This window comes from Sabethes cyaneus, chromosome 1 (assembly GCF_943734655.1).
Source record: "Sabethes cyaneus chromosome 1, idSabCyanKW18_F2, whole genome shotgun sequence".
NCBI lineage: Eukaryota > Metazoa > Arthropoda > Insecta > Diptera > Culicidae > Sabethes > Sabethes cyaneus.
The window spans coordinates 24214913-24359091 of NC_071353.1; the positions used below are offsets into that span (position 1 = coordinate 24214913).

The 144179-nt window shown below is 41.4% G+C and overlaps 5 protein-coding genes across 8 annotated transcripts; 1 reads left to right on the top strand and 4 right to left on the bottom strand.

The window, feature by feature from the left end:
* Nucleotides 1-2912: 2912 nt before the first annotated feature.
* On the bottom strand, nucleotides 2913-58473 carry LOC128740575 (tubulin polyglutamylase TTLL5). 4 transcript variants are annotated; one of them, XM_053836140.1, is made up of 7 exons: nucleotides 57896-58473; nucleotides 57721-57832; nucleotides 33182-33268; nucleotides 9822-9902; nucleotides 8846-9748; nucleotides 7367-7580; nucleotides 2913-7300 (listed from the first exon to the last, which is right to left on the bottom strand). In XM_053836140.1, the coding sequence occupies exons 4-7, from the start codon at nucleotides 9860-9862 to the stop codon at nucleotides 5417-5419; spliced, it is 3042 nt and encodes a 1013-aa protein (XP_053692115.1). In that variant the 5' UTR covers nucleotides 9863-9902; nucleotides 33182-33268; nucleotides 57721-57832; nucleotides 57896-58473; the 3' UTR covers nucleotides 2913-5416. The 4 variants fall into 4 exon arrangements, with proteins under 4 accessions (XP_053692115.1, XP_053692111.1, XP_053692122.1 ...); XM_053836136.1 differs by having other exon boundaries at nucleotides 33176-33268; nucleotides 57721-58473; XM_053836147.1 differs by lacking the exons at nucleotides 57721-57832; nucleotides 57896-58473 and adding an exon at nucleotides 34765-34845.
* Nucleotides 58474-65085: 6612 nt separating this feature from the next.
* On the bottom strand, nucleotides 65086-69269 carry LOC128741881 (ribosome quality control complex subunit NEMF homolog). The gene is made up of 3 exons (XM_053838022.1): nucleotides 69046-69269; nucleotides 67791-68982; nucleotides 65086-67679 (listed from the first exon to the last, which is right to left on the bottom strand). The coding sequence occupies exons 1-3, from the start codon at nucleotides 69102-69104 to the stop codon at nucleotides 65835-65837; spliced, it is 3096 nt and encodes a 1031-aa protein (XP_053693997.1). The 5' UTR covers nucleotides 69105-69269; the 3' UTR covers nucleotides 65086-65834.
* Nucleotides 69270-70689: 1420 nt separating this feature from the next.
* On the top strand, nucleotides 70690-71911 carry LOC128745269 (pre-mRNA-splicing factor 18). Its single transcript, XM_053842297.1, has 2 exons — nucleotides 70690-70810; nucleotides 70869-71911. The coding sequence occupies exons 1-2, from the start codon at nucleotides 70748-70750 to the stop codon at nucleotides 71859-71861; spliced, it is 1056 nt and encodes a 351-aa protein (XP_053698272.1). The 5' UTR covers nucleotides 70690-70747; the 3' UTR covers nucleotides 71862-71911.
* Nucleotides 71912-72007: 96 nt separating this feature from the next.
* Nucleotides 72008-74057, bottom strand: LOC128745483 (pickpocket protein 28-like). The gene is made up of 4 exons (XM_053842557.1): nucleotides 73603-74057; nucleotides 72556-73548; nucleotides 72294-72499; nucleotides 72008-72015 (listed from the first exon to the last, which is right to left on the bottom strand). The coding sequence occupies exons 1-4, from the start codon at nucleotides 74055-74057 to the stop codon at nucleotides 72008-72010; spliced, it is 1662 nt and encodes a 553-aa protein (XP_053698532.1).
* A 13146-nt stretch (nucleotides 74058-87203) lies between these two features.
* On the bottom strand, nucleotides 87204-91388 carry LOC128745485 (uncharacterized). Its single transcript, XM_053842558.1, has one exon. It carries the CDS (start codon nucleotides 91386-91388, stop codon nucleotides 87204-87206), a length of 4185 nt encoding a protein of 1394 aa, XP_053698533.1.
* Between the last annotated feature and the right edge of the window lie 52791 nt (nucleotides 91389-144179).

The following is a 144179-nucleotide window of genomic DNA, read 5'->3' on the forward strand; positions in this document are numbered from 1 at the left end:
GCAACGAGAAAGCCAATTCGTTGAGCGTCTCGACACACGCAAGTCGGCTTCAACCTGATCGACTCATCTAGCACATTGGGCTCGTCTATTGCTAGTGCCGGTGGGATGCTTAAAAATAACCGATTTCACTGCACACTCGTCCGGCATCCTTGTGATGTGGCCGGTTTATCGTAGCCTCCCAACTTTCGACAGGTATATGATGGGAATCTCTCCAAGCAGTGCCTGTAACTCGCCTCCGCCACTCACCACTTCCCGTTTGTGCTCCGCCAAAAATAGTTCGCAACACCTTTTGTTCAAATGCAGAGAGTGCATGTCTTCCGTAAGCAAAATTACTATCTCAACTCCGATTAGCGTTTTATTTAATAGCGATGTTGAAAAACATGCAGGACAGTCTATGACCTTGTCGCAAACCTTTGCGCTACTCGAGAGGGACCCCGAAATACGCACGTAGCACGTCACTCGCTCTAGGGTAGCTTTGATCGGCCGCGTCAGTTTGTCAGTAAAACTGTTCTCGTGCATTATCTGCCATAGCTGTTTGCGTTCGACTGCATCGTATGCTGCCCTAAAATCCACGAAAATATGATCCGTGGGCAAATAGTATTCCCAACATTTCTGGAGGATTTATCGGAGAGTAAAAATTTGATCGATAGTAACACGGGCCCTCATAAAGTTCGCCTGACACTGCCCTAAGAATTCACCTGTTATTGAGGATAGATGATGTAACAAAAGCTGGGAGAGCACTTTGTAGGCTGCATTAACCAGCGCAATACCGCGGTAATTACAGCAATCTAGCCGATCCTTTTTGTCGATGGGACAAACTACATCTTCCTTCCTTCTGCCGAATCCTTGAAATTATCCAGTGAAGTGACGATGCTAGCGGTTCTTGGCTATTTTTGTAGAGTTCTACCGAGAGTCGGTTCTTGCCGGCGGCTCTATTATTCTTCAACTGACCAATTTTTCGCCGGATCTCTTCGAGATCGGGAGCCGGCACGTTGTTATTGTTTGCAGGCACTCCTATCGCCGTTGAGATGCTCATCGAAGAAATGGTCACCTCGCACTCGTTTGTGACCAGCTGTCCCCACTTATTTCCATACATATCGGGCTTTGAGATTGGTTTACCTTCCCATAAAATTTACGCGTCTCATTAGCCCGAAATAGTTGTTTGAGCTCTTCACGCTCTCTGTCCTTCTTCTGGCGCTTTTTCCTTCTCAAGATTTTGGTCAACTCATTCCGCACTCGTCGATACTTGGCCAAATTCTCCCTAGCGGCAATGCTTAGATAGTATTGCTAGACTCTTTTATTCCTCTCCATCGCTTGTTGGCATTTTTCGTCAAACTAATCGTTTCGTGCGCTCGAGGTTACCTCACCTAGCATAGTGGTTGCGGCCTCATTGACGACCGAGCGTATCTTACTCCATCCGTTTTCTTTATAGACAAGCTTAGGGGTGAAAAGGAACTCCGAAGGTCTGTGAATCGTGTGAAGTGTTTTTTATAATTTCAACTTCCGGTACTTTTACCCCATCCACTAGAAAGTGGATGTACCGGAAGCGTTTTAAAGCCCGGGCCCGCTTCGCAGCGGAGGTTTACCTGAGACCCACAGAGTATGGCGTTTCTTTAACTACACTGGATTAACCAAAGAAAATGGAGGTAATTCGCGGATTTCATAGCACTGAAATCCAGTATGCACAGCTCAGGGATAGTTCCACCAAATCTGGCAATAGCAGGAAGAAACTTACCAAATGAATCGTCCTCCGGCTGGCATACACCTTGATTCCAAAGCCTCCACGGTTTGGTATAATTGCTGGTCCGTTCACTTTTCCGCGCACTCGATAGTTCTTGGTAACCGCACCACTCGCGTAGCCGATTTGGCTTACCGACGAATCTTCGAATCTTTAGGCACAACGAATATTGCAACTTTTTAGGTTTATTCTTCCACCAAAATCACCACCGAGTTTAATCAAAATCGACAGTACAGCTGGATGACAAAATGGATAAGAGACCGTCAACTTTCTTTGGCACACCCAAGAAACTTCCCAGCCATTTCTCCGTTGCAAAGGTGTTCAGGTATCAGCATCTTTGGCTCGAGCAGCACGTTCCTCACAATCATGTGGAAGATTTGTGCCTGTTGGTTAGTAATCGATGGGGACGGCTGACAGCATTGAATCATAAGCCCGTCACCCCTTAGAGTGGGATTTCAATTCACTTGGTCATTTGTAAAAAAGCAGTTTTCGGCAGAACGTTACCCTGAGACTTAAATACAAACTTTCATACGATGTTTTGAGAATCCGTTAAATACCTCCATTTCTTACTCTTAAAACAAACGTGGTAAATGGTAAATGCGATATGCTACATTACATTAAACATAACCGGTCTGCATAGTTTGCCTATCATATTCGTAAAATTAATTATGTCGTTGATAGTCCAGCATATTACGTACATGTTCAACCGCACCATTAAAACATTTTCCTTTTCTACATGCTGGAAGCACGCCAAGATATTGCCGCCGCTACGTAAAAAACGCATTTAAGTGCTCTGTCTAACTTTAGACTTAGATTTAGATCTTATGTGCCCTGTCAAAGGTACTTGTGAACCTTCTGGAGTAACAAATGTTATCCCTTATCACGGAGAAGCTGGAAACTCAGTTTAGCCTTGCCGTTTCTACTGTGAGTGCGTAAAATCTTGGTTTCTTTCTCCTGACGAATCCAAAATGGGACAGTCTAGTAAATCAGCAATGCGGAAAAATCTACGCCAACCTTCAGTATCAATAGATTATACTGCAGATGCAGTTGACATGTTCCACCTAGATTCAGCTGGTACAAAAGAAGATTCTTCAACTTCAGTTCGGTCGAGTTGATTTGGAGCGGCTGTGACAATCACTGGAATGCATCTCAAACCATCGCTACCAATCCGATGAGTAAGTTTTATTGAAATTGATTTTTGCTTTATTGAACATTTTCTTCCCGTGCGGGAGAAATCACGCAAAGTGATACTAAATTGTTTTGTCTTTCTCGATGTTCTTGGTACGGAGAATAGCCTGATCGAACGGGAATTCGGTAATTAATACGAGAGTATCGAGCTTGATTTGGTAGGTAGGTATGTTTATAGGTTTGCTTGGTTTGGAATTATGTAACAGGAGTAAAATGCATCAATGAGAATTTGCTTGATTTGGTATGTACGTTCGTAATGGGAACACTGCAAAGCGGTTAGGAAATACAAAAGCACTACTTGTAAGCTTTTCAGTGTACGCGTGTAAATGGCCGGATTAGCTATCGATATGATTTCTTTTGATTAATTTTCTCTTTCGATTAAAAGCAGTTAAAAAGCGTGCGATTCTCGACTGCCTGATTGCTGGAATCCATATCGTATGGAAGACACCTGCCGAATGGCATTGCTCTGTGCTGTGTTTAGTCAAACTATAAAAGCGTTTTTTGTTTGTTTAAAGTTTTCTAACAATTTTCTGGACGAAGCCGGTTTTAACAAGTGAACTTTCATTTATTGTATTGTGCTTAAAATTCTGTTTGTTCAATTATTGTAAATTTGTGCTGTGCAATTTACTATCGCTAGAGATAGAAGCAAATGTTGTTAGTAGTTAATGTTTTTTTTTTGTGTAATTTATAACCAACAATTTCGAAGAAATCGCGCCACCCAAAGGCCGTTTCTAATTCATACTAAGCCTAATACTTAGTGAGTGTTACAGCAGTTTCTACGAGTGTTGATTACTCTGTTCACTAGTAATTTTCAACTTTTAATATCAAAAATATATGCTTTGGACTTATGTTGCTTCCTTTGATAATGCTAGGCGTTCATTTGTTTTCTCTATTAAAGGGCCGAATATTTATTATGTACCAGCGGTACAACAACCCGGAAGTGGTGATAAGCATGATTGAATATTCACCAGACGAAGAACTAAATCTGCGAAATCTATCACTTGCGTTGTCCATTGACCTTTCCGAATAATATAAGTGAAAACGCTACTGAGTGACTAGATTCAGTTTCACTTTCTTCTTACAAAAAGAAAAACTACGCCTGTTTGTTTTTGCTAAAACCAAATCTTTGGCTTACGGTAAAATATGGTGTCATTTTTGTGTCTATAATCTATCTTTATTCTTTATTAATATATCGATATTAGTTCCGTAATAAACTTTTTTAAAGTAGCGTACTATATGTTAGAGCGTATGACGATTGTTTCTGTGCTTAAGTTTTAACGAATAAATTTATCATCTTCAAATAGCTCCTATGATATCGTTCACTTGGCGAAAGTAGAACAATATTCTAGTTAGCACGGACGCCATTGACAGCATCCCTCTGTTCGTGTTTGTCAATAATCAGGTTACATTATACGACTAGGATCGAAATCTGCGTACTTTATGGCTGCAATTGTAGTTAAAGACCGAGCAAAAAAGGGACAGAAATATGAAAATAGCACCACACTGTAACTAATAAATAAAACATTAATAAATAATTAATTTGATATTGTAAAAATGATGTATGTTGAGTATCAATATTGAAACAAAGTGATTTTGATAATACAAGATGTAGCTGTGGGATAGTAGTTCCACTTTCCAATATTAATCAATGATGAAAAATCAAGATAATGCATTCAAAAATTTCATCAGTACGACTATTCGAACTTCGAAGTTCAAAACAGACACTGGCGATTTATTGTTAAACATCAATCACGCTAGTTTCAAAATCAAATATCTGTTGCAAATAATCTCAACATTGATAACTCTAAGTAAAATATTTAAGAAGGTAATTCAAGTAATAATTTTTTATTGTTTTTATGACCAACGTCGGTTACTTTATCCGTCAGACGTGTGTACTAAAATTTATATTATAACTTTGAATAGAATTGACTCCCTTATTTAAATTTGCTTCCTCTAATTCAACTTTATCAGCAAATGTGAGAATGATACACATGTAGGGCCAAATAGCATCTATAGTAACGCTGCCCAATTGCCATCAAAATGAGAACTAGCTGCAATGGAAGACCTGCCTTATAGCACAATTTGTACAAAAGCACAGCATTACTTCATTCAGCTATATTGTGATTGAAAATCAGCTCTACAAGTGATCCATACAAGCCTATTTTGATTTTTTTGCGATGGTTAAAGAAAATGACCGAAATTATATTAAGAAAGTCAAGTGTGTCAGAAGGGGCCAAAAGAATTCAACCATTATCACATGAAAAAGAAATATGATGCAACTAGCATAACGAGTGTAAGAATATCAAAGAAAAATAAAGTGGTTTATAATATTATTTAGTAAGTAAGACAAGAAAGATAACCAAAAACTTAATGGAATGTTTTACTTTCGTTCCAAACAGCGGATAAGAAAAATCATCATAAGCAGGACAAAACGAAAAAACTACCTTCATGAAGAAAAATAAACAACAAACAGCCTCGCCCATCATTCCTCTAGTACAACCAGTTGGATCGCTGATCTCGTTCGCGGGACGACTTAACCATATTACCGACCGGAGGTTTCCGCTTGATCGGTGACAGCCGCATACTTTTGTCGCTCCGAAAGTCCGCCCGTCCGGCAGTGCTGAACCCAGTACGACTGGTTCGGCTAGCCTCACTGATCTTGTAGTACGGATCAAGCCGAATTAGCTCTTTATTGGCTCCGCCCGGAGCCATGCAGGGCAGTGCTTTGAGAAAACCGTGCGCCCCCACCGGAATGGGAGGCGCCGGCGGGACACTAGAGGACAGCCCGGTGTACAGGAACGGCATCGTCTGGGTGAGATTGGTGTGCAACGTTAGCACCGATTCCACGTCTGTTTCGCTGGCCTGCATCAGAAATTCATTGAACAGCTTGATCGGAACCATCCCTACCATGTCGAAAGAGTCTACAAACGCTTCCGTTTCCTTGTTATACAGGTGCAAGTAGTCGCCCAGCTGTTTCGCAACCATCGCTCCCCGATCCTTGCCTAATGCTTTATTGCCGAAATTGCGAAAAAAGAAAGGTGTTTTCATGTGCGCCCCAACGCGATACAGAAACTTCATCACCAACTCCTCGTGGCTGTGCTTTGGTTCGGACGAAAGCCTCTTCAGAATGTATTCCAGATACAGACCAAAGGCTCGCCTGGATTGCAAGATGCTCATTTCATGACCCGCTTCAATAAGCTTTCTGATTTGCAATCGCAGCCGTTTTGCTTCGTCAACGCACTTCGGAGCCGTATGTTTCGGACCGATCGTTATGGGAAGAGAGCTTTCCAATGCACGTTCGTACTTCTGGATTCGATGAATGATTCGATTTTCCGATTCACTGCCCTGCGAAAAAAGCTGCGTGTGCAGCATTTGATTGTAGTTGTGCGGGATGACCATCAGGTAGGTGCCACTACCGGACGACGTGATGGCCGAAGTGGGAACTCCGGTTATCGGATCCAGAAACGAAGCGTAACGCATCATGCTATCGCTAGTGGGAAATATTCTCACAAACCCACCACGCCTTTCGTACTGTGAACGAGCAAAACGGACAATTTTTAGCTCTTCCGTTGTTAGTGCACTAAGCGTTGTCTGCAGCTTCTTTGATGATGGCTCATTCTGCTGAGCGTGGGAGTCCTTTTTCCCTCCACTTGTACCGGTATTGTGTACAAAATCGGCTGAGTTGACTCTTCTGTAGGGTGTCGTTAAGTTCCTTATTTTTTGGCCTTTGCTGTCATAGCAAGCTTTCTGCAAAGGACTGATGGCCGGAATTCCTACCATCGTTAGTAGGTCTGTTAGCAAACAAGCTTTCACCTTCGTATCCAAGGGAGTATCACAGCCAAGCGAAGGCGAAAGATTGATTTCCAGCAACCATGGTTTCAGCGTATCATCTATCAGAATATCAAACCCATAGAGCTCAAAGCAGTTTCCGACGTGTGGTACGAACATTCGACATGCTGCCACAATCGGCTGAGTGCAAGAGAAAATCGCCTTTATAATTAAGTCCTCAATGTTCAACATCAACTGTTCCGTATTGCAACCTTGGCTGCGCAAATGTCTCAGCAATGCGCTTAGAGTCCATTTATGTCCCACATCCTCATCACCGGCATTATTCGACTTTATGTAGTCCGTATGGTACTTGTTGATGCTGTAGTTGCACAAATGCATGCACGGATTCCATAGGTTCTCTGCGGTTCGGTCGTACTTCACTGTTGCCAAACGTACGAGACCCTCCTCGTAGAGGTAGATAATCAGGGGATCGAACGAGGTAACTGCAACGTACAGCCGAATGTCACACTTGTGACCGTCGATGCAGAGCGGATCGGTGATGTACTTTGCGACCACAACCTGCTCGTATGAAGCAATCTGGTCCGGCTATGGAAGAAAGGAAAGTTTCCGATTAACACGCCGAACGGTGCATCTCAATGCGAATGTACCTACCGAGTTGACGATGAAGATTCCCCGTCCCCGGCTGGAGGCAACCGGTTTCACAATCCACGGACCACGGCACTTATTGTGGGCAGCAATCAGTTCCTTGTAGTCCTGTGGCAGCAGGAACGACTGCGGCACTATGTCGAAGTGCTTCAAACCTCGCAGATGCTGCATTCGCTCGATGTTTTTATACAACCGATCCTTTCGCGTCAACTCGTACGATCTGAAAAGAAGCACAGATCAGCTTTTCGACACTTTGGCTATTTAGAAAAAATAGTTTTAGGATATTTCTTCTGCTTTAACATTCAATTTGGAACGTTAAATTTATTAATGTTTGCGATTATTTTCGATCTAATTAGACTAACTAAAGAGTTACGGTTGTGTCACAATTCTCCCAGCATTTTCAATTATCACTAAGGCATTTTTAATTTGGTAATCGATCTAGTAATTGTGACGGCCCATGACCGGTTGATGGATTTTCAGCCAAAACATTAATACCATAAAATAACAATATCGTTAAACTTTTGCCACTAAAAGACTAGGACAGTTGTCGGCCTCATGACGACTGAAAGAGGCTGTAAGAGTCAATAGGATCGCAGCATAGGTCTTGCCAATTTTGTTTCTACTAGCATCCGGCTCTGAAGTCTATCGAATGTAAGAGTACGTATTTTGAAAGAGCCCTTAATTTCTTAACGATTGTTATCGTTTATTACAGGTTATCATACGACTCGCTATTAGAGCTGGTAGTAGAGGAGTTGAATGTAAAAATTTGTCTTTCACTTATATTACATTACGAGTTTAAGAAAATAAAGTTCTATTTTAAAACAAAAAGGATACTTTCATATTTCATAATTGTGAGGCAAAAAACACGATTATTAATCTATTCCACATGAACCAGTCAGATTACGGACACCGACGTTGTAAGCTCCGTCGATTTCCTTACTTGACAAGAGGAAACTAAATAATAATAAAACTTAGTGAGTGTGCTTCATAACTTCATGCTACCGTTGCTTTATTCTAATTTTTTCGCTTTTTCCGGTCACACCTTGCTCTACACCAAGAGCTCTGTAAATATCTATAATTTCACTACTTAACGTTTTTACATCTCTTTACTGCCGGTGGAAACATAATTGTCCCATGTCACAAGTTGTCATTAACGATATTTTAAAATCAACCTAATAATTCAAAATGATTTTGTTTTATGAAATATTTAATTTATACTGGAAAAAATCCGAAAAAATTTGAAAACAAGCAGTCCTTCTGAAAAAATAGACGCACATTTGTTTTACGGCCAATATCATTCCTTGCAAAATGTTTTCAAATTGAACAATAAAATCGAATGTCGAATGCTACGGTTTTCAACTGAAACCGAAATATAGAAATTTGCATTTTATGCAAATAGAATGTGAAAAACCACATAAACGAATAAGCGCCAGAGTTTCATAATCAATCGCGCATATTCACGCCACCGCTCATAGGCTTACCTACCTCGGAAAATGATTAACTCGCTGGTAAGGCGCCAGGTTGCGCAAAATATCCGGCTTCAAATGTATACCGGTCCACAGTAGATTGAAATCGGACGAATCCGATCCGCTCTCCGCCATTCCGTGCGCGTTCAGTATCTTTCGCAGCAGTCGCGTTTCGGTATTCACGAATTTGTAGTAGATATTGAGTTGGGCGGCTGGCATTTCCGTTTTGTCTATGTTTTGGTTTTCCTTGTTTTCCTGACTTTTTCGGGATATTTTTTTCTCTACCGCAGCGAGCAGCGGTTCCGATTTGGAGGTGGGCAACTCCACCTCGGTATCATCGCCGTCTCTGCTAGCCATGGAATCATTGCTTAACGAGCTGGACGAGGACGATGATTCCAACTGGCGTTTTTTCGATTTGCTACTCGTACCTGCCGCTGACGAAGGACCAGCCTCGTCCTGCGAGGTGGCCGCCTCGTCATTATCTTCCTCGTCCGTGTCACCCTCAGCGTCCTGCTCGTTGTCATCATTATCGTCGTCCTCTTCGTCCTCTTCATCGTCATCGTCGTCATCATCTTCGTTACTAGTGCTAGTGGTTGTGCTGCTAATACTATTGGATTTTCGTTGAACGTTGAAATTTTTAGGCAGTGTCGCGAGTATTTTCAAATTGTTAGCTATCTTATCACTAGTGGTTGCGGTAGGTTCTTTGGTGGAGCCCGCCGAGGAACCGGAGGTGCCTGGAGTGTCGGATGAGCTGGCAGTGGCAACACCCGAGGAGGCGCTAGGCGTGGGCTCTGAGAGATCATCGCTGCTGGTATTGACCGGCGAGAGTGCAGTCGTTCGGAACACCAGGACGGCGTCCTTCCCGCCCGGTGGTCCACCTGCTACCCACGGATTTGGTGTTGCTGGAATTGGCTTTTTGGCACTGGGGGAAACCGAAACGAAAGGAGTGGCATTAGAATAATATGGCATGCGAGTAGAGAGACAGACCAACTTACTTCAGCGGATGATTCGGTCGGGGTTTGTCCGATATAGGCATAATAAAAAAATCGAAACTGGAGTACCCGTTTAGCTTGCGCCTAGAAGTAAAGAAAAAGAAAGTTGTTTATTGCACATGAAGTTCACAAAACTGGTATAGCTTTATTGTTTTTGTAACGTTTTATGCGGTGTCATGTACGATGAAGGCGGGTGCGGTGTGCACTGAAATGTAGTTGAAAATAAAAATTCTAAGCACATGCAACCCAGAATATATACCGTCGATTTTCGCTGTATTCTAGCACAATAAAAATATCCTTACGATGTCAATGCACTCGTTTTGTGTCGTATATCATATACTTCCCATTATGCATGGAAATGTTTTCCGAGAAAGTTGGGAGTCACCGCAGAAACACCCAGCCGTCGACTAATGCCGTGTTTAACCGCTCGAGACAACAATCGAAAATATGTCTATTTTTGGGTGCTTGTTGCATTCGCTGCCCATTTCGTTACTTTCGATTTCACTGTAAAAAGCAATCGAATTTATCCGAAACTCCCAGCCCGAAAATAGCAATCACGGGGCGGCCGCGCCGGACCGGCAGAAACATCTGATTGGCTTCGTCTGCATCCCATTCAGACAGACAAGCTTGATTGAAGCGCAACCAGCAACAGTATATTGAAGCTTAGTCACGAACATTTGCTTGCAGGCAGGAAAATGCACTTTTTCGGATCACGTTATTTTTACGCCGGGCTGCAGCCGCCGCCACGACAATCGAAAAACGATTCACTGCTCAGTTAATCCGACCGATGGGCGTGGATCACGGTGAATAGGTAAAAGTACCATTTTTATTTTGCATGTGAAAATGCTCCAATTTCTTTTACAAATTGTCAGTCATTTACGATGAACTGGGAAATTTTAGGTCAACCACTGCAAAGGTGATTCTACGAATGATCACTCGCTGTTTAACAATGAAAGAAAAAATTACTACAACTATTGAAATTGTCTACAAACAGAAATTTATAAACAAAAGAAAATAATTCAGCAAAAAAATGTATAAAATCATTGGAAATTGGACCTATTTTACATATTATTGTTAAATTTTATTAGGGGAGAGCACAATTTGCAATTCTGAAAGGTGAGATGACTGTGAGAATAAGGTTCGTGGGGTCAGGTGAGGTTCCTGTGCGAATAAAGCCCAATATTTCGAATCTATAGATTTATTGCACCTTACAGATTTTGCGTGACTGCTTGGGATATAGAACAAGTATTTGCCATATAATTCTGAATATGATTAAGTAATATTCACATGATATTTGATAGCTGTAAGCTAGACTCGTCACTTGTGCAATGCAACCGGATATGCCTGTCAATTCAGTCGGAACAATAATTTCATTTGATAGATAGTTTCAATTTTCGAATTACGTATCGGACGCATAGTTTTTATCATCCGAAACATCGAATAAACACCATTCTGTCACAGAAATTGGCACGAGATTCTGGCTGTAAACGAATGTGTCATAATCAAGCAGCGTTTGGTTCTCGAATTCCTGATGTGAAAATTGCACATCACTGACACCTGACCTGCTTCCTGTAGTCAGTCTTTTTTCTTTTGCTGACTCAAATGCCTGTTGGAGATCTTTCTGTGATAAATCGCATATTTAAATAAGAATACAGTAATACAGCAATATAAAGAAACCTTGATTCAAAGCAACTTCAATATAACGTAACTCGATATAACATAACTTTTACCTTGATATAACGTATTTTTTTAAAATTAATAAAAACAACTTAATTAACTTTCATTGTGATATGACCTGCCATTGTTACTCTGACAAAATCATTTCTATTTTTTTAATTTTGTAAGTTATGGTACAATTTCGTTATTTAGATTTTCGATTTTCATTTAACAAAATGTTTACACACACTTCGCTTCTTTGCATTTTTTAATGTATCTTTCAAACTACAAGACCAATCATCATACAATTTGAAAGTTAACGGTTTGAAAGGTTCCCCTTCCATTTGCAATCAATTTCCTTCGAATAGGAATAAATTACGTTTTTGCTTCGATATAACTTTACTTCGGTATAACGTAACAAAAACCAGAAGAAAGTTGCTTTTATCGAGGTATTACTGTATTTCTTTTTGAGTCTCCAACAAACATTCGAAGCTCGATACGGACCTCCATTTGGCTGCATAAAAGGCGTTACGATCAGGCTTCATTTTCGGTTTTTTGCTCAGCAGATGGTCATTTGACAACAGCGCCTCAACGAAACAGAATTTGCAAAAGTAGTGTAAAGGACAATTGTAGAGTTAGTAATTACCTACAATATTATTAAAGAAAGCTTAGTTTTATCTTTTGTATTTACTATGGAGCTGCTACCCCGTTGGAAGTCAAATGAGCGCTCTTTTTGCTACCTACCGGGTAGCAATCCCATAGCGCCGTAAATACAAAAGATAAAACTATGCTTTCTTCAACAATATTGTAGGTAATTACTAACTCTATAATTGCCCTGTACACTACTTTTGCAAATTCTGTTTCGTAGAGACGCTGTAATCAAATGAGTATTTACTGAGCAAAAAACCGGAAATGAAGCCTGGTTACGATCTAAATTTGGACTTAAACTTGACGCATTTCCTTTAATTGTGCACAATACCCACCAGAATACCCTTCATTTTGAAAGAGTGTATGCAGAATGGCCCCTAGGCAAGAGGATCAGGCATTAATCGCGCATCGCGAGAATCCGATGAACTTGTTGCACATCGAGTCGTTCGGTTGGTTTCATAAGTTCGCTACAAAATATCTGGTTTGGCTTGAAAAACGACCTTTTCATTGCTATCGGGATCGTTTGGAAAACTGTTTGCTGCTTTTTCTGAAGTAGCGCAATTGTTTCATGCTATTTTGGCACCTTATTGTTCCATTTTCATTCAAAGTGGAGGAGAGTTTGGTAAGAAAGAATGGTAGACTGGATGACACTGGGAGAATTTCGATATGAGGCCAAAAATATATTGGTTAGTTCAATTGGTAAGCGGACTCTAACCCACACTTTCTCTGTTGGCGCCCGAGTGCTTTAGCAATTAAACTATTATCATCCCACCCTTTACAATAGATAGTCTCACATCTAATTTCGTTCCTACAGTCGAACCATTTATTTTATGTATGATTTCTCTTTTTTTGCTTCTACCGCCGAGAAGATAGGCAATTTATCGACTATTATATCCTGTTATTACGAAAGACAGACCACAGAGTGATATACCACCAACGAGGTGCTGGTGGAGAGTTATTAAAAACTTACTAAATTTCATGAAGTATGAGGTTTAAGACCAATTTTCCGTACACAATTTTCTCAGCTCCATCATTCATAGTCACTTGGCTTAATAAATATGGCGAATTATACCTGCCGGCGAGTACGTCCTTTAAGAACAGAGCATCTGTTGTACGCCTTCTGCTCTCCAAGCTTTCCGATCCAATTAATAAGCATAACGATTTATAGTTGGGCATCTCTCCGGTCCATCCTAAATTCCTCAGGGCATAGCGAATAAATTTCTTTTGGATACGCTCAATTCGCTTTTTGTGCACTTCGTAGAATGATTGCCATATTACACTTGCGTACTCAACACCACTTCGTACCAAGGCATTGTACAATAAAATGATAGTATGCGGATCCTTTAATTCTCCACTGAGGTATTTGATCATGCCAAATAAAGAATTTGCTTATGCAACAACCCTTTCAGTATGCCGGATGAAGTTAAGCTCGCTGTCCATTTCTACTTCAAGATCGCATACATGGTCTCTTATTGGTATTATTTCATCTTCCATGGAATAATCAAATAGTAATTTATTTGTTTTTCGGGTATAGGACACCAGATTACACTTCTTCGTAATAACTTTTAGGCCGAACATTTTGCAAAATCCGATGAAATGTTATACACTATCCTGAAGAATTCGACAGTCCTTAACAGATTTCACCGGGAGAAAAACCTTCACATCGTCAGCATAAATTAAGATGTAAACTCCAGGGAGAAGTTCCGGGAGCTCATTCATGACAGTGACGAAAAGCAATGGCCCAAGATGACTCCCCTGAGGGACACCAGACCAGACTGGGAATGGAGCTGACTTGCTCTTGTCAATCTTGACATATTGCGATCCCATCTTTAAATAGTCGCTTATCCACCTCAGATTTATACCGTTTATTCCATACTTTGGCAGCAATGTTGCGATCGCATCAATACTTATTTCGTCAAAAGCCTTAGACATATCTGTGTAAATTGAATCCAGGGCCTTTAATTATCACCGAATTTCAAACAAAACAGAAAATCTTTTTTCTCAGCATACATTGTTTTTTATGCCTCTGAGTTTCGTATGTACAACTCCACAGCGATTTTCATCGTAGTATACAAGTTCAATATAGCGTGAAAATAAAACAGGAGAAAGTGATTTTCAAATCCACAAGGTGATATTCACTTCAGGAAAAAAAGATTTTTAAATGCAGTAAATGAAAAGAAAAATCTTATGTCCAACAGCTGAACGCAATAGATGCTAAATAACAACATAATTTTTTTTTATTGATTTTCACTGCTCAAACGTGAATATCAGTTTGTTACAATATCACAGGGCGCTGATATTATATAGGGTAACTGGTGGTAAAATGCCCAGTCGGGGCAAAATGCGCCGCTGTAATATTTCACGAATTACTCACTTTTAAACTGTAATTAAGGTGCCAATCGCTTCTATTTTACATTACAAACTTGTGTTGAGCATATAAGCTTTCGAAATTACATAAATCCTATGAAAAAACAAAAAAATTATTTGCAGGCTTATTTCTTACAATTTTCGCAACTTTTTTCGTAAGATATTACGCCACCAATAAGCAATATTACGTATCTGTAAATGGCTCTTGTTTTGAACAATGGTCTCGGTATCCAGCAGCCAATGTAAAATTGCTTAATTGAATTATTATTTATGTGATTTAAATGATTTTTTTTAAACAAGTTCTAGCGGGGCAAAATGCGCCGTGAGAAGCATGAATTTACTTGCAGTGCAACCAAACGTTAATCGATCTAGTAGCCCATACGCTTTTAGGCAAATGTCAAAACGTTGGTAAAAGCAAAAGGCAAAGTGTTGTTTTAAGTCTGATTCGCTCCGAAAAATCCGGTTAAGATGTCGCGAAGCTACATAAGAAAAACCCACCGTCGGTCCTGGCCGGAGCCTACCACTTGCGGCGGTAGTGAAAAACAGTGAAAGACGCGTTGCCGACAAGGTACCAAGAAAAACCCTTGTGTGATATGTTAGCATCGATCGCTCCAGCGAAGATGGACCTGGCGATTGCAAAACCGCGATCCGGAATAACAGTTTTAACAAGTAGGTAGGTCCTCACGCTGTTCTGAGGCGTGCCGGGTTTGCATTAAAATAAAACAGACAGCGCATTTTGCCAATTTGTTGTGGTGTATTTTGACCCTTTGTTGTGGTTCGTTTTGTACACACCTATGCGCATTTTACCCCTAACGAATCTGAAAACAAATTTTCAAATGCCTTATATAATTTCACGATTTAAACGTGTTTTATTGATTTTTATGCTTCAGGACGAGCACGTTAGGTAAAAAACTGTTCTACTTTATGGTTTATAGTCTAGTTTCTGGAAATGCATTCCGCATTGATGAATAATATGATATTCTTCTTAACGTGAGCATTATACCCCCAGTCCCCCTATTCTCGTGCATGAAGTTCATGCTTGCTGTATATAGTTATTATGTACGTTTGATCAAAGCAAGCAGATTTTCAATGCAAGGTAGACTGATAATCCAGAAGTTTGGACGTTATGCTGATGAATATTAACAGCACTGATTGAATCTACTTGCCACCCATCCATCATCCATTGCGCAGTTCTCGAAACAAATTTTGCCAAATTAGTTACCGTTGAGCGTCCTTTAAGGAATCCGTGTTGGAAAATTGATATTTTAGGTTCAATCTTATAAACTTCTTATAAAATCTTATACTCATAAACCATGGATTCGAACATTTTCGGTATGGCCAAGAGAATGGCAATTCCTCTGTAATTTTCAACCAGTAATTTGGAACCTTTTTTATGAATTGGTATGATGTGCGATATCTTCCATAGTTTTGGAAATGAACCTGTTGCTAAAGACACACTGAATAAATTATGCAATGGAAATAAGAAGCCTTCCATACAAGTTTTTAACACAGAATTCCATCTGGTCCACTGCTTTTAGATATATCTAGAGCCGAGTTGCACCATTTTTCAGTAATTGAGTAATATATAAACCGTGTAAAAAAAGACTTGAGTATGTATATAGAAAAATTGATAAAAGGACCCTGACAAAGGGAGGGAGAGCCCCGATAAGAAAAAAAAGGGGTTTGTTTCACTTGCATCAGGCGGAAAGGGAGGAACATGAACATAAGGGAAAACGGCTTAGTTTTTTGTATAATCAGCTGAGACACAATGACCCTAAGCAATCCTACATCTTGTTTCATAAGTCGGGGTCGCTGTTGACTGAATCTGACTTTTCTTTTTCTACCAGCATAGCCAACCGGGGTGGCTCTTGCTGTAACAAGAATTCCTCTTCGCTGTACTCGTCGCCAATTCGTTGAGCGTATCGATACACGCAAGTCGCCTGGTCGAGCCTTCTAGTACATTGGGCCCCTCTATTCCTGGTGCCGGTGGAGTTCTGGAAGATAATGGATTTCACTGCACACTCGCCCGGCATCCTTGCGACGTGACCCGCCCACCATAGCCTTTCAACGTTCGCCACGTGTACGATGGGAATCTCTCCAAGTAGTACCTGCAACTCGTGGTTCATACGCCTGTGCCACTCTCCGCTATCCGTTTGTTCTCCGCCAAAAAATGTCCGCAATACCTTTCGTTCAAATACGGCGAGTGCACATATGTCGTTCGTAAGCAAAGTTAATAGGCCGTATGAATAAAACAGTTTGCTTTACTCTTCCCGTTTAAATCGTATGAGAGCATTTGCTGTAACTCTTTTATTCATACGGCTTAATGTCTCAAGCTCGTAGAGGACTACTGGTCTGATTAGTGTTTTGTACATCGCCAGCTTTGTAATACATCACTCGCGTCAGTTTATCCGGAAAACCAGACTCGTGTAATATCTGCCATAGCTGGTCGCACTCTACTGTATCGTATGCTGCCCTGAATTTCATAAAAATATGATGCGTGGGAATGTTGTATTTCCAACTTTTCTTAAGGATTTGCCGGAGAGTAAAACTTTGATCCGTAGTAGCACGGGTCCCTCCTCCGGTAATTTATCCTCCCAAATCCTTGAAATTATCCAGTAAAGTACTGTTGTTAGCGGTTCTTGGCCATTTTTGTAGAGTTCTGGGAGTCGGTTCTTTCCGGCGGCTCTATTATTTTTCAGCTGACCGATTTCTCGCTAGATCTCTTTGAGATCGGGAGCCGGCACACTGTTATCGTTTGTAGACACTTCTAGATTAACTTCCGTTGCGTCTCCTACTGTTTTATCGCCGTTGAGATGCTCATCGAAGAACTGCCTCCACCTGGCGACCACCTCGTGCTCGTTTGTGACCAGGTTTCTCTCCTCGGCCCTACACATATCAAGCTTCGGTGTGTGTCCTTTTCGAGGTTAGTTCACCTTCTCGTAGATCTTCCGTGTCTCATTAGCCCGGAATAGTCGTTCTAACTCTTCACGATTTCAGTCCTTCTCGCAGGATCGCAGTCAACTTATTCTACGCCCGTCGATACTTGGTCAAATTCTCCCTCATGGCAATGCTTAAATAATTGTTCCAAGCTCTGTTTTTGATGGAGACATATTCGAAGGGGTCAACGAATTTGTTTATCTTGAATTTTGACGCCATTTTAAAGTTCAAAATGGCGGACGATTATTCAATATTGTGCATGAAATCTTTTACAAAGCGCACTTTTTTAGAACGAGGATTCCTGACTGGATCAAAGATCAATGCCATTCTCAAATATAACATGGTAGATGACTATTTCAAAATTTGCTGGAAAACCCTTTTTAGAACACCCAAAAACGCGAGAAGAATAATTCTATCACGTATTGAAGATAATCCTAAAACTTGAGCTATTCTCTCAGTCTTTAGGCATCCGCTCACCAAAACACAAACTCAAATCATTGACCATTTTCTCGCGAAATCTTCGTTGCAATAAACAAATGCTACAATTCATTAGCTTGATTAGGTTGATAAATTTTCTACTGTTTCCTCATGAGTTCATTGTAACAATAGTAAAAATCACACAAGTTAATTTATCTAATGTTCCATAACCGTTTAACCGAACGCACATTTGCTGCTTCTGCTGTAGGACCATTTCCTTGATGATAATATTCTGGCTGAGGCACGAGTTCGGATCGCAAATTTCCCGTGCCAGCTGTTCACGGATTCGCAACATATTAGTTACGCTCAGTCCGGTGTGAACTTTCACCATGCTGTATTATCACTGCTGTCACAGTCGTTACCGTTCCCGTTCGCTGCCACAGATAAGCAAAATTCCTACCATTTACTAACGTCAGCTAACTATGAACACAGCCACACAGTGGGAAACGTCTTATTTTCTAAGCCCAAAGAGCTACCGTGGCTCGTTCTGGCCGCGTTCAGAAAGAAACTAAAGACCAACAATCCGGGAAGAAAGTTTGTGCCATAATATGTTAACAACAACCGTTTCGTACTCTTGCATGAGGGATGAGTCAAGTGAACATTCCACTCCATCAGATTGGAAAGCAATGCGAGAACCAATGGATGTAAAACGTGTATCATAGTTGTGGTTTTTGCTGACTGTCTTTCCTTCGAAACAGGTACCTACCCGGCGGTAGGTGTAAGTTTCCAGGACAGAGCGATTGTTTGTAACATGACAGACAAATCAAGAAATCGGAAGTTTGTATAGATTTTTACTACAATGAAGTAAATTTCGTTGCTTGCTTTTGTTCTGACTGATAGTAAGAGTTTGTGGATGTCAGACATAGAGATGTTAAGAAAGTACTGTCATGTAACATCAACCATTTCTGGTTAATAGAAGCAGGGCATAATAAACTCGCTCTGAACCGGGACATCCCTAGCTTGGGAGAAACTTATTATCATAACCTCCAAATTTCCATAACGCGACCCTCCAACGATTGCCGCCTGAGTGGAATGCATGGTATGTACTGCCATCACACAATCACGATTCACGTATGGTAAGGAACCATCAATGGCAAAAGGAAACATAACGCCCTATTTTCGTTTATTCGATTAGTTGTTTATGTTACGTTCCTATTCTTCCGACCGAATGTCGCTCGAACTAGGTAAAGTTCTGCCATTGCAAAGGGGTTGTGGCCAACGCCGGTACAGGTTGCATGTCTGGGCAGCTCCCGTCCGGGGTTGGCGTTTCGGTTTGTTCCTCCATTCTGCTCCTTCGCCGGGGCGGTCGGTGGTGGTTGTGGTGGTGGTGGAGGAGGATGATTTCAATTCGAACCATGCCGGCCCGGACGGACGGTGACAGTTTGTGTGTCTGTTATTTCCACTGGCATATCGTATGTATGTTTCCGGCGAACCCTGAAACAGTGCAGTCGCGTTCCGGTTAGCGAAAGTAGTGAAAGTTTAGGGTAGCAAAGCAAACAGTTACGGGCTCGGAGATTTTTTTAATTATAAAATGTATTGTCTGATATATTCTGGAGAAAATTCCTGTTATGAAAAAAAGAAAATTCATCTTCATTCACTTATTGCATGACATCATAATATTTATGTAACTTGAAAAACCATTCTAGCACATTCTGATTGTAAAACATTATCATGACGATGGCATCAAAATTTAAAATGACTGGCTAAATAAACTAGATAGGATACAATAAACATTGTTAACTGGCATAATCAATTAACCGCGTCTGTTCCAAATCCAATTACACCAATTCAAATGTCGACATTTGTTGCATGGAAATTGTAAAACGGCACAATCGATGTACAAAGTTTATTTTCTATAGAGTAGATACGATTGCACTCCAGTGCTGGTGGAAAACATCGGTCTGCCCGACACAGTAACCATAACACAGTACTAGTACTATAGTAACGCTTGGCGTGCTGCCCCCGGGGGTTATTTATGGTATCAATCGACAGAGACATGGGAAACAACATATTTATAGGAATGACTTGATAGAGATGAAAACATTACATTTCGCTGTCACTGAGCAAATGAAGATTTATACCGGAAAGTTTCACATTTTAAATTGGCAAGCATAAAGTACTTAAATATATCAGAATCAAGAACATTGCCGTATAACTAAAAATGATGTTGAATGTTGACACAGCTTAATTTATCTTTGAGTAAGCTCAAACGGTATCCAAAATTTTCTAAACGCCGCAAACATTTTATTCACTTTATTCGGCTACGTTTTAACTCACTTTGCCCATCACTAGTAGACATTTTGCACGACCGTACTTCACACTTTATTACGGGGGACCACCACGTTGAGCTCCTCTCCGTCGTTGACCCAACAACCCACCAACAAATCCTCGACTAAGCAACCGCAGAACGATTCAACAGTGAAATGTAAATAATGTGGAGCAATGTTCTGAGGTTAATGACATCTACAAGAATAAGAACGCTACACTTGGTGCCTCAGTACCAGTACAGGTAAACAACATCTAGTAGAAAATTTACATCTTCGGCGGTTCTCCGCTGCCACTCTACATCCGACTCGTAGTAGCGAACAGGGCCACGGTCCGGGTGGGTGGAGTAGGAGTTTGTGTGCCCCGGAAAACCGACAGAAAACAGCGCTTTGAACGCCAAGCCGGCTACCATTAGGAAAACAGTGTTGCATGTGATCAGACAGTTTAGATTACCTAATTGGTTTCTATTGCACCGCATAAAAGTATGTTGAAATGTGTATGTACAATATTTTGCTTCCATACAATTTCCAATCAAACTGTAATGAAGGTAGAAGGACAACGCTTGTGTAGAAAATTGAATGTCAAAACAAACACCCAAACTACGAATTTTGCTAAAAAAAATAGCGAAGGAGGATCTAGTGTTACATCTGTTAGTCTGTGTTCAAACTATTTGCGATTTAACATTCAATTCAATTTAAATTTTTGAAGGCACAATACGATGAAGGTAAAACAAACCGAACAAACCGTAGCGATCAACGAGAGGACGTGTATGTGTTGAGGATAAAAGGCCGTTTCTTCAACTAGACCACCATAAACGTGAACGAAGATAGACTCGACGACGACAGGGAAGCGTTCTATGCTCAGCTGGAGGTAACGTACGACAGTCGCACACCCTGGGACATCAAGACCATCATGAGGGATATGTATCGGCAGGTAAGTAATGTTAAGACCGGCGATCGGGCCCCATTGCCTGCCTGGTGGTCAGAAGCACTTTCTTTCCCTGCGAAGATATCCACAAAGCCACCTGACCAACGTACATCGAAGACAGATAGAGCAGAAAACGTTCGGCCGTGAATTAGACCGCAATCCTGGTGCTAAGTGAAGAGTCCTCGAGTAAGCATTGGCATGAGGTAGAATTTGGCCAACGAGCGTGGACTGAATTGTCCACGACCCCGGAAAAAAACGGAATAGAACAACTATTCCAGGCTAATGAGACGCGAAAGTTCTTCGAGAAGGTGAACCAACCTCATAATAGATACTCACCGCCCAAGTAGCACAATTTCAGCACATTTAGTCGCATAAACTTATTTATGACCAGAATTGGTCGTATATCGGTTGCTAAAACTACTTTGTAACAACTGTGTTAGTAGGGCGAAGTCTGATATGTGTAGAGACGACGAGGGAATTTGGTCACAAACAAGCACGAGGTGGTCGACCGGTGGAACCAGTTTTTTGATGAGCAACTCAACGGCGACATAACAGTAGGAGGCGCAATGTATTGTATTGTATTTGTTCAGGCTTTTGTAGGTTTTTTTGCCCTTAAGCAATGGAAAGTAACCTAAAAGTACCTACCAATGATAATAGCGTGCTGGGTTTCGATCTCGAAGAGATCCGGCAAGAAATCGGTCAGCTGAGAGTTATAGAGACGCCAGAAAGGACCGACTCCCGGCACGATTCTACAAAAATTCCCAAGAACCGCTAGCAACGGCACTTCACTGGATAATTTCAAGGATTTGGGAGGAGAAGAAACTACCGAAGGAGTAGATGGAAGATGTAGTTTGTCCCATCTACAACGATCGTCTAGATTGCTGTAACTACCGCGGCATTACGCTGGTTAGCACCACCTACAAGGTCCTTTCCCAGATTTTGTTGCGTAGTCTATCCTCAATAGCAAGCGAATTCGTAGGGCAGTACCAGACAGGCTTTATGGGGGCCCGTGCGACTACAAATCAATTTTAAACTCTCCGATAAATCAGCCAGAAATGCCGGAAATACGATGTTCCCATGACTATGATACGATGTATCATAGTTTCGTGGATCCCAAGGCAGCGTATGATACAGTCGAGCACGGACAGCTATGGCAGATAATGGAACGAGGACGGTTTTCCGGACAACCTGACGGCGTTGAGCAAAGCTACCCTGGTGTGAGTGATGTGCTACGTACGTGTTTCGGGGGCACCCTCGGGTTCCTTCGCATCGCACATAAGGTTGCGGCAAGGGGATAGACCAATGATGGCCAAACTGCGGCCCTTCTAGATGATACGTGCGGCGCGCGGACTGATCTGAGGGATAGTGGGCTTCTGAGTAAATGTTCTGATAACACAGCACTCAGTTTAGTCGTAATGCCTCGCGCATGTTGTAGATCTGAATGCTTTCCGGTTTAAATCTTTTGGTGGTTCCTAAAAAGTGTCTTTTGCTGTCGCATACTTGACATTTTGTAAAACGTAGGAATGACAAGAGGTCATTGCGGTCCACGGGATTTATGGGTTGCTCTGATTTGGTACACACCATGCCTGCGCCTGGGCACCACTGGGATAGACTGTCCTGTATCGATGTTATTCTACATCGCTACTAAAGGTGTGATCATTACTAGAAACCTTGGGACGACGGCGGCATACTACGCCATACCAAAAATAGAGGCTAGAAGTATTGGGTAACAAATTAATGTATCGATAACCAAATAGGGGTAGAAAAAGGCTCCAGAGAAAATAACGTTCGTCTAACACGGGCAATGACAATTGACGGTGATGAACTGGAAGTAGCTGATTAGTTCGCATATTTGAGATCTCTGGTTATAACCGACAATAATACGAGTAAGGAAATTCAACAACGCACTCAAGCTTACATTTCCCTCTGCAAGATGCTTCGATCAAGGAACAAACGCCTCGCTAAAAACGCAAATCAGAACGGTTTTTCCTCTACGGACTTGAGACAGTAACTTTGCTTACGGAAGATTTACGTGCACTGGCCGTATTTGAACGAAAGATGTTGCAGGTATTGTTGGCGCAGTACAAACGGACAGCAGCAAGTGACGTAGGCGAATGAACCACGAGCTGCAGGCACTAATTGGAGAGATTCGTAGACTTAGCGAAAGTTGTAAGACTACGATGGGCCGGTCACATCGCAAGGATGCCGGTCGACTGTGCTGTGAGATCCGTTCTATTCAAGAACCCCTCCAGCATCAGGAACAGAGGGACGCAACGGCTCGACCAAGTTGAAGCCGACTTGCGTGTGTCGAGACACTCAACGAATTGGCGACGAGTAGCTCAGGGCCGAGTGCAGTGAAGAGGAATTCGTAATATGGCAATAGCTACCCCGGCTCTCTGCTGCTAGAAGGAAATAAGAAAAAAACCTAAAAAGCTTTTAATAACCTTCCAAAGTACGATTCCTTTGGTAAAAATCCGATTTCGATTTTATATGTCGTTATCACTCAACTCGGTCCAGGGATGCACGCACCTTATTGTGATGCAGAATAATATAGATTTTAGGGCACCGGAATATAAAACAAAATTTTTTTATTTACTGTACTTTTAAGAACGGAAATATTTTGGAACTTGGCGTATTTCTTTTAATCATGCATTTAAACAACTTCCGTTAGCAAAATGGCATTTAAAATATCAGTTACCAAAATGGCGCAGAAGCAAGAGGAACAGCGAATCAAAATTTTGCTCAGCCATAATCAAAATCCACGTGGATTTGGCAAAATTTCTTCAAGTTGCCAAATAGACTGTGACAAACGTTAGTAAAGTGTTCGGGGAACGTTCAACGATCAGAAAAAAAGTCTTGGGTTATTAACGTGTTTAAGACTTGACCCTTCTTTATCGACAGGTTTCGCAGCCGGTTATTATAGTACAAAACAATTACGGGGCTAGTGCAGCGATCCTGGTGACTCCAGCTGCACAACCCAGCTGCTGACTTTTGCTGCACAACTCAGCTGAGATTCAAACATACGACGAGCAGCATCGTACCTCGAAGCTAACTGGCCAACGATCAGGAAACGTAATCTTAATATTAATGTAGTTCATAGAATTTTTTTTCAGCTTTCCAATGGTTGTCTTAAAACGATTGCTCAGGAGTTATTTGACTTGCGAATAAGCCATGCAGGAAGACGATGTGAGGATGTGCGTGCGCGAGTGTGCAGGTAGCAGAATGTCTGCACACAGCAAGGGTGGCTGTTTGTTTTACTCTTGCCTGTGGGGCGTAAGCGTTGAATGTTATCTCATACTCACTCACGTGAGAGTAGACAACGTTGGCTTCTCGCTCGATTTGCAACATTGCTTTCATGCGCTTCAGATTTCCTTTCACAGGATGTTAGTATTGGCCTTAACAATGAATTTAAAGAAGGATTTAAAATATTCTTTCTTGGGGTTTTTCTTAATTTTATTTTAAAGGTTATATAGGGATCACTTTCTCCGATTTAGTACACGTTGTAATCTACAATCTCCAATCCACCTAATTCGGTATAATTGTTGATTTCGACTCCACATTCCACAGACTATACAGAATGGATTGAACAATCCCCTTGCAATGACGCTTTTTCATTATTGTCAGATTTTGAAAAAAAAATAGTTTTTCACGATCAAATGTTCCTAAAGCAAATTACTATAGAATTATGGGAGAATATGTGTCTAAAAATAATTTAGTTCTGCCAGTTGTGGTGGAGTGTCGCACGCTTAAAAAATTAAAAGATTTTTTTACCAGTCCTTTGTGGTTCAAGGTTTACGCAATATTGGCGAATCAGAAGAGCCTGGGCAAAAATTGGATTCGAATCCGGTTATAAATGGCTCTTATTATAACTTTGCTCAACCCGCGAATCTCCTAATATGGTAAAAAGGAACGAACTGCGAGCCAAGTAAGTTCTGCTTTAATGACCCTCCTCTTATCCAATTTTCTGCTCTTCCCACTTCACGTCTTGTTCCGACCTAGAGATGCTATAAAATACCTATGTTTCATTACTTTCTTTACATGACTCGAATCGCAAAGTTAAAATAAAGGAATTCTCTCGTAGTGAGAATCCCTAAGTTAAATATCAGGTATCACTACACATATCAGGTAATTATTTCGAAAATGCTTTCAATGCATTTTGACTATTTAATAACTTCGGTCATCATAATACATAGAAAGGATTATTGATAGTAAGGCATTTGTATTATATTTATGATAAATTTTTCAGAGTCGAAAGATCCTTGACAAATGACATTGACAAATTGAAAATTGTCTGTAGCACAAAATAATCTATACCTATAAAGAAGGATTTCTGTCTGTCTGTCTGTCTGTCTGTCTGTCTGTCTGTCCTGTGTTCCTTATAGAATCAAAAACTACTGAACCAATCGGCGTGAAAATTTGCATGTAGAGGTTTTCGGGGCCAGGAAAGGTTTTAGTGATGGTTAGAGACCCCTCCCCCCACTAAGAGGGGGGGCTCCCATACAAATGAAACACAAATTTCTGCATAACTCGAGAACTAATCAAGCAAATAGAACCAAATTTGGCATGTGGGTGTTTTCGGTGACAAGAATTTATTCTAGGGTAATTTGAGACCCCTCCCCTCTTTATAAGGGGAATTATAACTCCTCTCCCCTTTAAGAGGGGGGGTTTCCATACAAATTTCCTCATAACTCGAGAACTAATCAAGCAAATGGAACCAAATTTGGCATGTGAAAGTTTTCGAGGGCAAGAAAATTTTCTATGTTGAATTAGGACCCCTCCTCACTTTAAGAGGGGGGGCTCCTGTACAAATGAAATACCAATTTCCTCATAACTCGAGAACTAATCAAGCAAATGGAACCAAATTTGGCATGTGAAGGTTTTCGAGAGCAAGAAAATTTTCTATGGTGAATTAGGACCCCTCCCCACTTTAAGAGGAGGGGCTCCTGTACAAATGAAATACAAATTTCCTCATAACTCGAGAACTAATCAAGCGAATTGAACCAAATTTGGCATATGTGTGTTTTTGGAGACAATTTTTTTTTCAATGATGAATTGGGATCCCTCCCCACTTTAGGAGGGGGGGTACTATACAAACGAAATACAAATTTCCTCATAACTCGAGAACTAATCCAGCAAATGGAACCAAATTTGGCGTGTAGGTGTTTTTGAAGGCAAGAATTTTTTCTGTGATGAATTAGGACCTCTTCCCACATTAGGAGGGGGGGGGGCTCCAATACAAATGAAATACAAATTTCCCCATAACTCGAGAACTAATCAAGCAAATAGAACCAAATTCGGCATGTGGAGGTTTTTGGAGGCAAAAATATTTTCTACGGTGAATTAGGATCCTTCCACACTTCAAGAGGGGGGGCTTCTACACAAATGAAATACAAATTTCCTCATAATTCGAGAACTAATCAAGCAAATGGAACCATATTTGGCATGTGGGTGTTTTTGGAGGCAACCATTTTTCCCATGATGAATTAGGACTTCTTACCTTTTTAGGAGGGGGGGGGGGGCTCCCATTCAAACGAAATACAAATTTGCTCATAACTTTAGAACTAATCAAGCAAATGGAACCAAATTTGGCATGTGAGAGTTTTAGATGGCAGAATTTTTTTTCTGTGGTGTATTACGACCCCTTTCCCTTTTAAGAGGGTGGGCTCCCATACAAATGAAATACAAATTTCCTTATAATTTGAGTACTAATCAAGCAAATGGAACCAAATTTAGCATGTAGGAGATTTTTGAGTCTTGAATTTATTTTATGATAGTTAGAGACCTCTCACCCCTGTGGTAGGGGGATATGGATTCTCATACAAATAAAACAGAAATTTTTGCGAAACTCAAAAACTAATCCAACTCGAGAAATTCGAGACTCTTCCATAAAACATTAATCAATAACAAGACCACAAAAACTATCTATAGTAACACTAGATCATTCAGGACGAGCCGGTCGCGAATGTTGCCGGTGACCCGCCGTCGGAAGCGCCGCCCACTGGGGGGCTTGCAAAACTCGAGAAGTGACAAAGATCATCCGAGATTCATGATTTATGTACAACACAGGTTAATTTATGGCAATACGAAGTTTGTCGGGTCAGCTAGTCATAAATAAAAAGATTTACCAATTTTAATATCCATCCCACCGTGCGCTGTGTAGCTCGTTCCGAAGCTTAAATTCGATTGCATCGTACAAGACTTCTGCTAACATAACAGCCACACTTAGGCTTAACAATTAGCAAGCATCTACTTTGGCGGTAATCCAAATAAAAGAACCTATTATAGGATCTTTTTCAGCATGACCAAACATCAAGCCGCCGAATACATTGAAATAGAATACATTCAGTGAAACACCAAAAACAATCTATTTGCAACCAAAATTGGCTCGCATGCCTGCAGTAGTAAACGATAAAATCCATTCGTTCGCAAAAGGTCCAAAACGCTACGCAACGGCTGTTCGTACTACCAACATCTAACTATTATGACACTCCTGAGCATACCTAGCGAGTATGACCACTATGAAGGCACTGAACATAAATTGTGTTTTTGCAACTCTCAAGGCGAAAAAATGACCTTCGTTTGCGTGAGGCAAACGGCGCGCCGGATAGACAACTGCAAATGGAAAACTTTTTGGCCCCAAACGAATGAGCCTTATTGATCCTAGCGGAACGAGGGGCTTCACGAATCTACAAGGTATATTCCACCGAATCGTATCTGTCCATCAACAGTACAGGTATCAACTAATCCCAATCGTCAACCCAAACACAAAAAACAGGAAAATTAACGTTAATCAATTGATGTTTTAATGCAAAATGTGAAAAAACACGACTGAGTTTGCTTTTATAGCATTAAACTATGTATGCAACTGTGCTAGTATGGAGTGAACATGCATGAATAATAGTTTTCATTAAACAGTCAAACACTGCTAATTATTACTTGTACAGACTAAATCGCTGAAAGTTATTCATGTTGCTGTTGTTGTTGTTGTTGTTACTGCTGATACTGTTGTTAATGTTATTCTCACTGTCGTTGCTATTGCTACGACGGTCGACCGGATCGACCAACCGGATGGCCTCGCCAGTAACCACCACCGTGCCCAAATATGGTGCCACCGATCGTTCAATTAGTAGCATTTTTCGTTTTGGCACTGTGACTAGTTTATCAGAGCTCCCCAGGTTGTAGTCCTTTCCATATATAACTGCACTTCATCACGCTTCTATTACGATATATAGTCGGGCTGACCGTTCGAAGGCACAATCTTATTCTTCCAGTAGGTCACACCAGCCTTCCAGGGGAGATTCATTGGCCGGTTGCCATTGAGCGGTTTCGAATTCGGCTGCACTTGCGAGACTAGCAATAAAAGGACTAAAACCCAACGGTGCACTCTCACCATCACGACGACGATAACACGCCGTACAACTGCCGAAACAATGACACGCTTTTTGGGGTCAAGTTAGACACGGTAGAGGATATTTTACTCATTGAAGAACTACTCACAGGATATTCGCGCCTACAAACAACGGGATCTATGGTAACTACAATTGGGTGTGAAACGGTGCCACCATTCATCTACGACGCGTATCCAATCTAGGTCTATAGCGCGCCTATGTGTAGACTATAGATATACAGCTAGAAATGGTACGATTCGACTCGACGCGGATGAATGGATCCGATTGAACAAAGTACCGACCGTCGTTGCAGCGCGGACTGCACAAACCAGACTGTTGGAAAAGTGCATTGCATGTAGCATATTATGCTGTGACTGTCGCTGCAACATCATTGCCTTTATGCTGTTTCGCACTCAGTCTACCAATACAATTCGGATTAGGAAAAAAAAGCTCGTTCGTGCATTCGTTGGTTGTGTTTGTTGTTGTTTATTTTATACACAAGTAGACCTGCTGAATGGGGAACCAAATAAGGGAATGAGTTACGCCGGATTGGTATCTAATCAATTGTTTATTTGTGTGGTTGCACAGTAAGCGCGGTATATCGCCGGTTTGAAATTGAACGCAACATTGCATTGAATATTTTATGCTGCTAAGCAAGGGATCCTACAATTCTAATTTCAAACGTAATATAAATATGATAATAATTGTAATGCAAATAACAAGGTGAAACAGTTTCGTAAAAAAATGCGCTGTTTGCAAAAACGCCCAAAAAAGTAAAAATCGGTATCGGTTTCTTCTGATATCGTTAAAAAAAGTTATACTGCTTAACTTTAAAACGATATAGCTAAAAGTGAATAGGTAAAAACTAACGGATGACAACTAAAATTTTGGAATTTTTTTCTCAAGCTGTCAAAAAAAGAACTACTGGCGGTAACTGGCGTGGCATCACGTTGCTCTGTATTACTCACAAAGTACTCTGTATGGTAATCCTCAACCGGATCTAGGAGAAGATCGACGCTACTCTCCGGCGGCAGCAAGCTGGATTCCGTGCTGGCCGATCATGTGTAGACCATATCACAACGCTCCGCATTATATTGGAGCAGATCAACGAATTCCAGGACTCTCTTCTGCTGGTGTCCGTTGACTTCGAAAAGGCGTTCGACCGACTCAATCACGAAAACATCTGGGGCGCACTTAGGCGTAGAGGAGTTCCAGATAAGCTAGTCCATCTCATCGAGGCTCAGTACGAGGCGTTCTCGTGCAAGGTTTTGCACGACGGCGTCTTGTCCGACCCCATAAGGGTTACTGCTGGCGTGAGACAGGGCTGCATTTTATCACCGCTTCTGTTTCTCATCGTTATGGATGAGATATTAGTTGGAGCAATTGACAGTAGACCAAATCGAGGATTGCCTTGGAATCCTCTAACGATGGAGCAGCTAAATGACCTCGACCTAGCCGACGACATTGTCTTGTTCGCACAACGTCGAAACGACATGCAGAGCAAGTTAGATGACCTCTCCGAGAGCTCCCAAGCAGCAGGTCTCACAGTCAATGTAGCGAAAACTAAGTCTATGGTAGTGAACACTGACAATGCCACCAACTTCACAGTTTCAAAAAATATTAATATATATGTATGACCACATTTCAAGGTCAAGACTAAAAACTTGAGATTAGTCTACAACTTCACAGTAGCCGGGCAACAAGTTGAGCAGGTAGACGCCTTTCAATATCTTGGTAGCCAAACAACGCCCGATGGTGGTACCAAGACTGATATAGCCACACGGATCAGGAAGGCCAGGGGTGCCTTTGCAGGTCTGCGAAACATTTGGCGCTCAAACCAGATCACTCTACGTACGAAAACTCGAATCTTTAATTCAAACGTTAAATCCGTACTGCTGTATGCCTGCGAAACGTGGTGCGTCTCAGCGGAGAAAACGCAAAAACTGCAGGTATTCATTAACCGGTGCCTGCGATACATTATTCGTGCCTGGTGGCCTGATAATTGGATATCCAATGAGGAACTCCATCGTCGGTGTCATCAACGGCCGATTGCCACAGAAATTCGTGAACGTAGGTGGAAGTGGATCGGACACACCTTGAGGAAAGGAGCGAACGAGGTTTGCAGAGCAGCACTCGACTGGAATCCACAAGGACAGCGTAGAAGAGGCAGACCCAGAGGCTCATGGCGACGAAGCTTAGCCAACGATATCCGGGCTGTAGACGAGAACCTGTCCTGGCGACAGGTAAAAGCCATGGCGGGTAACCGTCAGCAGTGGAGATCTCTGATTTCATCCCTTTGTTCTGCCGGACCGGCGAACATGGACACATAAATAAAAAAAAAATGTCAAAAAAAGACAAAGATACATGAAGAAAATCTGATATACTGAAATTAAAAATACATTGTCCATTGTTGAAAAAAATTAGTGTACATTTGACAATTTTTTTTTGTTTGCCAGAAGGGCATTGGGTTAAAAGGCCACTGCTACAGTCTTAATGATCGTCTTTTGTGACATACATTTGACAATGGTTCGTAATCGGCTGTTCGACGAAGCTTTCGTTCGATGTCGGAACAGGAGCGTTGTACGGTCGCCATGTCAACTTTGCGAATGCATCTCTTGATTCTACCAATCAATTGTTTGCAATTCGTGGCTCTCCAGTTATTTTTGTGCATTAAGGAACTCAAAATCCCGAAGAAATCTTCCATAGGGCGCACTGAGACACATTTATCGGGTCATGGTTTTTGGGTAGAAATGGGATCGAATGGATATTCAGGAACGATTGTGTTTTTTTGGCGCAATGCGATGTTGCTCTATCCGGCCAAAACACGTATTGTCCAGCTGCATGATGTTTTTGTAGAAACGGGATCAAAATTTTCTTCAAACATTCGTCTGGTGCACATCTTAATTGATAGCCAAACCAGAGGGATTGTTGTTGAAGACACGAGAGAGAGAACGATGTCCTTCTGCGCCATAATTTTGGCTGGATTTCTACTATCTTGCTTGCGAATAGTTGTTGGGCATATTAGGATATGGTAAACAGTCGAAACCGTAACATATTCGCTTTTTAAATGTTGTATCGTATACTTTTTGCCGAGATTTCGATGGCAATTCATAGAAGTGTTCACTTGTGCGATCAATCCTCGAAAATAATTCTGTGGTTTGGTTCCCATATCATGCTCATGCTAAAAAATTCATCCGTTATGATCTTCAACATATCTCATGGCGTGATCCGCTCAATTTGCCATCGTACGAGAATACGCGTGCGACACCGGTGAAACTAAGTTATTTTTAGACACAAATTGTACCTCATCCTCGTCTATAGATGTCAATCACCGAACAGGAAGTTTCTCATTTTCTAACCGGGACGACGCAGCTGTACAGGCGCGTACTACTTACTGCAACGGCTTATCACGTTGTTGACGCGAGTTAATGTTAGTCTCAATTTAAACCCCTTTTAAAGGCCGAGAAAACGCCAAGAAAAAATGATCCCAAATTAAGCTCAGAATTGCTCTAAACCCCTTAAAAAGGCTGGAAAAAGCTAAAAATAAAGCTAAAAGCTGTTAGAGTGCAGGACAATTGCAGGGCCGGTTACTACGATCCTATTGGCTTTAACAGCCTCTCTCAGTCCAGATTCGAACTTACGACGACTGGCTTGTTAGGCCAGCGTCATACCTCGAAGCCAACTGGGTGGTTTCTAAGCCCCTTAGGAAGGCGGAAAAGGCCAAAAAAGAAAATGATCCCAAATTAAGCTGAGTCTTAATTCGCAGCGCGTAGTAGTTCTCTCATTCCAGAAATTAGCGAATCAGAAGTTTCTAAGAGACGGTGCAGAAAGTTCATTCTGGAGGTTTTTCTTGTATGATGAGTTCGGAATTGCTTCGACTTTCCTAAGCTTCTTCGGAAAGCTGACAAATCGGAACAAGAAATGAAGCAATCACTTTTGCCCCATGCCTCAGTATCTAGTGAACTGACACGGGAAGGTAGTACCACGGGTACATTTGGACTAGCTTGTAAGCTGTTTCAATTCCGTATTTCTCAAACCGATCACAATTACGTAGCCTTATGATAAAATAATCGGTAAGTCGAATTTGTTGATATTTGGATTGTAGATATATTTTATTACCTAATGCAATTGCTTCCAACATTGTTCTGCATCGATAAATTACATCTGGGTTTATACCGGTAATTTTTGCAGAAGATTGCCGTTCACAGAAAAACGGCGAGCAGTGTTACCATCATTTGAAGTTCGTCTACTTCCCGACCGCGGTTTGTCGACACACAGTCCCATCTGCGTTTTGAACTGATGTTGGATAACCTTTTTTCGTTCCATAAGCTTTTGTTTATTCTGTGGATCTCTCGCTGACCACTTTATGATATTTGATTTCCTACAAATATTCCATTAATCCATTTAACGGTTGACAACGTTATTAGAATAATTTATTTTCAACTCCTGATCATGGTCGTATTCGAATGCAATATATTTATCAATATCAGATAAATTTTATTCGAAATGCATACGTATATATTCATAAATATTTACACAGCTTTCCATTCATATAATCATCGATTCAGACTGCAATACAATTTCTAACACTATAGTTGACCGTTGACTATAGCACCACTGACCGAAGAGGTGACAGCTAAATACAAACAACTCGCTCTTGACCTAAAGACTAATAGAATCAATAAAACTTACCCGTACCTTAGTTACTGTTCGGAATTCAAGAAGTCCAAGCAGTCCGAGCACCATAGGCCATTGTCGTCGTGTTAATTATGATTTATCGATTGCCTGTAACGAGTCGTGAAAAGAAAGCGGGGAACGCACAATTAGATGACGAATGGAATGAATGAATTAGAAACGCTAATTTATGCGCCAATCGCCAATGATGATACAGCACAAGTTGCCGACCACGTAGGCTACCTACTAAAATTGGTCGCAATGATTGAAAAGAGTACGTCACTGGTGAAATATGTGCAAAAACCGTTACCGAGCACTAGCAATACACAAATACAACGCAAAAGAAATCATTAATATTCTCTGCAGATGTGTAATAAAATTATTCTTTACCAAACCATTCATACCAAAATTACTTCAATTAAAATTTAACAAATCATGCTCCATCCTTCATATATCCGATCCTGCTCTAACGTATTATATTCGACGATTGATTTGTTACGGTTATCAACATCACCCCCGCTTAATGGATGTCAAATTACTTCACTCAAACGGCACATCAATTAGACAGCTTTCAAACTGTATGATTCCTACAATAATTCGACGTCATTCTTTGCCGTTCTTCTATCACACTCCACTTACGGATAGCGCTGTGGACAGTTCACTCCAAAGCAAATTAGATTTCCAGCCAACCCGTCCAGGCACTCACAAAAGACTGCACCGAATTGCCAACAAGAAACCTCTACCCGATGAGTTCAGAATAAAAACATAAGCAGCAGCTGCAGCCCCTACATCATTTCTGACAGTATCGAAACGAAAGTTTCGCGTGAAAGTGAGTAGCGGAAGTGGAAAAAATTAAGTTCACAGCAACACCAGGAATTGCAATGATCGATTTTGCAAACGATTTATCGGCCCCAGGAGCAGCTATCACAATAAACTAACAACAGTGGGATAACGAAGGTAAAACTGGCACAATCCCGACTAACATGAAAATGTTTCTAAAAAAAAGAGTAGTCCTTTTGGTGTCGATAGTGGTACCCAAATTCCCATTGTGCGCTAGCATGACGAATGAGTGAACAGTTCGACAGTGGATATGCCACGCAGTGCCTCCGATTGGAGTTATGTCTATTATCATAATTTCGATCAAATGTAAGCAAATTAACTGCATTCGGGCTGTACCTGTCCTAAAGCTGCACAGCTTTTTATTCTACCTCACCCAATCCCAGTGCAACCAACCGGAAGGTGCTTCTTAAAATGCAACTAATAGCTTTCCCCCGCAGCAGTACTTTACGAACTGGAGTGGAAAAACCAAATCCGTACCAAAGTTTACGATCGAGGGTTGCAACCGCACCGTTCCATTGCAGCACATTGCATTGACTGGTTTAGCACCTTCTCGTCTCTGTGATTGACTATGTGAGCGTGTGCATTTCCTCTAGCCATAAAAATTCAGCAGTAAATTCGATTCAAACCCAGTAAACACAATAATTTATTGCGCTTCATGCGATTGTTTCGTGAATTCCTGTCGTCGAAATCGAAGCATACTGGCAGTAATGAACGTGCTGCAGCACTCGCAAAGGCGTGACACAATTTTGGCGTCAAATCAAACTCACCCAGAATCAATGCGTTTAAACCCGACCGATGTTTAGTGTCGGTAGTCGCACATCAGATAGTAGGTACCACTCTTCGTTAACTGCAGGTCGAATCTATAAATTACAGCTAGACGTATGGCTTTACTTGAAATCCTTTGCTGGGCTTTGTTTGATTGATGGCGGTGTGAAGTTCAAATTGGATAATGAATGCCCTCCTAAGCATACCACCCAAAGCGCGTCCACACTGCGGTCTGGGGCAATCGTGGATGAGCTTCGTAGTCTCTGCCTGAAGTATTATTTTCCAGCAGTGAATGCAGACGTTATTCCCTTGTGTAACAAGCAACTATGTGAGACATGTGCTGATGATCAGATCAGAAGTCCGCACTTGCACAGCCGTATGTGTAATGTCACGGAAGTCCGTAGCGATTTGAGATGCGATAATAGTAATGTAGTTGAATGTAATTTATTCAGTTACTGAAACATTTCTTTCAGTTCAATGAAGTTATTTCATTATTGAAGATTTTCACTACCTGGGCTGACAGTGGATATTTTCAAAATTGTGTGTGGATTTCCATCTGTAAATAAATGTAGAATTAATTACTAGATTCTGTTTTATTGAAATCCATTCTAAAACCATTACTATAACAATTATTTACGATTAACAATGTTGATATAGCAAACAAAAACAACCCCTATCAAGAGGCTATGTCCTAACCAGGAGTGAAAACTATCGCTTCCGATGAATGATCTTGACATTGTAAATAACTTCTTCGCACGAAAGAAAACCATCAAGTAATGAACAAAAATGCCATCCTAAGTTCCGAACTGCGTCAAACATGCTGTGTGTTTGACGCGGTGGAAACTCTCTAAACGGATGTTGGCCGGATATTGCCCCGGTGCATGACACATCTGTTTTTAGACCGTTTTTCCGCGCAGACTGAAAAGCACTTCTCAGGACCGGACAGTGTGAACTTGTCAACGAACACCAAATCGGAGGAGCCTTCTGTAACTTAGCACTCTCTGGCTATTTTAGTCGGGCGCAGTCTTCATTGTCAGCAGCCTCTTCCATGTTATAATAGACTCAACCAGCAGAAACGGACTGGTGGCGATGTATACATAAGGTGTAAGTATAGTTTTCTAACAGCCGAACGGAACACGATAAGTCGCAGGTGAAGGTTGGAAAAAATGCTTTCTAAACACCGGTACCTATACTGACCGGACGATTAAGTGTTATACAAATAGAGGTAAACAGCAGCACCGCCCAAAAGGTGTAGGCAGGTAGTAAACCAAATCTGATTGCTTGAACCAAATCAATCGAAACGTTTCGGAAAAACCATGTTCTCGGACAGCTTTACGTGCTGTAGCCGAAATTCTGTTCGGGAATATCATTACCGGCAACAGAAAAGGTTGTCATAAATCAGAGCACATTTTCGGGGGTTTCCCCACTTTTATGGGCCAATGACCCACTAAATGCGTGCAAGCTACAACGCAATACTCCGAATCGGTATATTGTGACAATAATGTAGGTACATCTAGTATCCCTTTTGCCTTTCAGTTCGAGTAAACCAAGCAAAAACCACAGTTGGGTACATGTTGTTGATGACTGTAAGTGATTGAATATATGAAGGAAGATAGGAACATATGAAGGAAAATATGCATACGTAAAGTTAAAGCACAATATTTATCTAAATCGGTTCGTGTAGGTCATTCGACCCTTCCAGAGTCTGTTTGGCATTCGGTTGATAACAAAAAGTCAGCAGTAGTAAATTACGAGAAGGTTGTTGAATATATATGCAAGTGTTGCCATACGACGCCTCCTCCCCGGTAAACTGTCATGGGAAACGCAACGGTTGGCCTTCGGTGGAAAATCCTTTCATTCTACCTGGCGATAAACGCTACTTGCTACTTGCCGTGCCGATGTGATCCACAGTATCGTAAGATTGTGCCATAAAACGAAATAGAATTGTCTGCAGGTTCAAGTATAATAGAAAATATAGAATGATTGAGGTTGTACCACTGCCTTGCACGACATTGAGCAGAAAGCTTGCTAGCTAGCGAGAAAAGCCACAGGTTATATTGATCTTTAACGTTCAGCAGTGGTGTTCTTATTAAGGTTTGCGTTTCCATAGCCATTTAAAAAACAGGTCATAAACAATCCATTGTTGGGGTTATTCGAGTTGGATTTAAACCGAACCGAACACTAATCGAAGGATAATAACTTGTGTCGGCGATATTATTTTGCCTGATATTTTAGAATGTAAATGCAGTAACTAAGCCCCCGAATTTTCGTCCAGTGTTTCATTAAGCCATTTTACCATCAACAAATACAAAACTGTCGAAAATGTTCATTCAATTCGGGAGATAAAACAATCTAGTGAAACACATGGAATCACTGGCTACCAGCTCTCAATGAGACAGCCACGAATTTTTCGCAAAGGAAATTTATCAAGTGCGGTCATTTTATTTCGCTAGATATGCTTCCGATATTCAGCTACTAACCGTAGGGTTGCCAAGTGGCCGGTTTTTGGCCGGCCCGACCGGTTTTTCACCTGCAAAGCCGGTGGCCGGTCAATCCTGCAAAAAGGCCGGTTTTCTGACATATGAAGCCGGATTGGTACTTTTTGCCGGATTTGTTAAATTTTCTGATAAATTTATTAGCAATTCTGAGTAGTGGATCGATGAAGATAGCCAGTTTTGCAGTGACAATACTTTGCTTCTGACGGTAATTAAATTGTCCACCAGCACCAGAAGCAACTAGTTGTCACTCTGAAACTATAGCTATGCTATCTTCAATAATCCATTTAATGTTCGTTGTGGTTTCGATTCCGGCGACTACCCAAATAATGTCAATAACGCACATTACACATTCCAGGCAAATCCTCTAACAATATGCTGCGACACCCCCGCCCTCCCCCCCCCGCATTTTTTGAAGGCAGGACCGAGCGGCCGGTTTTTGTAATTTTGAGACTTGGCAACCCTAACTAACCGATAAACTCGGATATTTGAAAATTTAGATTTTAACCGTCAGATCTCTTAGTAAAAACACAACGTCGTTGAAAAAAGTTATGAACAATAGAGGTCCCAAGTTGCTTCCCTGAGGTACTTCAGTAAACTTACCAAACGGTTAAAATTTACATGGTCCCACAAAGTATTCTATCGCTAAGATACGAATTGAGCCATTCATTTACTTACTTATCTGTTCGTCCGGTTAGTTTCGAGGTACGATGCTGGCCTAACAAACCAGTCGTCGTATGTTCGAATCTCGGCTAGGCGGTGCTGCTAGATAAAGTCAGCAGGATTGTTACACTAACCCCGTAACTGTCCTCTAACAGCCGGCCGTGAAGTTTGTCGATAAAGAAGGGTCAAGTCTTAGAAAGACGCTTAAGCCAAAGGCTTTGGTGGTTTACCGTCCTAAGACAAAGCTTATTGAACAAGGTTTCTCCAGTTAACTCGGTTGTGGGCTACCGCTCTCCAATTCCTCGGACACCGAGTACTCTCCACCAGGTCGCGCTCCGTCTGATCTAACCATGTTCCTCACTGTGCTCCTGGTCGTCTTGTTCCTACCGGATTTGAGGCAAACACCATCTTTGTTCTTTGCAGGGTAGTTGTCCAGCATTCATGCAACGTGCCCTGCCAATCGTATCCGTCCAGCTTTAGCCACCTTTTGAATACTGGGTTCGCCATAGAGCTGTCCGAGTTCAGGGTTCATCATTCGCCTCGATACTCCGTTCTCCTGTACGCCGCCGAAGATCGTTCTTAACTCTCGTCGTTCGAAACCTCCGAGTTCTCGCAGCTCCTCCTCGAGCAATATCCATGTTTAATGCCCGTATAGAACAACCGGTATAATTAGCGTCTTGTACAGGGTACACTTTATACCGGGGCTTAGTCTGCTCGACCGCAATTGCTTGAGAAATCCATAGTAAGCACGACTTCTGCTGATAATATGCCTCCGAATTTCACGGTTGATGTCATTGTCCGCCGATACCAGTGAGCCAAGTAGACAAATTCGTCAACCACCTCAAACTCATCGCCGTCGTTCATTATACTACTGCCTAGGCGGCGTCGGTCGGTCCCGGTTCCGCTGGCCAGTAGGTATTTACCTTTAACCCAATCTTTTCTGCTTTGCGCTTTAGCCTGATGTACTGTTCTGGTACCGCCACAGATGTTCGGTCGATAATATCCATGTCATCGGCAAAGCAGAAGAATTGACTGGATTTGTTGAAGATCGTGCCATACCCGCTCGGTTCATAACATCTTGTAGCGCTATGTTGAACAATATAGAAGAGAGACCATCATCTTGATAAAGGGATTCGAAAGAACTCGACAATCTACCCGAAATCCGAACACAGTACTGTTTACCATCCATCGTAGATTGAATCAGTTTGAAGAGCTTCCTGGGGAAGCTATTTTCGTCCATGATTTTCCATAGCTCTATCTAGTCGATGGTATCATATGCGGTTTTGAAGTCAACGAACAAATGGTGCGTGGGAACTCTGTATTCACGGTTCTTCGGGAGGATCTGCGGCAATGTAAATATTTGATCCGTTGTAGACCGATCTTCGACGTAAACGGGTTGATAAGTTCCCACAATGATTTGGGATAGCACTTTGTAGGCTGTGTAGGCCGCATTGAGAATGGTGATCGCTCGACAATTCTCAGTCCAACTTGTCGCCCTTTTTTATTGTAGATAGGGCAAATAACCTCTCCTTTCCACATTCAGACGTGTGGCACTGCGCATCCTGGCCGCCCGCGCCGCGTTCTCCTTATCCCCTTACTAGCACAGTTGTTAGAAACTAGTTGTCACATCCGAAATACGACTAATTCTAGTCATAAATAAGTTGCTGCAACTAAAAGTGCCAAAAGTGTGCTACTTGGGCCTTCACCCTCCTATATTCATCATCAAACCAATCGTTCCGCTGATTCTGTGCCACATGCCCGATGGAACACTCCGCTACACTGCTGAAGGCTGTTTTGAAGGTGTTCCAACAGTCGTCGAGATGGGCTTTATTCAGCTCGTCCTCTTCCGTCAGCGCAGCATCGAGTGAAAGCGCGTAATTTGCGGCGACGTCTGGTTGCTTCAGTCGCGCGAGATCTAACCGAGGCTTGCGTCGGTACCGAATGTTGTTCACAACGAAGAGTTTTGGGAACATCTTAACCATCAGTAGGTAGTGGGCCGAGTCAACGTTACCACTTCGATAGGATCTGACGACGATAATATCTGAGAAGTACCGACCATCGATCAATACGTGGTCATTTGTGATTCTATCTGATTCGATGACCTTCAGATGTGCTTGTGTAGGAGTCTGCACTGGAAGAAGGTACTACGCACGACCATGTTTTTGGAGGTGGCAAAGTCGATTAGTCTTCGACCCGTTTCATTGTTCAACTGATGTGCGCTAAACCCTTCAAGCTCCAATCACCGGGTTGTGTTCCTCCTCCCAGCCGACCTGAGCTTTGAAATCCCCAGTGACGAGCTATGATATCATGTTTTGGGTAGCGGTTGAATTCACTCTTCAACTGCGCGTTGAATTCATCCTTCTCGTCATCCATCTCGAACTTCTGAAGTGAGGGTTGTGCACATTGATGAGGCTTATGTTGAAAAATCGATCCTTGATTTTCAACGGGCACATTCGAGGATGAATTGGTGACCAATCCCATTCACCCGTATCCGCATTTTACTCATCACTATAAAAACTGTACCCAGCTCGTGTATGTTGCCGTAGCTCTGGTAGATAGTAAGTCCAGCTCTGAACGTACGTACCGTTGAGCTCTTCCAGCACACTTCCTGCAGCGTGTAAGTTACGGCTAAACTCAGCCATGAGCGTCGTATGGACCCCCTGAACCAATGCCGCAGGATCGGCCTGCCTTTCCAAGTTTTCGCGGGTTAAGGGAAATGCTCGTGATGGATAACGGACAACTCGCGATTGGATTTACAATGATCCACAAATTTATTTATCGTTCACATTCACTTCTGGCTTCACTATTCCCACTTTCTTATAGACTATCTAGCATTTCTATCTTTCTGACGTTGACGGGGTCCCATTCGCACCTTCCTTTTTCCTCCAGAATCCGGACCACTAGCCACTCCGTTCCGCTCCTCTCCTTCCGCTTTCATCACTATAAACTTCCGTTACACTGCGGCTCTTGCTGTCAAGTGATTCGTAGTATGGCCTCTATTACAAGAACAGGGAACCACTTAACTAGATTGTGGCCGGCTCAGCGCTGGTCAAAACTCCGGCGCTGGTGATGAAACTTCCTAAATGTGACACGGCGGGGCTCTGTAAATTATAGCATGGACATACGGACTTTAGTAGACTGGCGACGGTTAACTTGACGAAGGGCGAATTAAGGCAAGGCAAGGGGAAATAAGTTTACCTGTAGTCCAATTAGCGTAGTTGACAGCTCTTTGAGCAATAGTATTTGCACTTGATATGTAAATTGTATCACTTTTTTACGTGTTATACGTTTAATTGACGACTGTTTCTACCAAGATAATATGCACAAGTGAGCTAATTGTATCTGGTCAAAACCTTTTGGATGTCTGCAGGTTATTCCCCTTAGCCAAAAGGACGTCGCTCTCGTCAAGTATATAAATAATCCCCGATCGTCATCTTTTCGCCACCTACAGCCTACGATCATCTGTGAGCGGTGTTTTCTTCCTGTTTTTCCCCTGGTGTCGGCGAATGGAAACTCGATGGGTGGTGGGCAACGTGCCTGGGGTATATGCCTCTATTTCTGACTCTAGTGGGGTGTTGTGAGATTCGTGAACAAATTTCTATCTTCTGTGGGATATCTTGTGGGAGTTACACATTAACCAGAACAAACATTTCTTACTTTTTTGAATCATAAAACAGATGAATAAAATAAACAAATAAATCCACAAATAAATAAAATAAATATAACAAATAAATCCACAAATAAACAAATAAATATCACCTTCATACTGGAGCCTACCGACGCTTACAAGCGCTAAGTCAAACTTGCAGCTTTTCAAAACATCGGAGAGCACTCGAGAGCTCGCTTGGAAGATGAAAGTTCGGCAGTACCACGTCCCGAGTTTCTAATCCATAGTCCTTTTTCGTCCTGTAGGTTTATTCCGATTATTCATTGCTTAATAGTTTTTCGTGGTGGCGGCTTGCCAGGTTTGCAGCACCAACCCCCTCGCCGTAGGACCAACGAAGTACAAAAAGCCCTCCTTCCCAGTCAGTATTCACTGTTAAAAGATATTTACATACAACCAGCAAAATGATTGCATATATGCAGCGAAGCTCGCTAGATGTTTAGCGATTTCAATATATTTTGAGACTGATGGTTGGAGTGGAATTTCGTGGAATATCAAATTTCTGCTTTTATTCATCAAAGTGGTGTTAAAAACCAGTAGTTATTGCTATATAGAACGTGTTTCGAAGACTCAATTGTTAATCCATGCGACGAAATTGATTTCAGAGGCAACTTATTACTTTCAACAGGAGTCTTCTCCTTCTCACCAGTCAAAAGCATACACACAAGAGTGGTGTTGTCAAAATTTAGCCCATTTCATATCATCACAAGAACGACCTGTTTCATCACAGGATCTCAATCTTTTGGTTTATATTGCATGCTCAGTGAAATTGCAAGCACAACAAAAGGGTTGCGCATACTTTGGAGTCATTCAAGCAACTTTTGTTTATTACATTACATATTTGGGATGATATGACTGAGGAAACCGTACTTATTAGTTGCGTTGTACGCCAGCGTAAATGCCAGCGAACGATAATTAAAGAAATGCACAGATATTTGGACTGCGTTTAAAATTTTTCCAATATTAGGATATGCACTTTCCAAAAAATGAATGTTTTACTGATTTTGGAGCTCTTGTTTTGATTTAAGAATGTTCATTTTACTGAGAGGGAACACCAATCACCCTGTACAACGCGGGAAACATATTACTAAAGTTTTCTATTTATTTCAAAAATAATAGATAAATTTTTATTTCACCGTACAAATTCCATATTACTGTCAAACAAATTTATGTCTTGAATTTTGTTTTGTGGTTCATTAACTTTTAGATCGAAACAAATTGAATTTATAGTAACCATCCCTAACTACAACGACTTACGATACTCTCGTTAGCAACTAAAACACACATTACAACTACACTCAAGGAACAGAGACACATTTTACCTTTTTTTTTAATTGTATTTCAAATCGGTGTTGCTAAATAATTAGTAACTGCTTACGCTCGGAATTCAATGAGAAACAACCAACTGGTATGATATAATCGGGTTTGCTTTCGAAACCGTATAGCAGGCCGCTTACCTCTCTGCCTCTGCGTGCCGGAGGAACGGTCACGTCGGAAAACGGCGTTTAAAAACTTCCCTTTCGGTATATATTTAAACATAAGCCGATCGCCGCTAAGTTATGCCGGCTTATCGCGCTGGCTGCCGTGCGCTCCACTACCTACTGGTTGTACTAGTAAACGCCTTCATCGTCTTCGTCACCGTTGTATGATGTGCCTTCAAGTGTAAACACTGTTTAGCGAGCTAAGTCGGTAAAATCTATATTGCACGTAAGCCGCTTAGTTTCTACTAGTCAATGGTGTATGTCGATGGTTGCGCAATTATTTCGGTTTCCATTAATCGTACTTTATGCTATCAGACCGATCTGCGCTTACTGAAACGAATCAATGAAAGGGAATTGAGCGCAAAATCATGTAAGGCTAAGTGCAACTGATCGATCAGCGGCGGATGAATAATTGTTTCAATTTCAGTCAAACGAACGTCAACCGTTGCTCATCATCTGATATTTCATCTAAACAGTTCCTGTCATTCCTGTCGGTCTGTGGATCGATCGAAGATTTCCATCTGTACTGCGGTGATAGGTTGGCATTAAGGTTCCGCTTGATCGCAGCGTTGAGCGGCAAACAATAAGCGATTGTGTTGTTACCTAGTCTGATGGGCAATTTATTAATCACGACATCCACGGCAGGCACCTCTGTGAACACGCGCCGAGCAGACATGAGTTTTTCGTTCAGGACAGGCAGGGATATGTAGTACATGTACCCCTATATAGCAGCAGCCTAGCTTTGGAAGTGCCATGCCAGAAAGACATTTTCCGCTCGATTAGCGACCGCAGCGGTGTGTGGTTAGCCACTTGATTGCCGTCGTGCCGGTTCAGTGATTTGAACTGGCAAGCAAAACGCTGCTCGTACTGACCGACTAGACTAAGCCAAAAGACAATTGTATGGCGTTGTACTTGGTCGATAGCGGTCATGAAATTAAAACTTCTTGATGCGATTTATTCTATTTTATTTGGTCTTTTACACGACAGTTTTTTCCAGACTTGAATTGGCAAGGAAAAGTAAATTACACCAAATGAAGATTTTGGAAAAATCTGCAGCAATAAATTCTTGATAGACCAGTCTACACCTTCAGATGTGTTCATTTGTAAATTGGTTGATTTGGCCTGAACTGGAATGGAATTCAATATTACTCAAAATTCAAAATTAGCAAATTTTTATCCACAATTTTGTATAAAATATCCGAAGGAAGTACAAATGCTATTAGATATAATAAAAGATTTTAAGCTTTTTTTTACTTTAGGACAACTGTATATAATTTCAGGGTATGAAATGGGGAAGGCAGCTTGGAAAAAACGGCCAACATTGCTCTAGCCATCCCAAGCCCCTAACTAGCGCCTCCACGTGGCCATGCCTGGAAATACTTTAATTTTTATAATTGAGTAGCCAACCTAGGAGGTGCGGTGTCGTGCGGTTTTCAGTTCCTAACCTTGTAAATGTAGTTTTAGGCAACCATTAAACCACACGACTTTATTTTCAAGTATTGTATTATTCAAACTATTTTTTTTTGCAAAATAATCTACTTTCAGAGAGCGAAATAAGGCGCTATATCCTTGGCCAATTGCAGCCTGGCTTCTGGTCTAAATGCCATTAGTTCATCCCCGAGGGTCCGGAGTATCACTTACTCCCAATACATACTCCCAACGTCTGTAAATAAATCATTATCTATGTATATGGGACGCGTTTGGTACTGGAGGTCCATGCTTTCTTCCTTCCCCTTGATTTCAAGGAGTTTAATGGAATTAGGTATTTTTTCTGGTTCCACTTGATTCCATGGAATTCTCTCTGCGGTACATGCTGCGTAGTTGGCCTGACCGTTGACAAGAAAAATGATTGATTCAAGTAATTGTCATTTTCCAGGATGCCTTCAAGATTTGGCTACGTTAATGTGAGATTAGATTAGATTAGATTAGGATAACTGTATATAATTTCAATAACTCGTTCTTAATTTTTCTGGCAATGCAAACGTTGTATCATATTAGGTCCTCTGGATGTCTTGAAAACACACCTTTACACAAAATACATCACACCTATTAGTATAAAAAATATTATAACAAATCTAATACTATAAGCGCCTTTTTTCGTCTGTTACCTCTATCTGTTCGTCTCTATCAGTACGTTATGTTTTCATACCAAGAGTCACAGCTCACTCCCTAAATGCTTTACATACGGCTGAAATTACAGCTGATGCGAGCAGCTCGCGAACACTCTTCGGCCAGGATTTGCTGTGAGCCCGAATAAGAAGTTAGTGTTATAAACATAACAATATTCACGTACAAATGACAGTGCCCTGGTTAAACTCCCAGCGCGGAATAGGCGAAATCTAGCGTTAGAGGTACATGTAGGCGCTTTGGTCATACATTCCGGTTATCTACGTTATAGTGAATCTAGAATTCGTTTTCTATTAGACGCGAGACACCACACGCGGGCTACTGTTAGTAACATATGTTTCTAACATTTCTGTGTATATTTAATATATTTCCCTCTTCCTTAGAAAAAAAACAACCAGTAGGGTGCACCATTTGGTACTAATGGGTCACTTACAGAATTAATGATAAACATTAAAGAATAGGATCATATCAAATCCAGTTTAATTGTATCCTCAAACTGCAACAACTCAACCGATTTTTTTACTACATCAATTAAGTTCAAAAACAAATGTTGACGTCAAGGTCTAAGGTCTAAGGTCTAAGCTCCAGCATTGAGTGTACATAATCCAGTACAATTTTTGCTTGTTCCTTGTCAAACCTGTGAGCCTGAGAGTCAATTATTGGTATAGTTCAGCATGCGAACCGCCTTTGCCGCACAACCGATAGGCATAAAGCTCGGTCATAAATTTGTTGGATATTGTTTTATCAACACTTCGTCTCTACCGACATACCGCCGAATCTGTAGGTTTCGAGTTCGTCAAATAAATTTTATTAAATGTCACTGTACAGTGACGCATGTCGTGCCAGGGTGCCTCGACCTAACCACCTTTTCATTTCCGTTCCGGTGGGTAGGAGAGGTAGATAATTTTTCTTTCGTTTTAATGCTCGTACAGATAGGATAAAGTCGAGAATAAACGTTAGCAGAGAGGTCTTTGTGTTCTACGAACTAAAGTTGCGTGTTTGTGAAAGCCTTTTATTAGCGATGCCACAGGCGAGATTGTATTCCTAACGTTACTTTGTACCTTCGGTATGGTTGATTTAATTAATAGTCTGCTGTACTCGAATAGCAGCAAAATCGACTATTATCAAGGACAAGACATATTCAAGATAATTTTTCTTTTTAATTTAATACACTACACAAAAAGAAGCGTTGCAGTTAAAAAATAACTTTTTGAAACACGTAATCAATTGGGTATCCTAATCATGGTAACCCTGCGTAATGCCAAATGAACTCAATCAATATTTTAATAAATAGATGCTTCACATAAATAAAATTAATTCAGTTGCATCGCTTGCTTGAAGCGAATCCTGAATAATAAGGTTTCCTTTCTTAATACGCAGTATTTATGAAATCGTCACTGAATCGGAGACCTTTCATAAAGCAAATATTACCACATCCTTTCCACCGGGCCGAGCTACGGCAAAAAATGGGCGCGGCCAGCAATATTGACTTTTAGCAATGTCTAGCATAGTAAGGAGCTACTGTTTTTCCCAAGCAATTCATCAAGCTTTAGAAAATCATCAGTCTACAGTCTATGAAATACCTGCAACCTGCAACCACAGACAAACAGACATAACACTCGTTTTCCATTCTTCGTACCGATTAAACCGTCATTTCAAATTTGGGCTTAGTTGGGAATGTCTCCGTTTTGGTCAAAGTGGCGCTTTTTGACGAAAGAAGGGGAATTTTCCATAAAATATACTTGCTACTTCGAGGAATACCCATGTTGCTACTTGATATTTGGGAATGTCGATCATAGATGGTGCTAGTGTTCAGGCTAAATGTGAGGTACGATAATTTTTGTTGATTTTTCTTCCAAGAGTTACGTCTGTTTGTCTGTGCTGCAGCGCTGCGGTAAATGGACGAAAACATGTAAGCGCGAGTTGGCTTTCGAAGAGGTGCATTTCGAATTAAAACGCCCGGCTCCGGCTGTTCGAATCACTTCAAGCCACTCCAGTGAATATTTCCAAATTCAGTTAAAGATTCCATTAAAAGCTTAAAACTTGAAATAACACCCCCCGTAATTTTGCGGGTGCTAATTTAACACTCGCTTGGTGATAGTATCCTCCCATATTACAGCATGACCACCACAACCAGCGCTGGCAGCAGTGGCAGCGAAACAATGGAATCTTGGCTAGCCATCGCACGGTTGGTGGTGGCTGTGCTAGTTTACTGCAAGCCTTATCTATACCTATAAAGAAGGATTTCTGTCTGTCTGTCTGTCCGTATGTTCCTTATAGAATCGAAAACTACTGAACCAATCGGCATAATAATATGCATGTAGAGATTTTTTGGGGCCAGGAAAGGTTTTAGTGATGGTTAGAAACCCCTCCCCCCACTAAGAGGGGGGGCTCCCATACAAATGAAACACAAATTTCTGCATAACTCGACAACTAATCAAGCAAATAGAACAAAATTTGGCATGTGGGTGTTTTCGGTGACAAGAATTTATTCTATGGTAAATTGAGACCCCTCCCCTCTTTATAAGGGGAATTATAACTCCTCTCCTCTTTAAAAGGGGGGGCTTCCATACAAATTTCCTCATAACTCGAGAACTAATCAAGCAAATGGAACCAAATTTGGCATGTGAAGATTTTCGAGGGCAAGAATATTTTCTATAGTAAATTAGGACTCCTCCCCACTTTTAGAGGGGGGGCTCCTGTACCAAAGAAACACAATTTTCCTCATAACTCGAGAAGTAATTTAGTAAATGGAACCAAATTTGGCATGTGGGTGTTTTTGGAGACAAATTTTTTTTCTATGATGAATTGGGACCCCTCCCCGTTTTAGGAGGGGGGGATCCTATTCACATGAAATACAAATTTCCTCATAACTGAAGAACTAATCAAGCAAATGGAACAAAATTTGGCATGTGAAAGTTTTCGAGGGCAAGAATATTTTCTATGGTGAATAAGGACCCCTCCCCACTTTAAGAGGGGGGGCTCCTATACAAACTAAATACAAATTTCTTCACAACTCGAGAACTAATCAAGCAAATGGAACCAAATTTGACACGTGGGTGTTTTTGGAGACAAAATTTTTTTTTATGATGAATTTGGACCCCTCCCCACTTTAGGACGGGGGGCTCTTATACAAATGAAATGCAAATTTCCTCATAACTCGAGAATTAATCAAGCAAATGGAACCAAATTTGGCATGTGAAAGTTTTCTAGGGCATGAATATTTTCTATCGTGAATTAGAACCCCTCCCCACTTTAAGAGGGGGGCTCCTATACAAACGAAATACAAATTTCCTCATAACTCTAGAACTAATCAAGCAAATGGAACAAAATTTATCATGTGGGTGTTTTTGTAGGCAAGAATATTTTCTATGGTATATTTTCTATGGATTTCCCCACTTTAAGAGGGGGGGGCTCCTATACAAATGAAAAACAAATTTCTTCATAACTCGAGAACTAATCAAGCAAATGGAACCAAATTTGACATGTAAGTGGTTTTGGACGCAAGATTTTTTTCTATGGTGAATTGAGACCCCTCTCTTCTTTAGAAAGCGAGTTATGGCCCATCTCCCCTTTAAGAGGGTGGGCTTCCATACAAATGAAATGCAAATTTCCTCTTATCTCGAGAACTAATCAATCAAATGGAACCAAATTTGGCATGTGGGCATGGCAGAAATTTTTTCTATGGTGAATTACGACCCCTTCCCCTTTTTAGAGGGGAGCTCCCATATAAATGAAATTCAAAATTCCTTATAACTTGACAACTAATCAAGCAAATGGAACCATATTTGGCATGTGGGAGATTTTGGAGTCTTGAATTTATTTTACGATAGTTACGATAGTTAGTCTCACCCCTGTGGTAGGGGGATATGGACTCTCATACAAATAAAACAGAAATTTTTGCGTAACTCAAAAACTAATCGAACTCGAGAAATTCGAGACTCTTCCATAAAACATTAGTCAATACAAGACCACAAAAACTATCTATAGTAACACTAGATCATTCAGGACAAGACGGTCGCGAGTGTTGCCGGTGACCCGCCGTCGGAAGCGCCGCCCACTGGGGGGCTTGCAAAACTCGAGATTGTGACAAAAATCATCCGAGATTCATGATTTATGTATAACACAGGTTAATTTGTGGCAATACGAAGTTTGTCGGGTCAGCTAGTGGCATATAAAGCGACCATTGTGTATGATTTTTCGTGCCGGAAACTTTCTCTTGCTTTACGTTTTACCTGCACCGAAAAGCGACAGTCTAGATTAACATATTTTCGCAGTTCTGTGACCGCAAGGGGAACAATCCGTTTTCAGCACCTTTGTGACAACGGAGCCTTGATTATACGTCTCCTTAGGAGCCTTTGATAGAACCGCAACTTGCGAGTGTCTAGTTTCGTGTTACAATACATCATGGCAGCTTAGTAATATAGCAAGTCATCGTCCAAAATAAAAAATAAGTCCTTGGCGTTGACTGTTAATAAAGATAATAAAGATTTGCGGGACTGACGTCGATCACTTTGTCAGTTCTATCCATATATGCAAATATACGACGTCTACTGCTTCTAATCTTATTGAATAGAAATTTAAAATTTTACAAATCAATCATTCAAAATATTGCCTATCGCTAGGTACACGTTTAACCAATCTTCCAAGCATAGGTCGAATATTACTATGGGAATGTCTTCATCTTTTGCAGTTATAGGGTATGTTGCTGCTTCGTCGTAATAGCCTATTCCCGTCCTATCCAACACAAATTATTTAAAATATCAGCATTTTTATGACACACAATGCAAAACTAGTTATTTCCTAATATTTTAGTTTATACGCGATCTATCAAAGTGAGCTGAGATCTATTTAAATGCTTTTAATCATTAAAGAAGTCCTACCAGCCAGATTTCCAACGTTTTTTCGTTCGACGAAGAAAATGTCGACTAATTGTTCTAATTTCCGTTATTCATAAATGAAAATAACTCACACAAGGCATTGTCGTTATTCTACAGCCAGGAAAACTTACCTGAACTGCAGAAATTTTGCAGAATAACATTTATCATGCCGTCCTACACAAATACATGCGCGTTAGCTTCGTAAACATTGTTGTGATTTTTAGTTCGGACGATGAAAAATTTTGATGGACGGATTTTAAAACGGTACGACGAATTTAAGAAATGAAGTCAGTTGCGTAATTTTAATAATATGCTTTAATAATCGCTTTTCAGTGATTTCAAAGTTCACGGATCGGAAGGTAAATGTGTTTTAGTCAAATCAGCACAAGAACTTTTGGAGTATTCATTAAATCCATCCAACAAATGATGAAAATTAGAATGGCTTTACTTAATACGACGGGAATTAGAAATAAACTCTATATGAATCAAACCAATTTTTGAAGTCTTCGTACGAGCGGAACTGCTGTTCAGGCAATGTGCCACCAAATAGTGCAAGTAATAATCGAACGATGATCTGGGGGGTGGAATAGGATTTGCTATTTGAGTGTTTCCAAGTAAGTTTTAACGTAAAAATAAAAAAATAAGAAAACTTATCCAATTTAATTCTACTATGTGTATTTTATTCACTACAGATACGTATTTCGCCTACGACTTGCAGGCTTCCTCAGTGTCTGTTTTCGAACTCGAAACTGTTCGTTTTTTATTTATTTTTAGGTTTCGTATTCTACTAAGACGCTTCAAAAACTTTAGTCAAGTTTTAACGTGTTTACGAACGCGAAGCCCAGCGTAGTCATGTTGTAAAATACATGTTTCATACCTCCCAGCTAGCACCAACTCGTATATCAATGTACGAAAACTATCGTAAATATCTCCTAACAAACTCGAAATCGTAACTAAAGCTGGATAAAGTGGAATCAAGTTGATTTTCTGTCGTATATAATGATAATGACTGACATACATACGATTTTCAGCGCAAAATCGTAGAGTAGTACGGAGCGACTCGCGCCTAATCGGATATTATCGTATATAAATACTTATATAGTCGTAACGCTCAAAATTATTTGTAATTACGTATATCGCCTCCAAAATAGTATGGATATGCCAATTTTGCGCATGAAATACGATTTATTTAGCATGTATATCTGTACGTAACGCTGATTTTTACCTTTTTTATACATATGAAAATGCTAGCTGGGCTGTGCTTGTACAAAAGTAATTTTTCTCGCGGTGCTCAGTTCAATCGCATCAATTGAAGCGATGTCGGTCCCAAGTGATGGGTTCGTTCAGTTTCTACAGGTCATAATTAATAACACCAATCTAGTCTCATTAAAGGCTGGTTAAAAGTTAATCTGGTCGCATAGAACAACTGAAATTCGGGACTGGAGTATCGCATTTTTTCGTAATAGAACTCATCATCATCATGCTTCTTCCACTTCGAGCGCATTTCTTTAGTACTAATGGCTGTCCCCCCGCTTCGTCGAAGTCGCTGTTTGCAATTACCCAAAATCTTTCAATGGGTAGAGCCTCCGCAGTGGCTGCTAGCTAAATCAGACCAAAAATATAACGTTACGTCAACGTTTACGAATGAACGGCCAAATCCATTTCTCTAAGTATTCTTCCATGTATACAATTGATGTCATTGTTGAAGAAATGATGAAAACCTCAGTGTTCAGTTCACAGCTGGCACATTCCTTGCCAGATCACGGCATTATTTCCGAATTTATCAGCAAGCTTATACTTGTCTGGCACATAGACACGCCCAGCTGCAACGTTAAATTTATGACCGGGAAGTAGCCCAGAATCCATTTTCACGTAGATTTCGTCGTTCATCAAAATACATCCGTTGAATTTCATAAAAATTTGCTCGTTCAAACTCCTAGCACGCTTCCTGGTTACTAAAGTATGCTTCAAGTACCGATTCGGATGTTTACTGGCACTGTAAAAGACCTATAGCATCCTCGAGTAAAAATATTCCGTGTGATTTGATAGTTGGCATCGTACCTTCTAGCCATACCTGGGATGAAAATACCGGGATTGGACTTAACGCACCTCAATATCTTCCTGCTCAGCTCTCGGTCCCTAATTTAGGGTTTCTTGTAAGTTCTTCGCCTCCTTTCCACACCAAGAAGTACCTACATAATCCTTCAGAACATTGATTTTGGCATTTTTGGCACTTTAGCCAACTTTAATCTACACCACTCTGGATTTTCCAGATGTTTTTGAAAGTTTTTCCACGTCGTTGGAGTTCCATTCTGCTCTGCTCCGCAATGTGGTAGAATGTTTTGGCGAAACTTGCATCAGTTATTCTTCATAAACATGAAAACCCAGTTATATTAAATAGTTCCAGTTCCTACCACAAGATGCGTGCCGTTGACGGACGAGGGGCTTCCAGATTGACTTCTAGTTAGATTTTAAATACACAGCACAACCTTCCCAGTGTAAATATCTCGGCCACCCGGTGGTGTAGAAGCATGACTAGACAACTCCGTAAACTTTTCTTCTTTGATTGCTATAATAAATTCATGTTGTGTCAGCCGCTACAATGCCAAGAAGAAACTCTCTCCTTTTTTTGCTGCTGAAGCATTGATTCAAAGACGAAAAAGGATGCTCAACGTCCCATGGATTCAAATCATAAGAAATCCAAGTTCTTACATTTAAATCCTTTCCTAATTCTGGAACTGGAGTCCTCTGTGATTCGAGGGTTACGCAATATCAGCGAAACGCGGAGGTTCGCATCAACCCGCGTATCTCATAGCGTAAAACTAACAAACTACAATCGCGAACTACGCTCTCTTTATTTAATTATCTACTCTTTTTCCTTGATGTCTTGTCCCTCTCTAGGGATTGGGATAAGAAATATTGATAAAAGACCTTAGTTTCATTGCTTTCGTCCATTGGAAAAACTATCGTTATACAGATAAAAACTGAATAGGTACTAACTTAATCCAACACATTTTTAGATTACAGCCAAAACGAAAATCACTCTGCAAACTTGTGATGGCCCTTGACCTCTTGGTCCTTACCCCCATCCCATAAACATCTTTCGAGTGGGAGGGACAATTTATCTCTTGGATACTTTGAAATCCCATTTATTTAACATTTACGTTCAAATTCTCATCTCATGCTCTTTTGTTTCTAATCAGTCGACTTGTTGCGTCGTTCTCCCGCGTATGTCCATCACAGTATTGCTAATTTTAGATACTCATAATTACCACCAATTAACTCATCCTAATCTGTCTATTACTGTTAATATTTTACCTGTCTCACCTTTGCAAACAACAGGAAACCTCTCACATGTGAGCGGTTCTGCCTTAGCAGACTAACTTGCCTTGACCTTAACCAACTGACCAGTAACATCATCGCCTTCAGTGTAACTACGCTTTCTATTAACACAATATCCTACATTTCGGCACGCAGCCAGCGAGATGTAAACCGATTAGGTAGCATCTCATGCCCCGTCACAGCCACCCTCGTAGGTTTTCATGCTTATTTTCCTAAAACATTACGATAATTGACCTGCTTTTATCAAATTCAAACATTTTCTCTTGAACGTCGTCAGATTTGTTTCTGTCTTTAGTCTTCCAGGTAAATAATTATTATTGAAAGCTTGAAAACCTTTAAAGAACAACGAATTTTGCGCTGTTGCCATTGTGCATCCTGGCAGACGAATATCAGGTGCTCTCCTTGTGTTATACGAATGTACGTCTGAGCCATGACGTTTTCCGTTAGGTAGCTTGAAGTAAGACCGAATTTTGAAAACTAAAACAAAAAAACTCTGCTCCACAGACAACCACTGCATATACTGCCTCGTTGCAAGTATCGGTGTTAACCTGTCACAGCCAAGAATGAGACGCATTTTCTTGGATTCTTTTTCGTGCTGTTTGTTTGCCAAAAATAGAATAGACGCACAATATTCAAAATGTGGGGCTACGATTGCATTACATAACATAATCTTATTTTCTGTAGTTAGCTTGCTACGAACTCGACACAAAGCCCCGAGTTTCGGTGCCACCTTTAGCCTTGGTTTTTTAGTGATCAATATGTATTTTGTTTTCTTTATATTCAACATTAACTTGTTTTCTTTGAGCCACTCCACTATTTTGCTAATGTCTTTTCTTATCAAGACGTATGCTTCTTCGATGCTGTCTGCAATTACGAACATCACAGTATCACCTGCAAACAGGTTCACGTCGTCTAAGGTTATCGTCTCTTTTATGACGTTTACATACAATATAAACAGTAATGGTTCTAGCTCACTGCCTTGCGGAACACCAAGCTTCACAGCGACTGACTCAGACACGACTCAATTGTATATTGTGATTTGGTTCCTTGATGTTAATTAACTTTTAAACCAGCTGAGAACCGTTCCTTCTAATCCAATCTTCAATCTAGATTCGCTAGTTCTATGAATATTGAAACAAACTATTAACACTTTCATGTACAGAGGTACAGATGCGATAGAATATGATGAAGTAGTCTCCCCGTAAACACCCTTCGAACTTCGAAAGTTTACCTTCACTGGCTGGTGAAATTTTAATAAGTATCGATTTTCACGCCCATCCAGAATTCCCTACATATATTCGCCTGGGCAATTCAATACATTCACATGTGCGAGGACCGGCCGTCACTCCTTGCCCCCGACAACGGGTTCCGCGCACCGTCTTTGCGAGCTTCGGCTTCAGGTGACTTGCAAAACAAATCACTAAACTTTAAAGGGTGTAGGGTGTCGGTCGCGGAGACAAGATATGCAGTACGAGGGAATTGAATGTGAGCCCAGTAGCAAAAATTTTCCAAGGCCATTCAGCCATTGAGTCACATTGGTGACATGATAGTTTGCTGCGGCAAATATGTGATTCGCATGTTATACTAGCAGTAGTAAAATACAAAAAAAAAAGCATGATACGTGATGATATACGATTAATGTACCAAAAACAGATAAAATACTTTCTGACGTCTTCCTACGCTGTCCAAAATCGTTTGAATCAAACAATATGCAGCCTTCTGCCAACAAAAAAAAAAGAGAAAGCAAACTGAAATCATGTTAATGGAATCTATGCTAATATACCGCAATTACTTTACTTAAACGTCATCGTTTACTTCAGTAACTTCACCACACTGAGCCAACTAAGAATGTGACTCACTCAGTGTCCCTTCTTCGGCCGATTCAACCCCCTTGTTGTGGTCGACCACTTTGTATCGGAGGAGCTGGTTGGTAACAGTAACACAATCGAGTTATGTTTGCCCAACAACGTTGCTCCGGCGTACACAACTCTAGTACGCCTCAGTTCCCTCTGTCAGCGGGTTAGCGTTTGTGACACGCAATATCTATGCGATAAATGGCCGACTTGCCTGACCTGGCTAAAACCGAATAGGTATAGGTGTAACTTCCTTCATGCACAGTCTGGATTTCGCGGCTCCTGAACTTTGTGCAAGCACTAAAAAACATTAATTAATTACAGCAGAAATCCTTTTCCCTAAAACAGTTCCATTTCCTTCGTTGGTCGTTGCGGTGCTCTACGATCCAAATCGTATGCCTCAAAGTAATACGCCTTACCGAGGGTGGCATATTCTTGGCCCAAAATGAACCACTAACGACCAATGTAATTTACTGACCTAGTATCAGTGAAACAAGTTGTAAATTTTCTATCGGATAATAGCAAAGTTGACGGTTGATGGTTTTAAACTTATACCGCTGCACAAAGATTACATATAAAGTTTAACAGGTTCGTGTAGACGCAGCATTTCGCGTTTCTTCTTTCTTATTTTGGATTATGACAGTGATTTTTTTTAACTTTTGTTGTTTTTCGTCCGGCAAATATATGCTAATAGGACTTCTCCCTTAGTCATCGTAACATTTTTTTATCCATAGAAAATTGCACAGTTCGTAACATTCAACAACGTGGCTTATGCCGAATAATAAAATTTAAGTAGGGTAGATGCTCCAGTAATGGAGGGATTATGTCGGTGGATAGTGTGTAAAGACAATTTGAACGCTCAATTTATCAGTTTCCAATTGAACTACATGATAATATGGTGCACCATAATGTAGGCTTTAAATACCAACCAAAATTATACGATTCTGCTGGTTGATGTATCTAAAATATTGCTTTTCCTGACATTAGTATGTGCTCCCAAAGTAGTGGTAATGTTCCTATAATAGTGGAAAATTTGCCTATAATAGTGGAATGTTGTTTACCGCCTTAGCAACGCTTGCAGTGAGCATGGAAGCAGGTGGATAACAGCGTAGGCTTGTTAAAATGCTATGGATTGTTACGAATTTCTTAAGCACTTCCACTTGATTGGTCCGCTGATAAGGAATTTGCAATTTTTGTACCAACATCTTGAATTTTAACTGTGTATCTTAGATAAAACTGTTAACAAATATATATTCAACAATAGAAAACTGAAATGATCTCGAAATCCGCCAAAATTATGATATATTTCGAGTTTCCACCACTACTGGTGCTACCACAACTACTGGAGCATCTACCCTATGATTATTTTTGTTGCTGTGATAAACTAGAATAAATAGCTGTTAAACTACTGGCAAAATCTTTGTAATGAAGCCAAATTCAACAGAGTCAGTTGACTAGCACTCGCCTTCGATTCAAGATTTAGATTACTAAACAAGACGGATCATTAAGGATACTTGGCCGTCAATTAGAAAGAAAAAAAAACAATATTCTTAATTCATATTTCAATTCCGTAAACTTTTCCGCTTACGTTGATACTAATTTTGTAAGGATCCACTGGAGATGGATGAAAAAGATTCCTAAATCTAAGTTTTTCAGTCACGTGCCGGACAAACTCGGTGGTAAACGACGCGGCGTCTGGAAAATCAAGTTTTTCTGAGTTTATGTAGTATTTTTCAGAAACTGAACAACGTATTGAAACATAATTTTTGATACAGAAGTGGGGTCTTTTTGCATTGAGTTTTTTCCGCGTGTCACGTTTTTTGTTTTTTTTTTATTCGCTTCCTGTGGTCGAATGCTTACAAAGTTAGTATCAAAACAGACCGAGTCTATTGAATTAAAATCTCAAATAAAAAATATGATTTCGGAGTTAAAAAGAAATATCCTAAAAACACATTGTACGAATGACAAAACCAAATTGCGCTACCTTGGTTCGGAAACCATGCAGTTTATATTTTTGATTACATTTTTTCGACATGTTACTACCTACTTAGAGTTACACTCGTTTATTATCAAATTCATCAGAATTCGTACCTTCGATCGTATTCAATTCAATGAATACATTGGCTCATGGTGGTCAACTTATTTAGAAAAACTTTATAATGAAAAATAAATTAAGATATTGGATAATTTCGATATAGGTACAGCTGAATAAAAATATTTATTCGTGTTATCTTAAGGAAAAAAGGGTAATGTTAACACAAATCTCACCAAAGTTTCATAGAACTGAACTAGTGTTTAGATATCAAATAATAAAGATGTCAAATCAAATAATAAAGATGGCAGAATGTTCGGATTCAAAACCCAAAATTGGCTATTAGGCCGAACTCTAACTTACGAATATTTCTTTTGTCGGATGCAAATAAGTTTGAATGGCAAATCAATTTTGTACATACCTGATTCAAGATGAGTCATGCAACATAACATAAGAAAACCAAATAATTTTGTTCGATTTGGTTTAACTGCTCGTCTTATTTAACACACACTGCTTAACAAATTTTGTGGTATCTATTTGATATTACTTTCGATTACTTTTTTTCAATTTTAAATAATTTTTAACTGTAACTCAACTGTAATTACAAAGCAAAGCAGCTTATCGTGGCGAGCAGCTAGTGTACTGTGGAACCGAGCAGAGTTAACTTTCACCCCCGTTTGTAAAAATCCGATACATCAGCAGAACAGTATCTCACATGTGATTCTCCAAGTGACGGAAGCTGCTTGTTGATACACAATGAATTTGAAAATCGATTTTTTCACCGCGACGGTGCTCTGCACTTTCCAGCTCTGCTACAACTGTTCGTCGGATCGATTGCTAACGACGGATGGTATCTCTGCCAGACTCCATGCATGCTCCGGATGTGTCAAAGTGTGCGTTCCACTGCAATCGTCAATTGGTCGACCGAAGATAGCTATCGCCAGGCCACATGGATTTTGCTGGCTTTATCTTTACGTATACGGAGCTTATATTTTTCCACAATTTCATGAGTAAATCATTCGAATCCAAACAAAACATACAACGTTTCACAATAAATAATTCTGTCAACGAGCAAATTTACATTCACTACAATTTTCTTCCTACTGCCCTTACAACAAAAACACCGGACACAACATTAACGTACTGGATGGACCTGCAAGCGACACGATCAGATGGTTGCTTGCAGAGAACTGACTGCGGTTCCCTTTTCCAACTCGTACTCGTGTCGAGCCGACGCTCCTTTTGCCCTAAAACCCTATTATTGTTGTGTTTGCTGTTTGCTCATTGCTGAGCGTTTATAGTGCTGCAAAAGACCCGTCACGGTGTGTCAGATTTTTAAAGATTTGCGAAAAAACACTTATTTGTCAAACTGTGAGTGTTATTCAGAGTGAGAATTCAGACAAAATTAATTATTTCACTAATAGCTGAAAATTAAGGAAATAATGAAATTTAGTATATTTGAAACGTATTTTCACTTATAGATACACCGCGACTTGAATGTGTCCATGATAGTGCGAGAAGAGTGAAAGACCACGAATAAAGCAAAATGGTACAGAGAGGCAAGAGAATCGTACACGAATGTAGCCATATAGTTTGTGTTGGTAGAATCAAAACAATAAGCAAACAAAAAAGCTTGTGCGAGAGAGCGAACGAGTATTTTTTTATCGGCATCGATACAGATTCACATGGCATATCCAAAATCCACCACATTCACAATATAAGGTACATTAACCAATAAAAGACCCTCTGATGCTTGAGCTGTCGGAGCTGTCTTCTGTCAGGAATTATTTTTCGACTTATTATTATTGTTTATTAATCAACAAGCTCAATTTAGCCCCAATGATTGTCAGGCTTACATATAAATGGTCAAGTGAGTAAATTACTACAAACATGTACAAATAAACTTTAAAATAAATATACATATCTATCTCCTTCGTGGTTTACCTCTTCGGAAAAAGCAGGCGAATCTTCTGAGGTCTGAGCAGACCTGTCGTGAGGTCGTGACGTGACAGATGGAAGGCCAATAACGACAACACCCCAGTAAGAATTGGTCGTACGACGTCGGACAGACGTCGCCCGACACAAGCGGAACTTTCGCTTGCAGTTTTGCAAATTAAAGGCCCGCTACAGACCGCCGATAGCGTCGTTCATGCTGTAATTAGTGCCACTAGGTGGTATAGTCTCAACACTGCATTGTTCGGAAGCGCTCATGATGCATTTATGTTAATATGTTAATATGTCCCAATATAGCGTGGGGCAGTCAATTCTACTCTGTATGCTCTCCGCAATGAACAATACTCTGGAGGTAGCCCTACGAACACGGAGAGGTTCTAGATCAAACAGTAGTTGACAGCGGATTTCATAGTTGGGGGTAAGATGGAAGGGGTTTCTCCATGGCAGCTTTCGCAAAACGAATCTAAGAAATCGATGCTGTACCCTGGTAACCAATAAGCATTAGTATAAGCAGTAAATCAATCGTTTATTAGCATGCATTTTATACTGCAGGTTGCTGTTTATCATCCTTTTGACTGCATAGTTTTTGTAAATAGGCATCCACAATTCTATTTAAATTCTTCTTGTCGGAAACTAGCTGCAAATAAGCATTGTCAGCACTATAAGAGGGCTAGCAGTAAAGTAGCCGCATATTTTGCCAAAATAGCATTTAAGTAGCATTTGAGGTAACTTAAATGCTTATTGGCTTGCATTTAAATTGCATTGGAAATGCTTATTGGTTACCTGGGTACTGACTCAATTCTCTTAGTGCTGTCGTAGTTTATCTCCTAGACGGGCAAACAGTATTCCAGATTGACCTCTCCAGCGTACAGTAGAGTAGGGCGGGGCATAAGTGCGATGTTTGAAGTTGTCATCCATTTCCTCTTGTTGATATCGTATTACCCGTATAACGAAAAATTACCCACCCTAAAATAACATTTGCACATAACTATATGCTTCGTAAGCAACCAAAGTTTACGTTAGATTCAAGCTTTCAAAGTAGTCACCCATCCATGCCAATGTAGTCAATTTACTAGGAATCTGCACCGATAAAACAATTAAATCGCACTTTTACCCCCATCGCACTTTAACCCCTTCTGACTCTATAGCAATTTGAGGCAGAGATTTTTTTGCGATCCTGCAAATAAAGCCTAAAGACCTTGAGGCTTTGACGACAGCATACGAGATATGCTGCTTGTACGTAAACTGCGAATCTAAGACAACAATCAAGTCCTTGATATACGGAACACGTTCAATTACTGCGCATTCGAGCTCATGACGAAACGGGATCGGATTTTTCTATCAGGAAAAAGTGACTGCTGAACACTTCTCCGGGTTCGCTATCATACAGTTCACGTCGCACCAGGTAGCAAAGGCCTCGAATTCATTTTGAAGAAAGTAACAGTCGTCAGTCCAGCGGTTCGAGAAGTGAACTTTAAGATCTCTCCTACGTGAGCACTTGATGGCTGAATTATTGTCATTGAAATAAAGCAGAAAACGATCAGAAGGCCTATAGGTGGCTTCCTTGAAGTATGCCTGTCAAAGCTGGATAGCTATCGGACCGATGATCTCCAACTCCAACTACCAGGTATCAGCATCTTTAGCTCGAGCAGCAACTACCAACTCTCGATCGGTGAGATATAAGCGAAACCATTGCAAAAGGTTATCGCCAACACCTAATCTGTGTAGTTTTACAATAGTGATGACGTGGTTTATCTTGTCAAAGGTTGCCGATAGGTCAGTGTAGAGTGACTATATACAGAGTGGCGACAAGTCATCCCAAATGTATGCAATGCGGGTTTTCCAAGGTTTTTCTTTCTCTTTCCTGCATGCGCGTTGGATAGGTCGTCTGCTCGATTGGAATGACACTGACAGATAATTATCATTCCAATTTTGACATTGTCGCCACTCTGTATATAGTCACTCTAGGTCAGTGTATAGAACAACTGTTTGCGCTAGTATTGGGCGATACCGTATCGATACCCGCGATATCGATACTCGAAGGCCGATATTTCGATATTTTTCATCGATACTTACGACGTCGATATTATGCTAAATCGATAATTTCATCCCGATACTGTTTTGATAAAGCGGGATATGCAGCTAAAAAAATATAGGCTAAAACTAGGCCAGGAAATGCTCAAGAGAGCAATATATTCAGGATTTTTTCTCGTGCTGTTTTCTTTTCAGGTATCTACTAAGCTTAATTCTCAAATTTACTTTATTGGAATTGACTCTTATCCAATTCAGAACTGATCCGAGAGCACAGAAAGTATTATTGGGCGTTGACGGCAATAACAAAGACTTTCCAGCTTTGTACACGCCATAATAGCGGTAAAAGTGACAGAGGTGGGACAGAGATCGAAAAGAGCTTAGAACCGGAAAGGAGCAACTCCCGGTGGAATTCTGCAGGAATGGTCAAGAACCGCCAGCAACGACACCTCACTGGATGGTTTCAGGGGTTTGGGATAGGGCTGCCGGACGAGTGGATTGAGGGTGTGGTTTGTCCCATCTACGGAAAAGGCGATCGGATAGATTGCTGCAATTGCCGCAGCATAACGTTGGTCAAAGCCACCAACAGGGTGCTCTCCCAGCTTTTGTTGCGTCGTCTATCCCCGGTGGCAGGAGAGTGTGTAGGGAAGTATCAGGTGGGCTTTATGGAGGCCAGTGCTACTACGGATCAAATTTTTACTCTTCGGCAAATCATCCAGATGTGTCGGGAGTACAACCCATCATATTTTTGTGGATTTTGGGGCAGCATACGATTCAGTCGGGCGCGAATAGGTGGTGCGGTTTCCCGTACAAAGCGACGTGTCCAAAATAGAGCTGCACTGGAGCGAGTGATGTGTTGCGTGCGTGTTTTGGGGGCACTCTATTAGCTCAACATGTTTTTTATTGATTAACTTTTATGAATCCCTTTTTTGTGTAGCATTTCCTTATCCCAGAATGCCGCCTTGAATAGTATCGATAAATCTAATATCGATGCTTAACGAACGATATATCGACGGTATCGATAAAGCGGCGGATTTGATATTGATATTCAATTATCGATACTTTCGGGAATTTTGCCCAATCCTAGTTTGCGCTCGGTGGCCCATACGATGTCCATCAGCACTGAAATATTGCAGTGAGAAAGTAGAGGCTCCATGACCACCAATTCAAACGGTTTCGATACTGCACTCAGCGATGTGATGCCTCGAAAGTTGTCTACATTTCGTTTACTTCCCTTTTTGTGTACAGGGAACGTTAGACATTTGAAATAAACGGAGCAACAATGTCTGCAAGTAGGCTATGTGGCTCTTCAGGAATACGGAATATACTCCATCGGATCCAGAATTGATGGACGACTTGAGCATAGTAACGGGCCGTGACTGATGGCTTTCGAAATCATTTCGACAGTGATATCAATTGCACCCGGCATTTGATCATATATTCACCCTTATTCTGCGAGGCGAGTGACGTAACTAATTTGGAGTCACCGCGAATGAGGTGACAATTGTCACCTAGGTGACTCGCTTTTTCACTTAGTGATGTTGGCTGCTAGGACAACACGGTCTACGCCCAATACCTCATTGCTAAAAACACTTGCAAACTTCTTGGAAAAGTAATGGCATAGGGTTTATTTCCAATTCCCGTGGTAGTAAGTAAAGCCATTCCTTTTTTAATCATTTGTTGGATGGATTTAATGAATACTCCAAAATTTCCTGTGCTGATTTGACTAAAACACACTTACCTTCCGATCCGTGAACTTTGAAATCACTGAAAAGCAATTATTAGAGCATATTATTGAAATTACGCAATTGACTTTATTTCTTAAATTCGTCGTACCGTTTAATCCATCCATCAAAATTTTTCATTGTCCGAACTAAAAATCACAACAATGTTTACGAAGCTAACGCACGTGTATTTGTGTAGGTTGTAGGACGGCATGACAAATGTTATTCTGCAAAATTTCTGCAGGTCAGGCAAGTTTTCCTGGCTGTAGAATAACGACAATGCCTTGCATGAGTTATTTTCATTTATCAATGACGGAAATTAAAACGATTAGTCGATATTTTCTTCTTCGTCGCACGAAAAAACGTAGGAAATTTGGCTGGTAGGACTTCTTTAATGATAAAAATCATTTAAATAGATCTCAGCTCACTTTGATTGATCGCGTATGATAGACAACAAACAAAAATATAAGGAATTAACTAGTTTTGCATTGTATATTATAAAAATGCTGATATTTTTAATAATTTGTGTTGGATAGGACGGGAATAGGCAATTACGATGAAGCAGCAACATACCCTATGTCCTGAGGAGCGGTAGTAACTGTTCCCTTGTATTGCATTGATGACGGGAAACCAGACTCTTTGTGTGGCTCGTTTACGTAGTTTTAGAAACGAGTGACGCTCCAGCCTTTGTTGAATACTGCGTTGAAAGAGTTTTCCATTTAATTCTACAGCCATACGAACTATTTGCGAACATTTCGATGTGGGACTACGTCTTACGGCAAGGTTTGGCTAGGTAGGGTGTCATTCCAAAAAATCTTTCTCGAAAAGTGGTCAGGGGTGACATTGCGCATCTCGTTTCCAGTGATTTTGGTTCGTTTCGACCACGTTAAACAAATGGGCGTCTCGAACGAAAATCACTCGAAACGAGATGCGCAATGTCACCCCAGGTTTTGAATAACTGAAAATAATAAAGCATTGTCCAACTATAAATCCTCGCATCCTGATTGGTCGAAGAAAAGACGTCATCGTGGTTTGCACGCTTTTTTTGCAAAAAAAATTACCGAAACTCCTCGTCCCAGTAGGTTGAAGATTCTTTACGGCGTTTAAACCTATAACAATTTAATATCTGTGCTTGAGAAGTACCTCAGATTTAAAAACCACCCCTCTTCTTCAACCCATGTTATCGTTTCAGCATTAAACCTAGTCCAATGTAATGTCCTGAAGGTAAACGATTTTCTTAAAGTATTAAACCACCCCTTTTCTTCAACCGCCTTTAACATTTAAGATTGAAATTAGTCCAAATTGACGTCCTGAAGGTGAAACGTCATCGAAAAGTAAGCGGTCATCCAGGCTTGGCATACACTTTTCGCTTTGATTTTGCTCTTTTGATTACTGCTCCTCAGCCAAGCAGAATTCCAGAAAGTGATATATGGGGCATTTGTAGAGCTAGTAATTATCTATAATAATGCTGAAGAAAGTGAAGTTGTATCTTTAGTATTTACGGCGCTGTAAGGCAGCAATGCCGTTGGTAGCAAAAAGAGCGCTCTTTTTGCTACCAAGAGGGTAGCAGCCTTATAGCGCCATAAATACAAAATGCACAGTAATGCTTACTTCAGCAATATTGAAGATAATAACAAATTCTACAAATGCTCCATACATCACTTTTTCAAATTTTGCTTGGCTGAGATGCAGTAATCAAAAGAGCAAAATCGAGGCGAAAAGTGTATGCCAAGCCTGCGGTCATCCTTTCCTTTTGCCAGGTTGTATCCATATAAGTACTGCAAAAATTTGTTCGAAACTGTTGTCTTGCATTTGTGCATGTGTGTGACGTGATGCAGAAATCTCAAAGCGAGGAAAATCAACGACTCTTTTATTTTTTGAATGTTTCATTTGCTGCTTTGCATCAGTTTGTTGGTGGCAATTCTTTACATAGTTTCCGTAGTCAAGCATTAGAATAAGATTAATTTCTTTCGAAAATGATGGACAAGACAAGGCAGGCGGGACCCGTAGTGATGCTAATGCTTATTTGACTGTCAACTAAGTATAAGGCAGTAAGGTACAAAACATTTTGCAAACAACTTTCACTTATTTAGTAGCTTTCAATCATGAGAATGAATAACACGCTGTAAAAAATTATCGCCCTGCAAAAATTTGGATTTATCAACCTGTAGCACAACCATACCATTTTAACATAACAATTTTTGGATATCATCAAATCAAATACATAAATACATATATATCTAACTAAATAGTGTTTGATGTTGAAGTAAAGTTTGAGGCGCAATTAACATTCATTCGAAAATAATTGAATATTCTCAACCTGCAGTCTTAACAAACTCTATATATGCTGCATGTAGCATGTATACATGAAGAATCGTATTATTACATGCATGGATATATGCTACTATCGCCACAAAGAGACTTACGTAGTCCTGCGTCACCTATATGCGGTCGTGTCTTGTACACAACCTCTGATTATTATTTTTTGTAAATCACCTCAAACTTACATTGCGTCTCAACTGGAAGCATTATTATAGATCTTAATAAATCTTTCCTCTAACCGTCTTGTTCTACGTTCGCAGCATGTCTTATCTAATCATTAAAAAAGTGATGAAACTTGAGATGTCAGCTGATGCTATAGAGCTCCCACTCTGCTTCTGCTTTTAACCAATGTTGTAAGCTATTTCGCAATCAAGAAATCAAACCCTGAGCATATTTATACTCAACGGAAATTTGATTTTATTATCACTTATAATTTAATCGACAACATATTTTCAATTGAAAGTTTCCTCAAAACTCAAACCGCAACAGTATGCAGCGCTCGAGTCTATTTTCTAACCTTCTGCAACTGCGGTGCGGATAGTTTTACTTTGCCAGGAATATTTCTAGCCAGTACTTCATCCTTGACTGCCTTCAGCAGGTCCTTCTCCCGGTTGCTGCACTGTTTGTCCTTAAGGAAGATTTGCAAAGCTGTCTTGCTGGCCTTGCCACGTTTTCCCGTGCCGGGTGTAAGTTTAACTTTGAACTTATAGTTCTGTAGCGATTGGTATGGCGCAATAACCGGAACGGCGAACAACAGCTCGTCCTCTTCCATCGGTTGTCCGGTTAGCGAATCGAGCATGTCAACATCTGCGGCTGCTGGAGTGTCATCACCCAGCTCATCGACTTCTCCGACTTTAGGCTTAGGCGCTGGCTTTTTGCCCGGGAACTTTTTCTGGTCGTCTGCTGACGGCTCTTCTTTCTTATTATTTTTGTTACTACCGGCCGATTTCAGGATGTCCATCATCAGTTTGCGCTCTTCTTCGTCCTGGTCCTTATACTTTTCTTTAATCTTTCGCATCTTATTTCGCTGGCCTCGCTTCAGTTGACCCGTTTTTTGTGATTCATCTTTTTGTTGGCTGCGAGCGGCAGCGGCTTCTTCGCGGGCCTTCTCCTTTTCCTTAGCTTTTTGTTTGCTCTTCTGAACTTGCTTTTTACGCGGCGGAGCGGGAGTTATGATGTACGGTTTGTTATCCCCGAGAAAGATTACGGATTCTGGATCCGGTTGCGACGTGAGACGCTGTAGTACAGGGTCAGACTGAACCGACACTTTTCCTGTGTCGTGTTCAACCATCACATGTGTATCGGGAAATTTGGGCGTGTCGGTGTCGTCACTCTCCGATTCTGATTTATGCTCACCGTCACTTGGGTCTTCTTCCTTTATATCTGCCACGGACAGTGACTCTACCTTTTCATGAATTTCATCACACTCTTCCGTTTTGTCTACAACTTGCTTTCCCGCTGTTTCTTCACTATCAGAATCTCCTTCCTCAAGTTGAACCTCCTCATCAACAGTTTCGGAGATCTCTGATCTATCATCTTTACTTATGACTGACTCGTCGTCAAAGTTTCGCACTCTCCTTTCTCCTTTATGCCGTTCCACAGAACTCTCCTCTAATTTGAACATAAAACTTAATCCCAGTACTAAATGGCAAGGCGGTAGAAAATTTTTCTTTCCTCGAATCATGAAGCTTCCAGTTGTCAGATATTCTCCTGTCGGAGCCGTCTTGCTGACCTGATCACTCCTCACCCAGTAAGCACTGGTGACCACCTTAGCGTCCCAAGCAACGCTATAGGAAATAGCCATCGTTCCTGCCTCGAGTAGTGTTTTCGGGGGAATTTCTTCTCCAGACGGGTTTTTTATTACAACGCTCGAGGCTCCCTGAATCTCCGCGTGCACATAGATATCAGTTGCTCTCATATAACGTTTCACAATCAGCTCATTTTGCTGCTGGTCTCGACCCCCAATAACCAAATAGTTTTCCGAACTAATAAACCAATAAAATTTTTCAAACCAATACACCTTTCTTGCCTTGGTAATAGTAGTTTGCGTACGCACGTCTTTCAACGTTTGGATTGTCTTTTTCTCGGCATTTTTCAAAGCCTTCGAAGAGGATTCGATTGTTTTTTGCTCCTTACGGGCGGCGAATCGGCGCTGGTCATAGTACCGACGAGCGTTGGCAAAAGCCGTCAAAGCCAAATCGACATCCACCACCATCGGTTGCAATTTTTCTTCGTCATCTTCCCGGCTATCCTCATCTTCGTCCTCCTCATCCAGTATAGCATATGGATCTTTTAAGAGCAGCGAGATATGATTGATTTCCAACTTGAGTTGTTTGATGCACGCGGCAACCTGCAATTGTGGTAAGCTAAATTAAATACTCATTTTGAACAAGACATAAAAACTATATGCATGAAACTGATTCCTTCAAGATTAATGTAACAGAAAAAGATAAAATCATACCGGATCGTTATTTGCCTGTGCCGCCTTGACCAGATCTTGGATGTCCGTCCAAGACATTTGGGCCGCCAGTGCGCTCTGGACCGCCAGCAAAGCACTATCAACTAGATTTTGATTTCTCGTTATTAGCTCAGCTCGCTTTCTGTCCTCCAACTGCACCTTGGATAACTCCTCGAGTCGCTTAGCGTGATCAGTTTTAACATTCGACAGTTTCTTAAGGGCTTCTCGCTCTTGAGCAAACGCCTTTAAATCGATTTTCTGACCCTCCAGCGTAGAATAGAACTCATCAACGGAAGCAGTGAAGCTGTCAAACTCCTTGATCGGATCGTCCTTATACTGATTGTACAAATAGGGATGATATTCTAAGTTTGTGAAATAGTATTCTTCCGGTTCACCTTCCTTAGCCGGTTTCAATTCCCTTTTTTGGATTATAAATCCTTTAGAAGGCTGCTGCATAGCTGTTCGCAGCATGGTTTCTGCATCGTTAATCGCGCACATCAGCGCGGTCATATCTTCTTCCATGTTAAAAACCTTTGAAAATTCTTTTGCAGCTGCTTTCTGCTTTCGTTTGTTTTTCTTGCTCACCTGCTCACCTGCCGTATCACTCGCTGCCTCTCCTCCAATCCGGCATCCGAAAAGATTATGTTTGTGCAGCACGTGATCAATAACCGAGGCTCCATATTCCAAGATGGGATTCAAAACCGTTCTCATGCTGTCCCCAGGATGCGCTTTAGCGATGGCTTCCCTGACTTTCTCCATCGGTGGTGGTCCGCTATCCGCTTTGGCTCGATCAGTCGGATATCGTTCTCGTACCGCGAAGCGCAGTTCTTCGCCCTCAACGTGCGGTCGCAAAATGTTCAATATTTTGAGATCACAATCGGTCAGCAAAATATTACCTCGATCGTAGAGCTCCAGTATGATGTGATAGCCAGCTTCTCCCGTACCGAACTGAAAGTCTACAATACGGTCCACACCGAGCTGCCGCATGCTTTCCAAGCGTTTGTTTTTCAGATGTTTACGTAATTTCATCGTAAACCCAGACGGAGCGACGTTCTTAGGCCACTCAAAGGCAGTCATGTGAAATCGGTTGCCCGACTCTAGCAGCAAGACTATTTTTTCCTCATTCCGTACCAACCGGATCAGATAGGTCTTATTATCGATGTCATATATTTGGTTCACTCGCATGCCGACGAGCCTGCAAGAGTTGTTCATTGTATGATAGAGGAATACGAGCATCAAAAGTGAAAATCTGAATTACCTTTGAAGCTCAGTCACCGAGCAAACCACGTCGTACGTATTGAAGCGAGTTTTCGTCATGTTGCCAAACCAACTTTATTCGTGGAAAAGTACCGTTTCCTCCAGACGGACACGAAACTACAACAACTTTAGCGTAGGAAATAATAGTGTGGCGGTAGGATGTTCCAATTTTATTTAATTTTCTGCGAATTATCACGGCACTATTTTCGTTATATTGCGAAAAGATTTTTTGTTTAACTGATATGAATGAGACACGCGTTCTGTTTACAACTCGAGGGGTCCGCCCACTGTTATAATAAGAGATTACAGTCAACTTTCGCTAATTGAAGATAGAATTAACAAAAGGGCGAATGTCGCAAGCGTAAACAAACCGAGTGAGAGTTGATTTTCCTATGCTGGTACGGCAAAAAATAACTCTCACTCGTTATGTTTACACTAGCGACATTCGCCCTTTTGTTAATTCTATCTAGAATTGCACTAAGCTCTTAGCCCCACCCCATCGACATCTCTATATCGAACTGCACTAAACGTCAGCGACATCATGTCCGGGGCTCAAAATTTGACAGCGGGCCCAAATCAGACTGCTGGCAGTTGAGTGAAACGTAGTGCTGACATGCTATCTCATTTTTGCACACACGAGATGTTGGCGGCGAAAACATGGTTGTCTGCCGATGGGGTGCTTAGCCCATTTAGTGAAAGACTTTCGTTAATTGAGCTGAGACGTCAAAACCGAGGGATATATCGATTGTTTTTGTCGAAATCGTCGCAGAAAGGTTTATACAAATATACACTTATATTAAATACGGAATCAAAGTGGAAACTAATCTTTTCGTTGTTGAAATTTATTTCTAGATTATTTACCAAGTAAATAGTAGAATTTCATGCGACATTTTAAACTGTTTAACTCGACGCTCCTCCTATGAATGTCAAAAGATTGTGCCCAGTTGTGCTCAATATCCGCCATTATCGCTCGCGGAAAGCTGGATTACATCAGAGAAGTGACGGGTTAAATATACGTATTTTATTTATTCATTTTTACAGTAGTTAGAGGCTTTATTAAAGGAAATTTTATATGGGTGTCATGTCTAAGAGTCAAAACCGAACATTTAGCGAAAAAAAATTTTTTGACGGAAAACCTCTATCCACCTTTTCGCATGCTTAATGGCGGAAAGTGGGCGCAACTTTTGGAAAATATTTCAATGCTTTTGGCAACTTTGCTAACGTACGCTTGACAGTTCTGCAAGGCGAAAATGTCAACTTGACGTGAGCAGAGTTGCCAAAAGCATGTTATTTTTTCCGATAGTTGTACCCACAAGCCGTAAAGCCCTATAAATGTATATCTTTATAGGGCTTTAACTAGTCGCCATTAGGCACGTAAAAAGGTCGATTGTTATATAAATTGTTACACGGAAGGGGTGGGGGGTTTCGTGAAAATGGTGTTTTTGGTGTTACGTAATATTTAAATAGCTCCTAAGGCGGTAAAGTGAAATTTACAAACGTAATCTCTTATTACTACGCACTTGTACACCTTACGGGAAACCCCTTGATACGAAATAAAGATTATGACGTTTCTCTCAAAATCATTTTGTTTATTATTTACCTTTTATTATTTCATGCAGTATCCGTAAAGTATCAAGCGTACAATCAATAAAAATCGTCAAATAATACAATTATTATACTTTAAATTTACTGTTTGTAACACTATGGATGTTCTCAAAGCAGAGATTGCTCGTAAGCGAAAGTTATTGGAAGAAAAAAAGCTAGTTGTAAGTACATTGTATGGCGCAAAAGTTCTTGCAATAATTTTGTTTTTCTTTTCATCAGGATGAAAAAAAGAAATTCTTTAAACGAGGTGACTTGCTTGCCCAGGAGCTAGAAGAATATCGGGAAAAATATGGTCAGCAAGCGAGCGGAAGTGGTGAAGCGGCAGCTTCGGCAAATGATGGCGATCAATCTCCGACCAAAGATTCAAAGTACGATTTCCGGAATCTTCCGCGAACGGAGGTAATTCGCAAACTGCGTGAGCGCGGGGAACCAATTCTGCTGTTTGGAGAAAGCGAGTTAGATTCGTGCAATAGATTACACCAGCTGGAGATATCGGCACCGGAAATTAATAGAGGGTTCCGCAACGACTTCCAGGAAGCCATGGAACAAGTAGACGAAGCTTTTTTGAACGAAATTTTAACGTCGAATGGACAGCTGGGTGGAATGAGCAAGAGCAAAAGTTCAAACGAGGATTTTGCAGTAGACGACTCAGTTACGTATGAGTCGATCCAAGAAATGGCAGTTCGTCTAGGACGAAGCGGAAAAGAACACGACATGCACGTGATAACGACTGTTATACAGTTTGTTTTGAAAATGTGGAACGATAACTTGAACTCAGGAACAACCGCAGAACGAACAGCCACAAAATGGAAAATTGCCAGGGCAACCTTTGAGCAAACACGTCTCTATTTAAAACCATTGCTACGAAAGCTACGTAATAAAACTATTCCGGAGGATATTCTAGACAGTTTGACGGATATCACGAAAAGTTTACTGCGAAGAGATTACATCAGCGCCAGCGATGCGTACCTGACGATGGCGATTGGCAATGCACCCTGGCCGATCGGTGTTACCATGGTCGGTATTCACGCTCGAACGGGTCGGGAGAAGATTTTCTCGAAAAATGTTGCCCACGTGATGAACGACGAAACGCAGCGAAAGTACATTCAGGGCCTGAAGCGTCTGATGACGAAGATGCAGGATTATTTCCCTACGAATCCGTCGCGATGTGTTGAATATGTTAGCAAAAAGGATGCGTGGGTCGAGCAGTAATCTATTTAAGGTTTTTTTTTTGGTAAGATCATTTATTTTTAACATCAAATAAGGACAGTGATATTCAACAGAAAGAGCTGATTTTATGCATTTTTATGTTAGCGTATGTATAAATCCATTAATTGTTGTTGTTTCCTAACTGAGTGTTAATAGCCTAGAAGTGGGATTTATGGTGGGTTGTGGGTTGTGGGTTGCATTAACACGGTATCTCGTATTATTTTATGTGGTCTTCTGATTTTCAAATTGTATGATTGGTTTTTAATGTGCATCAAATGTTGCCTATATTAAAAAACTGCTTTCGTGATTGACATTATTGATGAAAAAATCGATATCAGAAAGGATCATTTTCTTGGCTAAGCACAAATTTTAGATCATTCTCAGGTTGCTAGTACTTACTTTTGACTTCTTTCACTCTGACAACAGAAAACTTACGTTGAAAAGTATTCTTCACCAGCAAGAGTGGTCGTATTGAACAGAAATACAGCAACTCTATCAAGCTGAGCAAACTCACGCCCATGCATAGGCCGAGGATACCACCGCAACTGGCCACAAAATCGGTCAAACCGTACAGTTCTGTTCGCTTAGAAGTGATAAACTGGACGTCTTTGAAATAAATTTCGATTTTCGATAAGTGTTTACTAAAATGAATTCATGCATAAACGGTTCCGTCGACAGAAATAAATAGGTAACTAACCTTTTAATTGCGTCTTCGTACGAGACGTTGATTGGACCTAACCGTAAGCGTAGTGTTTCCTGATATTTGAAGATCGTTTGGGTAATTTCGGCATCGTACTGAATCGAGTTGCAGGCCGGTAAACAGTTGCAATTATGCTCACTGTCAGCTTGGCGGTTGATACTACTAATTGCGTTTATCTCCAGTAGTTTTATCTGTGCTTTCAACGTGCACCCAATTTCAAATGTTTCGCAGGATCTGGTTTGGTTGGTGCGTGGCATAAAGTATCGAACGCAACCGCACGTTTTTTCGGTAAAGTTGGTGAGACATTCCAGTTCGCAATTTCCCTGGCTGTAAACATGGAAGAATTTCAATTCCCGTTCGCGATCGAAAAAACACAATCGCCGGTCCGGTGAGTAATCGTGCAGTTCGTTATCTGTTCCAATGATTTGGGGCTTGATGGCAATAGTGACGTCACGATTTAGGGTGACTCGAATGAATTTCTTCGACACTTGCGGATAGTCGCTGGGGCTGTGCAGCAGCACCTTGAATCCTTGAGCCTCGCGACAGTGATAGTCCAGATCCGTATTTGTTGTCGCGAGGTTAATATACAGACCTGCTCCGAATCCAGACCCCAGTACCCGGATTGGGTAGGAGTTTAGATTTGCATTGGAGTAGTAGCCTCTTTCAAGACTCCAGTTTGTGCTGAGACGTGTTTCCGAGAGATACTCGTAATCTGTATGCAGAGTGCTTTTGCGAAACATCTCTTCGGACGAAAATCCGTTGAAGGTCATACAGATGCCCTCCTCAGTGATTGTTTGGGCAAACTTGGCCTTGCATACAACACCGTTCATTTGGCAATGATAAATAGTCTCGTTCATGTTAAATGATATTTTTTTGAGAATTGAAACAATATTTTCGCTGATTTTAAAATTGTCGTATGCTTTACAGCACTCCGCTGATGTGTGAAACCATTCGTCACAAAGTTGGAGAACTGCCAGTACGGCATCCAGTCTGAAAAATTTAAATGCTAATAATTGATTTGAATTAAATGAATGCTAAATTCACTCTGTATTGTTGATATCGCTGAAATGATTTCCACGAGCAAACTTGTAAAACGATTCCGTAAAGTTGAGAAATGTTTTCTTCACTTTCGCCTCCGGGCAGATTGTCACGGCCGGAAATGGAATTTCCCAAACCGGTGTATGCTTCTCGTCGAACGTGATAATCACTGGATTTTCTTCCCACTTGCGATAGATGTTATCGATCAGGTTACCGCAACCGTACAGAGACATTAGAATGACGAGAATCCACCAGAATTTTTCGCATACCGACTGTCGTTTGGATCCAATGTAGCTGATACCGTGAATGGTACTATTTGCGCAGAACTCCCGAAACAGATCACCTAGTCCGGTGCGAATTCTAGTCCATTTACTAGGTATTTTCGGTGGTGGGGCAGCAATGCTTTGAAATTTGCGAATAAAATCTCTTTGATAGATATGAATACGTTCTTCGTGTATCATCTTGAATCGTTAGTGGATTGAGTAAAAGTGAACTTTTAAATAGTGCATTTCTAAATTCTCTGTTTGGTACTGCGGTTTCTGTACTAAGCGTAAATAACAAAGACACGCGAATAATGCAAACTAACAGGAAAGTAGTGCATAGTCTAAATACATGTCGGAAAATTATATTTTATGCAAACTGAAAAACATGACAAATGCGTGCAACAATTATTAGACGATGTTAATAGAGCTTTGATTTATCTACGTTTAGATTAAAAGTAAATGTTTTTGAACAAATACATGGTATGGTAAATATAAGTATAAACATAGTGAAGTTTCGAATCGAGTTTATCCGATTTGGTTGAAAATAACTTTTGTATCATTTGCATGAAATTCCATTTTTGTTTACCTTTGTTATCATATTATAACAAAAGTTTAGAACGTCGTCGGACACGAAAAAGATCCAAGGTTCGAAGCGCCAAGTCTCATATACCAATCGATAGGGTTCGACGAACTGAGAAATGGTTGTGTGTTTTTTTCGTGAGGAATCGCTCAATGCCTGACGCACTACATTACATAATGATAATGCACATCACTTGGCACGGTGTGAGGCTCTACTCACTAAAAACCTCGCGGGCTACTGATCAAGAACCGTACTGGAACTACCGTAAGGTATTACATCGGGGGGAGGCTGTGCCACGTCTTCCGATCCAGAAATGGCGACCAACATGGCTTCCATCCTGTCACGGTCACCCTCGCGGGGTTTTTTGACATGCCCGCTGCTTCGCTATCAGTATACCTGTCGACACATGGTTCGATTCAGGGATAGCGACCGTTCTAACTTCTATCCTCTCACGGTCATCCTCGACGGGCTTCTCATCAAGCTCAGTACTGCTCTGTCGTGCACACCGCTTCGCTTCCTCTTCCACTATTGCTAGTTGCTTGTTCGCTGATCGTTGCTCCACATTCGTTGCAGTTGCACCATAACCTACGCTAAGATGCAATCCGAAAACCAAATTGCATGTTAGACAGGTCGTGTACGTACTCCGTAAATTTCGTCAGTCTATTGAGGATAATCCTCTCCAAAAGTTGCTATAGTGTATCCAACAGACCGACTGATCTGTGCGAAGCTGGATATTCAGAGGGGGCTCCCGGTTTCAGTAGTAAAACTAGCCTCTGCGTATTTCGCATGTCCGGAAAGTGACCTTCCTCCAGACATCTCTGTAGCACCGTCCTTCGTCTTTTCTTGTGTGTCCATGTCCACCGGAAATGAAATCAGTGATCTCCACTGCCAACGGCACTGCCGTCATGGCTTTTAATTGTCGCAAGGACAGGTTTTTAACATTTATTTAACATTTACGTTGGAAATTCGCCTGGCCCCTGGGCGTGCTGATCCGTGAGGCTATATCAGTCTTGGTATCACCATCGGGCGTTGTCTGGCTACCAAGATATTGGAAGGCGTGCACCTGCCCAACTTGTTGTCCCGCTACTGTGAAGTTGGTAGAATTATCAGTGGTCACTACCATAGATATATTCTTTGCAACATTGACTATTACCGCATTCAGTTAGGTCTCCTTTCTTAGGGTCTTTGACCAATATGCCCTTCATCCAGTCCATCGGAAAAGTTGCGGTTTCCCATATATTGCTGAACAGTTTATGTATCATCCGGGCTGACAAAGATGGGTCAGCTTTGAGCATCTCGACTGAAATACAGTCTATCCCCGGTCATATCGGAGTTAATTTGACGTCATAGGCTAGCGTTGGCGTCATACGCTACTGGTTTTGTTGGTCACTGATGGTTGAAAATCGGAAGAGTTGTTCAAAATGTTCAGTCCATCGTTTACGCTTGTCTATGCGGCCAGACAGTAGTTGATCAGCTTTGTCCTTTAAAGGCATCTTTGTATTCATCCTGGCATCACTAAGGCGGCGAGAAATATCGTACAAAAAACGGATATCAACATTGGCGGCGGCGGTTTCTCCTTGTTCGGCTAGGGAATTAGTCCAGGCTCTCTCGTTCCGCCTACGAGCTTGTTTAACAGCCCTCCCCAGTTCAGCGTATGGTTAACGGGCTGCTGTCTCAGCCGATCAGGTTCGCGCTCGCTTAATGCCGGCTTTCACCTCTCTCCGCTCGTCGGCCATCCTCCAAGTTTTATCCGAAAGCCACTACCTTCGCCTTGTAAGTAGGAGAAAGCTCACATTGCCCTGCTGGCTCGCTCTATCTTCTCAGGGTCGCAGCGTGTTTGGGGGACTCGGCACCGGCGATTACTTACCGTCGCAATCAAGCAAAGCGGAGCAACGAATGTGTTTTCAGAGGAAAAAGGATCGGCTCTTTTAAACTTCAAAATAGTATTCCATTTAAACGATTTATTATTCCGGAGTTTTATCATTCTCGTTGGGGTACCGATCACGATGCGTTGGGGCCCTCCGATGACTTGCAAGATGATGATAGGGAGAGAGAGAGAGCGCGCGCGAGAGAGAGGGAGAGGGAGAGGGAGAGGGAGAGAGAGAGAGAGAGAGAGAGAGAGAGAGAGAGAGAGAGAGAGAGAGAGAGAGAGAGAGAGAGGTACGTACCACAACCGTTTTACGGTCGAATCTCCAAGCGTTGACACGATGACATACTGCCACGAGGCTGCGGTTTGCCTTGGTTCTTCCGATCTCCGGGAATAACGCCCAAAGCATGTAGCGTTGCCTTCCGTTTACAGAATTGTCCAGAATAGTCTTACGTTTTCTGTCGTCCGGAATCAGTAACGTTCCCTTACGTTGGTTGTCGTGCAGAACGGTAACGTTGGCCCACGATAGTCCTGGTGACACCCGTTAATGCGATAGCCGATTTCGCCTGAACAAGAGCCAATCAAACAAACAAAGCAATATATTTACAACCCTCGGTAACAGCCTGTTGCGCGCTTTGCCGTGGGTCTCGTCACTGGTCGTGACGAAGGCGTTCTTTAGGCCGGTCCATTCGACAGTTCCAACAGGTGGCAACTCCGAGGCTCCTCGGGATTCAAGTTATTCCTCAAAGGCCCTGTTAGGGCTGAAAATCCAATTCTCACTGTAGTAAGAACCCACCAAGATCAAATAGCCAAAATGAGTTACCCCGTACAGTATAGTAGCACAATAGCATTATCACTCTATCGTTGAATATAGAGGACAAGCAATAGGCTTTTTCATACGCTCGATCTGCCTCCACTGCATTCTACAGCACTGTTCGATCTCAAAGGCAAACGGTCGCAATAAATACAAATTGTCTTTAAATGTTTTTCGTTCACTTAGTTAGACCGCGTGTGATTTATTGGTAGTGATTATCACCCCCGAACACCGAGCGCATCCGAGGACACATTTCCAACCCGTGCATTTACATACCCTTTTCACCTCAGGATTCTCCAATCGACGGACGTCGTTACAGCACCCAACTTTCTCCTCCCGTCGTTGAACATCTGTGACGCTGGATACTGGGGCTGGAGTATTTGGCCCTAGTATCAGTAAAGCTATACCTATGGGCCACAGTCCAACAATGTTTCAAGCAGAAATTCACGCCATTATTGAATGTGTGAATATTTGTTTAAATAGGAAGTATAGATTTGCAAAGATATGCATATTTTCAGATAGCCAAGCAGCTCTGAATGCGCCTAAAGTTATTACATGTTAATCGAAGCTAGTGTGGGAATGCATTCTTTCTCTTAGAAAATTGGTCAGTAGGGACGAAGTAACTTTATGCTGGGTGCCCGGCCATTGTGATATTAAAGGAAACGAAAAAGCCGACAGTCTAGCTAGAGAAGGTTCTACATCAAATTTTATTGGTCCGGAACCATTTTGTGGAGTCCCGGAGTGTGCTCTAAGGACCGAAATAAGAACATGGGAAACGTCCATGGTAGAATCAAATTGGAACGCCACGGATACATCCAGACAGACAAAAAGATTCAATAGACTGTAGTGTCTGCCTCGGTTGCCTCCGACCGAGCCCTCCGGAACACGGAACAACAACGTCCGTAAAAGTCTACGTTCGTCCAAAAACTGCCTCTCTGGTTTTACTGTTTTAGAGCAAGCTTTATCATGCCATGTGCCAGTATACGTGAGTCTCATATTGACTGATTCAAGATTGCTCTCCTTGTCTCTTACCGTTCGTATGACAAATTCTCGCAACACATGCAAAGCAATTTCCGTTACACTGAAACAAATGATTTAGTTTCATTAGATTTATTTTTACGTTAATTCTTCTAACTTCGTACGTTCTCTACATAGACCAAGTGCAGCAAAAGCCCGGATCTTATTAAATCTTAGTAAAAAAGACCTTCGGGTAATTGCTGGTCTGTTGACTGGTCACTGCCCGAGCAAATATTACCTAAATAAAATTGGGAAAAATGACACTGCTCAATGTCGTTTTTGCCAATTTGAAATGGAAACTGCTGAACATATACTTTGCAACTGTGGAGCATTAATAAATCAAGGAATATCAATATTGGGAAAGGGATTATTAGAGCCCCACGAAATTTGGCAAAGCGATCCTGGCAGGGTATTTGGCTTTATAAAACGAGTCGAGCCTAACCAGGATCGTGTGCTATGTCAGCCATTGTCCTTCACACCTTAACCTTTACGTCCCCGACATCAAAAATGATGGTACTTGCAGTTACACTTTTGGCTCTATCTCCACTTATTTTCATTTCATTTTTATGCAATTAGTCTTAAAAGTACCACAATAGATTGGTCTTTGATGAAAAAATAAGTTAATAAATTTTGGTTCCATTTTTCCGGAGATATTCCAGATCGCAGTGGGATTTTTTTGACGTCATAAGTAGCATGTGAAATAATACCGCCATCCGGGGTGAGATTGTGCCACAGGGGTGAGATTGTGCCAAAAACCAAAAATGTTTATTTATGAAAATTTATTATATCTATAGAAACTGGTGACCTAAATTCAAAATGATGATGAACATAACATATTTTCTCATAACTCAAAATGGAACACAGATAATATTAGCAAACTATTTAACCTAAACAGGGTTTCAAAATTCGCGATCAAAAATACTCGCAAATAACGCTTGTAAAAAATGTCCCGCATAAACCAACCCAAACAAGAAATCGCCTCAACTTGCTATTTTGAAGGTATATAAACTAATCATTTACAATGTATTAGAACGTTATTATGCGTTGGATAAGTTTTGATTACGAAAGTAATATTTTTCGAAACTTTGTACTTTTCGAGCTTCACGGGAGTGAGATTGTGCCAAGCCATAATGATCGATCCAATTTGTGAATTTCACATACACAACAAAAATACGTCAGTATACACCAGTACACTCACATTCTTTACTATTCAGCACAATATTTTGACAGATTAGATTGCATCATCCATTTTGGAGCAAACCGCATCATAGATCTGCTAAATAATTTAAACTAATTTTTACTTTTTCTCTGGAAATTTCAGATACTTTGAATAAACACTCTAATTTAAGACGAATATATTATTCCGTGTATAAACTGTCAGTTTTAAGGAGGGGGGAGGGGGGTGGGATAGGCCACATGTACTGCGGCCGCGGGTTCTCGAATGAAGTAATGGTTACTTTTGTTGAATGATCAAATAGGTATGCCCCCTTAAGATACACCCCTTCATATATCTCCCCCTTGTTAACCCTAGAAACGCTACTGGCTATATAAAGGCTGTCCATTGACTACGAACTGATTTTTAGTTATTTCAGACCTCTCCGGGTTACTTTCGTTCATACTTTTTGTATGATGCGTTGTTTTTGGCCGACTGCCTGCCCCTAATAGTCCACTTAGTTCATGGACGGCCCCATATGGACTACTTTATACTGATATTTATGTGCATTGTGTATAAACATGCTAATGTTCACTTTTTAGGTTTTTAGCCTAACTTTATGTTTTTGACACAATGTCACCCCACCGGTCAGTCACCGGAACTGAAAATTTGCCGTTTTGAATTTTCATCAGAAATATGGCAAATGGTGTATCAAACCAAAGGATTTTTCAACGCGAGTTCTTGCGTGAACTTTTGGATGTATTTTGACCCGATCTGGACATTCCAGAATATTCGTTGTTGGTTCTACCGGAACTCAAAATTGGCCATTTTAATTTTTCTTCCGAAAATGGAGTATCAAATCACAGAAACCACCCAAGAACTCGTGTTGAAAATACCGCGATTTGATATACTTCCAATGAAAATTCACAGACCAATTTAGCGTTCCGGTAGAACCGACAACAGATATTCCGAAATATCTAGATCGGGTCAAAATACATCCAAAAGTCCACCCAAGAACTCACGTTGAAAAATTCTTTGATTTGATACCCCATTTGCAATATTTCCAAAGAAACTTCGAAATGGCCAATTTCGAGTTCCCGTTGAACCGACAACGGATATTCCGGAATGCCCACGGCTGAAAATCTCGTTAATAAAGCGAAAAAAAAATATTCCGAAATGTCCAGATCGGGTCAAAATGCTTCCAAAAGTCCACCCAAGAACTTGCGTTGAAAAATCCTTTAATTTGATACCCCATTTGCCAAATTACTGAAGAGAATTCAAAGGGGCCTTCGACATTTTCGGCTGATGCAGATGTGGTCGATTTGGTTTTTTTGCGGCCATCGCGGGAGGAAACCCACGTGACTTTATGGGGAATGAGCCAACCACCATTGACCATGTTGTTTTTACCACAAAATTTTGTTAACAGCTCCCCGTTTTCGCTCATCTCTCCTAGGCCATGGCGTCCCATGACGCATTCAAGGTCCTCGTTGTTTGAGCCAATCTTCGCGTTGAAATCGCTCAAATGGATTTGGATGTCCCCCTTCGGGATTTTCTCAACCACGCTGTTCAGCTGCCTATAGAAACTCTCTCCTACAGGTCGGCAGCATCTGTTGCACATGGACAATGGACATGACCACTGAACTACTGACAATGTTTGTCTATCTAAGTTTTCTACCCTTCAAAACAATTCATTCATGAATTGCAGTACTGAATGATTGGTCGACTAGTCTGTCAGTGAATTTCTTGATCTTGACCGGTATTTTAGATCTTAAAGTTTAGCTTTTTAAATTGTCTGCTTTGTAAAATCACCCAAAATCTGGCTAAGGGAAATTAATTAAAACTTCGAAGCAATGTTTACGTTAATTGTAATTTCGTCTGCTGTTTGGCAGCTCAAAATGAACTTGATCCGTACGCACCGACGCTCTTGATCGGCTATGCTCGCCGCGCTGGAAAAGATGATCGTCTTCGGACGGTCGTCTAAAAGCGCTCTTTGCCCTGCCAAACTGGTACGCTTATTACGACGTGCACTTGCAAAATTGCGTTAGAACACTGCGTTATCTGCCTGCATCCTGCAACAATAGGTTTCGTCATTTCCCAAGTAACAATTCTAAAGCCACTTGGTTTTACTTGAATTTTATAAAGGTTTTATTGCGGTATTAATCATTGCCTCTGGTTTTATTGTGGTACTAGCTGACCCGACAAACTTCGTATTGCCACAAATTAACCTGTGTTGTACATAAATCATGAATCTCGGATGATCTTTATCACTTCTCGAGTTTTGCAAGTCCCCCAGTGGGCGGCGCTTCCGACGGCGGGTCACCGGCAACACTCGCGACCGGCTCGTCCTGAATGATCTAGTGTTACTATAGATAGTTTTTGTGGTCTTGTTATTGATTAATGTTTTATGGAAGAGTCTCGAATTTCTCGAGTTGGATTAGTTTTTGAGTTTCGCCAAAATTTCTGTTTTATTTGTATGAGAGTCCATATCCCCCTACCACAGGGGTGAGAGGTCTCTAACTATCATAAAATAAATTCAAGACTCAAAAATCTCCTACATGCTAAATTTGGTTCCATTTGCTTGATTAGTACTCAAATTATAAGGAAATTTGTATTTCATTTGTATGGAAGCCCACCCTCTTAAAAGGGAAAGGGGTCGTAATACACCACAGAAAAAAAATTCTGCCATTTAAAACTCTCACATGCCAAATTTGGTTCCATTTACTTGATTAGTTCTAAAGTTATGAGCAAATTTGTATTTCGTTTGAATGGGAGCCCCCCCCCCCCTCCTAAAAAGGTAAGAAGTCCTAATTCATCATGGGAAAAATGGTTGCCTCCAAAAACACCCACATGCCAAATGTTGTTCTATTTGCTTGATTAGTTCTCGAGTTAGGAGGAAATTTGTATTTCATTTGTACAGGAGCCCTCCCTCTTAGAGTGGGGAGGGGTCCTAATTCACCGTAGAAAATTTTCTTGCCCTCGAAAACCTTCATATGCCAAAGTTGGTTCCATTTGCTTGATTAGTTCTCGAGTTATGGGGAAATTTGTATTTCATTTGTATTGGAGCCCCCCCTCCTAATGTGGGAAGAGGTCCTAATTCATCACAGAAAAAATTCTTGCCTCCAAAAACACCTACATGCCAAATTTGGTTCCATTTGCTGGATTAGTTCTCGAGTTATGAGGAAATTTGTATCTCGTTTGTACAGGACCCCCCCTCCTAAAGTGGGGAGGGGTCCCAATTCATCATTGAAAAAAAAATTGTCTCCAAAAACACACACATGCCAAATTTGGTTCAATTCGCTTGATTAGTTCTCGAGTTATGAGGAAATTGGTATTTCATTTGTACAGGAGCCCCTCCTCTTAAAGTGGGGAGGGGTCCTAATTCACCATAGAAAATTTTCTTGCTCTCGAAAACCTTCACATGCCAAATTTGGTTGCATTTGCTTGATTAGTTCTCGAGTTATGAGGAAATTTGTATGGAAGTCCCCCCTCTTAAAGGGGAGAGGAGTTATAATTCCTCTTATAAAGAGGGGAGGGGTCTCAATTCACCATAGAATAAACTCTTGTCACCAAAAAAAACACCCACATGCCAAATGTTGTTCTATTTGCTTGATTAGTTCTCGAGTTAGGAGGAAATTTGTATTTCATTTGTACAGGAGCCCCCCCTCTTAGAGTGGGGAGGGGTCCTAATTCACCGTAGAAAATTTTCTTGCCCTCGAAAACCTTCACATGCCAAAGTTGGTTCCATTTGCTTGATTAGTTCTCGAGTTATGAGGAAATTTGTATGGCAGCCCCCCCTCTTAAAGGAGAGAGGAGTTACAATTCCTCTTATAAAGAGGGAGGGGTCTCAATTTACCATAGAATAAATTCTTGTCACCGAAAACACCCACATGCCAAATTTGGTTCTATTTGCTTGATTAGTTCTCGAGTTATGAGGAAATTTGTATTTCATTTGTATAGGAGCCCCCCCTCCTAAAGTGGGGAGAGGTTCTTATTCATCATAGAAAACATTCTTGCCTCCAAAAACACCTACATGCCAAATTTGGTTCAATTTGCTGGATTAGCTCTCGAGTTATAAGGAAATTTGTATTTCGTTTGTATAGGAGCCCCCCCCCCCTCTTAAAGTGGGGAGGGGTCCCAATTCATCATAGAAAAAAATTTTGTCTTCAAAAACACACGCATGCCAAATTTGGTTCCATTTGCTTGATTAGTTCTCGAGTTATGAGGAAATTGGTATTTCATTTGTACAGGAGCCCCCCCTCTTAAAGTGAGGAGGGGTCCTAATTCAACATAGAAAATTTTCTTGCCCTCGAAAACCTTCACATGCCAAATTTGGTTCCATTTGCTTGATTAGTTCTCGAGTTATGAGGAAATTGGTATGGAAACCCCCCCTCTTAAAGGAGAGAGGAGTTATAATTCCCCTTATAAAGAGGGGAGGGGTCTCAAATTACCCTAGAATAAATTCTTGTCACCGAAAACACCCACATGCCAAATTTGGTTCTATTTGCTTAATTAGTTCTCGAATTATGCAGAAATTTGTGTTTCATTTGTATGGGGGCCCCCCCTCTTAGTGGGGGGAGGGGTCTCTAACCATCACTAAAACCTTTCCTGGCCCTAAAAACCTCTACATGCAAATTTTCACGCCGATTGGTTCAGTAGTTTTTGATTCTATAAGGAACACAAAACAGACAGACAGACAGACAGACAGACAGACAGAAATCCTTCTTTATAGGTATAGATTGCGCAATACAGAAAGGATACGAGTCCAAACACACTTATAACCTTGCTAGAAAACCATAATAAAACTGTTAATAAAGCAAATTTATTGTGGTTGCTTATATTACCACGTTAATACCCCAAGTAACAATTCCAAGTTTTATTACGATCGTATAGTGGTCATCATTATCAATTTCATAAAACCGCTAATATAACTATGAGCTCCACCAGAACTTTCTGATGACCGCTATAAAACTGCCTTCTGACTAAATGGCCCATTCTTCAGGAGGTTTTCATAACCGCTTTAAGAATCAAGTCATCACGCTCTGCTGAAAGCAGCAATAAAATCGGTTAAGCTTTCGCAGCTTGACAGCCATCGCCATGATTAAATAAAGCTTTTCGCTCTTCGTCTCTGGTGAAAGCGAAACAAGTTCGCGAGCATTATCAACTTGAAAATACATGCGTGCGCAGCAAAGTTATAGTTTTGCTGTCAGCTGTCAGATTATTCTTATCGATTTGGTTTAGGTATAGCGACCGTAATAATATATCCCATAGAATATTTCATGAATTTTAAGCAATTTCGTTGGTCGGCAGCATGTGCGCATTTAATGCATTTAATGCACGATGAGGCATATTGATATGATAGGAAGATAAAATCAACGCGCCACTAAAATTTTGCAATTTTCCAAAACTGGTTGTTTTAACAAAATAAATATATTCCGTTAGTCAATCTCAATTTCTAATAAAATCATTTTAGTTGCTTCCTGTGGTTGAAAAACCGATTGATAATAACATTGTTTCTGCAAAACACTTTGCTTTGATGAATTTTTGTTTGTGAGCTCGAATATGGCAATATGGCCTCGCATAAAAAAATGATTTTGTTATTGAACTGCGGTACTATTTATAATAGCAGCAAAAAAACTGTTTGGTCAGGGTGCTACTGATTTAATAGCTCTATAAAACTAACAGATTTATTGCGGTTTGACAAGCAACCGCGATAAGATCAATTTTGATTGGTGCGCCATTTTGTATTGTTACGCCACACTTTTGGTAAATTTATAGGAGACGTGGTGCAGCCATCAAGTTTTAACGTGGTAATATAAGCAACCACAAAAAATTGCTTTATTAACAGTTTTATTATGGTTTTCTAGCTAGTTATAAGTGTGTTTGGACTCGTATTCTCTTGGTTTTGCGCAAAACCACAAGAAAACCAGAGGTAATGATTAATACCGCAATAAAACCAAGTGGCTCGCAATTGTTACTTGGGATAGTCATATAGCAGTCACTTCAACTTTCCTATAACAACTGTGTTGCTAGAAATTCTTTCATTTTACGCTGCATGTACCCCTGGGGGTCAGTAGGAATCCTAATACTCTTCCTCGAGCAGCATTTTCACCTTGTACGTCAGAGTGGAACAAGACTTGCTCGGATGATGTCGCCAATAATTTAGATAGATTTCCTCTTTCATTCTCTGTAACGTACGCTTGCGCCTGTCCTGAATACGTCCGCGAATGCTTGAATTGCACCCTTTAGAGAAATATTACGAATCCCGTCAGGGGCTGGCGCTTTCCATATCTTTAGTCCTTTTTAAGGCTGCGATCGAAAATGAAGGATTTGATGCAAAATACTATATTCCTACTTAATATGATTTATTGAGCAACACGCGTTGTTGCAGTTGTTATGTCTGGTAACAAAATTAATCCCCGCAATGAACAGTTTTTTTCACTAAGGATGGTTTGTTGCAAATGTTTTTTCCAAAACTGTAATAGCTGGATTTTTTGCTTACCAAAGACCAAAGTCTAAACCAATCCATTCTAAGGCGACTAATTGAACTATCATCCCTTTTTGTGTGATATTACCCACAACGCCCGAATCTCAGTGATATTCACTCCCAATGAGAATAATTATAGACTGTATTTTCAACTTTTATTGTTTCACTGTTTGTTTAAAATCTACATTCACTTGTTCTAACTTTGACAGTGTGCTGTCAAATCGTCAAATTTTGTGTCTGAGGTATTCTTTTTTTTCTTTCCTAACCATCAATTCGATTGTTTGTTGGGCACTCGTTTTCAATGTCTAGCGATAAATTGTCGTAAATAAATAAATAAATAGATTAGATTGTCCATAGTGCGGTGCGCCACCTGCCGGTACGTTAGTTAAGTTCTCACGAATTGTATACAAGTGTAGAAGGCGCAAGTGGCGTGCGGTCAGTTTCTTAGCAGTAATGTTGGTTAGCTAGTTTAAGTTAATTAGTTTTCCTATACAGAAACACTTGATCCCAGTTCGGATGCATGCAAGATGAGGGTGCTACTGCTCGCTAAGGAGTAAAGAACACACACCAATTGTGCGCACACAGAAAGAAGAGAGCGTGAAATTTGTTTCCCAACTTGTGTTATCTGCCGGCAGCTTCTCGTGCTCCCCCTTGTAACTCTTCACACTGCAACCGTACCGATGATGCAAATCGATTTTCACCAATAAATAATAATCCTGTGCAGTTAATTGGCCTTTAATTTGTCCAATAATGCTTAATTTTACCGTTAAATACCCCTAACTTAATATTACTTTTCCTACTGCTTTACTCAATTTTCCAATTTATTACATACCATTATCAGTCTAAAATTAACCGTAATTTAGCAAATAACAACAACTATACACGTTCGGCGGAGATGGAGCTGGTTTTCGGTCGGAGTTATTTTTGTCTTGTTTTGTTTTGTTTTGTTTCACCTTGCTGATATGCTTCATTAATAAGGTAATTGGTCTATCAAGTATCTAATATTAAGCTTTGCTGACTAGCTTCTTGTAATGTTGTTCAGTGCAATTGTGTTTGCACACGTGCTTGCGTTTCCTGTTTGCTGGTTCGAAGATTGTGCAGACGGCAGGTGTGTGTGTGTGTGTTTGGTTCAGTTTGAAAACAAAGAGTGGAAGAGTGGGGTGGAATCGGAGGAAGCTTCATCGCGCCCAGAAAATGATACTTAACATTAGATACTCAAGATACTGTAAATTTTCTTTAGTAAAATCTAGCTTTACTATGTGAGATTGAATCAACATAACCTCAAAATGCATTTCACTTTCGATTGCCCGCCAGCCTAGGGGCGTGCTAACGAGATGCTTCCAAATTAGCGCATGTTTGAATCGATACAAACTTGTGCCAAGCGGCTGAAACCCAAAATCTACTCAATCAACAATCTGCCTGGTTTTGGTTACTCACTGCTTTTCTCTTCTTTCTGGTCGCTTTTTTGGTCGATCAGTTTGGTGGTGTTCTCGGCCTTCGCGAGGTTGTCATTACTTCGACCTTCCGCCAACTCGTTACTGCCTTTCGCCGTGCTTTCCTCCATATCGTCCTCGTCGCCCATACCCGTTGTTTCCGTGTTATCATCGTAGTCCTTGGTTAGGTCATCGAACAGCGCCTCCAGACTGTCGAACAGTGGTTTCTTTACGACAGTTTTGTCGGGCATTTCCTCCGCACTCGTTGCATCCGCTTTGGAAACTTCGGGTGCCTTGTCAGCCGAAGCAATGAACGCATTCCTGGACTGGGGATCCGGATTCGTAAGGTCACTTAGTTTCATATCTTCAGCGTAAATGGGTCGGAAGCCTCCTAGGAACTCCGGCTGAAAGCTGCCTTTTTCCGATGGTTTCTTGGCTGTCGTTTGGGTTTCCTCGTACCGATGATCGTCCGATCGGTCTATCATGTTCTGTTCCTGTACTAGAGCTTGTGGGGCGGAGGTTACGACTGCCCAGCCTTCATAGGGATTCGTTACCTTAACCGGATCGAGGCTGATACTGGCTTGGAATGGAGCCTGGAAGCTCTGTTCGTAGCGGTGGGCAGGGTTTCCGAACTCGTCGAACTCATCCAGCTTCAGATAGGACACCTCGGTTTGGGTTTCCCCGTACGGTGAATAGTAGGGTGAGTTTTGCAGTTTATATTTCTGATATTGGAGGCTCGGCTCGGTTGGTGTGTAAGCGATGGCAATCGGTGTGCTTTCGGTGGCTCGCTGTAGTTTGCTCGAGATCGGACCCTCCTCCGATTGCTCTTTGCTGATCGGTTCCTCGCCGATGTTGTAGACCGTGTCCTGTTTGCTTTCAATTTCCGGCTCCGCGAGGCGATGCTTCGATTCGTGGTCCATTTCGGTCATCAGGGCATGTGGGTCCGGTTTCTCCAGGCTGTACGGGAAATGAAGCTTCGGGTGGTTTTTCTTTTGCTTCGCCATCAGGATGGGTTCCTGTTCAAAGTGGGATGCGATGGAGAAGGGTGTATTTTGGTACTCGGTGCCGGGGCTTACCTTCTCGTCTCGGTGTCCGCCAACAGCGACCGGTTCCAGGCTGCTACCCGCCGGTATGGCGTCCATTTTGGTTGGTGTACTTTTGACCGGATAGACGACGTACACCGGCTGCTTGTCGTCGCCGCTGATCGCCTGGACCGGCGTCACCGGTGGGTGACCTTCCACGGCAAGGTCTACCTTCTGTCCAGAGGGGAGGTTATGTTTGTGGGATTCTGTGGCTTGTTTCTTCGATTGCAACATTTGCAGTGTGACGACGGGTTCCAGCTTGGGTCGCTGGGGTTTTCTTTCTTTGATTACACTTTTGAGAATGGTTGGAGGATCGCGCTGGAACTCGTTAGTTTCGGCATCGTTCGGTTTTATGGGTTGCTGGTTCCTTTCGGGGTTTTGTGGGGCGTAACTTTCGGCGAAACGTGTTGCCGATGAGGTCGGTTGTGGTGGTGGTGGTTTCATGTTTGGAGGCGTAATGTGGTAAACGCGATCCTTCAGCATGGGTGGAGGCAGCCGGTAGTAGCGACGGTTTTCATTGGAACCGTCCATGTGGGCGGCTGCCGCCATCGAGGGTGGTAGGTTTTGCGGACGACCGGTGTTGATGCGGGTCATGAATCGAGTGGGAACTGGAGCTCGACGGATGGGCAAGGCGGAGGATGGAGACTGAGCAAGCGATTGCGGGTGTTCTGGGTATGGTTTTCTAAGGGGAAGCCCGTTTGGTAGGAGATTTTTTGCTGGTAGAAGAGCTGGAAGTCGGTAGGTGCCACTTTCTTTATGGAACGGGGTATGACCGTGGGATATTTTCGCGTTCGGACGGAATTGTGGTAAAATATTTGGTAGCTGAAGGAGCGGAGGACGGGAGCGATCGACAGGATAGGGGCGTCGTTGAATGTCTTTGTAAATGAACGGTGGCCCTTGGGCAGGCATTGCAGGTCGTGGACGCTTCGTTAGTGGGTTGATCTCTCCACTCGAAGGAGGCGTTAGCTGTTCCGGTAGATCCGGTGTGTATGCCGGCAGTTCGTTTTTATTCAATACTTCATTATTCGGCGTGTCAAACACAATTCTGTTGGATACTTCATGTAGCGTACTATCGATGTTTTCGTTTTTGGGGAAAACCACTACCTGATTGGAGCCCATACCGACTGGAGCTGAGTGCCCGTTCGGTGGTAGTACTTCACTTTTGTGAGTTCCACTAATGATCGGTGCATTGTCATACTTGTCATCGCTTTCGCTAGGGAATCTCACGCTGGTAGTTTTGATGATGTCCTGTGGTTTAACTTGAACGTTAACCGAACTTCCAACTTGAACGTTGGATGACTCCTTGGGCTCATCCAGCACTTGGCCCATTTGGTACGTGGAGGGATGTCCGCTTAGTGCGGCAGAAGCCGGCTCTTGTGAGACCGATCCGACAAAGTGGCCTTCTGCCGAATTACTAACGGATTGCTGAGAACCTAAGACAAACGTTGCCGAGTGTTGATTCGGGCTTATGACGACGCTGTTCATGCTCGGAACTGATCCGTATTTAACAACGTTAATTTGTGGCTTTTGTACTTCGTATTTGACGTATTGATTGCCAAGGTCGGTGTCTTGATTGGGTCCTTGCGGCCGATGTCCATTCGGTTGTTGAACTTCGTAGCGCACGTATTGATCGTCGGCTGGCTGTTGCGGACGATGTCCGTTCGGCTGCTGCTGGATCTCATATTTCACGTACTGATCGGTTAAGTCAACGGATTGCTGTATGGTCATTGATCCTTCCGAAACAGAGGCCGGCTTTGGTTGTTGTTCCGGAATTAACACAATCGCCGGTGGAGTGGTGCGTTCGGTGGTCTGAGCGGCCGTCGTTTCGAATACGATCGTGTTTTCCTTTTCCTCCGGAACGGCTTGCTTCTCATCCAAGCCGAGAGAGTTGAAAATGTCCGACAAGGACATCACGGCAGGGTTCATCGGGAGGTCTATCTTGTTGGTGGAGTCATTCTGACGGTTCAACTGCTGGACATGGCTCGGAGGCAACGGACGGAACGGAGCCGGACGGTTTCCTTCGTATTTCAAAGCCGGAATGGTAAATTTAATCTTCGGAGTTTGCGTTTCCTCCTCCAGCGGCACTGGTGGTGCGTCGTCAACGAAACGGACCGGGTTGGCGGGACGAGATTTGGTTGGAGGCACAGGCGTTGTGGCCGGGGGATGGGCTGATGATGGGTTGGACCATGGTCTGATGGAAGGTGAGTAGTAGGTTGATGAACGAATAGGGGTCGTTTGTTGTTCGGTTAATTGAGGCTTTTGCGTTGTCGTCGTCGTTGTCGTTGGTAACGAAAGCGTCGATGGGAGGAAGAACTTTTTACGGTGCTCCGTCGTTTCAAGATATTTGTTTTTGATAGTGCTCTTGTAGGGATAACGAGTGAAAAGTTGCTTGACAGGGCCGGTGGTCGTTGGAGTCGCGGTTGTAGTGGTTGTTGTTGTTGTGGTCGAAGTCGTTATGGGTCGTCCCGACGTTGTCGGATAGGTGTACCGAACGGATGATGATGGTGTTACGCTGCTTGTACCCAAGCTTGTTGGGAGCGAGGTTATGTTTTGTCTCGAAGTCGTATACTGTGGTCGAGTGAACTGAAACTTGGGAGCTGTTGTCGTAGTCGACGCCGGAGCTGAGAAATTTTTGTGGTTCGACACTTTGTTGCTTCCCTGGTACTTCAGGTTGGCATAGGAGCTGGAAATCAAAGGATAGACAAATTTCGATGATGAATATTTCACCGGTAAATTCAGAAAATCGTGAAAGTTCGGCGATGATTGACTGATCACCACATCCTTGATGTCACTGGTGTGACTCTCCTTGTTATCGATGGAACCTTTTTCATCCAGATCGATTTGATTGACGGTCTTTTTGTGGTTGAAATCAATAGCCCCCGTGGAGGGATCGCGTTCTACGTAGAACGGCTTGCCACCATTGAAGACGTCCGACGGTAGCACGGACTCGCCAAAGACTTCTTCATCTACGTTCGACTCCTCGGCAATCAGATCCTCCAAATCGTCGTCAAAGTTGAATGCCGCAGAAATTCCAACACCAATGCAGAGCACCGCACAGACAATCGCGCCTATCGGCAGATGTCGATTTCTTTTACCCATCGTGTAAAGTCGTTGACTCTGGAAGAGAAGAAAAGAAAAAAGGTGAATTGAAGTGCGACATCTTGAAAAGTGCAATGCGGAAGAAATTACATAAACAGTGAGTGCTAAGTGCTTTTCACGGTCGAACATAAATCATTCAATGTTTGAACTAATGTCTTCCGTTTTCTTTCATCCTTATGTACCCAATCGAATAGACTTTTTAAATGCAACCATTACGTTCACTAGCGACCAGTTTCGTCTTGTTTTGTCTCGGTTGTGCCATTCACTAATCAATTGAAGTAGGTACAACGCCAGACACCCATTCGATTTTCCAATTGCACACCCGAGAAAATTGCAAATGGAAAATAAAAGGCACACAGCCTCTATTGACTTAAAACCAACGAAACGCGCGCCATCTAAGGGGGAACTGTCACTAATTAGGGTTTTTGTTTTCGCTTCTGCGAAGGCCATTCGTCATCGACTTTTCCCACACTCTGAGACACTTCTTCATTTAAATAGCGCTTACTATCTGTATCTCGCATCCTAATGGCAATTTAAGTGATTAGTAATTATTACCGACCGGCATGAGCTTGTGTGTTTGAGCACAGTGAGTATGTGAGTGAGAACAACGAGAATTCAGTGTGAAAAATACGTTGAGGTTTCTCTTTCGGTTGCTCCGTTGCCGGCTGATTAGGCTGGGCCGGAAAATGACATTCCCCTCGGCTGGTTCGGTGTGGTGCAGTGCGGCGTGGCGCGGCGGTCGGGTGGGTGGCAAAAATTAAGAAAAAGTTCATTGTTCCGTGATGATCGCGCGGGAAAAAAAGAAATACTTTTGACGGATGAGAGCGAAAGTGAAGCCGAAGCGTTGCGGCGGTGCTTCGTGTGCTGGCCGGACGACGCGCCGACGGTGTGGCATCGTGACGTTAAGTTGAATGTTTTGGTTGTTCGGTGAGAAGAAGTTGTAAATTGGAAGTGTAAATTGTTATGGACCGGTAAAGTGGGCAATTTTTCGGTTTTGATCTTTCGGCGACGACGACGACGGGGAGCTTTCCACAAAAGCAGTGTGGTTTCCGATCGGTTGGAAGAGTTATTTATAATTGTTAAATACTGCATCAGTCAACATTCAAAGTGTGCATCAATACTGCAGCATTTAAAAAATCAAAGGCAAAACATGTTTAGCCATAATTAAATGTCACACTAAAACTAAACACCTCCATCTTTCTTGAACCCTACCAGAATCACGGAAAAAACGCTGTAGAAAATTACCTAGTTGACCGATCCTTTTTAAGCTTTCAGACAATAAAATAAAGCACTCGTGCGCTAATTGTACGTCTTTTAGCGGGACCGCCTTTTAATTGCACGTCGTGCAACTAAAAAGCAGTTATCTGTCAAACTACACGTGGTTTCCTAGGTGGTTGCTATAAAAAAATGCAGCCCCAACAAACAATTTATTTGTATAGTAGCTTGTTCAACCATTGTGAAGCTAATCACCATGTAACAAGCGTTTGACAAGCTGTTATTCAACAAAAATGTAGGAGCGTTGCTGAATGAAAACTTTCTCTCTGCATTACGTTAACATATTAAAAACAAATTAATATAAATTTTGCTAAACTTTGACGAATTGGACACGTATTCATTGAACTTTTGGTTCGTTTGTAAAGATTTATGTGTTTTTCCAAAATTTAGTGTGTGAATGCATGTGAAGAGTTCTTTCCCTACTAGGGTAATTTGCCAATTGTTGCACACCTAAGGCAGGAACGTTCAGTTTATCTTTTCTCTCGGGGAAACTATTTCGTTACTAAAATCGAAATTTGTCCTATAAACAAAATGACTCTTTCACTAAAACATTTGGTATGTTTTCATAGCCTGGAATATTGCACATATTATGCAATTTGAGGTTTTGTTAAACAGCATACAGACCCAATTGTTGCCCACTTGATTAATGTCCTTTGCCTAATATTGCACACCTTCAATCCAATTGTTGCACGGCAAAGAAAATATGGAATTAGGAGAAATGCCAAGTACAGAAAACTGGCACATGAAGAAGAACTCCTTATAAACAGATTTACCAATTATAAGTACCGTACCGTTACCATTTTGACACGTATTTGAACGTAATTCAATCTTCACCGAACAATGGTTTACAAGAACAGGTAAAAATTATTGCATTGAATTAATATATGTATTAATTAAACTTAATTCATTTAATTTTGTTTTCCAGTATCTTACCTTTTTCAAATTTAAATGCAGTATACGTTTTTGGCTGGGATTTGGTTTTTCAAATGCAAAGTTTTTCGATTTTTTACTTTCGAGCGAATAAGAAAAACCTACACTTTTAAGTTCTTTTAGCCACAACATAACTTTTTTCTCTGTTTAATAGAAGCTGAAGCATTGTTTTGCGTTATTATATTCATTTCTCAAGAATTTCTCATAATAAACTTCCGCACACATTGTTCCGTTAATCGACTGTGGATTACGGATACGAACATTTTTTTTATTCACGAAAATTGTTACACGCTGGTAATATCGTTAGGCTTTTGCTGAATTAGTCTCCAGAGAAATCGAAAATTATTGGTATTGTTTTAATCCGACATCCAAATAGTGGTAAATTTTCAATAAGAGTTGGATCAAGTAAGAATGGTACAGTAGGGCCTAGCTTAGCGGCGTTTGCGGATGGTGTGCAAGAAATGGACAAAATCCTAATTTTTTTCCAATTATTAACCACTATGCATTGGAACACAAAAATAGTAACATATAGTTATTTAATTAATCAAACATTATGAATGTGGGTATTTTGAAAGGCATACGAAGTAATATAGGGTAAATTTGCTTTTTGTTGAGATCTATAAGCTTAAATTTGATGAGTGATTTCTTAATTCACACTGTAAGCATTCGACGTATTTTGGCTCTACTAAGAGTTGGATTTTATGAGATAATTTTACTATTCCAAATATTTGTTTGCTAACAATCATGTTTACACATATTTGAAGGTAATGAAATATATTTGTGTTTTGATTGTTTGGAGTGCTGCGATAATATAGATATTCTCAGATATTATTCAAAAACCGAGAAGTGGGCAACAATTGGGTGGTGAGCAACAATTGGCAAACTACCCTAGCACAGTTGTTATTAATTAGTTGTAGTAACCGATTAATGGCTAAATTCAGTCATAAATAGGTTGCAGCGACCAGAAATGACAAAAATGTGCTACTTGGGTTACGTTACGGTGCTAACGAATCACGTTTTACAATAAATACTGGCCACCGTCGTGCGATTAAAAAACAAAATTCGCTAGTTTCATCGCATCATTTGTGCAGTAAGCGAACGAACGCTACATAACCCATTAGTAATGCTTTTGGCATGTTTATTTAATTGAACTTGAATACCACAACCGTATGCTCGCACCTTACGCGTAACTTCACTCATAAGGTTCTGGCTGCAGCTTCTTCGGTACGTAAACCCACTTTTTCTTCATGTCTTCCTCAGACCTTGGAGTGCTTCCGTAGTGCCTGCTTGGTAATAACTTTTCGATTGGCCTTAGTTCCGGTGCGTTGCGGGGGTTCATGTCCTTGGGTACGAAAGTGACCCCGTTGGCTTTGTACCACTTCTGGACATCCTTTGAATAGTGGCACGAAGCTGGATCCGGCCAGAAGATCGTAGGACCCTCATGTTGCTTCGACAGAGGAAACCGATGCTTCTGTAGACACCCCTTGAGGTAGATCTGCTCGTTAACAGCCCCGGTAGTCACGAATGGCGCACTCCATTTGCCAGATGACGAGATCGCTTGCCAAATCATGTATTTCTTGGCAAACTTTGAAAGTTGCGGCTTGCTTACTTCTTCTGGAACATCAAACTTGTGCTGAGCGGTGAAGAACAGTAGCCTTCGAAGCTGCCAGAAGTCCGCCTTGACGTAAGTCTTATCATCTATGATGAGACAATGAGGCTTCGTTAGCATCTGGATGTACACTTTCCGGGCCTGTGACTTTCTAATTATTTGCTTCTTTTTGGCTCATGAAACACCTCCTACTGTACAATGAAAACTCCGAAGTTGGTGAAGTTTAATTAACGCTCATGGATACCAGAAGAAAAAATTTAATTAATAATGGAAGCACTTATGGAGACTCAAATGATGCAATTCTATTCTGTTCGCAGGACTGCTGGTGAGATCGTTCTTCTTTTGACCATATATTCATATACACTCAAGTAGCTTTTTACGCGAAAGATACGTCCCGCGTAAATCAAAATCGCGTAAATTCCGAAATTCGCGTAAATTCCGAAATTCGCGCAAAAAACCGCGTAAATTCCAAAATTCGCGTAAAAACCGCGTAAATTCCGAAATTCGCGTAAAAAACAAACCGCGTAAAAAAACGGGTAAAAAGCGACTTCAGTGTATTGTACATTCATATAACACATATTTTATTACATTGCCATATTCCGTCACTATAGTAAAGGGGAGGGAACATCAGGGTATCGAATGAATCGAAAACTAGATGAGGGATGTGGTAACCAGCCCAAATCATAAAAGGTCGGAGAAGATTTTGACGCACCCTTCTAGCGCACAAATCATCACGCAAGATGAATTTGTACGGCGAAGTTATGTATCTTTTTTACGAGTAGGGACATCTGCTAAGCACCTGAGAAGATACGGTACTATCAGACACCTGGGAAGATAACTCAGGTAGTGTGGGGTTAGGTATCCCGACTCCTATAATGGGACGTGAGGGTCCCGACCCACTAAAACCCTACTCGAGTCCCCAGTCTCAATCCTCCCTGGAACCACCTTATCAGCATTACTTCAGGGAGGGGCTATTGTGCTTAACGCACCCTCTTAGATAACTAATGGACTATGGTAGTTAGGCTGTTTAATCGCCTTTGATCGGTCCTTTCAGCGGTTTTGTAGCTCAAGTACAATCTGGGTAGCAGCCGTATTGACCGCTCCCCAGACGTCCGAGCTAGAACACATCCTTTGGACTAAGTTATCCGGAATACTGTCCTGTCCGCTCACTGCCACCATGTTGCTTCTCGCGCCCGCGAATCGAGGGCATATGAAGAAAGCATGTTCTGCAGTTTCCTCTATATCCACGCATTCGGGAAACGCGGGACTCCGCATGCCCGAACTTGTGCAGATACTATCTAAAACAACCATGCCCTGACAGAATCTGTGGCAGATGGAAGTTGACTTCGCCGTAAGTCGATGTGTCCACCGGCCTTTTGTGGACTCAGACCATGCCCGCAGCCATGTTGTCATCGAGACCGATCTTGTGGTACTCCGTATGCCTCTAGTTCCACGTTGGTTGAAGCACTCTACGTCCTCGCTGATGATGATGCCAATAGGCATCATACCCGCTAAGACGCAGATTGCATCATGTGAAACTGTGCGATACGCACTCGCCATTCTCAACCACATGAGACGATAGATACTTTTCAGCTTTACCTAGGAAAGCTTTTGGTTCCTAACATCGATGACCACATCGGCACGCCATGCCTAAGTATGGACTGAACTACGTTAGCTAATAGCCTTTGCTTGTTGACATATACCGCAGAACTATTAGATGTCATACGACACAATGCCCAAATAGCTGTGGAAGCCTTCTTGTAGGCATAGTCGACGTAGCTTCCTTGACAACTTGAGCTTGTCGTCCAGCATGACTCCCAGGAGTTTTAAGGACCGCGTTGACGAAATAGTGCAGTCCCCGACGCTCATATTTGCTTGCTGCACCGACTTTCGATTGTTCACCACGATCATCTCCGTTTTATGATGCGCTAGCTCCAGTTTCCAGGAGCGCATCCAATCTTCAACAATGCTTATATAGTGGGCAGCCGTCAACTCAACCTCTCTGATAGATTCATCGTGGACTTCTAAGGTGATGTCGTCCGCAAAGCCGACAATCGCCACCCCTACCGGGAACTTTAGCTTCAACACCTCATCATACATGACGTTCCACAACACCGGGCCCAGTATGGAACCTTGCGGAATCCCTGCGGTGATTGGGACGCACTTCTGACCCTCCTCCGTGTTGTAGCATAGCACACGGTTCGATGATCCGTTCCAACATACCTGGCGATCGCTCTACGGGCGCCATTAAGCCCTTGGTCTTTGCCTTTACGACCCTGTTGGCATCACCATAAGGGTTCGCATTGGCACTAGCACATAACCTTTCAAAGCAGGCTCGTTTACTAGCTTTTATCCCACTCTTAAGCCCTGCGTGTGCATCAACAAGTGGTACTCTACATTCAGCCTTGCCTTCGTCCGAACGAGCTCTTTGCATAATTCTCCTTGCACGAAAGCAGGCTCCGCGGAGTTCCGCTATTTCATCTGCCCATCAGTAAGCCGGTGACCTCCATACCTAGGTCGACCTTTCCTAGGCATGGTAGCGTCACACGCTCGCGACAGTACCTCGGGATCGAAGTATGATGTCTTCCATCCACGGGTGGTTGGAGTGTCAGCTCTACCCGTCACCTGCCGCCTTGTTATCTGACCGACACCAGAGCAGATGGCCTGATGGTCACTGTGAGTCTAGCCACTATCTGCCCTCCAGTCTCCTATCAGACCAGGACTGCCGAATGTCACATCGATGATAGACTCCGTACCGTTCCTACTGAAGGAACTTATGGTGCCGACGTTGGCCAGATCTACGTTGAGCTTTGCCAGAGCCTCAAGCAGAATCTGACCCCTGTGGTTTGTGCGAGGACTTCCCCACTCTACCGCCCAAGCGTTAAAGTCGCCCGCCACAACCACCGGCCTTAGGTCAGTCAGCACAACTGATACTCGGTCTATCATCCGCGTAAACTGCTCGATAGACTAACTCGGCGAGGCATAATAGCTGCAGCAGAACACTCCACCCACTTTGGCAACCGCAAATCTCTCGTCTGCGGTTGATACAACCTCTTGAACCTGCTTATCGTCCATATAGCAGCCGTCCCGGACCTATCCGAGACCCAGTTGCCGTTTCCGGCAGGGACATGATATGGGTCCGAGATGATGGCAATGTCCCTTGCCGACTCGGACACTGTGTCACTTGCACTATGATCGTGGCTTGGTCGCCTGTGCTTTACGTCCCGTTTACCGGTACAGATCAAGCACTTGGGCGGCTCCGCGCAGTCCCTTGCTTTGTGGCCAGCACTGCCACATCTCCTGCACAATTGACTCCTATCTAGTCCCTTGCAGTTCCCGGCCTTATGCCCGTGAACGAAGCACCGGAAGCAAGCCTCCGACTGCTTGAGCACGCTCAGTGGGCATACCGACCACCCCACTTTTAGTCTAGTAGCTTTCAGGGCTACGTTTCCGTCCACCAGCGGGAGTCGTATAGTGGCTACCTGGGTCCCGACAGGACCCGAGCGCAGACGAACCACCTCGGTTGCCACCACCACTCCGCTTTGCTCTTTGAGAGCCTGTACGACCTCCCAGCAAACCAGATATCGTATATTCATGTCGAGATTTAATCTTATATAAATGGATATCACATCGGACTCGTATAAATGTACACATGTTGTAAGCACATTGTGTAAATTTCATCGTATGTAATGCACACGATGATTGATATACGAATTAATAGTAAAAATCGTAAATAGGTCGAAAGATAATCGGGTTATGCTTAGCGAATATCGCACATGACGATTTCTTAGATTTAGTTACCAACAATGGCTATCATGAAGATGTAATCGTATTTAATTACAGTTTTCATCGAATTATGTTTTGAAAAATGTCTTATATGACATCGTTTTAGATTTATATACAAGCAGTGATAATTATGAGATTTTAGGTGCATTAAACTTGTGTGTAAGGGTGCATTGAACTTATTTTTATTGTGGCGGAATATTCAAAAAACTATTATCTGGTTTGAAAAACTTTTACAATTACCTTTTTAACTATTTTAAAATGTTAATAATTCAAATAAGCCCGCCTAAATATTAAGCAGCAAGCATATAATGATTAAGTCATACTGACAAGACAATAAAAGATCTTTTTGAAAAAGCACTCTTTGAGGATTGTTTTTTGGCGTATTAAAATCACGTAACGTAACGTTTTAAAAATTAAAAATGTTAAAAATAGAAACTCATAATTTTTTAGATATTTCTCTGATAGGTAAGTGAACGAACGGAAATCTTAAAATTTACTAAGGAGAGTATTTCTCAGAACTGGGCAAGTCTAGATTATGATCCATTGCGCTAATCTAAATGCCTTAATATCAGTGCATCTTATGGCTTTTCAGAAGAAATGCAAATGTTAAGTGGAATTGGAAAAAGACATTCAGCATTAAACTGGTACAGTAAAAAATAATGTTTGATGCTTATTGTTGTAAGAAATTTTGAGCTGTCCTATAGCATCTAAATGTTCAGCATTCTATTTTAAATAACTTTTAATTTCTTTTTAAGAGCTTCTGAAATAACAGACAACATACAAAAATGTTTGAGCTTTAATAATATTATTTCTATGTAATCAAATATGAATATGCATATAACGTATTCTAATGTATATTTAGAACAATCTGTACCACGGAATGCTAACAAAGGTAGTGCATATCATTCCATGAAGTCAGCATTATCATTAAAATTAACGATCAAATGCAAACTTATTTACGACACTTTAATTCAGTCACAATTGACACAAACTCGTATGTCGGATGAGAATAAACCAAATCCGTACTTACATGTTCAATGCATCAGATAGGATCTCATTGCTTACATGTACGATGACTTCGGTTTAAGATGTGCAAAAATATCATTGAGGTACTGATGTACCAGTAGCTTAAAGGTAATGAACAAATACTGCGGTACGGGTGGTTCTTGGTTCTAAACCAGGTGAGTACAGCTTTGTTTTAAATGATATAAACAAAAAAGTTAAATATTGTGACAGGTCGATAATATCTGGAAGCTTATGAAAAAAAGCTTTCAGCAAAGCTTTTACTTTTTGTCTCATTGACTTTCAGGGCGAATATTTAGCTATAATAGCCTGCTCTGTATGCAATTTTTGACACTTGCCATTTACCACATGGGGGAAGGCGAAGGGTAGAGTAGAAATATTATCGTAACTGTGTCGAAATGCAATCCAGTCAATCGGCTCAGTCGTATAAACTGTTTTGTTTTGTCGGCATTTAAATTATTCTGAAGAACTAAATCATGTATATCGCCTCCACTTTTGCATGTATATGCCGTTTCTGCGCATGATATATGATTTGATAAACCTTATATGCTGACGTTTATCTCATTTAGAATTAAGTTATACAGACCAAAATGTTTGCTGGGCTCGCACACATCGGTGATCTCATCCAGGTTTTTAAGCTGGAGAGTCATTTCTGGTGTGAGAGCACGTACCTGCACTCCCTCCCCGAGCACTCCTACCGCCACCGACTTGTAAGCGGAACTCTTCTTGGTGGCGTCCTTCTTTAACTCGAGGATCATTTCGCCAGTGCGTGATTGGCGGATGCTCCGCACGTCCGCGCCCAGATCCCTGAGTAAGGCATCTCCTTAGAGCGTCGCCCTTCTCCGCTCGCTTCCTTGTAGGTTTAGGTGGAGCTATCTTTTCCTTTCTTTTTTTCTTCTTGGCCTTAACTTCGATCCACGGGCCACCCGGCTTGGTGCTTCCCGCTGTCAACGGGCAGGCATCCGTCTGTACTGACTTCGACGCCTTCACGGTTCCCTTCTTCACCTCTCCAGCACGCGCCACGAGGTCGTTGTGCGTTTTGGTCGCTGCACACAAGGTTCTTCGAAGCAAGAGCAAGCTCTGCTTCAGGTCCCTGGAGAAATTGCCGCGACCTGACATGAACTCGATGATTATATCGGGCTGCTGTGATGCTACCACTTTAGGTAGTGCGTCCCTATTTTTTCCCATCGCCCTGATTAGCGCTGCGCCGTTCATCGCTGTGTCTGACGTAGTAGGCATACCGCTGCCTTTGCCACCCACATTAGCGCTTCTAGGTGCCTCCTCCCGCGAAAGGGTTTGCTGCTTTTATTAGCGACAGGCTGGTCGTCGCTGCGTCCGGCGTAGATGCAGTTGGAGCGAAGGTGTGCCGCTTCCTTTTCCGCTTGAGCTGGCGCTTCCACTTGTATTCATCGGCGGAGATCTCTGATTTCCACCTCTCGTGAACGGATTATCTAATCCGTCCACGCTTACTGAAGTTATGTTTTTATCCATATAAAGTCCCACGAGTTGAGGGGAAAGCAGAGTCCGCCGCATCACAGCCCCTCATGATGAGGTAAGGGCAGATTACTGCGGGAGGCGCCCTGGTACTCCGTAGGCTCCGTTTGCGGCTGAGTATTAATAGAAACCCCCACCCCATCATTCATCGCTCTGCACGGATCGCATGACACTTTGGATTAGGGGTTTATCCATTCACGTTTTTACATTTAGCCATGAATAACAGCTGTTAAAACCATCCTCCTTTCCAGGGGTTTTGGACCCTCTGCTCTGGTTCTCAGTATTTTCAGGTTCATGAACCTGCTTCTACTGAGATCCGTTAGTTGCACGCGGAGTTGCATCTAAAAAGCAGTTATCTGTCAAACTACACGTGCGTTGCCGAATGAAAACTTTCTCTCTGCATTACGTTGATATAGTAAAAACAAATTAATATAAACTTTGCTAAACTTTGTGATTTATGTGTTTTCCCAAAATTTTGTGTGTGAATGCATGTGAAGAGTTCTTTACGTTACGGTGATAACGAATCACGTTTTACAATAAATATTGGCCACCATCGTGTAATTAAAAAACAAAATTCGCTAGTTTCATCCCATTAATTATGCTTTTGGCATATATATTTTATACAACTTCAATACCATAACCGCACCCCTGGGCTTGGTGGATCAGCCTTTGGGGGCGTACTTCCGGTTCGCGGATGGCAGTGGGAGCTAAATAGGAGTCAAAGTCACTTTTTTTTACTTTGCTTCTGATTAGTCTCTTATGTGGGCGGTGTTTATACGATTCTATATCTATGCAAGTTGACTCAGTAATTCTTGGGATCTAGAGTTGAAGAACACTGTCTCGCACGTCGACCAGACCACCAGTTTTTTAGTTCGTTTTTTTTTTTTTTTTTTTTTTTTTTTTTTTTTTTTTTTTTATTTTTAAAGTATATTGTTTAGTATACATTATTATTTATTATATTTTACTTATCCCACTTATTTACTTATTTTATATTAGATGCATATCTATTTATTTATTTATTTATTTTTTTTAACAAAGATTAAGTTAACCAACAAACTCACTATTTTCTTTCTTTTTCTTCCATTTCAATCCCGGTAACGAGAATAACTATAGAAGAGATCGCTTCGAAAGAAAATGGAGACGAACAATGTAATCGATGTCGAGGATAAACGGACCAAAATAAATAATAACCGGAGTAGGATAAGAATAAGGATAAGGATAAGTATAAATAACAACAGGTATGTTGGAAGGAGAAAAGATCGTCAATATCTATTATATTATATATACATATATTTACTATATGGTATGTATATATGTTTATCATATGTTATATGCTTATTAACAAAACCTAGGGAAGAATAGGTCACAGCTCCCCACGTTTTATAGCATTTGCCAACCACGGATTTTTGAATATTAGTTGCAATACGTCCCCAGAAAGTGCTGGGCTTCGGGTTGTTCGTAGACTGACACATTACAAGGCACCTAGATTAGATATGAAGTTGTAGATATGAAGGAGGATGGCTGTGGCGTTTTTAGGTTAAGACGAATAGACAGCAGCAAGACTGCATGACGAACTATGACACAATGACCTTACTGAGCAATCTTGGGTGATATTGGTCCTCTTGGTCCGAGGAACGGCGTTCAATTGACCGAAGTGTGTTAGTTTAGCCGCCCAATACCTACTCAGCTTGCTCGCGAGCCGGACCGAGACCCAATCAGCAATACGCTACAGTCCTTCACCTCGCTGAAAAAAAAAAAAAAAAAACTTCAATACCATAACCGCATGCTCGCACTTTACGCTTCATTCCAGCATTCCACTCATAAGGTTCTGTACAACATCTGGCTGCAGCTTCTTCTGTACGGAAACCCACTTTTTCTTCATGTCTTCCTTAGATTTGACCTCCTTTAGATGCTTTCCGTAGTGTCTGCTACCTGCTTCACAACAGCCCAATTTTTTTCGATGGGCCTTATAGTTCCGGTGCATTGTGGGGGTTCATGTCCTTGGGTACGAAAGTGACCCCTTGGCATTGTACCACTCCAAGACATCCTTTGAATAGTGGCATGAAGCTGGATCCGGCCAGAAGATCGTAGGACCCTCGTGTTGCTTCGATAGAGGAAGCAGATGCTTTTGTAGACACTCCTTCAGGTAGATCTGCCCGTTAACTGCCTCGGTAGTCACCCACGAATATACGATTTCACTGTAGTATTTTACTGTATAAAATTTGCACAACACATTGAGTTGCACATGGCGGCACATTGCTGAAACTACAGTTTATTTGCTAGTTGCCACTGTGGCGCTAGGGTTTTCGTTACAGACCGGACAAGGCTCTTATGTGAATGGGTTAGTGCATTTGAATTTATTAATCTTCCCTCGCATGACAAACACATATCTTTTGCTTTCAACGTCGCATGATTGCTGTGATTCTATATAAGAACCATATGGTATATATTTTTGTTTTTATGCTCCATAGTTCACCTTGGAAGTGTACGATAAAATTCAAAACAAACCTTGTAAGTGTACGCTGAACTTAGGCAGGATGGAACACGACAATTTAACATACTTTTTGTTGTGATTGGGCACCTTTTTGCAGCATGTAAAATCGTCAGCATGCAAATGTCCACCTTTATTCCAGACTTCTGTCTGAAAGTAAAATAGCTAAAGTGATGAAAAGCTACAACAAGACCATCACGAAACTGGCAACCGACCATGGCAAAAAAAGAGGAAACCCTACAGAATTTTATCGACTTTCACTTTTCAAACAAATCCATCAATTCCTCGATTGGTCATCATCGTGTTGTCGCTAGCATTAGCACCATCATCCCTGGTAACCGCTAACGACTAAACAAATCAGGCAGAGCTCACGACACCTCGGGCCGCCCGTCGATAAAAGTGGGCCATCTTCCGCCAATCGTTGACGGCGGTCAAAAGAAATCGTCACCAGCTGGTGGTTTTCTCCTCCTTTCTGTTTGGCCTTTGTTTTGGCATTGCTCCGCGCTGCTTGGCATACCGAAAGCGATAAGCAAACAAATAATAAATCGGTTTTCTTCTTCTTAAGGCTAAACCTGATTTTGGACAAACCATTTTACCGATTGGTGGCAGCAACGGTTCCGAAAGAAACGTGACTCGATTTCATATTTACCGCTACGTAGGATTCGCGCACCAAAAATAAAAAGTATCGAATAGCAATTAGCATATTCGGTGAAGTGACAGTGACACTGCCTCGAACCATTCATGGATGGAACAGAGGAAGTCTCATTCCGATCCAAGGGGTTCCATTGCGGTACCGTGGTGGGGCAGGTTTTGGCCGCACAATGAAGTGACTTGAACGATCTCACAAGCAAGCAAGCAAACAGTGTACCTCAGCCTGCTCGAGAGTTGCTAATTATATAAACACTCAATAGCATTATAGGATCAGAAGCAAGAAATACTATTAGTTCGTTCCGGTGAGGCAACACCCTTATCGCAGCATGAGTGCGGAAACCTAATTCAATATTATCCGCGCAGCAAAATCCACTTCATCATTCATCCTTCCGCGGTGCTTCAACTAAAAGCCCCCATGCGTTCGCGTACTAACTAGTTTTTCCCATTTCCATCGACGGACAATCGAGTTCATTGTTTTGCTCATTCGAAAAATGAACTTCCTCGTCCATTTCATCAGTTCCGGTGTGCAAGTTTGCAGCTCGGTTTAGCATAAAGGCAAATATGAAATGCGCCCGGTTTATGGGCGCGGTGCTGAAGAGATTAGCTAAACCGACGCAAATGGGCTCGGCATTAGTATGAATTTCTCACGGCAGTTATTTCACCATTCGCCATCTCGTACCCCGGCGGCGGCGCATAACGAACCACTTGATTGCTTTAGCTCTCTCGATGGCGAGGTGAGAAAATGATAGTGAATTAATAGTTGAGCCGTTCGTCATTTGCGATTGATATCAGTCCCTACTAACAATGCAGCAATTTTCTTTTAGAACTGCTTTATTCGAAATATTTCCTTTGAAAGCCTGGCACCTAGTTCAGTTGCTCTGCGCTATCAGTCAGTACTGGATACTGGTATATGATGTGGTTCTACTTAACAACATGACGGATGTTGTGTATGTTGACGTGAGAAACTACGTTTGAATGCCGAACGATCGGTTTCCATGGATTGTAGAGATCTGTTTGCTTCGTTCAAACGTTATTCTGAATGCCATAATGTCCCGTATTGTGTTTGAATGAATCAATTGTTTTAGTAACCTACCTTTGTTTCTATATATTTACCAGAAAAGTGGAATTTCGACATTGATACATTCTTTGCGACTGGCTAGTATTGTCATAATCTACTTGTTGTGTCTTGACCAGGCGAAAACAACATGACAAGCGTAAATTGGTTGTTCATTCCGGCATTTTTCTTCTTAAACTAACAGTTTTGAAAGAAGACCGTATGAAATAGAGGCATCTTGATGTCGAAAGACAAGACGCAGGAAATTTATTGCACATTTTGAATATATTACTGCAGATGGAGAATCACAATTTAACCTTTAAACAACGATTTAGAAATAACTATATGAGGGAAGTTCATTATTGACCACACAGATTCGAAAAAACCTTTGTTATAGTATAACAAAGGTAAAAACCCGAACAATGTTATAATATTGATTACAAGTGTACAAGAGGCCGCAAAAGATTGTCACTATAGGCAATGCTCTATAGTCATCGGGTACCTTCTGTGTGTTTGACTCAGTATCAATTAAATAACTGTGTGCAAAAGCTCTCATATGTACACCGAAACTAATTCTGAAATAATGGAACATCTAAATATAACAAAAATCAGTTGATCAAATGGTTATTTATCTTTCGAGATGCCAAATGCCAATTTTTAGTTCAATTTTTGATCTAGTTAGATAAAGGAACAGACAGAGGAGTGTGGATTTTGACTCTGATTATCATCTAGTAGCAGTGTATGTGAGTTCAAAACTATCAATCGTATACCAGACAGTCAAAGCCGTCCTCGGCTGAACATTAGGTAGTTAGACAACCCGCAATCTTCCGAGCTACGTGCGAACACTGGATAAGGAGTTAGGAGTTCTTAGGAGTTAGGTACTTCCATCCTGAAGAATAAAATGCCACAGAAGAAGTATAGAGATCATGAAGAACTAGTACTACTATTGACTAATGGCACTTGCCAATCCTACGAGAACCACTCTCTGACAACATATCAAAATCTGGCAGGCGAGGGACGAGGAAGAGAATCGATTACAAACAAACGCGAGATGATCGCCAGTTGGAAGCATTTGTTCGATGGAAGCCTAATGGCGAGCTGGAACGGAAGTTAACATAGGAATACCCATTGAAGATAGTAGGGTTTCAGCATCTGATATTCAAAGAAGTCAACTGAGCCAAATGCCTATTAGCAGAGCTTTATAAAAACAGCCAAGAAACGTTAGCAACGGCTCAACACTTACTTACTTACTTACTTAGTCAGCTCCAGGCCGTGGTTTCCTCTGCTGTACGAAGAAGTCGTCTGCATTCTACTCGGTCCATGGCCGCAATTCGCCAGCCACGTAGTCTACGTAGGGTCCGCAGGTCGCCTTCCACTTGATCGATCCATCTTGCTCGCTGCGCGCCCCGCCGTCTCGTTCCAGTCGGATCGTTATTGAGAACTTTTTTAACCGGGCAGTCGTCCGACATCCTCACGACATGCCCAGCCCATCGCAGGCGACCAATTTTTGCGGTGTGAGCGATGAGTGGTTCCCTAAGCAGCTGGTGCAATTCATGGTTCATTCTCCTCCTCCACGTTCCGTCTTCCATTTGCACTCCGCCGTAGATGGTGCGCAACACCTTCCGTTCGAAAACACTAAGGGCGCGTTGGTCCTCCACGAACATAGTCCATGTCTCATGGCCGTAAAGGACTACCGGTCTAATCAGCGTCTTGTAGATTGTTAACTTCGTGCGGTGGCGAATTTTGTTCGATCGCAGCGTCCTACGGAGTCCAAAGTAGGCACGATTTCCTGCCATAATGCGTCTTTGTATTTCTCTGCTGTTGTCGTTGTCTGCGGTAACCAGTGAGCCCGGATACACGAACTCTTCTACCACCTCGATTTCATCACCGTCTAAATGAATCCGGGGAGGGAGGTTAGCATTCACTTCTCTAGAACCTCTTCCTTTCATGTATTTTGTTTTCGATACATTAATGACAAGTCCAATCCGTTTGGCTTCAGCTTTCAGTCCGATGTACGTTTTCGCCATCCTCTCAAAGGTACGTGTAATGATGTCAACGTCGTCAGCGAAACCAAGAAGCTGGACGGACTTCGTGAATATCGTGCCACTCGTGTCTATACCCGCTCTTCTTATCACACCCTCCAAAGCGATGTTGAACAGCAAACATGAAAGCCCGTCACCTTGCCGTAACCCTCTTCGAGATTCAAAGGAAGTCGAGACTGCCCCTGATACTCGAACAACACACATTATTCGATCCATCGTCGCCTTGACCAATCGCGTTAGTTTATCCGGAAATCCGTAGTAGTGCATAATCTGCCATAGCTGATCTCGATCGATCGTGTCGTACGCCGATTTAAAGTCGATGAATAAATGATGCGTGGGCACGTTGTATTCGCGACATTTCTACAACACTTGCCGAAGCGCGAAAATCTGGTCCGTGGTGGCACGGGCACCCATGAATCCCGCTTAATATTGCCCCACGAACTCCTTTGCAAATGGTGATAATCGACGACATAAAAGTTGGGAGAGTACCTTGTAGGCGGCGTTCAACAGTGTGATTGCGCGGTAATTGCAACAATCCAACTTGTCACCCTTTTTGTAGATCGGACACACGATGCCTTCCGTCCACTCCTCCGGTAGTAGCTCATCCTCCCAAATCTTGACAATGACCCAGTGCAGCGCTCTAGCCAGTGCGTCACCACCGTATTTCAGCAGCTCGTCGGGTAGCTGATCAGCCCCAGCCGCTTTATTGTTCTTCAGCCGACCGATCTCTTCTGCTACCTCCTGGAGGTCAGGGGCTGGTATTCTGTTGTCTTTTGCACGTGCTCCAAGATCTATTGCCATATCGTCACCTCCATGTTCAGCTACATCGCTGTTAAGGTGCTCGTCATAATACTGCTTCCACCTCTCGATCACCTCAAGTTCATTCGTGAGAAGATTACCGTCTGAGTCTCGACACATATCGGCCTGCGGCACATAGCCTTTGCGCGAACGGTTTAACTTCTCGTAGAACCTCCGTTTATCGTTAGCACGGTACAGTTCTTCCATCGCCTCGCGATCTCGATCTTCCTGTTGGCGCTTTTTCCTCCGGAAGACCGAGTTTTGCCTATTCCGTGCTTGTTTATATCGATCCACATTCGCCCTCGTACGGTGTTGCAGCATTCTCGCACGTGCTGCATTCTTCTCCTGCACTAATTGCTCGCATTCGCCGTCGAACCTATCGTTTCTGTGCGGATTCATTGTACCTAGTGCCGCTAGAGCAGTGCTACCGATGGCGGTCTTAATGCCTTTCCAACCATCTTCAAGAGTTGCTGCGCCAAGTTGCTCTTCCGTTGGTAGCGCTGCTTCCAGCTGCCGCGCGTATTCCTGGGCAACTCCGGTGTCTCGTAGCTGCTCGATGTTGGGTCGCGGCGTGTTACACACCGTCGAAAGTTTTGAGCGCATGCAGACTGCAACTAGGAAATGATCCGAATCTATATTCGCACTGCGGTAGCGAACGTTTATAACATCAGAAAAGAATTTACCGTCGATTAGAATATGGTCAATTTGGTTTTCTATTCGTTGGTCTGGTGATCTCCAGGTGGCCTTGTGGATATCTTTGCGGGGGAAGAAGGTACTTCGGACTACCATACCGCGGGAAGCTGCAGCTCGTTGCGGCATGCAGGCTGTTTGGCCCGATTACCGGTCTATATATAGTCCGTCCCGTGGTTGTCAAAGTATGTACTACTACTCGATTAAAGAGAAAAATGCACCGTTGTACAAACACAATAATAATGAATTAAGGATTCAGAGCAAAATAAATCCGAGTCGTCATTTTTACACCTAATTTCCGTTCATTAAACACCTCAAAACAATTGAGGCTCAATTCTATTTCAATAAATAATTCTAGAAATACCAGTTGTTTATCTGACATTAGCAGAACCAGAAGCCCGCGTGCGTCGTATAATTGAGAGGAAATCGTTGGTACTTAAAGGGATATGAACGACTAAAATTTTTGAAAAAATCATTATTTTTTATTTCAGATTTTGATTCTGCAATCTTTTCCGCTTATTTTGATATTAAATTTGTAATGATCCGACCACGGGAAATGGCCGAAAAACGATCATACACATAAGCATTCCAGTGTGGCGTGAAACAACTTCGGCGGAATAAAACGCCGCTTAATTAACCGCTGATTTTTAAACTTTATGTAGGGTAAGGAACGAGTTAAGCAGTGTCACCTATTTTAATCAGTTGAAAATAAATTAGCCGAAAATGCACTTTTTTATTCATATTTTCAAAATCTTTTGATAGGAGCATCTTCACAAACCACTTAACCATAGATTTAATTCACACAAAAACAATTTACTGGGTTTCCGACAAGAAATATGATTAATTAAAAATTGTTGTCCAAAAACGTACATTTTTCAGCTGCTGAAGGCAATCGTCACCTCGCTACTAACGAATCCATCACATTTTTCAGCACTGATTACAACCACTCTAAAAGTCAAGCACTCAATTGTCACATACCATATTATTCACTATCTTTTTTTTCTATTGTCTAAGGTTTTGTCACTAGCCGAAAGTTTTATTATTTTATAACAAAACTGAAAACAAATTCTGAATTGACGGAACCTGTTCACCAGCAGCAGCAGCTGCAGCATAACTGATGAACTATCGTGTTGCCAAGACACTATTTCCGTTCTGGAAATGAGAATTATAGGTTTGAAATTAACTGAAACCTCCAATGGTGAAAACGTGGTTCAAGAGAAATGTATGTTCATAATTAATTTTTCTTTATTAAAAACAACAGAAAAGACAGCTTTTTCAATAATTTTCGAACACTTTCTCAGTGAATTAATGAAGCACCGATGTGTTTCAATGTTATTTACTTTGAAAACACTGTTCTGAGTCGGACCGTGTGTACTCCCAAGGAACAATTTTTGCTTATTAAACGTTTAACCGACAGCTTTTATTCAGCATATGCTGTATAGCTGCTTTTCAAGTATGTCTAAACACCTCTGTTCAATGCTTATACAGTTGGTTTTGGAGAATTTAAGCAGCACAGTGCTGAATATGGGCGTGGAAGATGCGTTTGTATGACTGTTATGCAACGTATGGTAAAATGTTTATTCAGTACGTATAGACATGTTTATTAAACTTCTGCTGGTGACACTGAAGCTACGTTTAGTCCACAGCAATTCAACATTTAGATAAGCAAAAAGAAAAAAAATATGCAGGAAGTATTTTTATTTTATTTTGTGGGTTTCGTTATTTTCATAGCCATTTTTGTATGTATATATTATAATTTAATAAGAGACTAGGAAATAGGAAATCATTGGTTGACTAAAATTTCATCAAGCCTGCCATATACTTTTTTATTCCCCCGGGATCGAACTTACATCCTGTCGGTCGGAAGCCGTCAACGAACACATCTGAGATAATCTGACATATGACAGGCGCCGAGTTTTCAGCCGATGTAGATTTACCAACTTGAGTTTGTCAAGCGTGGAACAAAAATGGGCTAAAATACATTTAAGCGCTGAAGAGTAGTTTCTTAAATCATGTTTGGCATCTGCTGCACAAGATTACTTTAGAAGTATTTATTCCGCACATGTTAAACATTTAATAAACTATTTGTACTGAAATAAAGCATTTCGCTTGTACCACCAGCAACATAACACAGTCACAACGCAGAAGACTTTTTTCTTTTGAATATTGAAGACGGTGAGCGGTGCTACTTAATAAAATTCACTGGAAACTAGAAATCCAGAATGTTCGGCTAGCGATTGTTCATTTAGCTAGCAGTGATGTGATTAGCAGCAGCAGTGATTAGTTGACAGCAGGAATGATTTGTGCTTGTACCGCAGAGGAGGAGTACTTTTGTCACCCCGTCATTAGTTTACGCAGATAGTCATGAGCTTCCAGAAAACAAAAAAGATCAGCGGATGGCACGAGAAGCAGTGGCGCACCGGCAGCGGGAGCTGGTCACACGATTACGGCGCTACCAGCAGTGGTGGTATCGCCACTATGCCACCCGATCATAACAATTCTGGCGGCTTTAGCCCGACGGAATTCATCTCGGAATCATCTAAATACATTGTGAGTAACTCGCAAAGCGTGAAGCAGCCAGCTGTTTTTGGATATAAGTTTGTTAAATTTATCGGTACGACGAGGGATAACGACACGCCGAAGGAAAAGATACACACCGTACACCCCACAACACATAAAAGGATTTCCACGACCAGCAAAGATTTGCGGCGGCTAAAAGTGATTATGCAAATGTTTTCTATTCTTAATGTTTAAAAAAAATGAAAAAAGAAATAAAGTGTACCTAATATAAATTTAAAGCATAAATTATAAAGTGTAAAGTATAAAGTGTCATTCAAGTTATTGGTGTTATTGGCTGCCATCAAGCACCTTTTATTCCACACCTGCTCTTGGTGGAGCTACTGATACGTTTGTACGACGATTATTCGACACATATTCCGCAATTCCTCTTAGCAAAGCAGCTGATGCATTTGGGCAACTTTCATTCCACTCTTATTCCGCACTCGCTCTCAGCAATGCTGCTGATACGTTTGCGCAGCGCTCATTCCACACTCATTACACTTTAATTCCACACCTTCTCGCAGTAATGCTGCGCAACATTTATTCCACTGTTATTCCACACTTGCTCTCAGCAATGCTGCAAATTCGTTTGTACAACATTTATTCCACTGTTATTCCACTTTTATTCTGCAGTTGCTCTCAGCAATGCTGCTGATACGTTTGCGCAACGCTCATTCCACACTTATTTACTATAATTCCACACTTGATCTCCGTAATGCTGCTGATACGTTTGCGCAATGCTCATTCCACTCTTATTCCACTTTTACTCCACAATTGCTCTTGACTGACACGTTTGCACAACGTCTATTCGACATGCATTTTCATGGTAGCTTTTAAGCGACCATTATTCCACACCTGCTCTTAGCCGTACTGCCGATACGTTTGCATAACGTTTATTCGACTCTTATTCCGCATTTATATAACAACGTATAGATGTTGATTAAAAGCTAGAAAAAATATAGGATATGACATTTAAACAACAGCCAATTCAGCAAATTCGCTTATTCAGCACCGAATGCTACCACACAACTCTTATTCCACACCTGCTTGTTTAGGTGCTGCCGTTTTGTTCCTTGGGCTGCTATGTTTACCTCTTTTGTTCTCCCACCATCCTTATGAACAGCGAGTGAGACGTCAAATCGCAGTTTCCCATAAGAACACTAGAGAATAAAAGAGACGACGAATACCGTTTGCTGAACGGTGCGGTGAGTGTATGCCCCGAAAAACAATTTAGACAGATGGCATTTCACGCATCTATGTCGATACGCTATGCCGATTACGCATCAGATGCCAATTAGTAGGTCGCGGATAGGAACGCGAACTTACTGAATAGGGGGAAAAGTTCGAGGGATTTTTTACGGGGACGTAAAAAAATTCAGATTTCACGATTGCTTAAAAAAGCACCTTGAGGGTGAAAATATGTACGGTCTGATCAAAATTAGTTCCACCGCTCCAACTTTTAAAGCGGAAAATCAAAAGTTTAGCTCAACAATAGTGTCTTCCAATGGTAACAGCTTGAAGAACTAAAGATAGCAAGAAGACTGGTATGCTGATATCCCCCACTTTGTCAATCCATCGGTTGTAATAAGGTAAAACAATCAGTGACCCGCTTAGACTGCTTAAAACCGGTTCTTTACCCTACCTTTTTCTCAGAAACTGCATAACGTATTGGAACAAAGTTTTTTTTGTTTTGTTGATAGTAGCTTGGCAAAGCTTTTATAACTTTTCAGTTTCGTAAACAAAACACAGCTAGAGAAAAAGAAAAAGAAGACAAAATTTTATTTTTTCAGGCATCTATTTTTCTTCTTTTTCTTTTTTCTCTAGCTGTATTTTGTTTACGAAACTGAAAAGTTATAAAAGTCTTTGCCAAGCTACTACCAACAAAACAAAAAAAGTTTGTTCCAATACGCTGTGTAGTTTCTGAGAAAAAGGTACATAAAGTTTAAAAATCATGGTTTTTCAGGAGCGGCGTTTTATTCCGCCGAAGTTGTTCCACGCCACACTGGAATGCTTATGTGTATGATCGTTTTTCGGCCACTTCCCGTGGTCGGATCATTACAAATTTAGTATCAAAATAAGCGGAAAAGATTGCAAAATCAAAATCCGAAATAAAATAATAATGATTTTTTCATAATTTTTGGTCGTTTATGTCCCCTCCGACTCCGACGAAAAAACTTTTTTTTCTGTGATAATCTAGAATCACTATAACGGAGATAACCGTGACGAATGACCAAAACGCCTAAAGGTACTTCTAGCGCTAGATGCGATTAGGTTACTGATTTTTGTCTTGAGTGCAATCTGGCATAATTGGTTTGAGTCTTCGCTTACTTCGCGTTAGGCTTTTAACCATGACACTGACATCTGTACCCTGGCTTTGGTTACAGAAGAAAGAAGGCGTTTATATTATTGGATGCAGTCACACTATGACAATTTGCGGTCGCTCAATGGAATATGTAAGATTTGATACTGTGCTTTTCAATTGAATGAGAATTTATTCATTTCTTTTTCATTCTGGGTTATTTCAGCAACGTAGCGTACTGTTGACTAGGCTAGCCCCCGATAGGGGCGCTAGGTCTTGGGGGTGCCAGAAAAGGCCTGAAGTTCAGAAAGGCTCTGGCAGCAAATATAAAAGTTTTGTAACCGTTCTTTCAATCGAAATACTTTCTTAATATCAATCACAGGTAATAACATTATATTTCATGGAGAAAAAACTAGAGTAAGTTATTCATCGTTATTTCGAAGAATTCTCTCACTTTACTGTGGAAACTGCTCATTACATTCTCTACCATACCGTGAGCAGGAGCCTTCCAGAATTTGCTTCCTAGCATTTCTTGGCACCTAATCGTACAGCTTGCAAGCCCAGATTCTGGCCACCATTTATTTTTGTGGCTTCTTTGAGTCAACCGCAGTTGATGATCAAGGATTCCACTCCGACGCGACGTTTAGTTGCACTTAGCGGAGAGTCGTGAGAGTTTTCCTGTAGTTTTCAATAACTTACATCAAGGAAATTTTTAGGATAATCCAGCAGTTTTACTAGTTTTCAAGTTCACGCTGGTGGAGGCGACTGTACACAATTATGTTTATTTGCTCTCCTGTATGGTGACTATTTCGGAATATTCACATTAGTTTTAGAAAAACTAAACAATAGGCCGAGTAGAACTGTTTACGATTGCCAAACCTGTGGATTGCCGAGGATGACATCCTATTACTCTGGCTGAAGTCCTACTTGGCTGATCGGCATCTGGCTGTTAAAATCTGAGTACCAATATCCAGCGGGTTGATTGCTACGTCCGGTACCCCACAAGGCAGCCATCTGGGCTCGCTCATTTTCGTGCTATATTTCAACGATGTCAACTTTTCACTACAAGGACCCAGGCTTTCATTTGCTGATTATCGTAAGATTTATTGCGAAGTTAAAAAAGTAGAAGACGCCATGTTCCTGCAACAACAACTGAAGAGCTTTTCAAGATGGTGTTACGAAAATAGAACGGTGCTCAACATTACATTACAACATTACATTACAACATACAGCAAATTCATTCGTTTTGCCCTCCAAGATACGAAGCGCGCCTAATGCTAATCGGACTAGACATCCTAGCAATCAGGAGAAATCTGTCCCAAGCAATCCTTGCTGCTGATATTCTGATGACGAGGGCCGATTGTCCTTGGCTTCTCAACCACATTAGTCTACGACCTCAATCATGATCTCTTCGTAGAAGAATGTTCATCCAAGAGCCGTTTCAAAGGACAAATTATACCTCAAACGGCGTCATCGTCGGACTACAACGAGTTTTGAACCAAGTCTGTCTGTTGGGCTCGATTTTTATCTTACTCGTAGCATTCGTGAGAACATTTAAAACATTTTTCGTACTAGTTAGACTAAAGTTATCATTAGGATTGTTGGTATAAAGAAATAAAATAAAATAAAATAAACTTTGGGCTAAGAGTATCACCGAAAATTAGTTTACTCTACGACTCTACCCAATTTATGTGATTGTAAACTTTCAAATTTCTCGTTGTGCCTCCGACAATTTATCCCATTCATTGCATTGCATCACTGTGACCAAGTATATTGCTCGGTAATGGATTGCAGCAGCAAAATTATCATTGTGCGATTTCGTTTTTCGCAAATCACGCCAATAAAGTAAAAGTGATGACGTGATGACGAATGGGGACGTTATTGCATTGCAACATGAGATGTTAAATTAAGCGCTTTGGGCCCAACCTATCATGCGGCATGTGTCAGAGCCAGAGTAGCGGCCCGAATGGCTCCTATAGTAATAATAGTAAGCCAAATGATGTAAGCCCATCGATGCATCTGTGCCACTGTGCTTCCGTGCCACAGGCTGCAGGTTCCAGCAGCCGCGTTCGCGAGCATACGAGTATGAGAAAAAAAGTCATGTACTTTACGTCAATTGTTTCAAACTCGTAATTTGCTGGCTATTAATCACTAATCTAAAAACTGCACACATCAGTGCTCGGACGGCTTTTTTCTTACTGATAGACCGATAGAGAAAGACAGCCCTGTTTTGACCGGGTTTTCGCAAATATGAAAAGTCGAAGAAACGTAAACTGCATTCAGTTGAGCTATTGGTGTGGCTAACCGGCGGTCTGCATCCGTATATGCATGCATCATACGCTTATTCATGCAGCAGTTTCAGTTGTGGCCTGCTTCGTGGCCATTGTCGGTTGAATCTGGAGCACTTGCATAATTCAGCTCAGCAGCGCTCGGCGCGGGTGGATTAGTGGCGAACCGAAGCCGTAATATCGACCATTCGTAGCTGAATAGTTCCCACCGCCTCCTCGTCTTTGTCCGTGCGATACGAAAGGGTCTTGCTGGTCCTATCGAGCGGTCATTGTTGAACATATCAACAAGAGTTAATTTCGTTGAAACAATTAACTCTAATCCGCTAGATATTTAATGATATAAAATATGCAAAACAAATTAATAGTATAACACATGGTTAGTTAATTTGTTAATTAATAATTGCTCATTGCAGTACATTTTTGTACAGAAAATGAGAAGAATAACTGCAGATTAAAATATTACGTCTTGTTTGTAAGTTGTGAAATCTATTTTTCTTTACATTTTACTTTCTTTAGGTTACATTTTGATATTATTATCAACCAATCTTCTTTACTGAGATTTTATACTCCTTTAAAAATTGTACAAACCTGGTGGTGAATAATCAAGTTTTACCTAACAAAAATCTGAAATCGAATTCTTCTTATCAAACAGTTTGACCACAGACAAACAGACGAGACACTCGCGTTAATTCCATCGTCCAATAAAAAATCTCTCATTTTTCAAAAAAGCATGTTTCGCAACATGGCAACACCGCGACGCGCGCGTATTGCTTCGAGTTTTCAGTATAAAACCATACAAATGTATAAAACCCTACAGCATAAAACCCTGCAAATGCAAGCTACTCCGCAAAATGCATAACAGAGTGTGCTAGTGTGCAAGTAAAATGTGTAGGACGATGGTTTTTAAAGGATTTTCTTCCATGTGTCATGTCAGTTCGTCAGTGGCTTGATATTTTCAATATAATCTCTATGAAATATCAAGAAAAAGTTCTCAATTTTTATGCAAATAACCTATTGGGAAAACTCTGTACATGGTTTGATAACAACATAATGCCAACTTCACAAATTAAACAAATAGTTGGCAATCGAATTATTTTGGATTAAAATAAAGCTCTATCTACACGGTCGAGTTTATTGCCTTCCATTCCGTCCGCCCCACCAAGCGCGTTCAACCACGCAGACGCGCGGCCGTCGTCGGGAAGAAACGAGATTAGGTTTACTGGCTAGGCTGCCTGGGAAGGTGAACGAAAATGGGTCAAGGCAAACGCGGATTTACACACTTTCCTATGCCTACAAGTCGTGGCGTGGATCCAAGCGGCGATATGCCGCGTCCGCGCGTCCACGCTCGGACCGCCGCGCCGCGCCGCCGCAGCTGGACCGGTTTCGGTTTCTTCCGAGTCTCCTCTCCCATTAAACTATCCGTGACGACCACGATAGAAATGTGGATGCACTGCACACTCCAGTGGCATAGAAGAGAAACGAACCGAAACTGAGAGGGAAGATGAAAAAAAGAGCTTAAACCAGTAATAAAGATACAGCGATTGTCTAATAAAATTGTGTTTCGTGCGTGGAGTCGAGCGTTTTTGATAACAGACAAAATTGGATGATTTTTGACGGGTATTTGAACTTTGAGCACGAACAGTATTGGAGAGCTGAAAAGTTATGCAGATATTTGCAAATATCAACCACCTCTCGGTAGTGCAGCTGATCCAACAACTTAAAAATATGAATTAAATATTCCAATATTTTGTCATTTTGTTATTAAGCTCCACGTCTGTGGATGAAAACGTTGCTGACTGCCTGAGTGGGAACCGAACAGCGACTTGTTAATTATACAGCTGAAGTGGATGAAACCTTGAATCTTCCAATTCAATTCCCCTGCAACGTGAGGGGGAAGGGACCGGAGATGGAAATAAAAGTAAGATTGTTAGCATTGTAGTCTCTCGCAACGAATGTGAAGGCGCTGCTGTTGGTATGGGTAGTGCTTGCTAGTGGCGATGTTGATGATGATGATGATCATCATCATGATGTGGTAAAGCTGTTAGTGAAAGTTGACTCCCGTCCGGGACTGCAAGCCGGGAATGGATGGGAGATTTTCTGTACGACCGTAACTTCGTGAGAAATCATTTACGAGCCGTACGCTCCCAGTCGATTACGTGACTCCGTATGATACCCGGGAACATGGTCATCGACCTTGGCTGTGCTGGCATACATTGAAGGTGAAGAAGGAAAGTGAAAGTTGATGGTACAATGTGTGCAACAACGCGTCCGTAGATTCCAGGAATGCTGTGAGAGTAGTTTTGGGCTCAGAATTTTGTTTTGATTCAAGAGGGAAGATAAAACATGATTTTTATGGAAGGGTTTCATTGGGTACGATTAAATGATCGATGTGTATTCAACAGCATATTTAGAAACATGAATTTATTGAACACAGTTGATCAATCATTGATTGTTGTACTACACTCAAGTACTTTTTTACACGGTTTAGTTTTTTGAGTATTGAGAACGGGGTTACTTAGAGACCATTCATTTATTTCTCAATACATTTGGGAGTAGCTCGACATTCCTTACGTAGATTGTAAATAGTTCTTTAGCTGTACCGTTTTCAAGTAATCGAAAAAAGTGTATTTAAATCATATAAACATAAGCTGAGGTGTTTTAGATAAACCTCGCTTTAAAAAATTACGCTCATGGAATCTCTTAATATTTTCAGCTCACCTACCTTGTGGGGTTTAAACTGAATTATGCTAAATTCTTATCAAACTATGTATATGCTTTAGTTCATTCTGGTCAGAATACAGAATAGTTCTACGAATAGAATGGATTTGATAATAAATGTAGAATCGAGGAGTTCACTGATGCATATTAAAGGACCACACTCACAGAAGACCGGTTAACTGATAAAACCTGGAAAATCAGAGAATAGGCCGTATGAATAAAACAGTTTGCTCTGCTTTTTCAGTGTAAATCTTATGGGAGAAGTAAAGCCACAGAGAACAGACATCCATTCAGGAACAAATTTTTCGGGAATTTTTGGATAAAATTTCAAATTAAAATCACCTAATATGCTAGCGTCACCACCACTATAGTTTCCCAACTAAATGATTCTTTTGATTTGCACACTGACAACCTTTGGCTCCTCTGGCGCTAGTATATATGGACTAAAAGCGTTATGCTAGCGCCAGAAGCTAGCTGTTGTGAGTTTAGTGTAGAATTTTATGCGCCTTCAGCGACATCATCACTATAGTTTCCCAACTAATTTGACATAAGTTTTATCCAAGTGGGGACCCTTCGCTTGGATGTCTGTTCTCTGTGGTAAAGCATCAAAGTCTTTTATTAATACAGCTTAATAAATGTTATAGTTGTCGTCAGCAGCATAGAGCCAGGGTGGCTCGGGCTGTTTTAAGCAGTCATCTCCATTCAACTCCATCCTTGGACCATTCACCGCCAATTTCTCAGGAGTCTCAAAAGTCGCAAATCATTTTTAACCTGGTCAACTCACACGCTGAGTTCACCTGTTCGTGATGCCGCGCCGGTGGGGTTATTAAACAGAATCGTTTTCGTCGCACTGTCGTCCGGCATCGTTACGCCACAGACAAATAGACATAACACTCGTTTTCCATTCTTGGTACCGATTAAACCGTCATTTCAAATTTGGGCTTAGTTGGGATTGTCTCCGTTTTGGTCAAAGTGGCGCTTTTTGACGAAAGAAGGGGAGTTTCCCATAAAAAACACTTGCTACTTCGAGGGATACTCCTGTTGCTATTTGATATTTGGGAATGTCGATCATAGATGGTGCTAGTGTTCAGTATAAATGTGAGGTACGATAATTATTGTTAATTTTTCTTCCAAGAGTTATGTCTGTTTGTCTGTGGTTACGCCGTGTCCGGCCCACCGAAGCCTACCGACTTTCGCCAGATGTATGATGGGAATCTCTCCAAGCAGTGCCTGTTGCTCGTGACTCATACACTTCCTCCACTGTCCGCTTTCAGTTTGTACTCCGCCAAACATCGTCCGCAACACCTTCCGCGTAAGTCCTCCTGCCGGTCATAATGGTTTTTTACATTAGCAACTTCGTACGGCAGCGTATGCTCCTTGATTGTAGCATTTTGCGAAGGTTAAATAGATGTCGTCCGCGATCACCAGTGATCCCATACACATGAACTCATCTACTACTTTTAGTTTATCGTCGTTACCGTCCGTGGGAGACGTGCGTTTGACTCCTTTGAATTTTTTCTTTCATATATTTGGTCTTTGACGTATTTATTTTTAGCCCAATGCTGCTAGTCATCGCTTTCAGTCTGACGTAGATTGCCTCCGTAGTCATAAAGTTTCAGGCATCTGCGAAGCCTGCGTCGGATCATTCTCTCAAGACCGATGTTGATCAGCATGCAACTCGGAGGGACTCGAGAGTGTCCTTTAGATGCGCACGAAACACATCACTCGCTCCAATGGAGCTCTAATCAGTTGCGTCAGTTTACCCGGAAAACCGTGTTCGTGCATTATCTGCCGATCGACTATACCGTATGCTGCTTTGAAATCAATAAAAATATGATGTGTGGGCACGTTGTACTCCTGACATTTGTGCAAGATCTGTCGGATGATGGTAAAAATTTGATCCGTAGTTGCATAAGCCCCCATGAAGCCCGCCTGATAATTTCCTACCAAACTTTGGACTATCGGTGGCAGCCGACGTAACAGGATCTAATAGAGTACTTTGAAGCGGTTATCAGCGTTATGCCTCAATAGTTGCAACAGTCGAACCGATCACCCTTTTTGTAAATAGGACAAACCACTCCTTTCACTCATTCTTCCGGTAACTTCTCCTCCTAGCAAACCTTGGAAATAATCCAGTGTAGAGCCGTTCCCAGCGTTTCTCGGCCTTGTTTATAAAGCTTTGCTGGTAGCCTAAGGCGATCCTCACTAGCGACTTTGTTTGATTTCTTGGAGAGCAGGTGCTGAGACAGCGAGCGTAGCGAGCAGCTGTCGCATGTTACCTCCAACTCCGCATAAAACGCTTCCTTCTCCTTGTCGAGACTTCCTTCGTGCCGGCAGTGCAAGCTCCGATAAAACCAGAACGCTTCGGATCTTCCAAACCATCTCTCCTTTGCGATAGATTTCCGGCAGAGCTGCAATGCCGAGATTCAAGCTATTTGAGCAGCACCCGGGTGCTGCCTGCAAAATTTAACAATCCGCAGATTTAAGTATCGTGTTTCCATTCATCGCCCTTGTTTCGTTGCCTAAGTCGAGACCGGATATTCCGATCCGTATTTACTTGAATGTTCCTAGCACAGACATACAGACATAACACTCGTTTTCCATTCATCGTACCGATTAAATCGTCATTTCAAATTTGGGCTTAGTTGGGAATGTCTCCGTTTTGGTCAAAGTGGCGCTTTTTGACGAAAGAAGGAAAATTCCCCATAAAAAATACTTGCTACTTCGAGGGATACCCATATTGCTATTTGATATTTGGGAATGTCGATCATAGATGGTGCTAGTGTTCAGGCTAAATGTGAGGTACGATAATTTTTGTTGATTTTTCTTCCAAGAGTTATGTCTGTTTGTCTGTGTTCCTAGTAAGATCGGTTGCCTTACTCGGGCCACACTACCGAGTCATGTGATGGGGCTGCCACCTTAGGTGTAGTGGCGAAACAATACATACCATAATGCGGCCACCCGCTCTGGATCAAACACTGTCGGGAGCCGCTCCTAACATTGAGTGCAATGTGCACCGTTAAGCCATCTAGTGCCGCTACTGACATTGAAACAGCCGCTCAAGCAGGCTTGTCTAAAAACTGAACCAAACTGCGTGCCGCATTTGAAAACTACCACGAGGTTTATTTGAGACGGTACGCTGTTGCCGTGCCTGATAAAACAACCTGTACGCTGTGAAAAAGCAACCGCGAGCCTTTTCAGTGTTGTTTTTTGCACACCGGGTTTTAACACTTCGGAAACACTCGGGATGGCGTGTATTTCTACTTCGTAAAAGTTTCTCGGATATATGCTGGACGATCAGCGTGAACTATAGTTACTATATATATAGTTCGGTGACTCGTGTCTTTTTGCTTTTCTATTTCTTTCACTCACACGGCCAATTGGAATAAGTATGAAGCGCCTCCACGCGTGTTTTCGCAAGCTTGAAAATATTCGCCTACGGTGGACTCCGATATCGATTAACACTCGGAAATGTGCTATCCGAGGCCATTGAAAACTTAGGCTGAAAACATTTTAAACCTAACGCCACCGGTGTAATGCTTCTTACACTTCGTGTTTGTTTGTATGTACGGGAACGGCGTGCAAAACGAAATTAAGTTTGTTGAGTGGTTTCAGGCAATGGTGCCCACCGTGTAAGCTCGGTTCGGTGTTTTACCCATGCCTGCGCTCAAGGCTGACAAGATTATTCCTCGTTTCTACACTGAATATTCTCATGGGTGCACGGGACAATGTCAAGGATTTTAATTTAATCTTATCTTATTAGCTAGTTCGCATACATTGCACTACTTTACACATACATACACTGACTTAATACCTATAAGCTAGACAAAACATGACAATTTTTTTCTTTAGCATAGCATGAGATAGGTACATTTAAATGAAATACTTCATTACAAAGATTGAACACGCGATATACACTTGTTAATGGTTCATTGTGACCGTAGTTTGTTCGAGAACTACGAATAAACTGGGAGTTATTGTGACACAAATTTCGAGGCCTAGCATTAAAATTGAGACCGTGAAGCAGGTCTGGGCAGTCAATATCCGACCGAATTACGTCAGCTACAAAGGTAGCCTTTGGAATATCACGACGTACGCTTAGCAAATCTAGTCCAGCAAGCAGACATCTACTCTCGTTTGATGGTAAATTATTTGGGTCGTTCCATGGAAGGAAAAAAAGGACGAACCGAAGGAATTAACGTTGGATTGCTTCATTTTTCTGAATGCCATTTTGATAATATGGTGCCCAGATGACAGATCCGTATTCTAAAACTGATCGAACCAGAGAACAGTAAACTGCTTTAAGCGAGGTACTCTGCTGAAAAGAAAAAGATCAAAAGATAGGCCAAGAAATGAATTTCTTTAACGATTTCTTATTTAGTACGTACCTTACAAGTAATATTATTAACAGTTTTTCTATTCAATACTTGGCCAAATACTTTGTAGTCGTGTCATAATAAAGAGCGTTTACGAGAAAACGATATAACAGAGCATTTTGATGCGTTCAAGATCATTCTGACAAGCAATCCAGTTGCTCTTGAAGAAAGTTTAGATCATCAACGTTGTGTATAATGTGAAGGACCCAGACGGCTTCCTTGTGGTACTCTAGATGTTGTGATATTGCATCGGGGATGTCTTCGTTTACATTTCTGTTATAGACACGTAAAAACAGCATGAAACTCCACAATGGAACCTCACATAGACCAATAAAGTTACATAGTTAGAAAATGATCGCAAAAACTTAAAAAGCAATTAGCAAACCGAAAAACGGTCATATCGCTGGAAAGGCCGCTATTCTGGCCAAATTCCAAAAAATTCCAAAATGCAGATTCTACAGATTTTATGAAGGGGTCTGTCGAAAAATTGTTCAACATTCAATTTTTTACCTTTTTGTTTCAGATCTTGATTCTGTTGTCGTAGTTCAGTAGGGACTCGTCGTCAACAACAAGGGTGGCTCGTGCTGTTTTAAGCAACCATCAGCATTCCCCTCAGGCCATGGCCAACTCGTCATCAATTTCCCAGGCATCATGTTCCTGGCACTGGTGAAGTTGTTAAAGGGAATGATTTTCGCTGCACTGTAGCCTTATTTTTTTACGATGTGTACGGCCCAGTTGTACGACGGAGTTCGCCCTAAGCAGTGCCTGTAGCTAGTGATTCATCCACCTCTGCTTTTCTCCGATTTCTGTCTGTATCCCACCAAACTTGCTCTGCATCATCTTCCTCTTGAACACGACATGCCGACTCCGCGAGCACCATCAAGTCCATAAAGAACTATATCGGTTTAATAAGCATAGCGTCTTGCAAAGGGCATAGTTGGTCAGATTTCCTGCTGGATTGCGCCACTGGATCTCCTTGGTTATGTTATTTTTCGCGGTCACCAGCGATCTTAAGTAGGCTTAAACTTGTCTACTACTTTTGGTTCACACATTCGTCTCTTTCGAACCTCTATTTTTCATGTATTTGGTCTGCAATGCATTTTTTTGTAGCCTCCGCTTTCAGTCTAGCGAAGATTCCTTCCGTCCCAAAGGTTCTGGTTATAATGTCAAAGCGTGGGCGTAGCGACGGGGGGAGGGGAGGGGAGGGGTTTGGGGGTTCAACCCCCCCCCTCCAGGAGAAAATTTGTTATACACCTTCAAGCTTGAAATTTCACAGCCAGCTGTTATTTAAACTTACTTATGTGTCCATGTCCGCCAGTCCGGCAGAACAAAGGAATGAAATCAGAGATCTCCACTGCTGACGGTTACCCGCCATGGCTGTTACCTGTCGCCAGGACAGGTTCTCGTCTACAGCCCGGATGCCGTTGGCTAGGCTACGTCGCCATGAGCCTCTGGGTCTGCCTCTTCTACGCTGTCCTTGTGGATTCCAGTCGAGTGCTTCTCTGCAAACCTCGTTCGCTCCTTTCCTCAAGGTGTGTCCGATCCACTTCCACCTACGTTCACGAATTTCTGTGGTTATCGGCCGTTGATGACACCGACGATGGAGTTCCTCATTGGATATCCAGTTAACAGGCCACCTTGTTTAAAGCACAGGAAAATGTACGGGCTGATTATACGATCCCCGTCGGCGTCGTGAATTTAGAGCCGGGGTGGTTCGTACTGTTTTAAGCTCAAGTTAATTGGATCTTGGGTAACTCGTCGCCCATTTTCCAGGCATCTCTGAAGTCGCAGTTTTTTACTTAAAAAATAAAAAATGTCGCTTTAGACCTGGACGAGCCATCTCGCACGTTGAGTCGCTCTGTGCCGGTGTCGGTGGGGTTGTTGTATAGAACCGTTTTCCTTACGACGTGGCTGATTCACTGTAGTCTACCGACTTTCGCCAAATGTACGTTGGTAACCTTCCTAAGCAGTGTATGTTGCTCTTGATTCATGCACCTCTGCTACTCTTCGTTTTCAGCTTGTACTTCGTCAAATGTCCGCAAAGGCGCGTAAGTCCTCCGTGAGCATGGCCTATCGGTCTAATAGGGGGTTTGTACATTGTCAGGTTTGTAAGATAGCTTATGTCTCTTAACCGTAGCGTTTGGCGAAAGCCCGTTGTCTTGCTTGAATATCCCGCTGGAACTCCTTATTTGTGTTGGTATCCGCGGCTATTAGCGATCCCACATACACGAGCTCATCTACCACTTCTGGTTCGTCGCCGTCAACGATCACCGTCCGTTGGTATTTGACGCGTTGATTTTAAGCCCAATCCTGCTAGGCTCCGCTTTCAGTCTAGCACGGATGACCTTTGTCGTGGCAATGTTCTGTCACCTGCTTAGCCACCTGGCAAAGTCATCTGCTTAGCTAAGAAGTTTGCTACATTTACTGAGAATCAAACCTCTCTTTTTGAAATCTGATCGTCGGATCACCTTAAGAGCGATGTTGAGAATCATACAGGATAAGTTGTTCTTCAGCACCTCGTCTCGAAGAAACTCAGTTCTATGGACTTTAAGAGCCTCTCCCAGCCGAGATTCGAACATACAACGTACCTCAATGCCAGCTGGGAAGCCATAACTTTAACTCTATTATTTCAATTTGATTTTTTGTTTGATGAGCAAAGCAAAGCCGTGGGATTAAGGGGAAACCGAAAGTGGCTCAAAGATGGCTGGATAAATGGCTACCATTCGAAGCATGTATTGTTTTGCGCCTTAAAAATGCATCTGTATTGGCAGAGCACGCTTTCGCCACGTAATCAGTGCTTCCAGCGCTGTTATAATGTCCTAAAACTTGTAATTCAATTTATCGATCTGCTGTGTATCAATCAAAACAGATGACTTTGACACACGGGCGTAGCCAGAAAAGTTGCTTGGGGGGGGGGGGGGGGTGCTTTACAAGAACAAATCTGACATTGCCTAACGGTAAGCAGCTTATTCAGGAAATGGACGATTATTTTCAGTTAAAAACTATTTTGGTTGAAATTGAGTGTTCTTCATCAGACAAATGCCACTTAGTTGGTTTCGATTCGAGGTACAATGCTAGTCTCACAAGCCAGTCATGGTATGTTCGAATCTCGGCTAGGCTTTGCTTGCTAGATAGAGTAGGACCATTGCACTAGCCCCGTAATTGTCCTGTACTCTGACAGACGGCTACGAAGTCTGTCGATAAAAAACTGTCAAGTCTTAGAAAGACGTTAAAGTTGATTGAAAGAGATATTAAAATCAATCCTGCTTCTCCATGAATTTTGAAAAACAAAAGTTAAGAGCTCAACAGTTACTGGCATGAATGACAAAAAACTCAACGCGACAACAACTTCACTATATACGAGATCCTAGTTCCCACAGTGAGCTTCTTCGCGGCGATCATTTCACCAACTACAACTAGGTATTAAATCAAATTTAATAGAAATAACACCAGCTGGAGAACGGCAAATGAGTTGCTTTCCTCTCAAGTTGAAGTCCAAACCGAATGGAAAGCATAAGTCCACCCGGTTGTGTAGTTATTAAAACTAAAATTATACATCCGCAGGCACAGACCACCAACCGATCTTCCGCGGTATTGGCGCTCAGGCTCCGTTTGATTTGTTGAGCTTTTTGCTGCTTCTTTCTCTTCTGCTGCCGCACTTGTCGTTCATGAAAAACGAACTCGTTTTGCTCTAATGATTTGCTTGTTTTGCTTTTTAGCTGGTCAGTAATGCGACTTCGTCGTATACGTACTAAGCCGCCCTTGCACGGCGGGACTGTTCCCGTAAAGCTTATATACTAACACATGACTAAACGCGCGAATGTGTTAAGGCGAGAAAAGGGGAAAAAGAAATTGACTTCTTGTTTGACCCAATTTGGAGCTTTACGTTTCAGTGATCTCACCGGTCTGGTAGTGCATGTGGTCGGTGGTCAACCATCACTATGTGTGTATGTGTGTGTGTTGAGGGATGTATGTGTGTTATCAGTGATAAAATACAAACTAGCTATGCAGTAGCCGGTTGGTCGTTTCAACAAAGCTATGAAAACCTGAAAGACCACTACGTGGACTGCGAGGTTGTTCAGCTCTTGAGGAAGCGTGCTTAATTTACATTTCACTACAGGTGCATTCCTTTCAAATTACTTGAGTAAGTTGTTTTTTTTACTTTTAATTTTATTTAAATAACTATGAATGATTCGCAAAATTTCTATATAAGTGTAGATGGTCTACCTCATGCAGTACGACTCACAAGTCCACTGCCTCAGTTGCCCTTTTAAAGGATCGTTTCCGTTTTCCCGCGGTGTCTGCTGTTTTTGGAGTTGCGTCGTGCAGACCAAGTATGTGGCTAAAGTAGATCTGCAGCTTTTCCATTTTGGCCAGACAAGAGACAGCGCATGCGCAGAATCATGAGCTCGTTGGAAATGCAAAAAAAAAAACTTTTACATATATTGCGGTTCACCACGAACCCGGAACCGTGTCGCTTATTAATATTAATGTATTAATGTATTGTATATCTGGGTTTGTTTAACAACGGCGAAGACAAGTATACTAGCAAGAAGAAATAAAATGCTTCTTATGGTCGACTTACTCCATCCGAGGCCTGAAGTAATTGAAGCACAGCATCCATCGTGTAATTCGTTCTTGAAACTCAATTTCCTAGATAGAACTGTGACACACGTTTAAACATATTGCATATCTCGTTTTCGTCGTAGGACTACCATTCCGTTTACTATACAGTAATGCTCCGATTTTGGGTTGACAAAATGAGGAAACTGACAAAACCGGGAATTTTTTTTCGAATTTTTTTTTTCAAAATTCAAGACTTAAGACCTTGCAATATCGAGAACTTGTACTAAAACTTAAATTTGAACCCTCAATCGAAAGCCACAGCACATTGACCAGAACCTTTTTTGGTGCGCATCAGCTTTGAGCGGGAAAACTTGGTTTCAAGTTGATGGAACCTTTGAAAGACTTTCTTAAAATTAAAAGTTCTATCGTCCAGCGGAATTCAAATGTTGATTAATCCCCCTAAAAGTGCAATAAAAAATTTATTTTTCTTCAGTTTCAATATAACACATTGATGAGTTCTGCAAAGTTTTACAGCATATTATTACAAGAAATTTTGCTGAAGACAGTAACCTTCTATCTCTTCATCAAAGATAGAAAAATCCTATTTCTCATAAATGAAAAATCGTTACAAGCAGTTTTTCTATTTTAGCTGTTTTTGTAGTTGTTGTGTGACTTTTTCCTGTTTTACAAAGTTGTGAAAATAGTAAATATACACAACATTGCTGAAGATAGTATACATTTATCTTTGCTTGTTTAGGAACTATAGAACTTTTACTATAAAATACCCCAATTTCGACCCCGAATTACTCGGAAGAAGGCATCATTTTATTCAAAAACTCTCCCCAGAGAATCAGAATAGTTTCAAGCAGGCTGAAAAGTTTCATAAATTATGTTTAAAAGCACAAAAGTTAAACAAAATTTATAGGCTGACAAAATCGGGATAAAAAGCTGATAAAATCGGGGGTAAACAAAAACGGGAGCTGACAAAATCGGAACATTACTGTATTGAGATATGCGATCATTAGTTAAAACAGGGTGTTCTTAGTACTGGTGAGTTAAGTATAACTAAACTCTCAGATACCTCTAAACCCTTCCATCATCATGCTGGGCTCTGCGCAATCAACTATGAAGCGTTGTCATCCTTCAAGGCTATATCTGAGATAGACTCGCGAAGAGGAAAAAATCTAACGTCAAATGCAGCCAGTACGATCTGTCAAATGCAGCCAGTCATCATCGTTTGGAATTGAATTAGTCTTGTTTTTCTCAATTGTAAATTAACTTTTTTGTATAAACTGAAATAACCGTGGGTCAATGAGCACCGAAGTGTGTCATTATAAAATACAAACTTCACACGTCCAATGAGGAGTTCACGCACAAGTTTGATTTATTTGCCCGAAAATGAAAGCATATAATATAATAGGACGAAGAAGAACAGCCAAAGCATGAGAAAAAGAAGACCGGCTTCATATCATATCATATCATATATCATAATCATATCGCTTATTCAGTAGTGACACTGCACAGTGCACAGTGGTCCAAAAGGGTGGAAAGTGGAACTTTTTTCCTAGTGTCTTTTGCTTTCGTTTGATCATTTATGGTCTTCAGTCTTGCTCATATTCCCCTTAATCTAAAAGTGTCAAAAGTTAGTAATCGCTTACTTTTTTGTTTTAGGAAATATAGACATAGTATCTTCAGCAAAATTGTAAATAATGTAAAAACTAGCAACTTTGCTGAAGAAATAAAATTTCTATCTTTATCGAGTGCTGAACTATAGAGCATATTCTTTGAAACTTTTTAAAAAATTAGTTTTTCATACTTAGCTGTTGCATTGCATTACAAGAATACATTGTTCTAAGCAATTATCGAAACACTCAAAACACACGCTTTTGCTGAAGATCGCATATCTCTTGGACCTTTACTTGCTAAGTTATCGCATATTCAAGCTTTAAATTTCCATACCTTCACGAGCCGATGGGGCAAAATGGGGTACGAGGATTTATGAAATCAGTACTTCACCTTAAAGCTTAGGTCGAGTACTACAAACTTGTACAGGTGCCTCTTGTGCCCAACAACCAAAATAACGGTACGGCATTCATAAGTTTTATGTGTTTCGCATTCGCTATAGGCTCGATACACGTCCTTTTTTTGTGTTAATAGATAGACACATGGTTTCTTCGGCAAAGTTGTAGAAAATATAAAGGAAAGCAACTTTGCTAAAGAAATGGAATTTTTATTTCTATCTAGTGCAAAGTTATAGAGCATTTTCTTTAGAAATTCTTTAAAAATAAGTTTTTAGTACTTAGCTTATGTTGGTTGTATTTTACAAGAATATATGGTTTTAGGCGATTATTGATGAACTCAAAACACATGTTTTTGCAGAAAGTTGCAAATCTTTTGGACCTTTCCCTAGAAAGGCCCGTGAACCTACGCACTCTCACGATATTCGCTGGATGGTGCAAACACAATCGCTTGGTACTAAACCCCGACAAATGTCAAGTGATAACATTCTCGAGAAAGCTGAATCCTATAGTATTCGATTGCCGATTTATCAAGCTTCCCTTTATAGTTTGAAATCACTCTTCTGTGCGTTGCACAGTAGCACCATTCTGGAAAAAGACGGTCAAAAGTCTTTTCTCGCTTTTCCTGACGTTTTTAAGATTAGGTGTCTTCGGAGAAGTTTCTTAAAAAAGTATTCTGCATCTGTTGACAATTTAATACAATTAGATATTTAGGGGATAACAAATTTGAAAAAATTAACTTTTTATAGGAACTAGATAGCATGTTCATGTGTTCGGCAAAGTTGTAGAACTTTGAATTTCATGAAACTTTGCCGAAGATACTGAGTATCTGCATCATATGGTTTGCGAGATATAATTGATTTTCTGTCGTGTCCCCCTTAAAATCAATTTATTAAACTTTTTGTACACAAAACCTTATCTAACAGGTTTGACATGTTCTACAAACTTTTTGACACTATCAAAATACGTAACTTTCTAGAAAGTGTAAATATCGTATGTTGCTTTATTTGCTTTAAAAATTGATTTGAAACATAAATTTTACTGTTTTTACAAGTAATTTTTTCCGTAAATAGGCACCTTCTGGCAGCTAAAGTTAGCATCGCTTGAACCGCCATGTGCCAAAAATCACGGCCGGGTCTGCTCAGGCATTTTGAGATTTTCTTTAATCATTTTGGTTATTTCAATTATGCATTTACATATGAGTTTACCAGATTTATTTGAAAATTTAATTGCACCGAGCTTTCAGTTCGCTTGGATATCCGCTTGGAATTGCATTTAGTGTACAGCAAGTGCCAGAAACACGGCTGTCATCGCGTCTGTTTACGTTAAATCCAGTAGAATGTTGTCGATGGTGCCTGTTTTAGAATTTATTGGTTTGATACAGCCATGAAATATGTTCAACTATACGGTTGGTATTATATGCCACAATCGGTAAGTCGAATCTTAATTCACAGTGCAGAAATAATAGATGCAGCTGTTCTACCGGTCGGTCGTCTTTCGGAAGAACCGCAAGAGTACCGTAACAAAGATATAAAACGTTTTAAAGAAAAGCGTGCACGTAAATGTTCAAGGTATGTTAACAGTGATGAATCATGATTATATGTAATTATTTAAGTAATGATTTCTGAACAGAATATTGACAAACGAAGATGTATTCAGATGCTAGTTAATGACGTCAGAACCATTGATTTTAACGAGATTTTTGGCACACTTATACACACACTTATGGCCTCTAGCTATTAGTTTTTAAGCAGTCAATAAGATGGAAAAATCTGTTGACTTTAATTAATAATAAACAAGAAACATACTTTAATAAGCAACTTTGCTGAATATAGTAACTATCTGTCTTTTACTGGTTGCGAAATATAAGCATTTTGTAACCAATTGCTGATGTCCGCTTTTTGTGATCCTGAACTACTGTGCACTGCAAAAAAAAAAAAAAAGTAAAGTGCGGAGTACAAAAAACACCTAAACCTTACTGATCACTGACGGTGCCCAAAAACCAAAGCGTATTCGTTGTTCTTATAAACCACACCTACAAATAATAAACTTTTCAATTAACTTTCAAACGAAATTACGCAGCCAAAAGAAAGTGTTTTTTGACACAAACCGTATCGAAAATTTGATTTAATTCCTGGTTGAAGGAAAAATTAGCACAATTTGCCGTTCAATTGCACAAATCTAAACGTACCTTTATCCTTACCCGATAGTTAAAGAGCCATTAATAAAGAGTTCATTACCTGAAAATAAAAAGAATAGAAAAATCTATTGAAAACGTTTGCTAAAAACATACCATTTGTTATTATTTTAGTTAATTAATCTTATTGGTTTTTTAAAGCAGGGAATTGTTTTATTAAACAAAATGAACATTGAAGCCATTTTAAATTGTTATCACAAAAACACGGGACAAGAATTGAAACAAAGAATGCGCTAATATTAGCTCAGCAGAGGAAGATTCTGGCGAGCTACACGACAAGGACTCCTACAGTTAACTAAAGGCTGCCGCAGATAAGGTTCCCCAAAGAGCAACGGAGATTTTAATGCGAAGATCGACTCGAACAACACGAACTACGGACTAGTCCTGAAACGTGATGGTTTCGGAACAAATGGTGGGGTGGTGGAGATACTGAAAATGAGATCGACCACATCTGCATCCTCTACGGCAAAAAGAGTCGGATAACAATTCAGTACACGCCGACTAGAATACCCGGCTGTAAATAGATCGTTTTCTAAGATCTGAGCAGATGCTGTTTATTCCGGAAGGCTTACAACATAGAATAGTAGTGGCCAACTGTCAAAATCGCCTTCGTCGAAGTTTGAAAGCGAGCTGGTTCAACCACGCACATAGACGTTTTTGAATCATGGATAGAACCGGCGTTGAGGAGTAACGCTGGTCAACGCAACGTCAGCAAACGGGACATATGAGTTAGGAATTTAGGATGCTGCATGCATGAAGCCAGTGAAAGACGCGCATTTCTTAACGACCAAACTGACCACATAAAATGCTGGTTTGAGGATTTCGTATAACTTCTTCAAGCATAAAATTGTAGAGGACTCTAGGTATTCCGCTACAACGAAACATCGGATTGTTCTACACAATCAAAACAAAAAGTTGTGCAGTTATCTATACCTATAAAAAAGAATTTTTGTCTGTCTGTCTGTCTGTCTGTCTGTCCGTATGTTCCTTATAGAATCGAAAACTACTGAACCAATCGGCGTGAAAATTTGCATGTAGAGGTTTTTGGGGCCAGGAAAGGTTTTAGTGATGATTAGAGAACCCTCCCCCCACTAAGAGGGGGGGGGGCTCCCATACAAATGAAATACAAATTTTTGCATAACTCGAGCACTAATCAAGCAAATAGAACAAAATATGGCATGTGGGTGTTTTCGGTGACAAGAATTTATTCTATGGTAAATTGAGACCCCTCCCCTCTTTATAAGGGGAATTATAACTCCTCTCCTCTTTAAAAGGGGGGGCTCCCATACAAATGAAATACAAATTTCCTCATAACTCGAGAACTAATCAAGCAAATGGAACAAAATTTGGCATGTGAAAGTTTTCGAGGGCAAGAATATTTTCTATGGTGAATTAGGACCCCTCCCAACTTTAATAGGGGGGGGGGCTCCTATACAAACGCAATACAAATTTCCTCATAATTCGAGAACTAATCTAGCAAATGGAACCAAATTTAGCATGTGGGTATTTTTGTAGGCGAGAATATTTTCTATGGTGAATTAGGACCCCTCCCCACTTTAAGAGGAGGGGGGCTCCTATACAAATGAAAAACAAATTTCCTCATAACTCGAGAACTAATCAAGCAAATGGAATCAAATTTGACATGTAAGTGGTTTTGGAGGCAAGATTTTTTTCAATGGTGAATTGAGACCCCTCTCTTCTTTAGAAAGCGAGTTATGGCCCATCTCCCCATTAAGAGGGTGGGCTTCAATACAAATGAAATGCAAATTTCCTCTTATCTCGAGAACTAATCAAGTAAATGGAACCAAATTTGGCATGTGGGAGATTTTGGAGTCTTGAATTTATTTTACGTTAGTTAGAGACCTCTCACCCCTGTGGTAGGGGGATATGGACTCTCATACAAATAAAACAGAAATGCGAAATTGCGAAACTCAAAAACTAATCGAACTCGAGAAATTCGAGACTCTTCCATAAAACATTAGTCAATACAAGACCACAAAAACTATCTATAGTAACACTAGATCATTCAGGACGAGACGGTCGCGAGTGTTGCCGGTGACCCGCCGTCGGAAGCGCCGCCCACTGGGGGGCTTGCAAAACTCGAGATTGTGACAAAGATCACCCAAATTCATGATTTATGTACAACACAGGTTAATTTGTGGCAATACGAAGTTTGTCGGGTCAGCTAGTATTTCTATACAGGGAAAGGGACTAGACCTGCCCGCTTGCATCCTCTAAATTTTCTGGTTTGCCATCCGACTAAGACAGGCTTGCACAATCAGGTTTTGAATCGGTTGCTTTTGTACGAGACACTTAAAATGTAAGATTATGCTAGCGATGAACTAGATAGTAGTAGATACAGTCCGCCGAAAAGCATTCGAGCATTCGAGCACGGTATGTAGGTAGTTATAGCATAAATCAGCCCGAGCCTGCCATGCCAGTTCGTTGCAGCTTTGGCACGCATTTTGTGTTTCATTTTTCGCCTCCAAACGCGGCACACACGTCTCGGATTCTGATATTGTCCGTTGTCCGTTCGTTTGCCGGGACTTTCCGCCGCGTGGCATGCATTCAGAAATTGACGCGCAACAACAGCCAGTGAGCAATATAATAGTTTGCACTGGCGCGCGGGCTCGCGGCGATAATGGTCGGTTAAAACGGTTCTTTCCGTGCTTTATGATGTGCATGATAAATTTGTGGGTTGTCTGTTTTCAATCGTAAAATTGCTACCAACAACACGTCTGCTTACCAACAAACATGCCCCGATTTCGTTCCGCGTTCTGAGAACACATCTTCCGTCCTCTTTTGTTCCACTTGCACCGAAAGTGGGTTGGCCTCCGAATTAACGGAGTCATGTGTTGCAAAACCCAAACATCATCCAATGCAGCGACCTTCTTCAAATCAAATTAAATTTGCATTGGGTTGGTATACAGTCGATTGATTGTACGGAGGCTGATCTTGGCATTAGGTAAAGTCGGCAATTTATATTCAGCTTAGAATTCGAAACATACGGCACCTGTTGCAATCAATAAGAGGCAATGCAATGAGGTTAGTGGGAAAAAGCGGGCTCGCCGTGATCGTACTTTTTCGAATGACGTCAGTTTGGAAATTATCGAAAATCGATTCCTATGTTAAAACAACGAATCGCGGTTATGGAGATCTCGGTGCAAAGCACCGATTACCCTGCCACCCGGTGACGAATCTATCTATACACCACGAATCGTAGCAACCACGTTGTGTACAAAAAATTCATATCTTTTGAAACGTTGGTTCTACAATTGATGAAGGGAAAGTAATGAAAAGTTTTTTTTTTTAAATGGAGGGGAAAGCGTGGAGTCACAACTTGTGACTCCTACCTTCTGTTCAATGCTGGAAGGTGCATGGGTCGAACCAAGCTATAATCTGATATTGCACCTTCCAGCATTGGACAAAAGGTAGGAGGCACAACGACAACTTGTTGAGCGTAGCTACCAATACCCCCCCCTCATCTTTCCACTCTTTCCCTTCCATTTTCAAAAAAAAAAAACTTCATTACTTTCAGAAATGGCACAATCCCTTTGACTCACATTCACATTCATTTGACAGTACCGTCTCAGTCATGCAGAATTTGCACGTTGTGCACTGCAAACTGTGGGGTTCAAATTAAAAAGTGTTCATATTAAAAATGGTCAAACGAACGGGGGTCCACGGAAATTTGGTATATAGTTTTTGTCAATTTTGACTAACACTCTTAATTGGGTATGAAATGGAGAAGGCAAATGAGGAGCGTCCAATATAGCTCTAGCTATCCCAAGCCCCTGCCTAGCGCATCCACGTGGCCATACTCGGTAATGCGCTATTGAGTAGCCAAGCTAGGAGGTGGGATACTGGGTGGTTCCCGGCTGTCTGATCTCAACACCGCGGTTTTGGGCAGACGGCGGAACCACCCGACCTTGCAAATAGGTAAGCATAATATAAGTTATTTCAATTATTTTTTTCGTTTTAGCTTATAAAGCACCTCCTACTATATAGTGAAGACTTTGGCCAATACGAGTGTTAATACTGCACATGGATACCAGAAGAAAAAATTAAATTAATTTCTGGAAGCACTTATGGAAACTCAAAGGACGCAACTCTTTTTCATACGAAAGACTGCTGGTGAGCTTGTTCTATTTTTGCCCATATACACCACATTTCATAAATAAACTAGAATCGGGAAGAGGGGGGGGACCATCAGAGTACTTGTTTGAAGTGGTGTGCCTACGGAGAGTGAAACAGTCAACTTTCTAGGGTGAATCTTGGTCCGATTAACAACACATCGTGGATAATGAGTAGGCTCTTCTCCCCACCTACTGGAAGCATTCTGCATTAAGACGGTTTATTCAACGATTGCCTCAGACGACTTAGCCCTTGGTAGGAGATTCTCTAAATCTCTGGTACGTGTAAGTGATGTTTCTTATCCATCAATTCCCTTGTGGCCCTTCATACAAGAGTTGGGAAGCGTGACCAATCGTTGAATATGTACAACTCTCTTTGACATGATGATGCCATATATTCATATTCATTTTGACTAACACTCTTATTTGAAGGGAGCAGAGCTTGTTCGTTCACTTTGACTCAATTTTGATTCATTTGACAGTACCGTCTCAGCCGAGCAAAATTTGACAAAGTTGTATATGGAACATTTGTAGAACTAGTTATCATCTTCAATTTTTCTGAATAAAGTTTTGCTATATCTGTTGTAGTTACTATGCTACAATGCTAGTACGTCATTAGTAACTAAATGAGCATTCATTAGATTGCCTTGTAGGCAGCGTTATTCCGCGTCAGTTGCAACAGTCGAACCGATCATCCTGTTTGTAAATGGGACCTACCACTCCTTCCACTCATTCTTCCGGTAGCTTCTCCTCCTTGCAAATCTTGGAAATAACCCAGTGTAGAGCCGTTGCCAGCGTTTCCCGGCCATGTTTATAAAGCTCTGCTGGTAGGCGGTCCTTACCAGCGACTTTGTTGGTCTTCAGCAACCCGATTTCTCGTTTAGAGATCAGGTGTTGGGACATTATTATCTACCATGGACACTCCTAGGTTGACTTTCGTTCCGCCTTCTTCTGCAATTCGTCATTGAGGTGTTCATCGAAGTCCTGCCTCCATCTGTCAATCTGGCTCATTGTGCGTTAGTCAAATAATTTCCAGGTGACTGTGCATATCTAAACGGTGTTTCGGATCACCAGGCTTCGGGAAGCTGCGAATCCACCGGTCTATACATATCTTCCCTACCAACCTGAGCGTTCATATTCCTGATGATGGCGATCAACATCCCGTGGCGAGTAGCTGTCGTACATGGCCTCCAGTCTCGCATAGAACGCTTCCTTTTCATCACCGGATCTAGCTGCGCGCAAGCAGTGCACGTCGCTGATGCTGTACTTGAAGAAACAGACTCATAGACATACATTGTCTTTCATTGATTGCGTTCCAATCTACAACGCGATCATGCATTCTGCCCAACACTATAATGCGTTCTCAGTTCTTTGGTAGCACCACTGCTCTGGTAAAACTGGGCCTTTCCGTCGTGGATCTTACAAACCTTTTCTCCTTAGTAACAGACTTCCTGCAGAGCTCGGATATCGAGTTTACCCGGTCAAATTTAGCGCTATGCAGTTCCAACTACCGAGTTTCCATTCGTCGTCCTTGTTTCGTTGCCTAGGTCAATGCCGGATATTTCGATCCGTATTTGCTTAAATCTTCGTAGTAAGGTGGATTGTCTTACTAGAATCACGCTACCGAATCTTGTGGTGTGGCTTCTATCTTAGATATAGTCCTAGCCTCGTGTTTTTAGTCTTGACCTTAAAATGCGGTCAAGCATATATTAATATTTTTAGGGGTAGAGGAAAGGGGAAGTCGCGATTCTCAGCGTGAGTTTTCGGGGAAAGGCTCCGTTCCTATGAAATAGGCCAAACCTCGTGTTTCAAAAAAATATTAATATATGCTTGACCGCATTTCAAGGTCAAGACTAATAACACGAGGGTTGGTCTATTTCATAGGAACGGAGTCTTTCCCCGAAAACCCGCGCTGAGAATCGCGGCTAACACGCTGACAGACGAACAGCGTCACATGCAGTGCCTTAGAAGTCGCAAGGGCCTGCATAGTATTGTCGTCCCGCCAGCAAAAACAAGGCTAGATTAAACTTCTCGGTCGGTGATTTCTACAGTAGACGGAGGAAGAGGCACAATTTGTGTCTAATAACCCAACCCATGTTGCGCAGTCTCCTGCCACCAATTGTAGAACCACCGTTTCAAAAAAAAAAAAAGGTTTACACTATCATATACGGCTTTGAAATCAATGAACGGGTAATGCGTGAGGACTCGGAATTCCTGGCACTTGTGGGGAATCAACCGCAGGGTGGAGATTTGGTCTGTCTATAGAACAACCCTCCATGAAGCCGGTCTGATGACTTTCCACGCATCTAATGGGCATTGGCGACAGTCGATGAAATATGACTTGGGAAAGCGCTTTGTAGGCGGCATTCAGGATAGTGATCGTTCGGTAGTTCTCACAATTCAGCTTATCACGTTTCTTGTAGATAGGGCAAATAACCTGGTTTTTCTACTTCTCCGAATGGATCTTATTCAAAACTAAAAGTGTATTGTTTACACTGTATTTTTATCGTTGTTAGTTTTTCGAAAATTGAAAAAATGGCGTCATCCGAAAAGAAACGTCGCGAATTGATTTTACGTAAGACGGATTTCACGCCTAGTGATGTCCGAAATTTTCAATTATTCGAATACCGATTAATCGGCGAGCGTTGTCTGCACTAATCGATTAATTCAACTATTCGTGCTAGTGGTATTCGATTAGAAACATTCGAATATTTTTTTAATTAATTCGATTAATCGAACGATTATGAACGATTAGCGGCCATTATTCGGGGATTATTCGCATTCATATTATTTCCTTTGAACTATTCGATTAATTCAACTACTCGTGCTGGCAGTATTCGATTAAAAATTATTCGAATATTTTTATAATTATTCGATTAGTTGAATTAATCGAACGATTAACGGACATCACTATTCACGCCAACTCGTCTAAGGAGTTGGCAGCACCCTCGCAGAATTCAAAGAAACTTTGTGTCTGTAAAGAGTTCATGTAAATAAGCAACTTTGCATACTAAGATTTTCCAATATTGGTCTAGACTAACTTTTGGAAAGGGCTTAATTTTTTTTCTTTTTTATTATAAAAAAAATATGATTCGAAAATTATAGCCCCAACAAAAAAATTATCTTCGGGTGACTTCTAGAAAATGTTCTGAATTTTCATAAAAAAAATACTGAAAAATTTAAAAATTAATTTCTACACTGAAAGAAAAAGCATTTTAAAAATTAAAAATCAATTTCCCAAAAAATGCCATCTCAGAAATTGATGAAATTTTTTTTGAAGATAGATAATTATGTGGCCTACAAATCTTCAATATATCGCAAGATGGTCAAATTTAAGAGAAAAAAGTTTTCCCAACAAAAAATTTTGTAAGTCCTTACCGGGGAAAAAATATATTTCAGTATTTCCAAAGTTATAGCACTTACAAAAAAATGATGTATGAGTGACTTTTAGAAAATATTTTGAATTTTCATAAAAAAATATTGAAAAAAATAAAAATTACTTTCTACACTGGAAAAAAAGCATCTATCTTCAAAAAAAACTTCATCAATTACTGAGATGGCGTTTTTTGGGAAATTGATTTTTAATTTTTAAAATTCTTTTTTTTTCAGTGTAGAAACTAATTTTGAACTTTTTCAATATTTTTAATGAAAATTCAGAATATTTTCTAAAAGTGAGCCATAATTCATTTTTTTGTAGGTCCTATAGTTTTCGAGTTGAATTTTTTATTTAAAAAAAAGAGAAAAAAAATTGCGCCCTTTCCAAAAGTTAATCTAGACTAATTTTGGAAAAACTAATGTCGAATTTGTTTATTCAATCCGGATTGGAACTGGATGAACTTTTTGTGTTCATTTGCTCCTATCTGACAGATAAAATTCATCCAGTTTCAACCCGGATTGAATAAACAAATTCGACATAAGTATGCAAAGTTGCTAATTTACATGAACTCTTTACACATACAAAGTTTCATTGAATTCTGAGAGGGTCGTGTCAACCTTTGGTCGAGTTGGCGTGAAATCCGTCGTAAGCACCTGGAAAATCCTCAACTATCTTATCGGGACATCGGAAAACAACTCGGTATCGTGCACTCAACTGTGAGTCGTGCGGTTAAACGTGACTACGAAATTCTGAGCATCGAATGGAAGAAGTTATGCGGTCAGAATGGATGTTCTATTAGTGATCAGGATCACAAGTGTGTCGTGGAAGCGTTTAAGGAGAATCCCAACGTTTCGGTTAGGGATGTGGCCAAAAAGTTCAATCTGTCCAAGTCTTTCGTTCAGAGAGCCAAGGAACGGGAGTGACTGCATACGTACAAAGTGCAGAAGGCTCCAAATCGTGACGAACGGCAAAACAGGATGGGAAAGTCAAGGGCCCAGATGCTGACGAAGCCTCATTGTCTCATCATGGATGATGAGACTTACGTCAAGGCGGACTTCCGGTAGCTTCCGGGGCTACTGTTCTTCACTTTTGCCAAGAAATATATGATTTGGCAAGCGATTTGCTCCTATGGCAAACGGAGTGCGCCGTCCGCGACTACTGGACCTGTAAACGGTCACATCTACCTCAAGGAGTGTCTACAGAAGCGTCTGCTTCCTTTGTTGAAGCAACACGAGGGCCCTTCGATGTTCTTGTCCGATCTAGCTTCTATTCAAAGGATGTCCTGGAGTGGTATGAAACTAACGAAGTTACTTTCGTGCCTAAGGACAATGCACCGGAACTAAGGCCCTTCAAAAAATACTGGGCTATTATGAAGCATGCACTACGGAAGCATCCCAAGGAGATCAAATCTGTGGTAGACATGAAGAAAAAGTGGGTTTCCGTACAGAAGAAGCTGCAGTCAGATGTTGTACAAAACCTTTTGAGTGGAGTTAAGCGTAAGGCGCATACGGTAATGGTATTGAAGTTGAATGAAATAAATATGCCAAAAGCTAACTAATGCATGGGTTATGTTTTATTGCCTCAAAGTTTGAAAAAGATTGGTCAATTACGTAATTTTCTACAGTGTTTCTTCCGTGGTGCAATTTGATGTGGGACACCCATTTAGCTGTCCAGAGATTGCAAAACGTGACAAAGGTAACGGTTTAGAGGTGTTTTCCGTAAAGGAGTAAAAGTTAATAACTCACAGTAAAGACAATGATTTCTCACTTAAAATAAATACGTACAAACCAATTTGTAACAATTTAAGACCACAATAATAGACCGACGATTTAAATGCACGATATTGTTGTCATTATGTAATAAATTTTATTTCCTGTACCTAGCACTCAAACACGGAAGCACAACACGAGTCGTTAAGCACGAACTACAGCCCTCATTTACAGTTACGAATTCACAAAACCCATTGCGTAAGGCTCGTTCAGTTGTCATACACACTCACAATGGCCAAATTTAGAAAGTCACATCAGTAAATCGTTGAACCTTCAATTGCGCAAAATTCCGACGCCAACGAAAGTGAAATTTGCTGTCAGCTTTTTTTTGTGTTACTCCCCGGCGCCGGCAGGTACGTATTGTACGCGATCACATGTCGTCACCACTCCTGTAGACATGACGAAATTCCATCTCATGATATCACCGGCACCGTTTTCTTTCGTCGATGCGCTTGAACATAGCCGGGTAAATCTGATTTGATATGCAATACCGATAATGCGCCGTACGTACGAGTGCGTAATGTTTCGGCTCAGGCAGCAGCGCGCAGCACATGTGCGCTGCTCAGTAACGTACGACTACGGCATCAGCCTCCCCCTCGGTGCTGTGTTCTTCTGCTACCAAAGACGAAACCGTGCACGCAATTATCCCCGGTCGATGACGCCGCCGTCTTCGGTTGGCCGTACTTTATGTACGGTCGAGCCGAAATACGAGAGTCATCAGCGCCCCTGCCGGTGTGACACCGGGGAAAACCGGCATCGTTTCCAAGTTCAAAACCTATAGATGTCAATTGGTTGTCATGCAAAACCTATAAGCAAGAGCGCCCGAAAAATTATGAAAGATCCGGTAAGGTTCGTGTTACTGGTGGCAACTATTGTCGTTTGTTGGTGCATAATTCAATCAAACCGTGAGTGAATAGTAATTTGGACATAAATTTTTCGAAATTCGTAAATAATGTTAAATTGTTGGATTGTTAACTGTTCCGCTTTCTTGAAGATTTAGGTAGAATAATTTATGATTTTTAATTCGCTTTAAAAAAAAAGCGCAACAAAATCGAAAGAACTGCGAGGGGTTTGCCATTGCAGAAATGCAGCCAATAAACTTTTCCTTTTGTATTGCGAATTCTTTCAGCAGCTCAATTACAAAGTCAAATATTTCCACTAAACAATTAATGTCGGAATAGTCGGCGCGCGGTAGTTGCGGTAAAAGCAGATCGAATTGGGATTGCGCCATCCGCCGTTCGTCGTGATTGCCGCGCTGCTGAAGCATTCCGTTTACTTCCGAGAGCGCCAGGCCACCGGAAAGCGCAATGATTTGCTTTAATTTCAGCAAAATGTGCAGCAGCTGATGTTCCCGTACGGCACCGCACCGGCCTCCACGAGTCGACGAGGTGGCACGCTGCTCGAAAGTAAAAGTTGGAATTTTATTGATTTATGATTTGTCTCGCTTTGCCGCCGCGACGTTGCAGTCCGGTCGGTGCCGGCAGTTAGTGTTTGCACTGGCAAACGATTGGGACAAGCCATCGTGCCGCGTGAGAGTGACAGTTGGCACCCGGCGACAACGGTAGGCGGAAGATAGTCAGTGGCGTTCATCGTTTGTTCGTTGATTCAAGTGGAATACAAAAAAAGCTAAATATACGGCTTTGATCCGTTGATAAGTGAGGGTTTAACTGAATTTCTTCTCTTTCACTAGTCAAAGCTCAAACAATCCTCCCGCCTGGGGTCGCTGCTGGGAAACGTGTCATTTGAGACAGCAATTACTGATTGCTGTCATTATACGCTAGGACCGGTCAGCTACAAATGCAAGTTTATGAACAATTCCATACTCATAAATCATTACTACATTCCTTGGAACTGACCGATGCCGCTGCCGGACAGCCAAAGCTTTGGCAGAAAGGTGAAAGATGGTCCATGGTTCGGATCGGAGATCTGACCGATCGAAAGTATTCATTAACCGGTCAACGGCTCGAGCGGGTGCAAAAGAGTTGATAATTGAGCATTGTGCTGAAGAAGATACGTCTCTTGTTCGACAGAGCTTCTTCGTGAGGGGCAGATTTTAGTACCTCAAGCCGTCATTTCATCTTCAGTAAACGTGAATGATGCCGCTTATTAGCATTGGCACTGAGGGCAGCGTTGTCGCATGTCAGTTTTTCTTGTCAAACGATAATAACTTCAAAACGATAACGAAAATTGGAGGTTAGCGAGGTCATATTTTCATGATTGTAATATTCGTACGCCCTGCGAAACGTTTGCAGAAAATTTAGATATGAAATGGGGAGAGTTACCTAGCCTTATTTGACCTTGCTTCATGTCATACTGAAGCAACTAAGCTAGGAGCTACGAACTTGAGCGACTGTTTTCTAGGTGAGCGGCGGCTCAAACAGCGTTTGTCTCGGAGCGAGCCGAAACTCTCATTTACCGCGAACAACGAAAATGGAAATACGGAACGGATCAATCGGTATAGGACTCGGCAAAGAACGGGAAACGATTAGTGGATAACGATTGGAAACTTATTACCTGGAATGTCCGAGTTCTCCATGAGCCGATACAAGCTGGCTTGCTTGCTCGAGAGCTACATCGAGTCGGAGCGAAGATTCTGGGGCCATATCCAGGAGAAAGGGATCTTTCAAGTACCACATCTACTATAGTGGC

Bases quoted from the DNA above. Each gene is read 5' to 3' on its own strand.
- LOC128745269 (XM_053842297.1), top strand. From the start codon at position 70,748: ATGGATGTTCTCAAAGCAGAGATTGCTCGTAAGCGAAAGTTATTGGAA. The intron at 70,811-70,868 runs GTAAGTACATTG...TCTTTTCATCAG, and splicing joins TGGAAGAAAAAAAGCTAGTT to GATGAAAAAAAGAAATTCTT.
- LOC128741881 (XM_053838022.1), bottom strand. From the start codon at position 69,104: ATGACGAAAACTCGCTTCAATACGTACGACGTGGTTTGCTCGGTGACT. The intron at 68,983-69,045 runs GTAATTCAGATT...CAACTCTTGCAG, and splicing joins TCGGTGACTGAGCTTCAAAG to GCTCGTCGGCATGCGAGTGA. The intron at 67,680-67,790 runs GTATGATTTTAT...CCACAATTGCAG, and splicing joins CACAGGCAAATAACGATCCG to GTTGCCGCGTGCATCAAACA.
- LOC128745483 (XM_053842557.1), bottom strand. From the start codon at position 74,057: ATGATACACGAAGAACGTATTCATATCTATCAAAGAGATTTTATTCGC. The intron at 73,549-73,602 runs GTGAATTTAGCA...TAAATTTTTCAG, and splicing joins AGCGATATCAACAATACAGA to ACTGGATGCCGTACTGGCAG. The intron at 72,500-72,555 runs GTTAGTTACCTA...AATTCATTTTAG, and splicing joins TACGAAGACGCAATTAAAAG to TAAACACTTATCGAAAATCG.
- LOC128745485 (XM_053842558.1), bottom strand. From the start codon at position 91,388: ATGGGTAAAAGAAATCGACATCTGCCGATAGGCGCGATTGTCTGTGCG.
- LOC128740575 (XM_053836140.1), bottom strand. From the start codon at position 9,862: ATGCCTATATCGGACAAACCCCGACCGAATCATCCGCTGAA. The intron at 7,581-8,845 runs GTAGGTAAGCCT...GCTTCTTTTCAG, and splicing joins CGAGTTAATCATTTTCCGAG to ATCGTACGAGTTGACGCGAA. The intron at 7,301-7,366 runs GTAGGTACATTC...TTTCTTCCATAG, and splicing joins GAATCTTCATCGTCAACTCG to CCGGACCAGATTGCTTCATA.